The sequence below is a fragment of the Vanellus vanellus genome (genome assembly GCF_965231255.1).
Source record: "Vanellus vanellus genome assembly, chromosome: 3".
Lineage (NCBI taxonomy): Eukaryota > Metazoa > Chordata > Aves > Charadriiformes > Charadriidae > Vanellus > Vanellus vanellus.
The window spans coordinates 90852927-90997105 of record NC_138907.1 but is presented as its reverse complement, the minus strand read 5'-3'; the positions used below and the strand labels follow the sequence as shown (position 1 = coordinate 90997105).

At 40.1% G+C, this 144179-nt stretch overlaps 1 protein-coding gene across 1 annotated transcript; it reads right to left on the bottom strand.

Moving 5' to 3' along the window:
* Nucleotides 1–61146: 61146 nt before the first annotated feature.
* Nucleotides 61147–116037, bottom strand: IBTK (inhibitor of Bruton tyrosine kinase). The gene is made up of 27 exons (XM_082480600.1): nucleotides 115492–116037; nucleotides 112002–112098; nucleotides 110452–110576; nucleotides 109359–109469; nucleotides 108003–108173; nucleotides 106756–106873; nucleotides 104744–104924; nucleotides 103377–103500; nucleotides 100925–101102; nucleotides 99273–99450; nucleotides 98023–98619; nucleotides 96279–96365; nucleotides 95243–95325; nucleotides 95095–95132; nucleotides 93211–93307; nucleotides 92717–92818; nucleotides 91662–91779; nucleotides 89798–89858; nucleotides 88985–89112; nucleotides 86985–87097; nucleotides 86220–86368; nucleotides 85347–85510; nucleotides 83438–83530; nucleotides 82207–82365; nucleotides 74599–74751; nucleotides 65042–65174; nucleotides 61147–62627 (listed from the first exon to the last, which is right to left on the bottom strand). Exons 1-27 carry the CDS (start codon nucleotides 115813–115815, stop codon nucleotides 62502–62504), a joined length of 4008 nt encoding a protein of 1335 aa, XP_082336726.1. The 5' UTR covers nucleotides 115816–116037; the 3' UTR covers nucleotides 61147–62501.
* Nucleotides 116038–144179: the final 28142 nt, after the last annotated feature.

Below are 144179 nucleotides of genomic sequence, written 5' to 3'. Positions count from 1 at the left end.
CTCCTACTCATTGTGCTGAAAGTGGAGCTCAAACTGTGCCAGATTAATGGCCCTTTGCTACTTATGAGGTTCTTTATGGCTAATTTGTCACCATCCATCAAGCTTTGTTCATGCATTTACTCAACAAAATGAACAGGACTTTAAGCAGAGAAGATGAGATATTTAGTTAATAAAAAATAATGAAGGATATTTCTGAGACACTCTGATGAACTCAGTATTTGAACCTTTCAACCTGCATTTACCCAGGAGAGTATTTGATGAGATCTTCCAATTTTCTTTAATCATTCCACTCAGTGTATTTTTTTTTTTGCATATATTTCATTATAAGAACTAAGACACCAAGCACATAAGGAAAATAAGCTGTCAGTATTACAGCAGTGGTTTTGATGGCGGGGGGGCTAATAAAAAAAGTTATTTTATCTGCGCTTAATTCACTGTGGACTTTTCAAGGGACCTATCTTTTGCTCTTGGCTTAAGTAGCAGAAAGTTGTGGTTGATGTGCTGCTGCTATCTGAAAAGTACTTTGCATTGATTTGAGCAGGAACACATGTGAAACTGGAATCATTGTGTGTTTCTTCAAGAAGCAAAAGTTCACCATAATATCAAGCCTTTCCTTCAGCTTTCCTCTGAGAGAGAAATCAGCTGCGTTTGACCTAAAAACCTCAGACCTAATTTTGAATAACTACAGAAAAACAGTTTTTAACAGGATTGCATTTCACTGTTTCAGACAAATGTGAATTCCTTTCCCTTTGCGTGGATTTCTCTAAACAGGGAAATCCAATTCCCTTTGGATTCTTCCCCTCTGAGTGAGGATGAGACTGAGTCATCCTCCATTTGTTTGTCTTTGATGACGAATATTACTCTCAACTTCCAAACAATGTCAGCAATGAAAACAGGGCATCTGGAGCTTGGTCAGTTATACTTACAGCCTTCCAAAATACTACATAGAAAATATGAGCATGCTTAATTTTAAACACCTGAATACCTCCATTGGTTTTAGCTGGGATATTGCTATCATTACAATTTGCTGGATTAAGACCATCATACTTATTAAAACTGTGTCCCATTTGCAATAGTTATTTGGCATTGGTACAGCTGTGGCATTCCTGGCAGTGAAAAAGGATTAACAATTGCTTAGTTTAAACATACTCGTCTGGGAGCACCATGATATCCGTGATTTAACACAACCACTTATGTTGCAGATGCCACCTACATCCAGGTGAGCGGGTCTTCGGACAGGCCACACTTCATGGTCCCCCTGCAGAGAGCACTGCTAAGCTGTCAGACTTGTCTTTGAAAACTGCTAATTCCATTTGTGCACCTGTGAGTGCAAAATGCAAGACGTACGATGGCAATGGTTCGAAAGCATAGCCCGCTCTGCAGCAAGCAACAGATCTAGTCTGGAATTTTATGTCTGATTTCTTCAGTGATTCAAGTGTGGTTTAATCTAAAGCAGTGATAAAAGCAGAATGTTGGAACTTCAGCTGTCCAAATTAAAGGCAAATAATTCTGTAGCAGATTACAAAAAGCAGCACACAGAAAATATGAATATTAATGTATTGCAGTTTCAGTTGCCAGAGTCTTTCCTCCCTGCTGTCTTTTGCTCTGCTCAGCACTGAAATAGGCATTCTGTTGAGCCAGGCTCTTCTCACAACAGACAGGATGAAATTGTTTCCTTGGCTAGACAGCTCACCCTTGAGGTATGCTCAAAGAATATCCTTTTTTGCACATCTATACTGTAGCTTCCAATTAGGGAGGCAATATAAGCTGCAAGAAGCAGCAGGGGAGAGAATAAGATGCTCTTTCTCTCCAGACAGAAAATTCCTTGCTGACTAAAAAAGTTAGTATTCGTCAAGTCAAAAAGTTTCTTTGCTTTTATTGTGCTTTTATTCATGTGAAAGAATTCACATACATGTGCACAACTGACTCCGTTCTTGGAGGCTGTTGGAACTGCGGCTCTCAGAACTTGACCTATTCAGAGAGATGGAAATGTTTGTCTGATCCTCCGCAGTAACACTTTTATGGAGAAAAGCTCTTTTGTCCCAGGAATATTCTCTTCTGCAAATGCAACACGGCCTCTTCTCTATCCAATAGTGGTTTTCCACTAAATTCAGTAGTCTGAGCAAAATAACTACACAGATCTTACTGTTATTTCTACTTGCTGTTGAGTATTGATCTTTTGTAGTGATTCCTAATGCAATACAAGACGAGAAAAAAAAAATAAAATAGGGGGCAACAACAATAGACTGCCGAAGATTATTTCCAAGTTGCTGTTCATCATCAGTTTGCAATGGCCTGACAGTGATAAGGCAACACCAAGCAAGTAACAACTCAGGTTAGATATGCAGGAAAGCTCTATCTCAGCTCGGATTCTTAACAACATCTTTGAGCAAGATTTTGGAAAATCACCAGTAACACTCCTGTCCCTATAGTTCATGACCTTTTTTTGAGAATACAAAACTGACTGGATTCTTTTCAGGCTTGACAGTATGCTAGTCTGTGTTCATGCTTTCGATAGATTGCAATGCTTTAATAATATGCCCGTTGTTTTCTTGGAAGCAGAGACACTAAGCAGCACCTAGCTCAATCCAGCATGAAAGCTGAAGCAGGTTTGTGTTAAGTTTGAGCTCTTCACGCCACCTCTGCAGTTTCAGAGGTTTTCTTTAACTTTTGACTTTTTAGCTTCAAGGTAACTTCAGTCAAAATATCTGAGTATTGTCAGGTTTCAGGTCAAAAGTAGGTCAAAAGTAGAGTTTTACATGATTTCCACCCAACAGTAAATCCCTCCCTGCATCTGATATTGAGCCTAAGCTCACTTGAAAAGTTTTAGGTTTTGCGGTGAGTGTTTCTCACAGCTCTAGGTTGAAGAAAGCTGGAATATTATAGTCCTTTCAGCCAGTTTCCTCCAAATCCCAGCTAATACGATAGGCGTCTTCATGACTATGAGGAGAAGTGGATTTTGCTGGTGTGAAGAGTCAGATTCTCAAACAGTATGCACAGGACAGTGCCAGACAGAACAATAAAACAAGATGGCAATGGGATTTTTTTCCGCCTACTAGTTTCAAGTAGCAAATATTGAGGGCAAAGTTCCTGGGAAACGCCTTAAGAAACACATTTCTTCTTTTAGACTCATTACTACAATAAACATAATTTTAGAGTCACAGCAACAAATGTTTTCTGCGGACTGTATAAAATAGGCAATTTTTCACCCTCAGAGACAGTCAATTCCAAAACAAGGGTGACACCCCCAGGTAGATGCTGCTTGCCTCTGGGTGTGTAATCCACAAAGAGATTTAGACACCTAAGAGTCTCAACACTGTAGTTCAGCTGCTACCTATCTTCAAGCAAGCCCAAAGCTCCTTCTTTCTTCTGTTTATCCAAAAAAAAGTCCCCTGGGCAGCTGCATTTCTGCAGCTAGGTGCCACAGAGCCTCCTTTGTCCCAGCTGCAGAGCACCACCGAAGGAAAGTTCTGCACCAGAGGGACCTGGGAGGATAGACACACTGTCCTCCACTGTCAAACACGCATAGCCCAGCCAACAAAAGCCCTGAGCCAACAAGAGGAGATTTTTGTCAGAGGTGTGGTACAACCATGCGCAACCTATGTCTGTGCAAGGGGGCTCTGGTAGGCCCATTATACCAATGCAGCTGTCAATGCATAGCTTTGGATGACAGGTAGGGCCCAAACCTCAGGAAGAAGATGATGTCCCATCCCACTGCCAAGCTGGCAAACTGCTATTCAGAAGGCAGGTTGCCTGCTCCAGGCTCAGGCAGCAGTTTTCAGTGTAGGTGTCAAACTTAGATGCTTGGAGAAGTCCTTTTAGGAGACACACACCCCCTGGACATAAACTGCCTCACACATAGGAATGTGCCTCTTCAGTTTTGTCTCTCATTCTCATCAACAAGGGGCCAAAGAAATTATTTTACAACACATTTCATGAAACAGAAATGAGTTAGTTTGTTTCCTTTCCTTTTCCTTGTCTCTATTTCCTTGCCTTTTCCTTCATAACCGTTATCCAAAGGCCATGAAAACAAAAATAGCTAAATATTAAAAGTTATTTTCTCCTGTTAGAAAATTTGAATTACTCTTATCTATATTGAAAAACTTTCTGCAACGCCGTTTTTAATTTATCATGCAGAGCAGATTTAAAAATCGGAAGACATTACATTGAAAACATCAGGAAACGGAAAAAAATCCTTACAACAGTCCTTGTTTAAATGATTTCAAACATAACACCTCATACAGCAAGCTCCCTGACTTCCTACCTGTATGCTTCGTGACTGGGGGGAAAGATTGCCCTTCAAGGAAGAGGACATTCAAGGTCTCCCATCACCCATGGTGTCCTACAGGAAGAATGATAGACCTGATGGTAACCTGATGGTAATTTATGGGCAGGCATGTGGTCTGTTAAACTGCATTCAACGGACAATTTCCTGATCCTTATAGGCTTAACAAACAATACAGCCTGTTACACCAGTTGAAAATGAGGCCCTGTGGGTCAGTTCTGCAAAACCACAAACATACCACCAAATAGAAAGGATTACTAACCTCTATTCAAACAGGGCTCTCTTGGCAGGTTGTGTTACGCAACTTTTCCAAAAGCATGTTAGATATTGGCAGACGTTGAGAAATATCATCCAAGTCCTTTACTCTCTTTCTTACTCTTTTTCTTCTTTAATAGCCAGTCAGTTCGGTGTCCTGGAGAGAGAAAAAATGTTCCATGAAGAAATCACTTTGAAGCTTAATTTTTCACTGCCAAAGTACTTGGGACACTCGTTTTTTCCAGTCTTTCTCTAACTCTTGTTATCACTACTGCTGACTCATCTCCTGATGCCGAGGGAAAAACAGTTTTATGGGAACATGAAGAGGTCACAACCGAATTATTTTGGCTGTTATAAATGCCTCTGCAACTCATTCTATGCACTGCTATGAAACAGATTTTCATAATTTCTGGATCAAAGCTCATGCTCCAGGGCAGAAGGATGCCCAGAGTGCTGGAGAAGCATGTAGCTTCACTTCTTAGGCAGGAGGAGCACCTCTCACTCAGCTGCCTTGAACATCACTCTCCTGCATATTGCTGAAGCAGTACTCCACAACAATCCTATTCAGCTTTCCCCGATGGGAAAAAATATCTCTAACCTCTTCAATAAGTGCTTACGAGGTGTACTAAATCGGGACTGATATCTCAAAACATTTCTGGAGAACATAAAAGCTCTGGTCTTTTTTTCCCTACCTCCAAAACTTACACAGGGATTTTGTTTGTATAGAAACAAACAAACCATTGAATTATTTCTCCCTCCTTCATAAGATCCTATGTGCTCTCCATGCATATACACACAAATATATTCGAAAGCAAGTTCAGTAATTGCAATAAATCACTATTTCAGTGAATTTCACCTGCACTTGCTGTCTGCAAATCTTTCACAGAGAAGTCATGAAATAAACACTTTTAGCAGAAGTTATCTGTAAATTCCTTTAACAAAAAATGTCTGGATATTATGCTGTTTGTGAATGGTTCACTGTGCATATTTATAATGACACTGTGTAACTGCATGCCATTAATCAATCAGATGGTTTTGTGTCTGTTCCCTTTTCAGAGACAGAACACTGTGATGAGAATATAAATAGACTGTTCAGCTGAACATAGCATTGACCTGTGGTGAATCTTTAAGACTTTCTTCTTTTCTCAAGATTTTTCAACATTTTTAATCAAAGGAGTGTGTGTGTGTGTGTGTGTGTTCATATTAAGATGCCAGAGATTAGTTAGTAAGAGACGTAAAACTGAAAAATCACTTCTGACTTTCAAGAACCACTCCTGGATATTTTCCTTACCATGAGCCGTACTGTAGAAGCCATGAGGCACAAGTGAGCTAGTAGGTTGTTTAGCTAATCCTCATCTGGTGAAATCAAAGAGCATTTTACAGCCCGCAAGCAGAAATGACATAGGCAAAGCGACATACTCTCAGGAAGAGAGGGTAAGCTTGCTCCTGTCCTGAAACAAGTTTGCTTTGCAGTTCTTACACTCATCAAACAAAATATCCCACAAGCAGACTGAGCAATGCTCTCACAGGACTCAGGCGTTAAAGGGGCATGGTGCCAGTATGAGAATGAAGGCCATTGCTGTTGCATGTTGTGTGTGAGACCGTCCTGGATCAGGTGTGCTATTTTCCCATCACTTACTGTATTAACACCTTCAAGCAAGGCAGACAGAGGAAGGCTGCTCGTGTCTGGCATCCTCTTAGGTTTTAGGCATGGGATGGTTGCTACGTGATTACCATTAACACAAAGAAGGTTGGTTTTGGCAGACCAGAAGTCAACCTTGGGCTGCTCAGAAGGTGAAAGAGTAGGGTGCCAACACATTTTAAACACCTCCAGCATTAGGCTGCAGCTGAGAGAAGGTTTGGGGATTGCAGTGTCGGAGGTAAGCACCTACGTCTCTCCTAAGTCTTGTTGCAGGTGCCCTCTTCCTTGAATGTATTTTTGTGTATCTTGGTGTATTTGGTTCCATCTCAGTCAGTTACTTGGAACTGTCACTGAAATTTGGAATATTTTTCATTAAGATCTGCTGTGGGAAAGCTGGAATAAGCATAATGAAAAAAAAAAAAGCAAGAATAAATTTTCACAGGACATGTTCAACTGAGGTCTGATGGCTCAGATTACTGTTGGCATCAGCTGCTTCTGAGCATTTCCAGTCCTGGCATTCATGAGAGTAGTGATAAAATATAGCTAATGTCTGTCAATCCCTATTTCAACAGTGGACTTCACAGTTGAATAAACATACTTCTAAGCACTGTAGTTTGATTTTCTTTTTAAGCACGTAGCTTCTTTATCCCTTCACATAGAAATGGCTTTCATAGGAAATTTAAGATAAATAGAAGAGAAAGTTCAGTATAGACATGTGTTGTTCATCAAGGAGAACTTCTAAATCAGCAGGAGTTTTCCTTCATAGAGCTGGAAACCATCACCATACCATCATCATCTGCTCATTTGGATCCCACTAGCTACTATGGCTGAAAGCCATTAGTCCCCTTGTCTGCCAGTTTGACCAACGGCGCTTTCAGGACGTTAGTCTCCAGAGGTCGGTAAAATGGGGAAAAAAACCCACAAACTATCATGATGGGTATTTGCCTTTTTGTATTCCCAGACATGGGTCTTGAGCTGGTTACTCATTGAATTGCCATTAAAATGCTGGATCACCATAGTAATCACAGTAGAAAAGTTTGTTTGCTATAACACTAAGGATCACTCTTGGCCATGCATCATACAGAAGCACAGGGCACACTTATCTCTTTCCATCAGATTGGGTACATGTGTGGCCACTTAAAATTTCCAGTGATGAGCAGTTTTTTCCTTCAAGCTTGAATGACTTGTTTTGAATCTAGTCAGGATAAGCATTAGGTAGCACCTCCCCGGGATATCACTGTCTCTTCTGTCCAGTCTGTAGGAAATATGAAAAAGAAAAGGATGCTGCTTCCCATAGGTAACATCAAACAGAATTTCCAAATGCCCCAGAAAGAATTAAAAGCATCACTAGTGCATAGCTTTACTCCAGAACATATTTATTTCTAACAAAAGGTAATAAGTGTCCTTCTGATATATTTATCTATTCCTGTAGGTTTCTTCTCAAATCTTTTCATTTTTTCCCCTGATGTTTCCATTTAATTCACTTGTTCTTTCTTTTTTTCATGACTGCATTAGCTCCTGTCAGTTTTAAAATAGCTGCTTTCAGTGTTCACAGTCCTTAAAAGTTGTAACTATTTTGTTTCTGCCATTACATTCCTTTCCCAGTTTGCACATTGCATATGTTTACACTAATCTAGTAGAGGCTTTGTAAATTGCAGTCCTGCATGTGATGCAGTCTGAGGTATATGATATCTCATAGGCTACTACACAAAGGGGAGACATACTATAGAAAGCAATTTCTTTTGTCAGCATGAAAGATGCTTTCCATGGCCCTGTTGAATGAAAGAGGTCTGGGTGTGCCAGGTGAAATCCTGGCTCTGTCAGAAAAACAGAATCACAGAATCACAGAACGGTTTGGGTTGGAAGGGACCTTTAAAGGTTATCTAGTCCAACCTCCCTGCAATGAGCAAGAACATTTGTCACAGATCTAAAATTTCTCCATTTTTATCTCCTCTCACCACAGCTGTGCCTCAAATCTTATAGAATGAACTCGTCCATTCTCCAAATCATCACATTTTCAAATGTTATTTCAGGGCATGACAAACTCCTTGTTGTTGGAGGCCACAAAATGACCTCTCTTCCTGCATACACCAAGCCAACCTTTGTGCTTTAAGCGTGGAACGTTTTTCCTTATTGGACCAAAACGGGGAATCTGCATCCAAAGCTCTTTCCAAGGTGAGTTACTCTATAGGCACCTTGCACAGCATCCTGACAACTAATCCAGAGCTTCCAATGGCAGAAACAAGGTGATCTCTAAAGGACAATCACACAGAAGATTGCCAAGAGACAGCTCTTTCCAACTATCTACAAATACAAGGAGATTTTCTCTCCACCTTTGAGTTCTTTTCCCAGGAAACATGTTCAGGTTTTTCCTCAACACAGCTGATCTCCGACCTAAAGTAGATTCAAGATGTCCAAGGAAGTGAATTATTAAATATAATAACAGCTCCATGCTGGCCAGGGGATTTCACTGGATACCCACAGAAGATGCTGCAAAAGTTTTCTAGTCTGGTTCCTCCCTGGTTATTTTCCCAGTGTCCATTTCTCTCACTCTGATATGCTCTTTGTCCACTAGGAATTATCATTTGATATTATTTTAAAATTAATTTTACAGGCTAATTTGATCATGTGTGGGTGTAAGAAAAATATTTGATTCCACAAATCTGTAAATGTTTGCTACTTTTCGCAACAATATAATATTCTTCAGCTGGTTTATATCATACAGCCAGCTATACCTGTTTCTTGTGGAAACTATGCTCATAAGACGCTTTGATATCAATATATTTCCATTCAAATCATTTGAGTGTTTCAAAGTCCATGGACATTATGGTAATAACTTCAATATGTCTTGATGAAGATCTTAACCCAGGATGTCAATACCAAAGTGGCTCCCTAGGATAAACAGCACTGCACATAGTACTGAACAAAAGCCATTGCCTCTTTCTCTTTCAAGTTTTGATAGCTAGAGGATACAAGCAAAGCGACTGTAGCACAGCCCCAGGCATATGAGATTCCCTTGCCTGGATACCTTGCTAATGAAGTGGATCAAAAATGGCAAAGAAATGTCAGTCTGAACTTAGCTTCTTGTTCAAACAATGTTCACTCCTGCAGAGGCAGCAGTTATTCCCCATGTCAGTAGTCACTAGTGTGATTCTTTGGAACAGAATTCAAAACCTTTGTTCAGCATCTGAAATGAATTAATTCTGTGATTGAGCTGTGGCAGGGTGTAATGAATAATCTCTCTGCAGTTACTCGTTTGTACTTAACAATAATCTTCACTGCTTGTGTATGCTTTTGCTTGTCAGTAGGGCACTGAAACACTGATCACAGAAAAGTAATTGCCATTTATAGTCCAGCAGAGCAACAGACAGGCCTGCAACGAAATCATTTCTGTTCATACAGATCCCAGTTCATTCTTTCTTCACATTGCAAGGCAGAAGACCCAAACCTGGATGTGAGATGTGAACTTGGCTACTTGGGGTCACAACTCATTTTGAATGTCCAGCAAGTTCGTAAAACCTTTTCTATGTCTCCTCTCTAAGAAGAGGGTAGTGAGGTCTCAGGGCAGTTAATTAACACAGATTAGGTCTTGATTTCAGATTTTGCCACAGTGTTTGTGATTTTCAGCATAACTCTTAAGTTTTCAATGCTTTTGCTCTCTTGCTCAATATTAAGCATTCAGTTTGCCCATTTCACAGAATTTGTATAAAGATTAATTGATTATTATTTCTACCACGTTCAGCTACTACAGTGAAAAAAGCATCAGAGGGTTTAAAAAAAAAAGAGTATTAGTTGTCTTTCAGCTGCAAGTTAAATAAAATCAAGTCTATTTATCCCCCTTATCAAAGAGTTGACTGCAGCACCCATACTTATAAAGGAAGATCATCATCATGAACAAGTTCTGCTGATGTGTTAGAAGTTCCTCCATAATCAGTTCATTCACCTAAATTAAGGATATTAATGGTCTTCTCCAGAAGGAAGAACATCCTGCAGTGAAGGTTTTGTGCAGACATACCTCTATGAAAACTCCTGATACCAATATACACAGCACGCCAAGAAAAGTACATGCCAAAAGAGCAAGTACTGGATTATTCCTTTCAGATGACGAATAATAATGCCACGGCTTATTGAAAAATGTCTGCATTTGGATAGTCTCCTGTTTCCCTTTTCAGGGCTAGGCATGTTATTTCTCCAGGTTCTGTGAGGTTTTGTTTCAATTGTCAGGAGAAATATTGTTAAACCTTTCATTCTCTCTCATTTTTACTCCATTTATTATTTCTAAAACAATGAATGACCAAAACTTGGCTTTATCAAGGACGATAGTTCAGTTTCTTGTTATGAGACATCATTTAAGGGTCATTTGTGGACTTTATATTTGCTTATGCACTTAATTTGGCTGATGCAATGCCAGTTTTTTAAAGACTCGCTTATAAATGTCTTTCTTGCATTTTTGCTGGAACTAATACCAGGAAAAAAGACAATGGATAAAGTAAAATTGCTGAAATAGATGACCTGCATTTGTCTTTAATGGAAAAAGCTAACTATCAAAGGGAAGGCAGGCTAGACACGTGACTAAGTGGTACAACTGGTATTTAAGAGAAGTGAGATGCTGATTCTGTCAGATCCTCAGAATCAGATAATCAAATGGTGCAATTAGGTGTTTCTCTACTGATTTAACCAAACCTTTACCAGTTTTCACAAGTGGGAAATTTGACTCAGATTGAAGACGCATCGGCTATTAAAGCCTCAGATGATACTGGCAGCTCAGGAGTTGCAGCACACGTTGGCCTGTTGCACACGAAGAAATAAGGGGAGTGCTCTCTTAGGTGCAGGTATATTCATGTGGATGAAAACTTTTCCAGTTGGCAGCTCTTTTCTTTCAAAAGGTTGTAAAATTGATAGGAACAGGCCTGCAGTTTTCAAGAACAGTCATAAAAGCTGTGACTATGGTACCAAATGAATTTGGTGACCTTGCTAAACAAACTACGTATCAGCTGTGTTTTGAATGACTGAGTTGAGAATCAAGGACATTCAGTGAGTTTGTGAGGCTTTGGGTAGTTATCTTTTGGTAGGGTAGGTGAAAGAGGAGGATCATCATTCCAGACACATTTGCAAAAAAATCAGGAGCAGTTACACAAATATATTACAGGCCAAGCATAAAAATGAAAATGGTGCTTTTCTGAACCTTCCTAAAATATAATGTTCACTGTGGGATATAGGAGAGTCTGGAGCATGGCAATGTTGAGGATTGTTTCTACAGGGCATAGTGCACAGATTTGTAAGATAAAGTGATACACCAGCTTTTTCAGAAAGGGAACATCAGAAATACCTTTTTTTCCTACTGAGCCATTATCTTTAAATATAGGTTTTCCTCCCAAGTAGTATATGCTACATTGAAGCTCACCTGCCATCCATTACATGGCAATTGGGAAGCAAAAACCTCCTGGTATGCTTCATTCTCAGATGTCAAACTGAAGTCATTAGAAAGCAGTATGCAGAACTTCAAATAAAGAGTATCCACCATTAATGTACATATATCAGTCTGGACTAAATTCTAGCAGCGTATGTCCAGAAAATGTCCAGAAACAGATTTCATTAGCTTACTGAAGAAGAAGCACCTTTTGAAAGATTTACAGAAGAAATGAACCAGGTGACCTAGAAAGCTCAGGTCATTATGGATGCAATTTCCCAGGGCTCTTGTCTCCACAACAGTTCCACAACAGGAATCAAGGTTCAGTTTAAATACAGGTCCTAATATGCAAAGCACTTCAAGAGATTGGTTTAAGTTACCTGATCAAGAAATTGCCTGTGGATCCAAAACCAGGATTGCTGTTGTCACCTTTGCTGTGATGTGACATGGTACTTTCAGCTCTGCAAAAAAGTTGTCAGGGCCAGAGATATGACTTTCACCATGGACAGGAAACCAGTCTCTGAACTAAAGCTTCATATCTAAAGGTAACTTCTAGTGGACTTCTCTTCACTGCACACTCAAGCAAAAATAGAAGGATATAAAAGAAGTCCTGAAGGCACACAAAGGCATTTATCTCATACAATGTGGGAAATGAGTTGAAATAAAAAAACAACTACAAGTTCTGGAAGGTACTCAGATGCTGTAGGTGATGCCAAAACGTGCAGATATTGTGTTAGAATGACCTTCAAATTCCTTGGTTAGAGATCCGTCCTCCTGCTCCCTCTTTCCTCATTTCATGAAAAGGTTTAAGTACAAAGTAAAACCAAATCTAAGCAGGTATGCCTTAGCGTGCTGATTAATGTTTGTATTTACAGTGAACCAAACCAAACTTATCACAGAAAGGAACTTCCACTGCAGTAACCTGAGCACTGAAGGATGTTTTTACAAATCCTTTCATTTGACAAGTCAATTTTCTGAAGTAATGTTTACTATTGCATTAAGTTAATTTGAATTTCAGGTAGTAATAGGATCCATAATATGGCTTTACATTCTTGTGGTATCCTTAGCACAAGCTTAAGCCTGTCATAGCAATCCTGCAGAAAAGTCTGCCATTCACTTATTCTTTTCCTCTGCTTTCCACCTTCATACAAGTTTTAGTTATGTCTTACTGACTTGTGGTTCAGTCCTAACTAAACTTTGGTTTTGAAAGAATCAAATCCTAGTTTTTAGATTTATTATTGCTACATATCTGGCAGACATCTGGATTTAAAACTCCTCAATGTGAAGACATCTGAATCAAGGAGTCTTTGCTGGGATTCTTCTCTGGCTCTAACCTCTACGGGAAATCCTGACAGAATTTAGCGCAGATAAACCTATACTCCAGCATTTACAAATCCAGGCAAAAAACTTATGCCTTCTGCTACAGAACAAGATTGGTTAAAAAAAAAAGTGGTTTTATTTAATAAGCACTGCTCCCTTGGGAGAGAATGAAATGTGAAACACTTCTGAAAAGCTGCCGTAAGGACATGGGCATGCAATGGCCATGCTTGAAAACGTTGGTCTTTTTTTGTTTGCAGCCATAGTCCTTTCAAATCTATTCCCCCAGCTCCTGAAAACACAGTATATGAACCAAACTCTGGTGCTTACTAACTGTGCCGAATGGCAGAAGACCTGCCCTGCCTCAACCCTGGTCTTCACTGCCCGGCAAACTGTGGACAAGCTCTACTGGGGGCTGGGAGCAGATGTCCCTCCACTGAGCCAGGTTAAGTAAGAGCTTTTGACCTCTGCTTCTTGCCACTTTTGAGGCAATTTATACTCCAAAAGTATTAAGAAAGATAACAACTGCTTTTGATCTCTCAACAGGAGGGTAGGTCTAGAAGTCCTGAACAGGGTTTAAATAACAGGATATGAGTTATGACTAGATTAATGTCCCCTACTGGGGTGACAAGGTTGGTTAGTACACATTCCTGTCTAGATGAATATTTCTGCAGAAGACACCTTGGGAGTCAGTAACTGGGATTCTAAAACCTGGGAAGTTAAGGAAATGCATTGGGTGCAAATGGTGAGGTGCTGGGGGGGGGGAGCTGCATGGCGGCCTCTGTGAGGAGAGGCCAGGGCTGCCCCGTGCTGGACATGGCCAGCTCCAACCAACCCACCACAGGGCACGGGTGAGTCCCACAGCTGAGATGGTGGTGCCTCAGGGAATGCATGTGTAAGGGAAGTCAGTAAATGCCATGAGAAAAAAAAAATAATAAACGACCTCCAAGAGTAGTAGGAGGTGCTCCATGGCGGAGCTACTGACACCCTCAAAGGGATTTCAGCCCAGGGACAACCCACACCAGAGTAAGAAGGATGGAACAGAGAAAGAAAAGAGTAAGGAACAAGGAGCGGCTGAAAGAAACCACAATGTCCTGATCTCAACATCCTGTGCCACCCATCACCTCACCAAAAGGACTGAGCATAAACTGTAGCAATACAAAGGGGAGAGAACGAGCGGTCATGTGGGTGCTGGGCTGCTGCTGGATGGGGCCAACCCACCAGAGGAGGTTATTTACTTTAAAATGCATGATTGTTTCTGAAAGCAATAGCTATTTACCAAAGGCACCCTTCTAAAAGATAAAAGGAAATGTCATGATGTTGCTGAGAGCCCATTAGGTAAAGGAAATCGTCGTGGAAACCAGCTAAGTCTTCTAGGTTCAAATTTATACCCACTGTCTTCATAATAATAATAAAAAAAAAAATGAACTATCTGGAAAAAGAGATCCTCAGTTTGAGCTTCAGGTGGGAGTACCTGATATGCAGCTGAAGGCTGCAGTTTCATCCCTAGGCTGTAAGATATAGATCTCCAGATTTTACCGATAACCTGAAAGACAAATTAAAAGCCAAAAAGGCAACAGAAATAAGTGGATCTTTAAAAGTCTTCTATTAGAAAATTCCAAAGTAACTGAGGAAAATACATCATTGAAAAGGAATTTGTCTCTTTTACTTGAAAAATATCACCTTCAACACACCTGTAGCTGGCACTTTTTCTTTTTATCCAGGTTTACGCAGATATTTTTGGTGAAGGCAGAAGAATCCTGGCTCATCACTACCGTTCAACACCACTTGACGCATCCAAGATCCAAGAAGTTGTCAAAACAGGCAAAAGCTGTTCTCAATAACACTGAGACAAAACCAATATACCATCCTCAGTCTATTGATATGGTGTACTTCTGTCTGCTGTGCTCATTGATTGCACGTGCTCAGTATCTCACAGGATCTGATCAAACCAACAACAGAAGCAGAAACATTGATTATGAGTCCAAGTGCCGACTATTTTTGTGCACTGTGCAGCCAGTAATTTACTCTACACACTTCAATTAACCAAGCCAAACAGCCTTTGCCAGATAACCGTGAATATGATTTCTATCTAATTGAGAAAGTATCACTTGCAATTCATTCTTGATTATAAATATGAACTGAGGCTCCCAAACCTGTTTTCATACAAATTCATGTGAAAAGCGTAGTCTCCAATGAGCATTAAATTCTACAGTCCTGATTTGCACCTGCCAATTTACATTTCTTTTAACTTAGGGATAATATTGCCTGGGAGTTTGTTCCCACAACCAAAGTGGAAGAGGGAGATGCATAAGCAATAATTCATCTTTGGTGCTCGATGCCATTTTTCTAAAGCAAACACTGCTTTACTTGCTTTACCATACAAAAAGCAAGCAAATTCTTTGAAGTAGAAGTAATGTATTTTATTGGACTCACTGTAGAAACTGGACAATAGGTAAGTTTTCAAGCATAAAAACACTTCTCTAAATATGCCTTAAAAGTTTTTCCTTTTTCTCCAAATCTATTGCTAATAACAGAGGAAGGTAAGATGATAGCTCTCTCTAAAAACTTGCCCTTACTTTTAGTCTGAGATTTTATTTAATGTTCAGTATCCTAGTGGACACACAACAGCAAATCCTCAGCTGCTGCAGAGCAAAGCACTTCTCCCTTCACCTAAGCCTCGCCAATTTTCACCTGCTGAGAATCCACCCCAATGCCTTCTTTCTAAATTTTCCCGGTGTAGCAAAGTGCTAACAGAGTGCAAATATTTCTTTATGTCTCATGGGGTTCTTTGTTCCACTGAACAAACAAAGCAGTAAAGCCCATGAGCATACAAACGTAAGGCACGGGCCCTGAAGTCAGAGAACTGCCCCTGACGGTAGCAGGGTGGCTGGTACCCAGCACTCAGGAGGAAGAACAGCAGACGACAAGATGATCAGTGCTCTTTTTCAGACAGCCCCAGCAAACAGTACTATTCCTTCAGACCTCATAGCCCACAGAATAGCACCTCAGCTATAAATCTCAGTAGACCTCTTGAGTAAGGAGTTCGCCCCACTACAGTCCGTGATTTTTCCAATATGTGCTGAAAAATAAGTTTAAACACACTCTTGCCTCAGCAGTGACCAAGCTGGTTTCTGAAACAATTTGACCTGCCAGTGTTGCAATGGCTGAAAGAGGTTGTAGCTGGGCTGCAAGAACTCTGCTGGCAGCTCTCATCCACTCATCTAAACACTGCAAGACAGTTAAATACATTTGTAGGTGTTCTTCAGGGATCTGTTATTAAAAGGAAAATATGAAAAGTGTTAATAGGAAGATTTATGGAAATGTGCTGTTTAGTTATAAACTACTTCACACTGAGAAGGCACACATATAGGAGTAATTTCCGTTCAGGTAAAGCAGGAGAGCATTTCTGTCCCAAACACACAATATTCATTAACTGCAGCCAAACATAAGCCACAAGCAAGGAAAAAAATTCAACCCTGGAAAATTTGCAAAGTATTTCAAAAGAGCAAGAATTCAGCATCTAAAAGGAATTTACTTATTTACACCAGATGTTACAGACGAAATGCAGCCCTGAAAGAAAAGATGGATGCTCTCCAACTGTTCAAACGTCAATGCTTTTTGAGGTGTGACCAGAGTGTGGGAATCACAAGGAAAAACCAACCACCTACTGCACATCTTTTCCTGGACTTCTGGATCATGTACTTGAAACCCTAGTTTTACATTTAGGAGTGTCCTGTAAGTGAAAACAGCAAGCTGAACCCCAAATCAGTGCAACTCATCATTACCATGCTAAGAAATAGTTCTATTAACATAGAATTATATACGTGGGCAAGGCATGCAATATAAATAAATACGAGACACCTCAGACCCCCACGGTCTGCAACACCTCGTACTTATTGTAGAGTTATTGTAGGCACGATTCTGCAGTTTCCTTTAGTTTGCCACAAATGCCATTAGTCCAAAGCATTTTAAGATAGAAGATAAGCCACAGCACAGTAAAATCTCTGCTCAATATGAGCATCTCTCAGCTGATAGCACTGGTGTATAGGCCCTTCATCAGAAAGAGGTGTTGTCCAAAAATTAGAGTCACAAAAGAAAAAGGTGGGATGATAATGAAAATGTCTCTTTTCCTGTTTTTATTTTATCTCCTGTAGCTGTCTGGAGGGAAACTTAGTTGTCTGAAAGGGTAAAATCCTCTCTATCTTGATTATTGCAGACAATGAATAAATCCACATGTAGCCAGTGTGCTGTGTTCTCCCTTGACAGTTCAAACCAGAAACAATTCAGGCATCAACTCCATTTAGTAGCTGCTGAGAGTACGCTTTCCTCCCCCAGATTTGTAAGCAAATGCAAACTATAACTGTGTTCTCTGCCGTGTAAGCCATATGAATTTTGTTAAAGGTGTGGGGCCTCATCCAATTCTGCTGGGCCCCATGGCAGTTTTTTGACTAACTTTGGCATGAATTGGGCAGTAGAAAATTCATTGGACCTCAGGCATAACCATCACTTTTTGAATGTATTTGTTAAGACTATTGTGCGCACACACACAGAGCCCCAAAAGTACACTGGGTACAGAAGGAAAAAAAACCCTGAAAAGGTATTCATTGCAAAATTTAGGTTAGCTACATATTACGTTTACTAAGCTGTTACCTTGGAGAAGTCCAAACATGAAAGCCTGCAAAAAGATTTAAGGGACTTATCTGTATGGAGAGAAGGCAAAAATCACACTAATAAATCAGAAGAAGACAATGAGGTCTTTGTGAAGCCCTCTATGTTTGACTTAAGTTGCAGTCTGCTGAATGCCAGAAAAAGGGAATATGATTCTTCACTGAAAAAAAAACCAAACCCCAAACAACAAACCACCTGAAAAACAGAAGGGCTTTATTTGCCATTAAAACAAGCACAAGATGGTGAAACTGAACTGAGTCTTATATTATGACTGTAATTTCTTCTACGGTCACTAGGCTAATATCTGAGCCTCAGCAATCTGCTGACTGCTCATAAAAACATTCTGTTTAGCAATAGTTTTGCTGATACTGTGTAACAGATTTGCTGCATTTTCTCTTCCTTTCCCTTTATTGCAGAAGATACTTATACAGAAATAGAAAGCTTGCTTCTGAAGAGTTCATCTGTTCCTTCTGGTGTTTCCGCCCCTGTTATCACAAACAGATGATCAAAGACCTGACATGGAGCATCAGCTGAGAGAGCTGACAAACCCTGCTGAAGCAAAAGGCCTTGCTCATGATTCAGAATGAAATATTCTCTCAGGAGGATGCACACACCAAGGCTTCTGGACACTGGCCTACGTTTGCCATAGATTTGCTAAGGAATCTGGCCCTCAACCTCTGTATAAATGTTTGCGTATACTCACATATTCTCTAGTCCATATGTGCCCCGCATAAGATTATTTCTTCTTATTATTACCACTAATAATAAAAAGAACGAGGAACTTGTTTGGCTTATTGCCATTGTCATTAATCCTGCCACAGTGTGGGGGAAAAGGCTACTCAGATGTAGTTCAAATTAGTTGTTGTGGATCTTCCCATGTCTGTTGCATGGAGCACTCACCCCACCACTCATCTTCCACTGGGACACTTCCAACAGCCACATCTGTATTCTTTTGATTTTGCCTGCTACGGCTAAACATAGGTCTGGCAATAAAATGAATTCTACCTGATTACAAATACCCGCCAGTAACAATCTCCATAGGATTTCTCACCATCTTCGTCCTACTGGCTGCCTGTTGCAGGGGTGGGAGTTGTAGGTTCTTAAATGATCATTACATTGCCATAAATTGTCATCGTACAGAGATGTTCATCCAGTTTTAAAAGCTGCTGAAAGTACTATCAAAGTAGCTGGACACTCCCTAAACTAATTCAGATACATATTTTAAAAGAAAAATACTGCCTGACTTTGATTGTCACTGGGAAACTGAATTAAGGCAATAGAGTGAAGGCACCCTCAACCCAATGTAACAGCCTGCTCAGTAGAAATTCTGCTATTACACTCATTTTAATTGCAATTGCAAAATTATCTCATGACATAGGCCCTTGGAAGAGTTTTTGTTATAAAAATACCTTAATCCAGATTCTCAGATAGCAGGGACTGTTGCACAGAACATCCCAAAACAGTTAGATTAAGGAGTAACAGCTGGGTTACTGATGAAGAAAGCACCTCATTTTACAAACTTGCCAAAATCAAAAGCTCCCACTGATGTCTCATTTTCTAAAGACTGTAGTGATTCATCATGGATATTTGACCCACAGTTTTTGCCCTTTTAAGTTAAAAAAACGCTGCAGTCACTGTGTTAGGAAAAGAGCCTGGTTGCTTAAAGCTTGAAGGAAAGGATTAGCTCTCCGTGGAGCTCCAGAAAGACAGAATCCCACTGTGGGAAAGCACTACTGAAAGCAAGGAAAGCAGACTGGCAAAGGCCAATACTGAACGTGGTTACTTTATAACTATGCTCGGCAAAGATTGGTGGCTTTTTCTGTTAAAATCAGCTACATTTTACTAATGAGGGAGCTGTGAAGTTAATAAAAATATAAAGACAGTCACTGGAAACCCAAACACACCGAATGCCCTAAGGGTAGGTGCCAACTTGATCAATGGTACGAGAAAGAATCTTTCTTGAGCAAAGGACGTTCCCCAGACCTCTTGGTTTTTTTCTTTTGCAAAGGGAAAAAAAAAAACTGTTTTGGAAACATCCTTTCTGTGACAGTCTCTGCAGATCCCATTTGTTACTCCACCTCATCCAAAGGAGCTGAAACCCACTAAGGACCACTGCAGGCTGAGGGCCAGCCCAGCTCCACAGCAGTCCCAGCTGGCTGTAATGGCTAGAAAAGAGCCATGCAAGAAAGAGCATCACTTCCTACCCAACTGCAGCTCAACAACTCACAGGGGCCTTCATCCCCCAGTGGAGAACAATGACTGCTCTGTCCAAAGGGAGCTATAGAGGCTCCAGAAAGCAGCATCCCTTCTTACTGATCAAAATCCTCCAAGGCAGCCAACAGACTCCAAGTGGGGCTCATTTGGGCAGGAAGAGTATCAACTGACTGCCCCAGCAGGTCCCCACAGCCCACAGGGGAGGTCAGCACGCTCTAGTTGAGGCAAAAGGGATAGTGCACAGGTTATTCAGGCTTTCCAAACTGCACTGTAGCTTTTCTGCTTTCTTCCTCCTTCAGTAAAAATCTTTTTTGTTATGGTCTTTTATTTAACACAGTGCTGGCAAAGGGGGAAATGCTGCTCCTGGGAAGCCTAGGCTGTCTGATTTTATAGCACAGGCTTTGGGATGGAGTGAGCCACTGTAGTTTATGTTTTTTAATTAAACTAGCTGGAAAAGCAGAGCTCTGCTGCTGACCCTGATGCTCAGTGCCTGGGAGAGGGTTGCGGCTTGTTTTTGTCTTTGCATTTTAACAGTTTTCAACAATTGCCTCTGCTACGTCTCTCAGTAAAGCTGATGGAAGTTCACACAACTAAAACAGAAAACAACATAGTGCTCATTCCTTCCTCCTGCTATATTTGTGGGAAAATAACGGAAATCTAGCATGAGATCTAAAGTTACAGAAATGTGTTGTGAAGGCCTCACTGCCAGGATTCACACAGGGCCGTGACCCTGAGAGAGACCAACAGAAGCCTGTTCTGAGAAGTGAGGGATATTGTGATAGAATTCTGACACATCTGATGACAAATTTCAGAGGCACCAGAGAATCTGACTCAATTCTCACCACAACTGTCGTGCTTGGATGGGATCCAGCAAAACAGATTAGCATTTGAAAACTAGTTGCTAGAGAAGTAGGAGGGCAGCAGATTATGGTTGCCACCACAGAAGAAACTTCATCTTTGGAAAAGAATTTGTAATTTTTTAACTATCTGAAAATTACATTTGCATAGTGCCCCAAGTGCAACAGTGCTGTGTGCTGGACCTGCCATATAAAAAATGTGTAACTGCATTGCTAGCACTGTGTCACGAATACAACACTACAGCATAGAATTAAGCAACACCAGCAGCAAATGATGGGGATACCAAACAGCCAGTCACTGGGTTACGCTGTCTTCTTCCATCATCTTAAGACGTGATCTGCTCTCAAAAGGTCTAATAGTTCAGATGTCCAAGGAAGACATAAGAGAAAGTGTGGGTGGCTTAATAAGTGTGACTTTTCCTTTTGAGTAATGGTCTGGTTCAGTGGTTCTTTCAAAAAGAAGAATCTTTCCACTGATGTCAACAGAAGTTGACCATCACGCCCTAAGGCAGAGGTGGTGAAGTTTCTTGGTCTCTGTGGCTATATTGTTTTTAAGAAACTGTCCAATTTCCTTGTTGGTAACTCTAGGCCAATACACTGTCACTGACGTTAACAGTTTGCCATAGCTGTTGAGAAGGGGACTAGGTCACACTGCAGGTTCAATGTATCCTTGAAGGTCCTTGCAAATTTTGTAAAGCAGCTTATTGCTGTTTGGTGATGCAGGCACAGTCAAGGACAAGAAGTCAAATGCTGCACAGCAATTCAAGGAAAGGAAGTCATGCAAAGAAACTACTGTTCTAGAAATGATTAGAAGAAAGTAAAGGGAAGTGGTTGTAGATAATAGAGAATTGCTTGATGAAGCCTCTTTAAGCAAAGATGCAACTAACTGACCTGTCCTTCACTAATGCCAACAAGACACTTTCACATAAACCTGGTGATCAAAGGCTACAGCTACGCAAGCAAATAGAGCAGAATTGCATTTTCTGGCTCAGATTTTATAACATGGTTTGCATCCCGCTCCCACTCCCCATCTGCCTCTTTTTTCAGCCACAAAAGAGTATTCCTGTCCAATCTGCTTATTAGGAATAATCCTGAGCCACGGTGTGCCTGAACCTTATCAAAGCACTACCCGGACACATGCTAGTTGCTATTGACCAAATCCATGCCTGGGAGCATGTTAGTAATTAAATGATCAAAGGACACTGCTCCAACCTGTGCCCCAACCCACCCTTCACCTGCTGATATAGACATAAGCAGAAAAAATGGGACAAAGGCCTACTGAAGACCAGCTATAGTACTCCTCACTTCTCATCATTAGGTGTTAAATTATACTGCTGTCTGCTCTTCAGGAGGCTCCAGTTCATTCATTCAGAAGCTGTTTTAATGGAAGGAAGTTATTAAATGAAAATGATGTGTTCACACCTCAAAAATTTCAATAATAAATAAAATAGTACTCAGCACATACCCAATAAAGAAAAAACATGTCAAAAAGGTGCACTTGGCCTAAAAGCCCTTTGGGGACATAGATTAAGCTTGAGCTCCCACTTCTAAGAGATTGTGCAGCCAGGAACAGTGCAGTTACATCCACAAGTCTAAACTCGCTGGCCAGCATCTTTAACCAGCTGTTTGAGATATTTGAGGAAAAACACAGAAAGCAGAGGAAGCAAGCAGTTTTCAAGGTATATTTGAGATTTACAGCTCTACACTAAACTTTGGCACAACTCGCAGCTGCTTTTTTAATGGGACGATCAGTTTGGAGGTTCTTTGGTTATGGTTTGATTTTTCCTTCATGTGATTCTAGAGCTCCCTCCTGACACAGTAATTTTACCTTTCTATTCCTTTGGAAACAGCTCTGAGAAGCATATGATTGTTATAGAAAATGACAGACCCTGAACTTGACAATTTTGAGAAAAGGATTGAAGACCAGAGTCAAGATCAAGGAAATTTTCAGGACAGAAGGAGTCTCTGCTACTGTGCCTGATTTACCATGACCTGCTGCTTCCACACTGTTTGGATGTTTGCATTTGTTCAGCTGTGTTTGATCTCTTATCGCAGCTGGCTATCAGCCTGCTGCAGCTGCTCCTCCTTGACCTTTCGCTTGGTATATTTTCTTCCCGAAACCTGCTAGGATGCACAGGGCTTCCTTGGGGATGACAAATGACATTGGCAAGGCCTTCAATACCTGCAAGGAAGCTCATTCTTAATGCAATACACATCAGAAGGAACATAGTTACGAACAGCGGAGCAACAGGAACTGGGGAGGAAAAGTAGAAAGATCTACTGTTTCTTACAACAGACTGGTGAAACAGAGGAATTATGTGAGACAAAATATGAATATATTAATACCTTAAAATATACATCTATATTAGAACTGTGTTTAGGGCTATACTGTTGAAGAGGAGAAGCACAGCTATCAGTCCATCTTATACTAAACTTACCTACAGTCAATGGACCTCCAAAACTTGGATGCAATAACAAAAAAAAAAAATTTTGGAAGAGGATCCTGTAGGGGTGTGAGGATCAATTTTCCCTTCTGGAAATAAATGATGCTTTCCCAATCGTAGTTTTCTACTATCTGACTCAGAGGTTGCTACACAATGCTCAAAGCAGCAGAAATAAAGCAGACCAAATATCCAGTTCTCTGGATTTCAACTACTGGTGGCACTGTAAGGGGTCACTTATGTCATTGTGATGTTGCCTGTAAAGCAGAGGAGGAAATGACAGAGGTCACCAGGAGCAGACAAAGAAGAGCCCCATTTCTGAGAGCTCCAACAATTCTTTTCCTCAGTCTCCTCCTGAGCCACACTGCCAGTCCTGTGGGTGAGAACATATCACCCCTCTCACTGTATCACTCGTCTCTGCCAGAAGGAGCAGAAATTGAGGAAAGAAGTTGTAGCTCAATGCCTTATGGGTTGTTTTCTTTTTCTTTAAATGAAGTTAAATGTACAATTTAGGCTCTTAGTCCCTGCTTATGTAAAGTCAATAATTTGCATATAGCTGGAGTCAGGCTAGGCAGTCCCTTTAGCAAAAGGATCTGCAAATTTGAATCTTCCCTGGCATTTCCAACTGTATCAGGGAATAGGAAAGCCCTGAGCTTAGCGTGTTTGCAGCTCTGAACTAACAAGTACAAAGCAAGCTCAAGTTACACCGCTTCAGCCCATGACTTGAATTCCCAGGTGTGTGCATTTGTTGGGGAGGGACCAGGCAAGGAGCAAGCATCTCTCCACCCCAGCATGGAAGAGCAGCTCAAAGGACAGCAGAGGTGCCAACCATTGACTCTCAGAACTCTGAGGATCCCCTTGTTTATGTTTTCAGTTAATAGGCCTGGCTTCCACGTTCAGGATTTTTTTCCAGGGCTGTACTTGGTGTTGAAGAAGGATTTTCTCCAGAGACATCTGAGCAGCCTCTGTGTAATGACCTCCCCATCCAACTGCAGGGATGTGGGCACTGGTGGCACTGATCTCAGCCCAACTTCCTAAAGCCTGTGGTTCACCAGACTTCCTCTGGGGTGAGACTTAATGTCCCACAAATCAGCTTTCTCATCTATAAAACTGAGGGTCAAACAACAACTGTCTGGAGAAACTCCAGAAGCAGCTACTAGGAAACAACAAGGTACAAGGATGACACTGACACAGGACTTATGGGAATGCAATGTTTCCCAATAGATGATTATTAGCAGCCTGACAGGATGGAGGAGAAAGGAGTTTGGACTGTAATACTACTGGGAACATCTCCTTCTTTTACTTCTCCTGTTGCTGGCTGTCTCTTCCTTTTTTGCTTGCCAAGAAGGTTCTTCTCTCCCTGATGACTGCAGGGTAGCTCACAGCTGATGCCTTCTGAAGTGTGCGTTTTTAGTCATGAAGCTCAGATCATCTCTGGTCTTTTCATTATACCTGGAATGAAATTATACCTGGAATTCCCTGCTAAGGGGGAATACCCCCTCAATGACACAATACAAAAAAGGCACCATCATGATTCCTCTGTTGGGAAGGTGGAGTAGTAATCTGCTCTGAAAACAGCACAGCCACTCATGTGAGGCTTACCAACAACTAAAATCAAAAATCAAGTCAGTCTGCTGGGGGTGATGCAATATTCCTCATTTTGTCCCCGTAGGGGAATTAAAGCAAATCCTATATAGCCCTGCCAGTTCCTGGGCTCCTTGTTTTGGAAGGCTCCTAAGGCAACTCGGTGGCCGGCCTAACCACAAGTCAGCAACTCATACACCACACCAAGGATTTTGGCACAAGCACCAAAGAACACACTTGCGTGCACAGAGCTGTATTTTGTAGCAGAGTCTCTGTTAGTCAGTGAACAAATATTAAATGAGTGAACAAATATTAAATGTTAAACAATCCCTCAAATTCAAAAGCTGAAATTTCTATGGCTAGTGGCAGCCAATTCCACCAGAATAACCATGTCTTAAAGAGCTCCTGTTAACTTATCCAGATGGCACAAGACCACTCACTCAAGGAACAAGCTGTAGATCCCAGTGACGACCCCATCAAGAAACCCAAGAGCAGACCCACTACGCACCTGTGGGGCCAGGATGGGGCTGTATTGGGCTCAGCCCAGACTTCGCTGCCACCAGGCCAGTCTGTAGCCATGAGGCCACCTCTGGTCAGGCCAGGAAATCCCATCAGCAGGTCAGGGCCAGCCAAGGACGTAGGGGAACATGGATGTATCTGTGGGGCAGCTCAGAGGAGGATGAGGGTGGCAGTCCCAGCAGAAAGGCAGCTCTCTGAGGAAGAAGGGGGAGCTGCTGAGGCATCCTCAGCTCTCATCAACCCCCAGCTCTTTAATGTTGCCCACACAAGGCCTTCACAGTTTTTGGGGACAATTCTGAATGTTCTCTGTTTGGCTGCATTTTTCACTGTTTTACATGCTAGGTATACTCCATATGTTTTTCAAAATGGTTACCAGACAGCAAGAATAGAGGATGCTCAGCTGTGAACTCACAGTAAAAGTATGCCCCTTTGTTTCAGCTCATAGGTGGGGAGACAAACACTGCCATATACAAGTGCATGGGATGCTTCTGCAGAAAACTGAAATGCAAGCGTCACAGTTTGTACCTTTTCTTGACTCCACTTTTCCAAGCACAGCCAACTACCACACTAGGAGAAGCAAATTACTTAATTTTATAAAAATTTTATGGGTTGCAGAGGAGCAAGTGACCAGTGAATCCAAGCAGCAACCTACACATAGTTCATTTCTATTGACCCAATCATTGGTATCCTGTTCTTGCTGTTTAAGCATTCCTCTAATTATTAGATGGCTAAGGAACTTGTGCCTCTTTGGTGACCTCAAAACATTGATGACTGGGAGTCTGGAAATCACTGTCATTTTGCATTTCTCATATAGTTTCCACAATTTGCTGAAGATTGCTCAAAATATACACCGAGAGAAGTGGGACAAGTTTGGGGGGGAAGAAGTAGTAGGGTTGGGTTACAAGGGTTTATTCCTGAACGTTCTGACTGTAATTCAGCAAGACAGATAAGCACATTGCGACAGAGGAATATGAGACTACATATACTCTCAGAATTAGATGCAGCCATAAAGAGCTTCCAAAACTGGAACGCATAGCACTATAACTCCACCAAACAATGAAATGCGGGAAGTGAAAATGCATTTTATAGTTCAGTTTTTTTCCTATCGGCATCCCAGGAGCAAAAGGAAAGAATAAAGAGTGTGGGAAAGATGAAGTGCTAAAAGCCTCTTTAGAAAGGGTGTTTTGTCCTTAAAGGAAAAACGTACATCTTAAAAAAAAAAAAAAAAAAAAAAAAAAACAAAACCACAAACCTTCATCACTCCAGCATTTCACAGTAGACATTTCTTGATCATTTACATTAAATATAATGATCTGAAAAGCACAAAGGTTCATATGGCTGGGAGACTGGGAGAAAAAGGCATTTATATGGTCATACAAAAAATCTGCAGTTTATTGTATATCTTGGGACCACAACCTTGGCAATATCCCATCCCAAGCTTTTTAAGTACTCTTACTGATTTGATTGAAGTACAATGCATGGAATAATGACAGATATGGTTTATAAAAGTTGATATGTTTTCTCAAGCTGGACACAGGCCTTAGACATGTAGCAGAAACATATTTCAGAGTAAAGAAAACAGCTGGAAAGATGCTGCTCTGAAATTAGTCACTTTTTGTAACATTTGTTGTTATACAGGAGCTCCAGTTTAATATGACTACTAAAAAAATGTCTCCACCTTAGAAACAACAAAGGCTTTTCTTTTTCTTTAATCACTTATTTAAAGATATCCGACCTGCTATGCAAAGTTAAATTTTCAGACTAGTAAATCACAGGGAGGGTATTTTTAAAGAATTTCTACAGGAAATTCAAAGAAAAACCTTGTGCCTCTAAGAACATTATGAGTTTCCTGGCATTTGCTTGGCTGGTGCCAACAGGCAAGCTTAGGAATGCCGCTATTTCAAGAGAATTGGATAGAGAGCAACTAATTTCTCCAAGGCAATAAATCCTGTCCAACATAACAGATAAGAAGCAGGTCTTTTGCTTGACATACAGACCTACATGTTCTTGTCCAAGTGGTGGGCTGGAAATCGCAAGCTATCAGTTTTCTCCGGTCCAAGAGCCCATAGAATTCCGAGAAATCTCACTGGAGCTCGCCTCAGAAACAGAATCCCAAAGCAGAACAGAGAGGATAATTAGGAATTTCCTTTGCCAACACATACAACATCTCTTTATTCTGTAGCTAACATAGCCTCCTTTCCTATTGGCAGTATGTACAGAGAGTAAGACAATATGAAGGATTATAGATAAGCTTTTTTTTCTGTGTCTTAAATTAAACAACGCTTGACATACTTCCTTTTCTAAGAGCTAGTGGTAATGACCATGGTGGAGCTCTGTTGAACACCCAGACCCCTTATGTTTCTTATTTTTTTAAAAGGTACTGAATGCACAAGAGAATAACATCATAAGTGAGCTGGAAACAAATTCAAACTTTCCTCTTATGAAGGTAACCAACATCCTGCCTTCTTTAATTTGCCAACTATTTCCCCTTATTTCTTCTTCAAATGTCCTACTGTAATTTAGATTTTATGTAGACCATTAACAACAACTTGCTGGCAGAGATTCTGGTCTTTCTTACAAGAAGATCCTTAACAAGGTTACAAACAAAAACTTCCTTGAACTTTGGTTTGAGTCTTTAATTTTGTTTCACAGAATCACAGAACCACAGAATGGTCAGGGTTGGAAGGGACCTCTGGAGGTCATCTAGTCCAAACCCCCTCCCAGAGCAGGGTGGCACAGGACGGCATCCAGGCGTGTTTTGAATGTCTCCAGAGTGGAGACTCCACAACCTCTCTGGGCAGCCTGTTCCAGTGCTCTGCCACCCTCAAAGTAAAGAAGTTCCTCCTCATGTTAAGATGGAACTTCCTATATTCAAGTTTGTGCCTGTTGCCTCTTGTCCTGTCACTGAGCACCACTGAAAAAAGACTGATCCCATCCTCCTGGCACCCTCCCTTTAAGTATTTATAAACATTGATAAGATCCCCTTCAGTCTTCTTTTCTCCAAACTAAAAAGACCCAAGTCCCTCAGCCTTTCCTCATAAGATATTCCAGTCCTTTGATCATCTTCGTAGCCCTTTGCTGTACCCTTTCCATCAGTTCCCTGTCCTTCTTGAACCGGGGAGCCCAGAACTGAACACAATACTCTAGATGCAGCCTCACCAGGACAGAGTAGAGGGGGAGGATAACTTTCCTCAGCCTGCTGAACACACTCTTCTTGATACACCCCAGGATGCCACTGGCCTTCTTGACCACCAGGGCACATTGCTGGCTCATGGTCATCCTGTTATCCACCACAGCTCCCAGGTCCCTTTCCACAGAGCTGCTCTCCAGGAGGTCAGCTCCCAACCTGTGCTGCTGCATGGGGTTATTCCTCACCAGGTGCAGTACCCTACACTTGCCTTTGTTGAATTTCATAAGGTTTCTTTCTCCCCAACTCTCCAGCCTCACTGGTCACCTCCATGTCACACTGAATGGCAGCACAGCCTTCTGGTGTGTCAGCCACCCCTCCCAGTTTTGTGTCATCAGCAAACTTGCTGATGGTGCACTCTATCCCTTCATCCAGGTCATTGATGAATAAATTGAACAGGACTGGACCCTTTACTGACTGCTGGGGAACACCACTTACTACAGACCTCCAACCAGACTCTGCACCACTAATCACAACCCCCTGAGCTCTATCTATCAGCCAGTTTTCCATAAGCCCACCATCATGCTTGAGCAATTCATCCATCATGGCCTGACCTATGCATGGACAGATGACTAGGATTGCAGGAGCTCGCAAGAGCTCGCAAGAGTAAGAGGTGAAAGACAAAACTGCTGACAGACACTAAGCGGTTTTGCCCCTGAAAGAGGTACCTGGAAAGAAAGGGCAATGCTAAACAAAATCCATCAGGCTTTCTCATTAACTCACAGCATTTCTTGTCAGGCAATGGTTTGGTCCATCTCAGCTAAATGCACTAATTTAACTGTCTTCAAAACTTACGTGGTGACTATTTTTGCAATATCTGGCCTGCTTGCTACTGGTAACGTATATCTCCTTACAAGACCCCTGTGAGCTAGGGAGTGCTGTTATCCCCATTCTGCAAATATAGACGTAAGCACTGAGGGTAAATGGAGCTTGCTCCTAGTTCCAGAGCCACCACAGCATTGCAATACTCAGTTTTGGTCAAAAATTAGATAGTCAGGTTTGAAACGTACCTCAAATAGGTACGCTTCAAATAGGAAGCCTGAGAGTAGAGCAGGGAATTAAATCCAGTGCTGTCAGGTCTCAAGGTAGTTCCCCAAACGTCAGGCCAGCCTGTCTTGTTTCCTTGAGTTTAAAAACTGGTTTGATTATACTGCAAAATCTGCCATGAAAGCCCTTCATTTTATTTGCAGTATCCATGCAGGACATTTGACTAAACAAACTTTCTCAACTGATTTAAACTAGGACAACTCTTTCACGAAGATCAGACTGTCTTCACAGTCCGTCCCAATAAGCTCAGCCCCAAAAAGAATGGATCGCAGGATCATTCATACTATTGGCAATAATAACTCATTTTTGGCTCCAGATGAAGTTATTGCATCTGAATAGTCATTTGAACATCTGCACTGACATTCAGAAGCCTGCAAACAACAAGACTCTATGCAGTTGAGTAGGAAACAGTGCTGCACAGTGGGTGCTGTGGGAACACTCAGGAGAGGCAATCCCAACTCAGCACACAGCTATGGTTACACGCATGGACAGAGTTGTTGAAGTTAGTGGATGCATTAGAGTGCTTATCTATTTAACTATCAAGTGGGTGTGGGCCAGAGCAAGAAGAAACAGTGAAATCTTGATGCGTTGCAATCACCAAAGGTCCCACTGAAGTCAATGCTGTGTAGATGCCACCTGTGTTAGCAAGAGTTATACCTGGCAATGCCTTCAGATTTGGGATGCTGTGCTTTGTGCTGCTGTTCCAGTCTGCACCAGTAATACTGAGAATATGCTTTTGTTTCATTACTTACTTTCTCTTCCCCAAATGAATTGATGCAGCTGAGATACATAATCTAGGTTATTGCATGCCCAGGCATTTTCTGCAGTCCTGCAGAGAGTCGTGCAAGTTATATTAAAAAACTCTTCCATTAGGTACGCTGTGTTACCTTATGTTTGCCACGGGCTTCTAGTAAGGCACATGAATAGTGACAGCAACTCAGATGCTCACTCTTAACTTGTTATGCCAGTGCAGTGGCAGAGGGTAGATCTCCCAGAATGTATACGATGGTGCCACTGTCTCCCTGCCCATCACATACCTGCTGATACATGACAAATACCTTAGGTGCTACATCTATTTTAACAGGTAGGGAGTGGAGGACTTTTCTACAAGGTGTCACACAGTGTAACAGCAACAGCCAGAGACCATGTCAGGTCCATCAAGTACAATAGTGACTCTTGAGCATGTGACTTCTTAGTGACCATTTTTGTTATTCTTTTCTTAGTTATTCCCTGTATAGTGACTTCTTAGCATCACAAATCCACTTTCAGAATCCTGTGGAGCTCCAACATCTGCTGGGCAAGGCACTCTTGCATCTTAAGACTCAACAGTGTCAAAAACCAAGTAATGATGCATTTGCTAATTAACCACAATTCTCCAAGCCATTAGAGTGAAAAGAGCATGCAGCTGGCTTGTCCAAAGCCTTATGAACAGACACAACAACAAGGGCCCGTGTCCTGGTAGCCCATATTTTGCATTCAGGGACATCCCTACAGATATTTGGATTAAACTGCATTCCAGACACTGGTTGAATAGCCAAGGAAAACACAGCTTCACAGAGCTGGTGTTCCTTGTTCACTTGATTTATTTTAAAACACACATACATGTGTACAAAACTCAGCAGGAAGCTCAAACCATATATCTGTTCATCTGTGGTCAAGCAAAAAAAATACAAGATCCCTACTGTGCAGAAGGCATAGACCTAAGTATCCCATTAAATTTGTTCACTAGAGCAACTGTCATCATCCACCTCAAGCAACAAAACCACTCAAAATAATAGTGCCAAATGTGTCGAACAGATGCAACTTTCCAAACAACCCAACACTGCATAAATGATACTCTCCTAAACTTACACATTTTCTAATAAGGAAGAAACTATTTTTCCATTGTCAGACTCGCTCATTGACCTTGTGTGGAGCAGTCAATATGCTGGAGGGAAGCGATGCCATCCAGAGGGACCTGGACAGGCTGGAGAGGTGGGCCCATGCCAACCTCACGAAGTTCAACAAAGCCAAGCACAAAGTCCTGCATCTGGGTCGGGGCAACCCCGAGCACAAATCCAGGCTGGGTAGAGAATGGATTCAGAGCAGCCCTGAGGGGAAGGACCTAGGGGTGCTGATTGGTGAGAAGCTCAACAGGCAATGCATGCTCGCAGCCCAGAAAGCCACCTGCATTCTTGGCTGCATCAAAAGCAGCATGGCCAGCAGGTTGAGGGAGGTGATTCTGCCCCTCTACTCCACTCGCTTGAGACCCCACCTGGAATATTGTGTGCAGGTCTGGAGCCCCTTACATAAGAAGGACATATACCTGTTGGATAGGGTGCAGAGGAGGGCCACAAAGATGATCAGAAGGCTGGAGCACCTCTCCCATGAAGACAGGCTGAGAGAGTTGGGGTTGTTCAGCCTGGAGAAGACTCCAGGGAGACGTTATAGCAGCTTTCCAGTATCTGAAGGGCGCCTACAAGAAAGCTGGAGAGGGAATTTTCAGAAGGGCATGTAGTGATCAGATGAGGGGTAATGGCTTCAAACTGGAATAGAGTAGATTTAGATTAGATATTAGGAAGAAATTTTTCACTCTGAGGGTGGTGAGGCACTGGAACAAATTGCCCAGAGAAGTTGTGGAGGCCCTGTCTCTGGAAGTGTTCAAAGCCAGGTTGGATGACCTTTGAGCAACCTGGTATAGTGGGTGGTGTCCCTGCCCATGGCAGGGGGGCTGGAACTAGATGATTTTTAAGGTCGCTTCCAACCTAAACCATTCTATGATTCTGTAAAAGAAAATAGTTGACCAGGAAAGGAAATCGTCATCAGCAATTGATGCTTCACAGTAACTAACCTAGCTAAAATCTAAACCCCTGGTTTGGGGTGCTTGTAACTTTCTGCCAATTCCCACTTTTAAATTAAAAAAAATATTTTCCATGGTGTGCAGGGTATGTACAGTGTCAAGGCCCGCATGCATCTCACACTTATTCCTGACACATGACTTTGTTAAACATTTCAACAATCATTTCATCTCTAATTTGTTTCCATCAGTACAGGAATGGGGACCCTCAGAGCACCTCGAGCAACCTTATCTTACATAGCACTACGAGATGTGTGCAACAGTAAATGCAAGATGAGCTAGTACAAACAGTGATACCAGTGCTTGACACATTAAAGCAACACATCTATAACTCGTGTAAAAACGTTATCCCACTATAGGCTGAGTTGTCCTCTTTGCTTCCATATCTTCCCGGTGGGAACTGGGGATCTCAGGGAGCATACCACAGAGCTTCTCACAGACTCAAGGGATGACTGCATTGCTCAACCCATTTCTCCTCTCTGAATTTACTCCTCCTTTAATTTGCTGATTCCTGTTTGGACACAGAGCAGTAGTTCACTTCAAACCACAGCTCAGTGCTTCAGTCGCCAATGCGTGGTGGTGTATCAACATAAATCAACAGAGATAAGCTGATAGTTGTTAAGAGCTACAGCCGACATCTGTACTCACAATAATTCAACAATCCACACAAAAACAACAGCTACATTTCCTAGTTTCATGTTTTTATAAGTTAATGAAAAGAGATAGGTTTCCCCTGAGAGGTGTTGAAGCTCCACAGAGTGTTATTTACCCTTCTTTCAAAAGCATAATTTTCGCCAACGGAAATTACTCAGAATGCAATAAAACATGTTTTTCTAACAAAATGAAGTCCAAATTCTCCTTCCTGGACCAACATGAACTTTCCAATGGAGGACAATAAAGCTACCTCTTAGACTGGGGAAAACAGTATTTGGGCCTTTCTTTGAACCATACAACAGTGCTAAACAAATATAGAGAGACACGCATTTCACCTCATTATGGTTTGGTTTATGGGTAACACAAAGATTCCTTAATGATCTCAGTTTGATCCTGCCTGGTACATGCTGAAAAGCTTTCTCTGGTCCACTAATCCCAATCAAGTAATGGCTGTCCCAAATATCTTTCAACAAAAGCACTCACGTCTTTGTCAGTGCTTTCAAAGAATTAGCTATAGATCAAACCAGTTTAGATATAGCTTAAAAAAAATACAAAAATTCAGAAGCTTTTTTTCTTGCCTGTATATTTTAAAGCTGTTTAAAGAGCATTTTTCATGGCTCATACAGGCAAAAGAATATTTTTATTACTAGTATATCTGCCTCTATACCATGGAGCTGTTTTCCTTTAACTGAATAATCCCAGGTCTGCACTAGAAATTTTTACCAGTTTTGTACTGCAAGGTGTGGGCGGGATGATCTATTTCTTTTTTAAGTGACAAAACCGTAATTATATTATGGTTATTATTATATTATATAAAATAATTCAGTTATATCATGAGGGGGAAAGTAATTCAGTTATGTATTGCTTAGCGTATCCTTGCAGTGCCATGAATTTCTGCCAGCAAAATTGTTCTTTTATCATTATAAACTACGTTTACATTAGATGAGTTCAGCATTCTGGTTAGAGACAAAGCTTTCCTAATGAGAGTATGAGGCCATTAAAACTTTTCTTATGAATGAATGGCTGCACTGTTTTGAGACAGAAATTTATTTCTCTCCGAATGGGCTCTTCATAGAGCATTTTCCCATATTAAAATCTTAGATATTTCAACCCAATGAACAATAAAATACTAAGTATTTTAATTTTATTTTTTAATAAAATACTACGTTCTTCTCATGTATGTTCACAAAGAAAAAAAAAAAACCACAAAGTTTTATGCTACACAAAGTTTTATGTTCAAAAGCCTAACAAACAAACAAAATTATAGGCTATCTCTAGCAGTAGCGAGGACCAACACAGAGGACCAGGGATGACTTTATTTCCCTGCGCAAACATTACCTTTCCTGATTAAAAGTTAAAGAATATTAGCCAGATATGGTTGCTGGCTATTTAATAGACAGTTATTACAGTTCTTCAGGAAAAAAAAAAAAAGCATAATAAACAAATATATCTCAATAGGAAGTGTGTCATATTAACGTAATTGCCTGATGTCCCAGACTTGCAGGCACCAAAGACCAACTGGGAAAGGCAGAACAAAAAGAGCTTTTGCACCGCAGTAAAAACTGATGATTAAACCAAAATGGTGTGTGATCTTTCACAGGCAGAATGAAGTCTTTTACACCGATGGCTACTCTGACCTGGATTTGTAGCCTCTGAATTGTTTGACTTGTGTTTTAAAAATATGCACCTAGATGCAGATGGATGCAACAGCAAAGACAGGTGATTTTACCTAAATAAATACCCACAAGCATTCCTGAAATTATAAACTTTTGAACACTCCAGAGAAAATCTGATCCAAAAGTTATGGCCTGTACTAGACTCACAATTTCACTAAGTTTATTCAGCCATGAATCATGGTGACAAACCAAGTCTTGCCCTTTGCAGGCACTTGCAGTGGCTCCTGATGGTTGGTGGTTTGTTTTTTTTTTGTTACCACCAGGAGTGTTTGGAACAACGAGTAAAATTCTCCAAGTATCAACAAGAAGGTCCTGAGTGCTGTGTGTGCAAGTTTTCAGAGGATTTTGTGCTGAATGTGGACTGAGATGGGAGCTCACACTGTACGCAACGTAGAGTCCTCTAGCCACGCACAGGTGCTGTATGGTAGCACCATGGCCCTGACAGAATCCCAGCTACACTTCACAGTTACTAATCCATGCAAACAAAGCTTCTCAAAAAGCCTCCTGGCTGTTGGTTTAGTAGCCCTTCTGTGTTCTTCCAGCAGTTATCCACATGGATCAATCCCATCTACCAGTTACTGTAACACATAACTCCAAGGACATTAAGGTTTCCTTAAACACGATCTTCTGAAATAGGCATCCAACCTAGAAGACCAGGCCACCTGCGGAGCATTCAGAATGTGGGTGAAGACCCACACAGGTGCTTTGGAAATTTCAGAAATCCAGTGTTTTTTTAAAACAGACAACTGGATGCTCTACAACAGATGCATCCATTTTTCAATATGCTTGTTCTGCCCGACAAGTTTGATTTGCCAAGATGTTCTGAAGGTCAAGAAAACACCAGTTGCCAGCCTCCAAAACGGAGGTCCTCCTCATCTTTGATGCAATGTGCCATTGCCTCTCAGTGCTGGTACATCTTCAGATAGACAGAGACGTTCACTCACTAGGCAGATAGGTTTTAGGTCTTGGATTCTAACAGGAAGACTACGTGGTTGAAGAAAGTCTATCCCCTTATTCGAAAAACATTTTAAAGAACTCCCCATTTATTACAGAGATCTTTTTTTAAATAGAGATAGATGTAGGTAAAAGTTTTAAAAGATATGATATGTAGAATATCAAAATCATCTTGAAAATATCATGATCAGAAGAAAGTTCACATAAATGAGAAGGAATGTACTGATTAGCAAACACAACTGAGTTGTAAACTCTGTAAGAGTTAATGCAACACCACAGTTGCATTAAATAGCAGCATGATCTAATTTAGGAATCAAAACATGGTCAGACTTCCAGGTTTGGGGCCTCAGGTGAGAGGTTGAATATCTCCTATGACAGATAAGTTGTAACATCTCCAGTCATTGTGTTTAAACAATTTTGTAATACTTACAGGTTTTTTCAAATGTTCTCTCTTTTGCTGCAAAAACTTACTAAACATGCTAGAAAAATATAGAGGTATTCAGGTCAAAATGAGAACAAAACCGAAATAATAAGAGTGAATAAATAGAATCTACTTCTTAAAAAAATATCCAAATTACAGAAAGCGTCCAATAAATCCAACCATTTACTCCTTGAAAGAGAATTTTACTGTCTCATTGGCACTAACTCTTTCAATGTCCACTTAGCCATTACTTCATCAAAATTACAAGTAGAAGAATTACTGGTGCACTCAGGCTGTCTTCAGATCTCCCAGTATTTTTTCATTAATGTTAATATGCCATTAGAACATTCTACACTCAAGTTAGTGACTCACGATATTAGATACCGCCCTGAAGCAATCGAAAGTGTCGCAAATACAGCGCACTTTAGTAGCGATGCCCTGTAAAATAGCCTTTGCATCTGAAATTCATCACTTCCTAAGCGACCTCATAAAAATGATAACTGTAGAGATGCCTGCAGAAATGCAGGCTGTACACAAGCCCTTCTTCCGCAAGTCACTTCACAGTGCTGTTATTAGCATTCATGAGTGGTAGAGCTGGCTGGCAGGGAGCAAAGCATTGACTGTCATCTCGTCATGTTCAATCAGTCACCACTGATGTGAGGTAGTGAATAATGAACTATAAAGTGAGCACTTCCGCAGATAATGGCAAAACCTCAAACCGACCCTAAGGTCATTATTGAGTGTAAAGCATGGTACTCATTTCACGGTGTGTTTTACTTAACAATACCGACAGTGAATAAGGCCTTTTAAATGCAATAAAAAGAACTGTTATTTGGTGGCATCCAGGAATTAAACAACCAAGTTTAAGATACCTCTGATGCAGGCAGAAGAACGTAAAGATGCTTCCAGTTCCATGTGACACTACCAAGTGTTGAACACTATAACCGACCTGGAAAGGAGATTAGCAGATGTTATCTATACGTCTGCCAATTGCACATCTTTCCCCAGGGTTTTTATTTATATGGAAAGATTATTTTTCCTTCAATATTCCACTAGCATTATCAACAGTAGCGTTGATTTGTAATTTATCATTGCACACTTTCACCCAACTGCAAAGCACTGACTCCGGGTACACACAGACATTTCCCCGCAGAGTACCAAATCTGATGAAGGAAATAAAACAGATTCTTAAATTGTGTGACAGAGACCTATGAAGAAAGTTCAAAGTAATCTAGGAGTTGCATATTGTGCAGGAAAAGTAGAACAACAGATTAATATCACTAATTACAAAATGGGGAATATCTTTAAATTTTTCCATTTGGATGGGTAATTAACTGAGATAATGGTTGCAAATGCATGGCCTGGAGCATTCTTACTTTTCATGTTAATGTAAGGCTAATATCCATAAGGAAGAATAGTTCTCAAAGTGTGCTTACCACATTAATCAAGTCATGTGGGAGGACAAATTCTCTCCCATAAATTGTGAAGCTCTTCTTCTAGCATTTCTCTTTAAACAGTAGAAATCCTACAGTGATTTCATGTAGAGAGCTTGATGACTTGCTACTGCATGAACTTCAGCAAGATTAATCTGACTCCAAAGCACGCAATGCTGTTTCACTGCTCATTTGCATCAAATATTGTAGTGAGGGAAGAAAGTTATGCTGCATAGCTTACTTGAACGTTAGTCTTTCATCAGGCAATTGATAAGGCACTGAAAATAAAATTTCGTTAAGAAATAAAAAAATGCAGTTTATGAACACGACTGCCGTAGGTGGGTATGAGTCAATATTTTTATTTTTTCAGAAATGCACATTTTAGTAAAGGCCCACACAAGTGACTGACAGGATATTACCTTGTTGATGTAAATAGGATAGTTGGACTGAAAACCAGCTAACAGATCCTTACATGGTAGAGGTAACGATAAACTCAGAGCTGCACATCTCATCTCAGCAGCCCAGGGGAACCAACCAGAACTTCAGACCTGGCTCTTATCTGTGGAATATTTTCTTATTCATTACCTTTCAGATTCACAGTTTGGTTTGGTTTAAGTCAACACATGACATGCAACATTCCAGAAAATTGGCTTTATCTTCAGTCTGAAACTTGGCCACTCCCCCAGAGCTAGTGATGAGTAGGTACATCATGCCAGGGACGTACTGAAGACAAGTCCATCCTTTCCTGGGACCTTCCCTGCCCACTCCATGCTTCTGAGAAATGAAGTCCTCAGCAGATGCAGAGAGGCTGCTGTTCACCTTCAGTTTGCAGCTGGGGACAAATTGGCATAAAAATAATCAGAAGATGTTGTCGCTCCATTTGGTAATAAAAGCTAAGAAGGAACATTCCTCCCCCAGACATTCAGACTGCTCCATATGCTCTTCATGGTAAGCTAAGTGGCTGCAAACCCCCACCTATACACCAGTCAGAGAGTAGCTGAGCAGAAAAAGAGTCATAACGTGTTACAGCTTCCAGCTGCGACCCTATGCCCTCATATTTCTGGACTAGGTGTACATTTTGTGAAATAACACCCCTAGGCGCTCTGTGGAGAGAGAATAAGGTTTGTTTTCCAGAGCAACTAACATCAGTGTCTGTACACACCACAAAATTGCTGTAATCCTCGTTGTTCTAAATGACTGCCTGAGACTTAGTAAAAACACTTTGGTTATATCAGATAAACACGAAGATCTTAAACGTACCTGCTGAGAGACTGGAAATGCGAGATGCGAGATGCAGCAAGCAGAAAAGCGGCAAGGAGGAAGCAAGGAGGGATATTCAAAGACTAGAGGATATTTTGTCTCTAAAACACATTTCTGGAAACAAAACAAGGAAGAAGCATTTTGTGCAGTGATGAGATGACAAGAAACCGTAAACAAAAAGGGATCACATAGGAAGGAGATGGAAAAAAAATATAGCAGGAACAAAAGGAGGGAATTCGGCAAGAATTCAGATTGCAAGCAACAGTGAGAGGTTTAAATTCCAGATTTAATGTTCATGGTCAGGCTAAACCAGAAATAGATGCAAAATGTATTCAGACCCTATTCATCCACAACGATCAAAGCTACGTTAGCTTTCTTTCCAACAGTTCCTAATACCTCTGTACAAGGCTTGTACAGCTACCCACGTCTTAGCCACTAGACGGTCTGGGATCTTTCCTTTGCTGGTTTAGAAGCTGTGGCTACGAATTAATCCTGCACCTTTTACCAATGGTTAGACATTAATTACGGCAGTGACTTTTGAGGTGCGTGTATGCGCCTCTGTGTGGTGGGGAGGGATAATGAGGGAAAGCATAGCAACAAGCTCTGGGCTGGCTTGTCTCAGCCAGTTTCTATTCCAGTTTCCAGACAAAGAACACACTGCTTGTTCGTGGTCTGTGGAGACCTAACTTGTTAAAGGCTTTTTGGCTGTCCTCCTCATTTCCACTTGCTAAATTGCCATAAAAAGCAGTTATGTTATGGCAGGGATTTTCACCTTTGGCATTTCTGAAATGTCGAGCCTTAAGCCTCCTTGATTTTCGCGTTACTTCCCTGTGTCAGCAAGCGATGTAGCTTCAAGAAACGTGCTGTGTAGTCATGATTAGCAGATGAAAAGTCCTATGGCACTGTGAACTGGGAGACCAAGGGGAAAGTGTGATCCATTTGCTGGTTTGAAAATGTCCCCGCTTAATCATTACGCTTTCAAGGCAACCTTGCTTAATAGAAAGGGGCCCCCTAAAAGAAAATTCTGCTTTCTCAGTGCTACTGGTGTGTGTGCCAGTGGCGCTGGCATGGAGACACTCAGACCCTTCCCAGGATCCTTGCTCCAGCCCCAGCCCCAGATCTTATCCTTCATCTTATTCAGTGGTTTACTTCCAAATTCACAGCTAAGACTTGTTGGTAGAGGGTCCTGATTCAGAAGTCCACTAAATCTCCTCACAAGAACAGAAGGCACAAAAGATGTGATGAGGCATCATGGGAAACCACATCTTGTAACCACTCTTCACAAATACCTTCATAAGATAAATAATGAAATAAATAGAAGTTTCCGGAGATGGAAATGGGTATAACTCTTACAATAAAGGGGGGAAAAAAAAAAAAAAACAAAACATAACAAAACAGGTCTGCATGGTGCAGACATGGGAGATGTTCTTAGTTCAACTGCACTGGAGGTAAATGGGGTGAGAGGGCAAAAGGTCTGAAGTGAGAAAGGAAGTTTCCTCAAGGTGGAGAAGGGGATTTTATAGTAGCTTTTGCTTTTTATTCAAATGGTTTTGTTTGTGCATGTTGTTTAGCTGCTCCAGTTATCAAAAAATTCGCCTTGTCCATAGACCAACACAATGTTCCATTGTTCTGTAAGAAGTCTAAACCTCCTCTCTTCACTGCAACATGAGTATTCCCCCATCCACTTTTAGATCAAGCACAAGTTGATCGGATAATGCTGGGCTAAAACTAATTGTACATATCATAAAAGCTGAGCCTATGACACTAAATTCACGTGCTGCATACTGTCTCTCTCTTGCAATGGTACCTAGCCCAAGCAATCTCAAATTGAAACAATGCATTTCTTCAACGCCTACTCAGCTTTGCTCTTGCTTTTCTCAAATCTCAATTTGTTTCCTTCACTTGGACTTCATTTTTGCAGCTCCTTAATGTAATCCAAAAGGGGAAAAAAAAAAAAAAAAAAAAAAAAGAAAAAAGTAAAATCAGCCAGGCTACAGTTACTTTGACTGACTTAACCATAACTACTAACAAGTACAAAAAGGCTTGGGAAACCATCACCACAAGAAATGTAGTTAATCTAAAAATATTGCAACACAGTTTGACTGGGACTCAATCACCACGTTTTAAAAAAAAATGTTTTTCTTTTATTGTTTGTTTTCATGCAAAGGTCACTAGAAAGTCAACTGTTATGTTCTGTAAGTATAAAGTCTGAAAGATCTTGCGATTTTTTACCAAAACAGTCTCATGACCTCTGTTTTACTCCGGGGAGATTGATCCCTAATTAAGATGTTCGGCACGTTAGAGCACTTTTCATAGAACGGCTTAATTTCTGCTTCTGTAGATGATTTGACACAAAAGAAGGTGCTAAGAAGGTCTCCAATAACTAAAGTTCGGTAACTGAGGGGGTTGGGGACACCATATGAAGAAGATCAGAGCTAAAGAGATCATCCAGTTGCTAGAAACTATGTACAACAGAGCAGATGCAATCAGGTATTTGCGTCAACCTGCTTTACTTTTTCATACGCACTTGCACATTCATACTGCTGCTGTACATCTCCACTAAAAGCCGGGCACTTACGTGCTGTACTTATCCTTCTGATTGCCAAGATAAAAGCACCTGGCTTTCTCTTCAGTTACCAGAATTTCCAAATCACAGTCATCCTTTTTTAAGAACATAATGGCTTTTAAAAATGGATGTTTTAAATAAATTCACACAGGCATAGTAGTGTTAGTACGTTATTTTCATCGAGACAACACCAAGCTCTCGCTGCTTTGAATGGCAGTTCAAGTACATAGATGCATATTAAAAGCCACTTGCTGAAACAAACTGAAATAATTAAAATAATTTCTAATTGTGCTTAAAGAAAAGTCATTTCAGAGCAGTAAAAATTGATAGTCAGTCAAATCTTGTTATTCAGCCATGGCACATGAGATTTATGTTTTGATGCCTATTAGTCCTTTAATTGTTTTCCCTTCAAGCATTGATTTGTTGAGATTTGATAGCTCTCTGGGGTTGTTACCAATTACTCTAAAATAATTTGTCCTGAAAGAATTGTCAGTGCTCTTAATAAGTGGCAAGTCTGAGTGCTCAGCTGCATGATTCATGAATATCAACTGTTAATAAGAACTCCTCACTAAAAATACTAAAACTTCATTGCAGTAATAACAGCCTTTAATGCAGAACCTTTTCTCACAATTGTCTGTTTCACACAGACGTCAGCAGTGGCAGAAAATGCTTCCCTTTTAGGACGATGCTGGTCGTGATTTCAGGTGCTGCTAAGCAGGAGAGGAGGGGATCTGCATGAGAAATGGAAGAAATGCCTTGGATTGGTACCCAGTTCACCTTATCCTGAGTTGGGATTAGTTACACCTGCCTTCACCCAGACCATTCTTAAAGACTTCAGTGATTAAAACTGTCATGGTAAGGCGTCACCATACTGGCCATTATAAGGATTTTTTCAGTGTTTAAGCTGAGTCCTTCGTGGTCCAGCTTATTTCTTCTTTATTCACCATAGACATCAACAAGCGATGATACTTTTTCCCCTGTGAAGTACATTCCTGTTGCTTTGGAAGATCCATTACTATTCTTTTCCTGAGGCTAAATAACTTTAATATTTCCAGTCTTTCCTCAGTGGTGAAATTTTCTACACCTGAAATAATTCTTTTCAGCAAACGTGTCCATCTCAGCCAGAAACTCGAACAGGAAAGCAAGTCCAGCCAACTTTCATAGGTATGATTTTACCACAGAGTCATAGTGGGAGGTGCTCCAAAAGCCCACTGAGACCTCCAAATGCAACAGGCATCTTGTGTGTAAGCACCTACTACGTGGCTCCATACATTTATGTAAAATCATACATATAGAGTTAAAAATGAAAACCACATGTAAATATGAGAGATTAGACAAGAAAACAGTGATGATGGAAAAAGTAGCAATAAGGAGATGAATATAAGCACTCAGAATGCTTAGGTTAAAGGTTTACTGGGATTTCTGCACACTTCAACAAGTCAGATGAGAATAAGAGGGAAACTTTATATATCTCAACCTTTGATTCTACTATGACTTCATTGGAGTGCTGTATCAGATTGTGACACACAAACATTCACATTTCAAAGGGGACTTTAAGAAAAAAAAAATAAATCCAGAAAGATTAAAACAAGAGCACGTAAAATAACTAAAAGATGAGAAAATGACCCTACAGAGAAGCATCAAACGAATTCAGCATATTTAGTTCATAAAGGTACTCAGTTACATCCTTTGGGATTATAAATACATTGAAGTTCTAGAGACAAAGCGGTATCGAGACAAATAATTGGAAGCTGAAGCCAAGCAAATAAGATTCAAAATCAATTCAGCCCACTAGTGTAGGAGACAAGACTGCTCAGAGTATTTCACTGGACCTATAGATCTGTCAGTTGACTTTTGGAAAGTAGACTCTGTGCATTAAATGTCAAGAAGCTGCACTTATATCAAAATCTGATTAGGTTAATGAAGCAATTTCCAAACTTGCTCTGTTTTGAAATTCACTTAATTCACTGGGTTGTGGTCAGTCTATAACTTTAAGATGCAGCATTTTTCTTCGTTCAGAGAAGGACAGAAAGGTAAGAATATGAAGTTCTATATTGGAAGAGCCACATTGTCAAGTTGAGAAGCTCCCTTCCAGCCTTTTTCATCACAAGAAAAGTAGGAAATTAGTTATTCTCTTTTTTCACACGCAAAAAATACAGCAAAGGTAGAGAATAATTTAAAACACAGGGATGAGAGGAAACAAAAACATCACAGGGTTTGACTCCAGCCTCCATCTATAGTGCAAACAAAACTCAAACAGGAGCCTTGCTGACAACCAATAAAGCTTCATTAGTTCTTCTTTCGTTCACCTGCTGCAATCCACTGTGCTTCTCTATTACTTCTTGAACAGGAACAACGTGCCACCATACCACCCAAAGCAGCATTTCTGACCTCCTCTGAAGCATCACGTAGCATGTGAGAAAGCCTCTTCCAATACCACGGGCTTGCAGCCAGGTCCACAAGAAGAAAATCTCAGCAGAGACCTTCCCCTGAACTGTCCGTTTCTGCACATGGCGTGGCCAGACACCATTCCCGAGATAGAAACATGCTTGTGTGCTTCCCACAGCAAGTTCCACACATGTTCCTCCAGTATCCACTCACAAAACCCTGCATCCCCTTTCTCCAAAATGATGTCAGTTTGTACAAGTCGGGATTTTCTGCCAGAAGTAGCTGAAAGATTAAAGACTTTTCTCTTCCTGGGCTGGCAGAGTTCCTCTATTGATTTACCTTATCTTGCTTGACTCTCATTAACTTCTCTTAATTTGATTTCACAGATGTTTAATAAAGCTACTTAAAACACTAGCACTAACTGCTGAAAACTTACGTATGAGATAGTAAATTAAAGTGTAGCAGATAAGGGGGATCTCGGGGGCTATGAAATACCTTTGACTACCCAGTGCACTGGCTAATGATAAGCAAAGTACTGCGAGAACAGAAAACTGTTTCCAGAGATGTGTCTGACTGCACTTTTACAGACCCCTGCAGAGGCACAGAAAAGATAGTAAACTTTAATCCAGTTTCTAAAAGGTATTAAAAAAAAAATTAATAAAGGCTAAAAAAGACAGACAACTGTTTGCATCCAGATCTAATAAAAAGGCTAGAAAAGAACTGGAGGATGATTCCAGCTTCATGGTGAAGCAAAGCTAGAAACGGGTCTAGATACAACATTGTGGAAACAGGCAGGAAATCAGATATTATGAATATTGCAAAGGAATGCATAAATAAAATATAACCAATGAGAATCTGTTAGTAGATAATTCTTGTTTCTAAGCAGATGAACTTTAAAGGGAAGATGGTTAATAAGTATGGCTTCCCCAGATAATGAGAGACACTACGAAACTGCAGTAAGAAAAAAAAAAAGGGTGGGAGGGGGGGAAGCCAAGTGCAGCGGAGCAAGGAGCAGCAATTAAAAAACGCTGCTACAGAATGCCAGAGCATTTAAATAAAACAGAAGATTGTAGGGGGTGAGGGAGGGAAATCCTGGGAATTCTCCAAAAGCAGTTTAAATCCACAAAAAAAAATGGCATGTGTGAAAGATTTTGTGAACAGTGTAATCAAGAAGTGGAAGGAACCACACAATAGCATTTTGTCAAGGTACAAAAAAACCCCAGAGACTCGTGCAATTACCCACTTTCCGGAGATGAACAGATGGCACTAGTAACAGAAATGAAAAAGGCAATAGCTGAAATGGAAGCACGGAAAGCTGATGCAAATTCTATTAAACAGTAGAGACTCACACAAACCCGATAAACAAGCTTGTACGCAAACACAAGTCACAAATCAAACAGGGGCAGAGACGATACATGGAGGAGAAAGGGGCAAGCGAGCGACATGGAAAATAAACCAGCAGTCAGTCACCAGCAAATGTACAAGGTGCAAAGAGAACACAAGAAGAAAAACAGTGATGTTGTGTAGAAAACTCGATGGAAAAACCTTACGCATAGAATCATCACGTCGAGGGTTTCAGAAACGAATTCACCTGTCAGTGACTTCAAGATTTCTCACACAAGACATTAGTGAAACGCAAAAATAAAAAGTAAGGTTTACCAGCCCCAAGTAAAAACCGACACAGTAGCAAATGAACAGGAAATCGGAAGCTAAAGAGAGAAAAATCAACACGTTTTTTACTAGTCTGTGCTAAATAGTGCACATTAAAACTGTACAATAAGATGAGACTGAAATCTATATTCTAAACAACAGTCAGACACATGGAAAGGTATAAAGATTGATTCCACAGAGGGTGGAAAAGCCACAGCTTCCAACTTTCCAAAAGAAAGCGCATATATTAACTTACTTGCACTAAGCTTAAGAGATACAACAAGTAAATGTAAAATTGAATAGAAAGATGGTTATGAGTCAGTCACAAGTTCAAAAGTGAGACATTTGTTTATCACTGACCCTGAAGAAGTAAAAATGCTACTGCAGATACTTATCCTTAGCATCACAAGTGCAACAGTCGTTAAGATTTTAAGCCATCTGATCTTTTCTCAAAGACCTCCAAGTACGTTCACCGCCTGAGACAACAAACGGGGTGAGCTTCTGCAGGATACCGCCTCAGCACACTGCAACTCGGCTGTTGATAGGAGCTGGAAGGCAGCTACCACGTCCTGAAAAATAAAGTGGGGAATGAAAAGGCAATCAGCACACAGCCTGAGATCAGCCAGGCAGAGCAGAAGTACCACTCCAGCAAAAGGCAGTGAGCTGCTGGATTGCACATCGGCTTCACTGTCAACAGATGGTCAAGAAACATTTGGAAAGAACATCTTAAAAGCAAATGCCTGCTTGATAAAAAAGTTGAGCCAGAATGTTTAAGAGGAGGTAAAAAAAACTAGCAGAAAAGGAGCACAGCGAGGGAGGAGAGGCTTTTTTTTTTCTCCACTTAGTTGATTAGTGGGTTGTGGGAATTTTGGGGTGTATTTTGTTTGTTTGTTTGTTTTGAACAAAAAATAGCACAATCAAAACAGGTACCTCACTGAAGGGACTGAGAGACAGCTAGGTAACTGCTGAGACGGAGTGGCCCTGCTACGTGAAAATGCATAAACTGAACAAGAATATTCAACTCACAATCAAATGGAAAGTGCCAGCCGTGCCGCTTAATTGAGAATTTTAAGGCAGGCACTAGAAGGAAAGGGGAAATCCAAGCGCTCGTATTCGTCATTCTGTCAGGCTGACCCCGCGGGGGGAAGGAAGTCGTCTCTGGGCCCATAAAGACGAGAACTGCAGAGACAAGCTGAGCCAGCTTGAGAGCACTACATAAAAGGTAGAGTGGATCATTGAGAACAAAAGTGTTGTCAAAAGTCAGAGCCACCGTCAGAGAGAAGGCTATTTCTGAAAAGCCAGAACTGCCCAATTCAGCCAAGGACAGTGGGGTAAGCGGTCCCGATACTTGCAGAAGTCAAGCTGAGTTGCAAAGAGATAATGACAACCCATAGTACTAGCGGCAGGTTTTGCTGCAAAATTACACAGATCTACCTCTCTATAATACGAAACGATACTCCAAATTGAGAATTTAGAGTATTGCTGGTCCCAGAGAAACCTTTACAGAAAGGCCGGGGGGGGGGGGGGGGGGGGGGGGGGGGGGAGAAGGGGAGAGAAAGGGAAAAAAAGCCAACAGCATTTCAGTGGAACAGTATCACAAACCGGCTGTTGTCTTGCAGAGAGTTTGTAGAAATATGTGCATATCACATTGCCACCATATCACTGTCACATAAGGAGGAAAGACAAATCTTCTATTAAAATCCCCCAAAATGCATTTTTAAAAATGGAAAGAAAACAAGTGCACTTTTAGGTTGAGAACCTCTCCCTCGGTAACATTAACGCCAAACTATTTCAACACATGATATGAAGATAAATGTATATTATCTATGGAGCTCACTGGCTCCAGCATGTCTACAGACAGAAACAACAGTAGAACCATCATTCAGAAGAGAGATGATTGCAAAGGTCAGTGCCCAAGAAGTCCAGGCCTCCTAGAAATACAAACAAAGACTTTGCCAGCATCAACCTTTCTCACTGGGACAAGTTGCTACTGATGTGGAAGAGCTGATTTCTAATTCTCCTTCAGCATAGAAAGACTGAGCACTTCAGTACAATACCATTAGTTTGGAGAGTGCTGTGTTTCTTTTAGGTTAGAGAGAATTTTGTATTGACAAATACATAATGAAGTCAGCTAATCTACTCTAACACAATGCTTTTTGGTTTTAAATTTGCTGTCTCAAATGTGAGAGAAGAACAAGTTAAGCAGTCTCCCCATACAGGGTGCTATGATCTTACATAAAGAAACTGGAAAAAACTTTTGGGACTTTTTACTTGGTGAGGATGGTGCATGGGCAAGAAGAAACAGGACCAGGATACCGCACTCTTGTGTCTCACTCTTGTCTCACACAGAACAAGAGAGAACTGAAAGAGTCTATGGGTTAACTTATCTGTTTGAAATGCTTTCAGCCACAGGAGACTGAGTCGATTTTGCCTGCAATTTACCACGCTCATTTGGAAGCATTTTCTATCACGGGGGTGAGTGTGGGAAGGTGCGTGAGAAGGGAATTGGTTCCTGATTTCAGTCTGCTCTCCATCCTGCTCTCTTACGCTTAGCTGCCAATACCTCCATACCATTGCCTAAGAGTTACTGTAACCTCCATGCCGCGTAACCAAGAGCGGGTATGAATAACAAAGTGGAATATGACTTTCCTCTTTCCATTTCTTTGGTTTTTAGCTCATTCTAGTTAAATATTCCTTAGCCTTTTGTAAAGTGGATGCACTTACAGAGCTTAAGTCAACATAAGATTGTTTACTGAGAAAATAATTCTGATCTTTTTTCCTTTCTATTCAAGCGAGCTTTCTGGGACTGTATAATTTATATTCACTATCAAAATGTCATCAGACAACCTTAGCCCAGTCCTTGCTATTGCTATTACTGCAAGGCAGTGTTTCAGTCAGTCTTGCATAACCCCTTAAATGACAGACAACTCGGTATTTTTCTCCCTCTCAGCCTGATCCAAAACGTGTTAAACTGATCCAAAATGTGTTAAACAGATAGAATGATGCCTGGAATGTTGTAAAGGCTCAAGCTCTACATATTGCACCCGCAACCGTAGCACAGCTAAACTCTATCACACCATAGAAGAGTACACAAAGAAGCAGACACACTTTCTGGAAATTTTCAAGGCATAGATGCTTTTAGGAAAAGAGAGCTGGGAAGCTGGTATCTGATTTGAATCTGGGAAGATACAAGAGAAAGGTGTGTATAACTCAACGGGACATAGGATACTATGGATTCATTTTCCACCTCTGCCTCACATTTGAACTTCACAAAACTTAAGATTTAACTTCTCTCCCCATGAACTGCTCAATAAGGCTAAAAGGAATGTAACGCCCAGTAACTGAAATTATTAATCATCATTACACTGTTGGCAATAGAATAAAAAAAAGATGTTATTAAAAAAGCATTAGAAATATTTAGACAAGAGTAAAAGTCAAAAAGCCAGTTCTTGAGTTATTGGATGTCAGCATATTGCTCCAGACTCCAAAGCAGCATTACAAACACACAACCCTGAGCTTAGTGATGCCACTTTTAATGAGGTAATTAAAGAAACGTTAAATATCTATTCGAAAAATCTTCTTTCTTCCAGAATGGACACCGATTCATTAGTTGTCAGTAAATAAAAGATCATCAGGTTTTATTCTATGATAAATTTTTCAACTGCAATGTGTTTGCACCCTCCCTCTGCTACCCACTGCATCCCCTCTAGCTGCTATGAGCTGTTAGTAATGTTTCCAGAATGAAAACATGGAAATGTTCCTGTCTCTTCCCAAATGTCAGAACTGATAAAAATGAAACAGAGTGACATTGCCAACAGTTATTACCTGATCCCGTCATCCTTGCTGAAAATAAGTGTACGAATAATTATGCAAGGCATAACTCAATCCTACTCCTACTTAACCAAATTTTTCCTTCGACAGAAGTGGGAAGAGACTTTTTATATGCCAATACACAATCCCTAACCAAAGCAGATGTCTCTATACCTCTAATTTCTCCCCTGTAACTTCATTTGGGGAGTGCAAAGGGAAGAAACAAACCAAAACAATGAAGAGGTCATGAACACCAAAAACCAAGCCACGATCCATACATCACAGTTTAGTGAATGTCAGTGTTCTCTCTGGCCATGATAAGCAGTTCACATTGATTACAGGACCACGTTAAATAGCAGAATGTATGTCTGTTATTTCCACATAGCCACATGCCTACCGCTTAAGTTGGGGCTGATCATGATTCTTCCACGCAAAAAGCTTGTGAGGCAGTAGTCTAAAGGAGCCAGGTTTTACAGAGAACTATTTTGCCAAAAAAAAAAAAAAAAAAAAAAAAAAAGATTTTTCAAACTATTCCTCTGCCTTGTATCCAGAGATTACTAAAGCAAACAGCCTTACAGTCCTTCAGGAGAACCCAGTTATACAAAGCCAAAAACCCTACAAAGAAGCAGCGGTAAGTATAAATGCGATAAAGCAAAGCATTGATTTCCAGTCCACTAAATTGCTCCTTTCAAAGGCATCCACCTTCTTATATTGGCTACACAAGGAGATTACATTCCTGTGTTTTCCTTGCCTAAAATTAGCTGATGCAGAAATCCTCTTTCCAGAGCTCCTTATCTCCAGTATACCTGTCCTACAGTAGTACTGATAAGAAGTCCTTCCCAAAGTAGATTGCCTTCAAGAGCTCATAAATTAATTTCCTTTCCTATTTCACATTCAACAAATTTTATGCTAACAAAGCTTTAAGAGCATGCTGGACTTGCGTATTTCTGTCCCTGCAGTAAAAGCTTCCAGAGAATCTGGTCAAGGTCTCACTGTACGCACAGAATCACGGTAATAGCAATACATATCTTACAAGGTTATACAAATAATTATGACAGGGTAATCTGCTTTAAACTATTGTTTAAGGATAATTCTGGCAGTGTTGACATTCCCTAGCCACAACTCCATTAAGCAAAGCTGAGAAGGGCATATAAATGCAGATTCAGGGGGAGGCGAGAATAGAGAAAGCTCCTTTCTCACTCATTAAACAGCTGAAACAAGTAAGAAAAGCCACCAGCAGTAAATGGACTCATCTTTCCCCTCTTCTAACAACTGAAATTAACTGCATATTGTGCAGACAGTGTTCACTCTCTCAGAGTGATAAGGCCAATTGTTTATAGCTGATGCCCGGGCATGGGATGCAGAGAGGCTCTTGCTTACACTTATTGCCATAACAGCCAAGGCCAACCAACTTTGTTATTTGCCACGTTGGAGGGTCAGAAGCGGAAAAGCATAGTGGGGTCCCACCTGGAGGGAGGAGCGGACAGGACAGGTGACCCAAAACTGACCAACAGGGTATTCCATCCCATCTGCCTCATGCTCAGTATAAAAGCTGAGGGATCAAAGGGTCACGGGCTCTTCCTTCAATGGCCGACGTCTGAGGAGGACTCTCTCTGCCTGTGATCCCAATCCTGACTCCAGATCCGGAATCCAGTTCCCGTCCGTTACTGAGTCCAGCCTGGGACTGCCCCAGTGCCAGCCGGTGACGTGATTGTCATCTCGGGAGCTTGATACGGTTTTGTATATATTTTTCATTATTTCTTTTTATTTTATTATTAATACTTCATTAAAGTAGTTTAGTTTCTTCTAAACTCTTAAGTCTCTTTTTCCTCCTCTGCCTCTCTCTTTGTAGAGGGGTAGAGGGGAGCATCTGTCGGTCCCGTCTGGGGTCCCTCGGGTCCCCAGTGGTGGATTTGGCCTAAACCACGACACTATCATCTCACTAACACAGAAACACAGGCAGGTGGGTCATGAGGCCTCCAATGAATGCAACCAGTAAAGACCCATTTGATCCATCAGTGGTGTCCCATCCAAACTGTGGGGAAGGAAAAGGAAAGATGGTACATCCCCTAAATAGAGAGAAATGGGAACACTCTGCTCAGCAAATTAAAAGGCGTCACACAGACTACGACTAACAGTATTAGTTATATTCTATTTGCCCGTTTTATTGGTATATTTCCCCAAATTTAGGACAATTCCCGTTCAAAGATCCCACTGAATGCAGCTTCTGAGCAATCAAACTGGAAAGCTTATGCCTTAGAAGTTCCTACACAGTCCAAAGGCATGGACATTAAATTTCCCTTTGGTGATACATAATTAATTTACCAAGAGGGACCCTGAGACTACAGATGTGGCCATTGTGGCTGCCAACACTATGTGACAGAAAGATAATGGGAGAAGACGGACCTATGCTGACCACAGGCAAAACAAGATAAGACATAGAGACTGGAGGCCTCGGTTCTTGCTTCAATGCAAGCAATAGGGTTTTTATTACCCAGCTTACAATAAAAATAAAATAAAAAAAATAAGAAGTCTCCACAAGGGTCAAAGCAGCGTTAACATGCTTGGAAACAGAAGACAAATGAGAGGTTCACCTTGAGGTTCCCAGATGATGGGGCAGAATGCATCCTCAGCAAGGCTGCAGATGACACAAAACTGGAAGGAGCGGCTGATAGACCAGAGGGCTGCACTGCCATCCAGAGGGACATCAACAGGCTGGAGAAATGGGATGACAGGGACCTCATGAAGTTCAACCCAGGAAAGTGCAATGTCCCAGCCCTGGGAAGGGACAACCCCATGTTCCAGGACAGGCTGGGGGCTGACAGACCAGGAGGCAGCTTTGCAGAAAAGGGCCTGGCATCCCTGGTGGACACCAAGTTGACCATGAGCCAGCAGTGTGCCCTTGTGGCAAAGAAGGCTGCCAGCCTCTTGGGCTGCATATTAGGAGGAATGTGGCCAGCAGGTGGAGGGAAGTGATCCTTCCTCTCTACTCAGCACTGGTGAGGCCACATCGGGAGCACTGGGTCCAGTTCTGGGCTCCTCAGTACAAGACAGGCATGGACATACTGAAGAGTCCAGTCAAGGGCCTTCCAACCTCAACCGCTCTGTGATTCTGTAATTTTACCCAGTACCATTGCGACAGCAAGATGAGTAGCAGCTGTCAGTATATCACAAATAACAAAAGCGTTTTCATACTACCAGTGGCTGCCCATTACACTCCGGTGGCATTTCTAATTGTGGTTCACCTTACAGCGGGTGGAGCTCTCGACTACAAGCTTCACGGTAGATTTCTGTGTCTTCATGCATGTATACACACATATGTGCATATATGCACATGCTTACGCATGAAAATAATGCAAATGAGATACAAGAACACAGTACTTAAACAAGAACAGAAAAAAAATATTGATTATCAAGATAATACTCACAAGAGGAAAACATTTGGTTGTTATATGTTCAAAACCAGAAAAAAAGTCCTTGTAACTTGCACCTCTAACCCCCTTTTGTGCTCAGCTGAAGTTGCTACAGGTGCATCTCAGCAAGGGGCAGGTAATGAAATCTGGACTGAGAGCTGTGGCACGGGCACCGAAATACCCAGGCATTCTGCAAAGTGTTAAAGCATTAGTAAAGATGTATCTGTGGGAACTTGTAACACGTAAAAGTGACTTAATGTCGTAAAAATTTCTACTGGATCAGTAGTCACCTTTATTTTACAATGGACTTAAAACCATTGTTGCAGTACACCGCTACTGTACATCACTTGAGCCAAGAGAAAACAAAAAAACCTATTTGTTTTATAAAGCTGTGGTGGGGATGGACTCCACTATACCCCAGGTAGGAGCCGACCCTTGATACATCAGCGCGCTTCTTGGTTAACCCCTTTGCCTCAGTCCTATGAGAATCAGCGAGCACCTCCTGTATTTAAGACTGAAAGCATCATAGCTTTCAGAAGAAAACTACTAAAATATTCACAAGTCGGCAGAGCCAATTTGAAACACCCAGCACTGTGCCAAGGCTGTCAGCACTGCAGCCACTAGGAAAAAGGCACATTTGAGAGCCAGTACATAGTTACGACGCCTCTGATCCGGCAGATTTTTGCTACCGTGTTTCATAAAGCCTTTTCAGTATTTAGTGGTATTTAGTGTAAATCCTACTCCACATAGCTCCTTTTGGGGGGATTTTTTTAAATCTCATCGCCTAACTGAAATAAATTTTTATCATCAAAGCAGGAGACTTGCTCATGCTTTCAGTTACGGGAGGTATAAAAGCACAACACAGGAGACTCACAGAATCATAGAATGGTTCAGGTTGGAAAGGACCTTGAAGATCATTGAGTTCCAACTCCCCTGCCATAGGCAGGGACACCTCTCACTAGACCAGGTTGCCCAAGGCCACATCCAGCCCGGCCATGAACACCTCCAGGGATGGGGCATCAACAACCTCTCTGGGAAACCTCTTCCAGTGCCTTACCACCCTCAAAGTGAAAAACTTCTTCCTAATGTTCAATCTGAACCTGCCCTCTTCCAGTTTGAAGCCATTCCCCCTTGTCCTATCGCTACATGGCCTAGTAAAAAGTCCTTCCCCAGCTCTCCTGTAGGCCCCCTTTAGATACTGGAAGGACACAATAAGATCTCCTTACAGCCTTCTCCAGGCTGAACAGCCCCAACTCTTGCAGCCTCTCCTCATAGGAGAGGTGCTCCAGCCCTCAGATCACGCTGATGGCTCTCCTCTGGACACGCTCCAGCAGGTCCATGTCCTTATGTTGGGGACTCCAGAGCTGGATGCAGTACTCCAGATGGGGTCTCACCAGAGTGGAGTAGAGGGGCAGAATCACCTCCCTTGACCTGCTGGCCACACTTCTGATGCAGCCCAGGATACGGTTGGCTTTCTGGGCTGCGATCGCACATTGCTGGCTCATGTTCAGCTTCTCGTCAATCATCATATCCATGTCCTTCTCCTCAGGGCTGCTCTCCAGCCATTCCCCGCCCAGCCTGTATTTGTGCTTGGGATTGCCCTGACCCAGATGTAAGACCTTGCACTTGGCCTTGTTGAACTGCATGAGGTTGGCTTGGGCCCACCAAGCCAAGAAACTAAATGCAGTTTCAGAACTACATGAACTTGGATATTACTGAAATTAAGGTGGTAATATCAGGCTCTGAACAACGTAAAATTACTGCTATGCAGAGAAGACTTTTATATTGGAACACAAGGAATCTTTGGGTGCTGTTTATACCAAATCCAATCTTCAATAAAAACCAAAACATTACACGCACATCCTGTCATTGCCATTTACGGTGAAAGTCTTACAATTTCTGCAGCAATTGGTGCTTTTCTAACCTATCCAATAGCACTGCACAGAGTAAGTTTGCACTGTTACATAAATTACATAAATCTTCACTTCTCCGTGTTCACCAAAGGTTTATCAATGCTTTGCCCTCAGTTACTGCTGTTCCTTCTAAAGCTGCAAAGGAGCAGGGAGAAAAGGACTGAGTAAAACCAGGGTTTATTGTTTCTAGGAAAGAAGAGGTTGGACATTGCAAGATGAGAATGAATATAGGGCAGCAGAAACAATTGCAGCTTGCAACTCACAATGAGTTTTCAGGATTCCAGCCAGAACCTCCTTTTTGATGCCATCAGCCAGAAGAGGGAGAGCCCCAAGAGCGACTGCTCCTTGCGTCGCTGCCCGGCCCTGACAGGATGCTCTGAACACTCACACACACCCAATAATACCACGTGCTTTGAAAAGTAACCATATACCTCTTTCCTCCCCCAGGCAATCAAGTTAGGCTTGTGCTTTTTTATTTTTATTGTACTGTTTTGCCATTTCCCTGTCTCTCTGCTGCTGCCCACCTTCCCCCCCCCCAGCTTAAACTACCAGGAATCATTTTGATTTTATTGCTTCAAATAACAGGAATTTCAGGTCAGAACTTTCCTAGATTTACTAGAGGAGGTTGTTAGAGACTCAAAAGATACTTACTCCCTGTTCTTACAGGTTAGCTGAAAGATGTTGCCTGTTAAACACCTGGAAGGAAATATCCACGTACTAGAAACTACTTCTATGCCGTCAACAAGAAACTGCAGAGGATGTCAGCTCAATTTCCTCCTCTTTGCAGCTCACCTTTCGACACGTCACAGTCGGCCCATCACTTCTCCAAGCAGGTGGCACATGCTACTACACAGCGCAACTCCTGCCTCACATTAGCGTGCCTTCCCCCAAGGAATCCATCACCACCAGTTCAACTGGTTAACCTTCCCTTTTTACAGTGAAATCGTCACACTAAAACTTGCAGGTGACAATCATCATAGACATGCCCATAGCAGGTCAAGCACTTTTTACAAGGACGTTGGTTTACAAGACTAGCAATCGGTAGAGAAATACCGCCTGAACAGCTCGAGAAGGGCTTGCAGCCCCTTCAAAACACCAACAGGCAGCCCAGAGGAGCACGTTCTGGCAGCGGAGCCGCTCGCTTCAGAAAGAGGGTCAGAGAAAGAGAGGAGCAAGTCCTTGTTGAAAGGAATTTTTATCTAGCTGATCCCAGAAAAGCTAGAGGGGCTGGAACATGTGACTAGAAGAAGAGACTTCCAGATTCTCCTCCAGGGTGTGACGGTAAATTTTCTGCTTAACCTTAGACCAACCAACTCATTACTTGTGTGTTGACAGCCACCACCTGGAAGTTGGATAACAGCTCAGTTATCGTACCTCACAAATACAGCGAGGCTTAATTGTTAACATTTTCAAAGCGCAGAGGTAAAGTTCATATGAAAAGGTTGACTACCACTCAGTACACACAGATGAAGAGAAGAGATAATGCGTTAACTCTATTTGCTGAAGTGGTGCAATATAATTCAATTCTACAACTGCAAACAAATCAAGGGAAGAGTTATGGTAACGCACACGTCCATGCACACACATTCTCCTTCAGCCCTGATGCCATCAGCTATTTGTGCAGTACAAAGATGTGATCCCGAAAACCCCGCTGCGTTCATAGCCTGACAGCTCAATTGCATCTTTGCAGCATGCACGAACGTGGGCAGTGTGTCTTGTAAACATCTTAAAATACACACAGTGGGAAGAGGACTAAGATTCTGCATATTTTTTCCCTTCTGTTGCAGTAAAGGCAGCATACAGAAGGCAGGATAAACAAAAATATCTACGTGTGCATAAGGAAGACACAAGACAACTTTACGCTTAATGCATTCTCCACATTTTTTTTTTTTTTTTTTGCTAATGTATCACCTGTTGTTCAGGCGTTATGTCACCAGATGGCACGAGCACAGTTCTCACGATGAAGTGCTGTGCTGCCACCAAGGACATACAGCAGAAGTGGCAGGGTCCCCTTCAGAACAAACCTAGAGCATGGGACAGAAAATAGCCCCAGAAGCTCAGTCACGCTTCGAGGCAGTCACAGCTGATGAATCACAGTGACTGGAGAGCGCTGCGCAGGAGCGGGTAGCGTGTGTTCCCCGTGCAGTTCTCACGACCTCTTCACCCACCGTACAGGGCTTACAGCCGGGGTCACGTAGCAGATACAGCTGCTGCTCGAAAGGCAAAGGGCACCTGGCATCCTCCCACCTCGAATCGCGCAAGCTATGAGACAGGCAGCTATTTCCTTGTAGTCAGGGTTCACCGGCTGACAAACGTACGTGACATACTCCCGCAGAATTACAGGATGGCGAAATGACTCGATGAGAAAGAGAAACTCATCTCCTACTTTAATGGCACTTCAGTCTGAGGAGGCAGCGATCTGTAAACATCTTACCACCGTGACAAATTAGTTGAGAATCCAGCCTCAGGTATTGCATTCTCTGTATCTTCCTGGAATAAACCTTTAAGGGATAGGAAGAAAAAAAAGAGGAAAAAAAAAAAAAAAAAGGCAAGAAGTCTTAAAGCATTGAGAATGAATAAAAAAAAACGTTGGGGTCAATTTTCCCATATCAATTTCTTATTTGAGAATGTTTCACAAAAATGACATCCAGAGGGACCTGGACAGGCTGAGAGATGGGCCGGTGCAAACCTCATGAAGTTCAACAAGGCCAAGTGCAAGGTCTTACATCTGGGGCAGGGCAATCCCAAGCACAAATACAGGTGGGGCAGAGAATGGATTGAGAGGAGCCCTGAGGAGAAAGACTTGGGGGTGTTAGCTGATAAGAAGCTCAACATGAGCCGGCAATATGCACTCAGCACAGAAGGCCAACCGTATCATGGGCTGCATCAAAAGAAGCATGGCCTGCAGGTCAAGGGAGGTGATTCTACCCCTCTAGTCTGGACATGGTCCTGTTGGATCGGGTGCAGAGGAGTGCAAAGATGATCAGAGGGCTGGAGCACCTGAAGAAAGGCTGAGAGAGTTGGGGTTTTTCAGCCTGGAGAAGAAAAGGCTCCAGGGAGACGTTGTAGCAGCCTTCCAGTACCTAAAGTGGGTCTACAGGAAAGATGGGGAGGGACTCTTTATCAGGGAGTGTAGTGATAGGATGAGGGATAACAGTTTTAAACTGGAAGAGGGTCAATTTAAACTAGATATCAGGAAGAAATGTTTCACTCTCAGGCTGGTGAGGCACTGGAACAGGTTGCCTAGAGAAGTTGTGGATGCCCCATCTCTGGAGGTGTTCAAGGCCAGGCTGGATGGGGCTTTGAGCAACCTGGTGTAGTGGAAGGTGTTCCTGTCCATGGCAGGAGGGGTGGAACTAGATGATCTTCAAGGTCTCTTCCAACTCTAACCATTCTACAATTCTATGTTTTTTTTATTAGGAGAGGAGAGCGAGCTGACTTTTGCCTTCCCCCCCGCTGTACGTTATTACTTGAGAGCAACTGCAGTGAACCTGTTAAAGTGTACTCTTACATAAATTTGCTTTTCATTTGTTTATTTGCTTGCTTACCTGTTTTTCATGCATGCAATATCCTTTATGCAAATAAAATAATAATAATAATAAAAAAAGCCCATAGCAACACTTTTAACAGGTTTATTCCCTTTGCTATCTGAAAAGCTCATGCAGATTTAGAAGAATTGACACCCAATATTAAAACTATATTGGTCTGTAGAATTGCTTTAAAATACAAAGAACTCATTTAAATCGAGATCAAGGAGGAGAGTGCGATTATCTGTTCCGAACCATCAATTAACTCAGCCCACGTGATCTTCCTGGATCACACTTCCCCTCAAAACCCTTAGCTGCAGTTGAACAGGAACAACGCTCTCGCTGTTCATGATAGGAAAGTATGATCAAGACTTATACCACAAGTTATATTAGTAATTTAGTAATTTTTTGTCAATGCTGTTCTGCGAAAAGTTGCAAAAGCCGCCCTTATACAGATTCCATTCAATGATACTCTACAGTCAATTCATTCACTAAAACCAGCCTCTCTTCTTAAGGAACAAAAGCAGTTACGGGTTCTATAATTGACTGGTCTCCTACTTTACTGCATTTTCATTTCAATATAAAACACAGAAAAGTTATACATTCCTCAAATGCTTTGACACTGTGACTATTATACCAAGTGCTAAAGACAGTGCAGTATTATTAAAATATTACATGTAACTTTGTCCCCATTTTAATGCAAAAACATTTGCAAGTTTTACTTATCCCTTCATTATTTAAAGAAGTGACTGAAGTTTGAGATAATGAATGACGAAGGAGAAAAGACGAACAGCAGTGAGCATTTTAAGAAACCTGCTTTGGAGGTTGGTTGGTCGGTCTTTGAAATGTAACAAATATTTCACTAGAAACCTTTTGTTAACTTTGCATTTCTTAAGCCAACCAGCTATAATACATCTCCTTGAAATTACATACCAATATGTTAAATATTGGGTTTACTGCAAACTCTGAGGTGTTGTTTATGTTGATTAGGACCTGGGAATTCCACCCCGTTTTGGTGCAAGTTAAAGGAGTTAACAAACCCAGAAATGACACGATGATGTTGGAGCTAATCGAGCAAAGACAGAATATGTGTTTGGCATTACAAGAAAGGTCACAAACTCAGGCATCTGAGCTAGAAAATACCAGATTTTTGGTGTTGATTTGAAGTTAACATATGCACTAGGTGGTTGGATTTCCGGATGCTATTCCCTAAAGCCTGAATTTTCTCCTTGTGGAGACCAAATGCAAAAGAGGAGTTGCATAGACAAGTAAAATGTGCTGTTTCTTTACATGCAAAGTTTGGGTATGGACACCTAACAATAACAACTTAAACTATGATTTCATCATCTCAGTTTCATGTAAAAAAAAAAAAAAATTAGCAAGTTTCAGTACCTAGGAAAACTTCCCTATGGGATTTTTATTTTGCTAGGAAAAAATAACCAGAAGAAATTAAACTCTGAAGATTGACTCAGCTGACACATATAAGATCTCTAACCAGATGAATGGTTATACTTTTATCTCCCTATGCAGTTATTACCACATATACTTATTTCTTTGGCCTCAAGAATTCTGAAAGACTAAAATAAAAAAAAAAAGTAGGACTGTAGAAAAAATAAGACATCAAATTTTAAAGGTCCATCAGGAGGAAAAGCCAGCACAATGTCCACGAAAACATTTCTGTCAATCATTAAAACCAGCAGACACCCACCTACCATTGAATGAAGCAAATCACAAAACTCAACTCATTTCACTAGGTACATAGTGATCTACTTCTATACATTAAGCAGGCATAAATAGAATTGTTTAGGCTTTAAAACTCTTAAAATACCCCTAAATATTTTTCCAGAAGGCATCTGGTAAAATAACTCTGATGGTGAGCATGGCCATACCAGAGAGAGCACCGCAAAGCGCCACAAAGATAACTGGAGCATTGACATACAAGGAGAGGCTGGGAGATCTGGGACTGCTCAGCCTGGAGAAAAGAGGTTCAGGGGAATCTTACAATGTGGGTAAGTACCTGGTGGAGGGGCAGGGAAGAAGACGGAGACAATTTTTTCTCGGTGGTGCCCAGTGACAAGACAAGAGGCATGGGCACAGACTGAAATACAAGAAATTCTGTTTAAATATAAAAATGCCTTTTTACTCTGAGGATGGTGAAGCACTAGAACAAGCTGGCCAGGGAGCTCATGGAGTCTCCGGCCTTGGAGATACTGAAAACCTGAGTGGACGTGGTCTAAGAAACCTGCTCTGGCTGAGCCTGCTTGAGCAGGAGGGGTTGGACTGGGCACCTCCAGAGGTTACTTTCAATCTTGATGATGATGCAATTGTCAGGTCTATACAAAAAATAGAGATGGACCTCAGGTTAATACTCAGAAATGATAGTTTTCAATCAAAGCGAAGTATGCAACTGAAGAAAATTTACAGTTCTATCATTTCCACAGAAAGACATTTACATCTGTTGATGCAACTGCCTTGTTCTGGATTTTTCTTTGGGTTTTCATGTGTGCCACAAGCTATCCCCAGAGCGTATCCGGGGATTTAGAAACTTTTATTTCTGTTTCCACTATAATTTGAAGCTCTTAAGTACGTGTCAGACATTTTAAACTCTGTTAAGTTCCAAATTTTAAGATTAAAAAAAATGGAATCTGTAAGTTTACACAGCTTTTTGTAACACATTTTAGCCTTAAAGCTGTTCTAACACGACAGTTTAAAAAACGTTCTCAATTTCAGAAGAGTGGTACACTGATTATTCTTCACCATTGTTTGTGAACATTAAGTATAACCAGTGATGATGCATAAATAAAATAAACCGTGACAATAAACCCAGAACTTATAAGCAGCCAAGTGCCTTGGCACAGTTAAAGCACGAATCCTCTTATAATGTCAGGAAAATGGCATTTTAAACTGCATATTCTAATCAATTTTGAAAAAAAAAATCAAAATGCAAATTAGGAACCCTGCAATAATTTCGTATTTGAGAACAATCCACGTTCACACCTGGAATGACCCACTGCTTTTATAGCTATTTCTCACAGTTTTTTTTAATTCACACGGATAGTTTCAGCAGGCCCTAAGGTCCTGCAGTACATCAACTAAATCACTTAATCCAAGTATGCTCATCAGTATAGTGAATGAATCCCCAGGAGAATTTAAAAACAGAATTAAAAGCTACATCTTCCTTTGTCTGTGTAGGTTCCAAATGCCTACAGTTCTTGTTTCATACACAAAAGAAATACTTTTAGATTACTTTATGATTACCTAAAGCATTGATTATATATACACAGCACATAAAAGTATACTAACTTTGTGTAAATCAAGATTTTTATGGTTTATTGCATTTGTTTACAACTTTTGTGGGGGATTTTTTTTGGTGTAGCTTGACCTGAAACCATCAGACATATCTACATAGGTTTTTCAAGATTCTTTTATCACACAGTGATCAATTCTTTACATTCATTTTCTGTAGCTCTCTCAATTCCAGTTTTCCAGAGTTTGTGAGTACTGACACTACTGAAAAAAGTACAAGTTCAAACACACCTATACAAACAGACAGACTAGACAGAATATTGTAGATAAGGCTACTTTTTTTTTTTTTTTTTACTTTTTTTTTTATATATATAAATTTGTTTAAACCAGGCACAGAGAACTTTGGAACACACAATACTGAAAGCCACCTATGATAATCTTTGAAGGTTAGGTGTTTGCAAATTCCAGTCAAGCATTCGTCCCTATAGCTTTAACAATGAACACACAGATCTTTTATTTCCTCAGTGCTTCAAGTGAATTGTACCTTAAAACACAGTGGTTCTAAAACTGTACCATATTTACCGGATTAAGACTATAGATGAGCTAATTAAGTGCCACCACATTCTATTCAACTGTGTGCTTTACTTCACAACAGAGCTGCCTGCCCAAAGGCCATCCTCACAACAAGGGAAAAACATGCACAACCAAACTGAGAGCAGGCAATGGCGGGGCACTTTAGGTACGGCGTAGAGGTTCATCGTAGAGCGTGACAGTAAAAAGCACTGGCCGCAACAATCAGAGAACCAGTACTTACACGCATAACTTCAAGGAAAAATGTACTATCAAACTGTACTTTTACATGAAGTTCAAGCACAAACTTTTGCCAATTTTCCCAATTTGCCAGGAAGCTTTGAAGAACATACCCCTCCCCCCCCAACTTTAAAGATGTGTAATTCTGCACATTCAATTCCACATTAAATCACAAAATAAGCACTCGCTTCTCAGCCATCTGTGAATTCAACAAAAACCTCTCACAATTTAAGATTAGCAAATGCATTTCCAATCTACAGCTTCATGTAACATTACTAATAATATGTTTTGTTAAAGAAATTCTCTCAAAACATACATACAATATATACTGTGGGTAAAGGACACAGTGAACACATTATTTCCATTCTCTCTAACAAATACCTAGTGATTATGTGCAGTGTTTTAATGCTGATGTTAAAAATTACACGATTCCTGTTCTTCCAGTCCCATTTTACTTGTAACATGGATCAGAACTTCAGAAGTGCACATACAACATGGACTGTGAAGAGTACGAATTAGTGCTTGTTCCACATAGGTGCTGCCATAGGTCCCTGCGGAGCCCTTTCAACAGTCACAAATTCATCAGGGTTGTCAAAAGCTTCATAGTGGATTAATAATTCTTGAATAGCACATTCCTCAATCTGGAAGGAAAAAAGAACATGTATGTCAGTGTCAGATCTACGTTTACACCAGTAGCACAGTTATGAACTGCCTTTACTGGTCCTGAATGCCTGTCCGCTACAGACCTCTGAAGAAGTAGTAGATGAGGCATTCTTCAGACAACTTGAAGAAACCTCATGTTTACAGGCCCTGCTCCTCATGGGAAACACGCCACCCTGGTATCTGCTGAAAAGGCAACACAGCAGGGCACAGGCACTCCAGGAGGTTTGCATTGGTGAAAACTTCCTAACACAGATGATCAAGGAGCTGACAAAGGGAGGCACTCTGCTGGATCTCATACTTACAAACAATTAAGAACTGATCAGGGACGAGAAGGTCGAAGGCAGCCTTGGCTGCAATGACCATGAGATGGTGGAGCTCAGGATCCCAAGAAATGGGAACAAAACAAAGAGCAGGATAACAACCTGGGACTTCAGAAGAGAAGACTGTGATCTCTTCATGGATCTGCTTGGAAAAAACTCATAGGATATGGCTCTGGAAAGAAGAGGGGTCTAGGACAGATGGTTGATTTTAAGGATCACCTCCTTCAAGGTCAAGAATGGTCCATGCCAATGAGCAGGAAGCCAAGCAAGAGCAGCAGGAGGCCTGCATGGACAAAAAAAAGGTCCTGACAAAACTCAAAAAAAAAGGAATCATACAAGAGGTGGAGGCAGAGAAAGGTGACCCAGAAGGAAAACAGAGACACTGTCTGAGCACACAGGAAGAGAATTAGGACAGTCAAAGCCCATCAGGAGTTGAATCTGGCAAGGGACATGAAGGGCAACAAGAAAGGCCTCTACAGCAGCAAAAAGATGACATAGGCTCACTGCTGAATGGCAAAGGACATGGAAAAGACTGGGGAACTAACAGCTGTCTTCATTTTGCTCTTTAGTTGCAAAATCAGCCTTCAGCAACCCCAGGCCCCTTAGATCAGAGCTGGCAAATATGACTGCAAGCCCACTCTCAAAAAAATCATTGAAAGGTTATCGCAATAAGGATTGGTTCCTGAGGACTGGAAGGAAGCAAATGTCATTCCTACTTTCAAGAAGGGCAAGGAGAATCTGAGTGACTACCTACCAGTCACCCTTATCTTGATCCCTAGGAAAGTGGTACAGCTTAAGTACAGACCAAGAGCTTAAATGGACAAGCTCGAGTACGTGCAATATAAATGGACGGTGAGACAGACTGAGAACTGGCTGAACTGGTGACCTCAGTGTGATCAGTGGCACAAAGTCCAGCTAGAGGCCAGTCACTAGCACCAATACTGAGACTAAGGCCAGTACTGTTTAACATGTTCATTGTTACCCGCGCAATGGGACAGAGTGCACCTCAGCAAGGTTGCAGACAATACAAAATTGCAAGAAGTGGCTGATATGCCAGATGGTTGCATTGCCACTTAGAGGGACTCAGACATGCTGGATAAATGGGCTATGAGGAACCAAAGCGAAATATGAAGTCCAGCTCCTCTGAAGAATAAACCCAAGCACCAGTACACACTGGGGGCCGACAGGCTGGAAAGCAGCTTAGCATAAAAGGATCTGAGGTCGTGGTGGTGAAGTTAACTATTAGCCAGCCATGCGCTCACGTGGCAAAGAAGGGTGACAGCCTTCTGTGCTCTACGAGGGACAGCATTGCCAGCAGATTGAGACAGGTGATCCTTCCTCTCTACTCAGCACTGGTGAGACACATTTGGAATGCTGGGTCCACTTCTGGACTCCCCAGTACAAGAGAGACAAGGACATACTGGAGACAGTCCAGTGAAGTGACACATGAAACAATTAAGAGCTTGGAGCACCCGACATATGAGAAGACACCGAGTGCACTGCAGTTGTTCAGCATGCAGAATAGAAGATTTAGGGAGTGTATCAAAGCATATAAATATCTAATGGGAGAGAATGAAGACTGAGCCATGCTCTTCTCAGTGGTGCCCAGTGACAGGAGAAGAGGCAATGGGGACAGAAAACTGCATTTCAAGATAAAAATCTTTTTTATTGTGAGAGTGGTTAGACATTGGAACAGGTTTCCCAGAGAGGTCACGGAGTCTACATTCTTGCAGATATTCAAAAGCTGCCCAGATACAGCTTTGAGCAACCTGCTCTAACTGACCCCACTCTGAGCAAGGGTTTCAATTAGACAACTCCCAGAGGTTCCTTCTAAGCTCAACCACTCTTTGATGCTGTGAATGCACTAATCGTGAACTTGGTAGTCAATTTGACTTTAACCTAGGCCTACCTTATCAAACAGCAATGTGAAGTTATTACCAAATTATATTTAATATCATTATATAAATGATACTAAGCATAACAATACATAATTCATCCTAAAAACCGATCTCCAAAACAGCTATTGGAAACTCCTTGTGTTACTTCACAGCTGCAGTAACTTAGCACTTTACCTGGATCAAAGCCAAAGGTTTTTCCCTGCTCCTAATAAGGGCAGCTTCTTGCTGGAGCTCTTCCTCTACAATAGCCGAAAACATGACAGGTGCTATGACAGGAGAGCTAGATGGCAATGCTGCTAACCAAGGACTGCAAAAAAAAAAAAAAAAAAACCAAAACCAACAAATGACATTATGAGGCAACATCAAGAACATGGTCAGCACAACACACAGAAAACAAGCACCAGAATCTAAGCCACTGTCAAACTTAATTATGACTCTCCAGCTGTGGAGAATCCAGAACATGGTCTTCCAGACCTCGACTGCTTCTAGTGGTGCATCTGGAAAAGGGTAGGAGAGTGAAAGTTACAGACAGAGCATTCTCCTACATGATACTGTGAAGTACAAATTTACAGCAGGCAATTACAAATGTGTAGGGTTTTTCCATAAGAAAGGCATTAGGATGTAAAGCTGAATTTGCCTTTAAGTGTGATACTGTGACTAGAGGAGACACTGATGCTCCTTTCTGACTACCAGAACTTAATGGATTTTCAGCTTGGGTGTTAATTCTGGCATTTCCTAATATTTGAGCATTTTAAGAAAGGCTTTTTTTTTTTTAAATAATCAACTGAGTTATGAACAGCATTGACTATAAATGTTTGCAATTAATATGAAAAAAAATATGGCTTCAAGATAAAAACACCCAGACAACTGTCCTGTATTCAAATTGTTTCATGTAAAAGAACCAGTGCTACAATAGCACTAATAAATTATTTCCTCAAGTGTAAGACCAGAAATTATGGACTTTCAGTACATATCCCACAACCACTTCCCACATTCATAAGAACAGCATAAAACTAGAATTAACAGAATTGAAAAAAAAAAAAAAAATCCCGAAATATCACTAGAATTCCCAACAGGAAGGTATTTTATTCAGTTGCAAAACATTAACCTCTCAACAAAAAGAAGTCACATTTGGTACCTTGTATGCCTTAAGAAACAAGTATATTTGTCAGAAAAATCCTACATCAGTAGATCAGCAGGAAGAGAGGGACCTATTCTTGTTATTTAATACCAATCCTTGGCAATTTTTGCCATTTCCAGAACTCTAAAAAAAGTGTTACAGCATATTATGAAATGCTAGCAGACTTTTTTGAATTATTCTATGGCATTGGAAAAAACCCGAAGGGTGTTGGTATTTCAATAAATCAGTCTCAATTTTCTTTAAGGCTTTGGTAATCCTCTGTAAGTGGCCACAAACTCTTGGAAAAGAAGAAAAAATCTATAGAAAGCAAAGAGAATTCCAGTAACTGCTGAGTTCTCTGCCTGGAATATTTTCCCCAGAACACAATTCCAAGGACAGCAAAAACCATGATTCCTACCACTAAGGGCACGATCTCAAAAAATCTTAAATGCAACATTCATCATCAAAAATGGTATTTAAATGAACCATGTCCAGCTTTTTGTCACAAAACATAATTTTGCCCACCAAACAGCCAACTTCTCAAAGAATAGAATGAATACAAATTTAACTGCTCAGGGAAAAAAAAAAAAAAAAAAAAAGATATATATATATATATATATATGTATCTGCAGCAACAGCTGCCAGGGCATAACACTGGACTTCAAAAGAGGCTTTCTACAGTGTCACTCCCTTGAATCAAAACCAGCAGATTGTCAGGCCATATTGCTTCTGTGTTTCCACCAGGAAAGCACAGTTCATGTTAGTCAAGATGATCCTTACCCTTCATTTTCAGTAATGGTGGTCAATGTCCGGATGGAGATCGGTGACAAGTGGTGTCCCTCAGAAGACAAGTACTGTTTAATATCTTCATCAGTGACATAGACAGTGGGATCAAGTGCACCCTCGGCAAATTTGTGGATGACACCAAGCTGAGTGGTGCAGTTGACACGCCTGAGGGATGCGATGCCATCCAGAGGGACCTGGACAGGCTCAAGAAGCGGGCCTCATGAGGTTCAACAAGGCCAAGTACAGGGTCCTTGAGCCTGGGTCAGGGCAACCCTCAGTATCAATACAGACTGGTGGATAAAGGGATTGAGCGCAGGCCTGCTGAGAAGCACTTGGGGGTACTGGGGGATGAAAAGCTGGCCATGAAAAAGGCAGAAAATCAGTATCTTGTCATTTTTTTTCCTGTTTTGTCTTTGGTAAAAGAAAAACAAAATAGGATTCTCTAACCTGCCATTGGTTAAGAAAGGTATCAGGTCATGCCAGGCAAGTGTGGTAAACTAATATGGGAATTCTGTAACAGACTGAGTCAAGTGCCACATAACCATTTATTTTTTTTTAAGCAAGCTTCTCATACCTCTCCAACCTTGCTAACTCCTTACTCACTTGACAGTTGGGTTAATCACTATTTTAGAGAACAACTTAACTGAAAGAAATATAACTAAGTTAACATTGGTGGACACAATAAGCAGCAAAGCTCAAACCAGTAGACAATATTAAGAGATACTATTAATTTAGCAAAGGATAAAAATTAACAGTATGATTGTGGAACAAAGCCATGGGAAAGGAAATTCAGAAGTACGAAACAAAAGACTGTGTGAAGCGAAGGCTGTAGTAGCTATAAGCTGGGAGTTTTTCAGCTTGAAAAGAAAAAGGAGAATCCAAGGTATACTGATCATGATAATGAATCAGAAGTATGTGGCTGGGGGCGGTGGGGGGGGGGAAGTTGTTTCCATTTGAAACAAATACTTTTGCCAACATATACCACACTGGACAAAGCTTATTTGGATGAGCTTTCAGTTTGGGTCTCTTAGGTTCAAGGAAGAATAATTTAAACTGTCATAGATGCAGAGAATAGTAACTGATTTTGAGCCTTCCACTGATCATCTTCTGAGAGAATGTTAAAAATTATCTCTAACCTTACAAAGGAAAAAGCTATAGAGAATGACTACACTTCATATAGACCATGTCTGGACTGATTTCTGATATACAAGGACAGCCTCTTCCAAACAGAAAAACAGGTCATTTCAACGTGCCTTAAATCAAGCAAGCATGGCAGAAGGTTGGCAGGAATGAACAGGCAACTCTACAAGGACTTCAAATTCAAAAAGGACACATAAACAGTGGAAGCAGGGACAGTCTACACCAAAGGAACACAGAAGTATTACTTCTGTGTACGGGGATAGAGTTGAAAGAGCCAATGCCCAGTTAGAGCTGAAACAACTGAGGAATGTGCAGATGTCCTGGTTTGAGGTAAAGCAGAACCAATTTTGTTCAGTAACTTCGCTTCTTAGCTGGGCCTCTTCTAACTACTGAAATTAACTGCATATTGTGCAGAAAATGTTCACTCTCTCAGAGTGATAAGGCCAATTACAGTATCACACAGTATCACAGTATGCTAGGGATTGGAAGGGACCTCAAAAGATCATCTAGTCCAATCCCCCTGTCGGAGCAGGAACACCTAGATGAGGTTGCACAGGAAGGCGTCCAGGCGAGTTTTGAATGTCTCCAGAGAAGGAGACTCCACAACCTCCCTGGGCAGCCTGTTCCAGTGCTCTGTCACCCTCACTGAGGAGAAGTTTCTTCTCAAATTTAAGAGGAACCTCTTGTGTTACAGCTTGAATTGTTTATAGCTGATGCCCAGGCATGGTATGCAGAGAGGCTCTTGCTTATACTTATTGCAATAACACCCAAGGCCAACCAACTTTGTTATTTGCCCCGTTGGAGGGTCAGAAGCGGAAAAGCATAGTGGGGTCCCACCTGCAGGGAGGAGCAGACAGGACAGGTGACCCAAAACTGACCAACAGGGTATTCCATCCCATCTGCCTCATGTTCAGTATAAAAGCTGAGGGATCAAAGGGTCATGGGCTCTTCCTTTAATGGCCGACATCTGAGGAGGACTCTGTTTGTCTGCCTGTGATCCCGATCCTGAATCCAGATCCAGAATCCAGTTCCCGTCCGTCACTGAGTCCAGCCTGGGACTGCCCCAGTGCCAGCCGGTGACGTGACTGTCATCTCGGGAGTCACGGTTGATACGGTTGATACGGTTTTGTATATATTTTTCATTATTTCTTTTTATTTTATTATTAATATTTCATTAAAGTAGTTTAGTTCCTTCTAAACTCGTAAGTCTCTTTTTCCTCCTCTGCCTCTCTCTTTGAAGAGGGGTAGAGGGGAGCATCTGTCAGTCCCGTCTGGGGTCCCTCGGGTCCCCAGTGGTGGATTTGGCCTAAACCACGACAGCAGGACATAAGGAAGGCTTTCCATATTAGCAAGAAGAAAAACAAAACGACCAACCACTGAGGTTTTCTGATGACTAGAAAAAGGTAAACGTTATACCCATTTTCAAGAAGGAGGATATGGGGAACTACAGACTGATCAGTCTCATCTCAATCCTGGGGAAGGTTGTGGAGCAAATCCTTCTAGAAGAAATTTCTAAGCACATGTGGGACAAGAAGATGACTGGAAACAGCCAGCATGGGTTTATGACATAAGGCAAGTTGCGTCTGATCAACCTGATTGCCTTCTGTGATAGGATGGCAGGCTCTGCAGACAACCAGAGAGCAGTGAATGTTGTGTTCTTCAGCTTCAGCAAGGTCTTTGACATGTTCTGTTACCGTATCCTTATACTCAGTCTGAAAAATATGGACTGAATAAACGGACTACCACATAGTTGGAAAATGGGCTGGATTGAAGGGCTTCAAGGCTTGTGGGTTAGCTGTACAAAGACCAACTGGAAACCAAGTATTACTGGTGGTAGTCCTCAGGGACTGATACCAGGACCAGTCCTGTTTAGTGTCTTGGGTAGAAAGGCGCGCACTCTCAGAAAGGCCACAGGCGGAGAGGGAGATGGTGGGGAGGGTGCAGCAGTCCACATTCTGGATGCCAGGCTGCCATTCAGAAGGCCCTCAAGAGAATGGAGAAATGGGCAACTGAGAACTCATTGATGTCAAAGGCAAGAGCAAAGTCCTGCATTTGGAAGAGACTAGCTCCACGCAGAAGTACAGGCCAGGAGTCAACTTGCTAGAAAGCAGTTCTGCAGAGAAGGACCTGCAGAGTCCTGGCTGGCAGCAAGTCAAAGATGAATCGGCACGTGCCCTTGCAGCATAGGTGGCCGACTGCATACTGGGCTATACTAGAAAGAGTATAGCCAGGCAGTCAAAGGAAGTGATTCTTCCCCCTTTGCTGTATTTTTTAGTCTACATACAAAGTATCATACCAAGTTTTGGGCTCCTCAGTAGAAGGAGGATGCTTTCAGGCTGGAACAAGTCCAGTGGAGTGCCAACAAGATCAGGGGCTGGAGCACACAACAGGAGGAACTGTACTTTGTTAATCGTAAAAGAAGGCAACAAAGGAGAGATCTCATTGCTGTCTTCCAACTACCTAACTGGAAGGTAGAGAAAAGACACAGCAAGAATCTTCTTGGAAATCTTAAGAGGTACACAGTGATAGAATAAGAAGCAACATACACAAGCTGCAAAATAAGAAATCCCAGTTAGATATCGGGGGAAAAAAATCCCACTATGGGGATGATCTTACACTGGAACATGTGGCCCAGAAAGGTTGGGGTATCTTCATATGTGGAAGCAGTCACAATTCAACTGGACCAGGCCCTGAGCAACATGATCTAGTTTGACTTATTTTGAGCAGGAGGCTGAACTACAGAATCTAAATTATTCTATGATTTCAACAGCAGGAGGCTACTACTATTCTAGATAATTAGCTCCCAGCTTTTACTGCACTTAAAGATAATAACATAATAAAAAGCAGGAAAGAACCAGAGAAAAGGAAGGAAGGTGAAGACATGAAGGCAGTTTTTTGCTTGCTGGTTTGTTTAATTAAGAGCATGTTTGTACAACTTAATAAATGCCTTTATTCTGGTGTCATCTCTCTTTTTTCATCTGCTTTAATAAAGCTCACCTTCCTGCACATGTAACAGTAACCAGCACCTATTCAGCCCATTTGACAGCTACGCGCTTCTTCCCACTCACAATCCAAAGTACTCACAGCACCACTATAAATGGACCCAAGTAGATTGTTATACTTAACAAACCTGTTTCAGTACAGATAAAAAGTTCTTTCCAGAGTGAGACTTCTAAACAAACAAACCAACCAAAAAAAAAATCCCAACAACCAAAAAGCCACCGCAACAGAAATTTCCAGAAGTTGGTACTAATAGTTCCAGTGTCATAGCACACTCTAGTGATTAATTAAAAGGTAAGTTTAAATACCTCAATTAAATGTGGCTTTAAAACGTAGGAAGCAGTTCAGTTATTTTGAAGCTGTTTGTACATGCGTACATCTGTGTTTCTTGCTAGCAAGACACTCAGTCCAGATATTAAATCAACTGCAGATATTTCAACATTCTAGATTAATTCCTCAGCTGGCATCAAAATAACAAAGAGAAATGGAACAGACAGGAAATGGGAAGCTAGCATATACAGAAAAATGGAAAAAAGCCTCAAAAATACAGAGCTTGGAAACCTGGAAGTCTTAAAAATGAAAAGACTGATGCAGAGACGTAAGTGGTTCTGCATGGAAACAGCCAAGTATCATCAGTACTGAACCAACCTGATTAACTCAGTTGGCTGAACTTGCCATGACTCCTGCACAGCCACCAAGATGTCCCCACACTCAGCTCCCCAGTGTTTCTTGAGGATTTGTTCATTTGAAGCCAGTTCAGGTCTGGTGCTTCCCTGATCTAATGACTGCTCCCAGAAAAGGAACACAAAGACTAGTCTCCTGCAGAACCTCTTGGGTTTTGTTGTACCATTTGAGTCATGTACTACTTATTAGCTCATTATTAGCCATGCCAGAACTAGGCCATTCCCACGCGAAGCCACAAAGACTCGTTTCCACTAAGACTCTTCACTGCTCCCTGGAGTAACACAGTGAAGACAACCCAAGCTGCCACAACAAAGTTAAGTCATGTCAGGCCTATGTTTTCAGCTTGGACTATGAGCTACGCACGCACAGCTGCACAGCATACCTCCCAAGGCTGAGCTGTCCCTGGAAACAATGCAGCCACATCCACACAAGCCCAGCTTTTGGGCTGATCTGCCTCTGGACTGGATCCAGTTCACGTCTCCACATTCATGAGATGGTTCATCTACAGAAAATTTCTGGGTTGCATAAATTGGAAGGTAAGGATATATGGAAGTGCGTTTATGCAACCACCAAAAATCCCCCATCCAGAGACTTCTGGATTAAACTGCCAGTTTAATTGCCGCACAGTTTATTCAAAGAAAAAAGACAAAGCAGGAACAGAAGCCATGCAAGTATCTTCAGTGTCCCATCAGCGGGTCTGACATCAACAGATGAGGACTACTTATGCTCTACGCACATGCAATTTTCTTTCCTTAAAAAGTAAGAGGTAAGGGTGTAGATAATTAATCTTCACAGAAATAGCCCTTGAATGCCGCAGGCAAAACTCAGAGCCTACTGTGACAGAAACTGTACAGTCAAAGAATAAAATTACCTCAGACTAGAAACTCAACTCCTAACTTTCAGATGGATGAACTAGTCACCTATGTTTTTTATAACTAATAGAGAGAAATAAGCATCTTCAGACACAATTCAAAACCTGAAATAGCTCTGGAATTGCTGACTTTTCTAACTGATTATAGTCAATCTAGTCATCTAGGCTCCCACTAGCTTAATGTATCATTTTCAGACAGCTAACATATTAGGCCCAGATTCAGCTCAAATAATCCACTTTGAGAGGGTGCAGACTGGCCAGATTGCACAGACTAGACAGAGCAATGCAAAAGGAAAAGAAATTACTTTATGAAGATCACAGAGCAGGTGTGACAAATTAAATAATAGCACCCAGTGAAAATTCCCTTATCACCAGTCCTTGCCATCTCCCATGCGATGAAAAGCTTTATTATTTTGCTCGCAACAAAATTAATGATACCTGGGTTTCTGCAGATTTGTGCTTTGTGTCCCTGCATCTCCACTCACCACAATAACTTCAGCTTTATCCATCTGTTCTTGAAGAATGCCCACCTTTCACACACACTCTCCAAATCCCTCCTACCTCTCTCCTCTAACACCATCTCACACACAATGTTTCTATATTTCTACCATCATTTTTTTCTTTATCTACCAATAGGACACATACTACTTCTGCCTTAGGGAAACACCAGTTTCTATAGAAGCTGAGCAACCAAAAGCAAGTCCCACCAGAACTTTCTTTTCCTTATGGAGGGGACAGTTTTTGGAGGGGGGTGAAATGGGAATTCATAAGAAAAACTAGGGGCTAATGGGTGTCAGGGCTCCCTGTGCACCAACAGGCTCTGTAAACTCTTCTCCCTCAGTGCAGCTATGTAAACTTGAGTCAGGCTGCTATGAACAAAGCTGAGTTGTAAGGAAGAGCTGAGTGAAGGCTCAGAAGCTCTTTACTCAGGAGCTGCATTTAAGCCCAGCCCCTCAGTCTAAGGCCCTTCTTGAGCCACACTGCAGCTACGCCCAAGCCCAGCCTTGCTGTTCCTGACCCCGACTTGACTTGCAGGTTTGACCTCAACCCTGTCTCATCACAATGGACCTATCCGTGCACACTGACTGTGGCTCACCCGGCTTTCTGTCACGGAGCCTGCCCTGCTCACCTCACTCCAGCACAGTGGAGCTGTGCTCTTGTCAGGGAGGCCACTGCTTGGCCAGTCCTGCTGTCACTCTTGGCTCCCCTAACACCGTGGGGCATGTGGCCCGTGCCGCTTCCAGACAGTGGGTGGGAAAGCCTGTAAGACTTTCAGGCCCTCTGTCTCATAAGTATACTTGAAATGCATAGCATTCAAAGTTCCTGATGATAGATAAGGGGAAGCGATGCTGGTGGGTGGGCACCTCAAGCCATACAGACCTTCAGGAATAAGGCCGACATTTCTTTTCTCACCTTAGACAGTTATTTTAATTCAAAAGAGATTTTATTAGAGGTAGCAAGAGGACATGTTGCTAAAACAAGTTGACTAAAGAGTAATATTGTCTAATAACTAGACATATAATTCACATGCAGAAGAAGTTATTTTTGTCCTTAGAATTGTAGTCCCCCAGTAATTCTAATACACAGACATAACCAATGCATCAATATTTCAGTAAACCCTCTTAATCCATGAAAAACTGCACCTAAACAATTATAGCAGCTTATAAGAAAACTCAGATCAGGAAATGCCAGAACTGTGTTTGAATAAACTGATTTCATCCATTCAGTGGTTACACAGAAATACTCCTAAGCAAACTTTGTTTCATACATGCCGTATCTGAATGAAAAAAGAGTATCTAAATTTAACAGAAGTTAGAAAACATAGGTTTATCATTTTTATACATACATAAGTGTACAAATGTACACACACGTGTCCATATATATGGACACAAACGCTTCAAAACTCAAACAAAATATTAGCAGTGGCATGAAATTACTTTAGTCTTTAAGATTCCTACTCATGAGAGTATTTAATTCAAAAATTCTATTAAAAGAATCACTAAAAGAATGCTTATAGGATTTACTTTTTTTAAATGACATTTTTATCCTTTCTTATTTCAGCAGAATTTAAACAGGTTGCTATGGTTCTTGTATAATGGTTGATCAATTAGGAAAAGACTGCTCTCTTACCTTGTGGTGTTTTGGACTGATGAATCCTCAGTTCCTTTATATCCAGCTCTTTTGATACCAGTACCAGGCGAATTATTTGCACTCATACATTTTTCTTCTTCCATTACAAGATCACGGAATGACTTTGGCAAAGAAGAATGTAATGCAGAAGACCTTAAAAAAAACCAGAACAACTCATTTTATACACACACTTTCCAGGACTCCATATTGTTCCACGCTTCAGATAGCGAAGAGGACCTTTTCAGTTACTAAAAATAAAAATATATTAGCTTTTGTATATCACCATTATGCCTGCAAGACCCTATTTGCTAAACTAAGTCACTTTGGATCAAATAGGCAAACATTAGAAAATAAATACCTATGGAAATTTCATTAAAAGGAAAAACAAAAAATCCAACCCAAACAAAACCCGAAAACCGGATCTCAATCTATTCTGCCCCTAAACCATCCTCTTAAACAACTTTATTTTCACAGACACCTTGCCTTCGACAAGCTGTACCTTTTCTAACAGCATTATTCCTTGAAAGGTATTCTCATAAAACACACAAGTACTTTCATTCTAATACTGTAAGTTTACCACCATGAAAGTCAAATATAGCTGATCTTTCCTCAAGATACTGAATGAGTTACTCATACCTGCCATAAATAACTTAATACACAGTGAAATTCGTAAAACTGATATGCTTCGTTCTCTTTTACTTGCCCAATTATAATGTGCACTGTTAATGAGCTAGAGCCTGCATATTACCTTTCAAAAATAAACAAGTATGAAAATATAGCAATTTAGCATCAGAGCTATTTTGAACGCTTTCTGATCCAAAAGCCTTTTTATTTACAGAATTCAAGGTAGTTACCATTAGTCTTTCCTTTACCCATCAAGACTTTGGAATTAATTCTTCATACATTTGCTTACATTTAACTTTACCACTCATTGTCAAAGATCCAAAGCACATATTGGAAGAAAAGCTCTGCTCGCTATCTACTCAAGGAAATAAGAGAACCATTATAAACATTATGTTTATATATAAACATTGTGCCCAGCCTGGACGTGGCCTTGGGCAACCTGGTCTAGTGGGAGGTGTCCCTGCCTATGGCAGGGGGGTTGGAACTCGATGATCTTCAAGGTCCTTTCCAACCTAAACCATTCTATGATTCTATGATTATTGAAGTAAGCCAAGCTTTCTATACAATGCTAATTGTTTGTGTAGCTACCATTTGAAGCCAAAGACTTTCAAGCTACATCTATATGGTATACAATTTAAGATAACATACATTAGGGAATTCAAACATTGCAACATTGTATCTGAAATCTTACAACAAAAGCATCTGAAAGTTATGAACGATGTCTGAACCCCAGGCTAGATCACTCGGGCTTAAGTCTGAGGTTTTGTTTGGTTTTTTTCCACTGTTTTTTGTTTTGTTGGGTTTTTTTGTTTGTTGTTTTGGTTTTCTTCAATACTGCATGAGCTGCACAGAAGGCATAGAAAGCAGAACTGCAACCTCCAGATGCAGGGGCTCAGAGGGGCTCCTACTATCAGCTGGCACACAAGAGTCCAGGCAAGCATTTGACCAGAACTTCCTCAAACTAATCATACCAAGTTTGCAACCCCAGGTTCCCTTCGGATTTGCTGTCACAGAAGCTTCTTCCGCTACTTGCCATTTAAGTAGCCTACCCATTTTCATGAAAATTCTGTACTGCAATCAGATCCACTTGCAACACAGCACCAAAAAAAATCCTCCCAAAACTCTACCCCCCAAAAAAAGAAAAACCAAACCACCCAACCCTGAGTGATTCTCAGCTTGTCAACCCACCCACAACAATTACCAGTGGCTTAAAATGATTTGACTTCAACTGGTCTAAATTTTCCTAACAGTAACAACTCTAAATTTCAGCTTGTCCTGTCTGATACATTGTCATTTCTATCTAATTTGTAGCATTAGTAAAACTAATTTATACATCTTTTTTAAAAAGTGGAATATGACTAAGTTTCTCTAAAATGTAACTGCAAAACATCAAAGTATGAAGTTCCAAAACAGCTGTTATGTTTCAGTATAAACTGGAATACTGACAAACTGACAACCTAGACATTAAAATACAAAATTGTTAATTCTCAAGACAGACTTCTAATTTCTTTATGCCTCCACTCTTGAAAACCCATACACTCTCCTAAGCTTAAAAGAAACAAAACAAAGAAGCAACACCCCCCTCTCTCAACCAAAATAGGTTTGGAGAACTAACGAAGTTAACACCTAGCTCCTTGCATGATATGCTCTCAAAGTACTACTAGTGCGATTTTTTTTTTTTTTTTCCCTTCTAATTTCCACTTTTCTTCTGGTGGGAAAGGTAGGACATTATGTATGATAGACTGTCTTTTATTCAATTGAAAAAGAGCCGGACGGTCCCACACCCTTCTGGCAAATGTGCTCACTGCACATCCAAGATGAATATCTTATTTCATCAGAACACAAGTTCTACAGCTTTGACTATATTGCATGCATGGAAAGCTCAGTCTATTGCCAAATGCACTCTAATAGTCCACTGTGAATTTACAGAATATAAAACTTTGCAAATACAGTATTAGAGCAGATAGACAGGTAACACCATTCTACCTTACATACACAACAACTAGCAGAAGCAATCAAATAACTGATGGCTTGCCAAAGTAGCTTATTTAACAAATACTCTCTTCCAGCAACTAGGCATAATTTTAAATATTCATATACCTCCCACTGGTTCTTTGCTTGAACTCTTGCGCTACCGGCATTTTCCAGATCAGCAGCCAGAGGAACGCTGCAGAGGAACGTACAGAATCATGCGTGGTGACCACATGAGCATTAGATTGGATTCCATCCTCCTGAAGTATACCCTGGCCTTTCCACTTAAGATGGTTTGTGTAACACAGTGGAGCTCAGCTACTTTCAAAAACTCTTTAATCAGAACCTTAAGAGCACAATATATTTTCTGGACACCGTTATCTAAGCATATTCAAAAATCAGCCCACATTTGCTTTTTAAATGCAAGGAACAGTTCATAGGCAGTTGGTAGTTTAAAATTAAATAAAACCCAAGAGGTAAAGAATTGTCTATCGGAGAGTAGATGAATAGCATGGATAGTCAAACTATTCAGATGTCAGATCAAGGAAGTTATGGCCTATATTTTTATATGCCTTTTATCAGAGCTTCTCTTAATATCTTATTTCCTGTATTAAGTAGTAAATCATTCACTAGAGGCATCTAGTTCATGTGCTTAAGTCAATCAGTACAAATACTTCTGAAGAGTCATTTATCATACACTGAAAAATAGGACTTCAGGAACAAAAAACCCACCTTTTGAAGAACCCCAAATAATTAGATAAGCTATGCAATGTCCTCCAAAACCTACTTCAGGCATTGCTGTACCTAAAAGTTGTGTATGAAGGGGTGACTGGGAAGACCAGGCTAGAGAAAGACAGACGACCTATACAAACATCCTCCCTGCAGAGTTCTCGTAGCCCCTTGCCTTGATTCCCAAAGTCTGTCAGGACAAGTATATAAAACTGCAGCTTGAAAATGGCTAGTAAAACAAAAAAGGAAATTAACTGATGATATTTAAGATGACTGGTTGAAAACACCCATGAAATGCCTACACCAGTGATCGCTAACATCAACCCAAGCCATGGCATGGCAGGTTTGGGGAAGTTCCTTTGAAGCCTCCAGAGAAGACCCACTTGTGATGACTGATCACAGAAAGGCCCCTGACTTCGCTGTGTGCCTGAGGAAAAGGATTGACTGATGTAGGCCCTGGTCGACCTCATTAGCATCACCCCTGGCTAGCTGCGGGCGTCCTACCACATCAGCATGGAGACTGGTCTGAGTAACTCATCAGGTAGTACACAAGAGCATGGCTTCCCCGGTGCTGCCACGCCAAGTCACTGATGGGTAGAAAGGTGGTGGGTTTGTAATGAGTAAATTAGTGTGTGAATGAGCCCGTGTAATTTGTGTACTGTGTACAGCATCACTGTAGATGTTAGGTTACATATTGTTTATGCATAATTGTAAGATCAGTAGTAAAATTAAAAACCATAGATGGATTATTTATTTTATTAATGTAATAAAGGATACCGTAACTCAGTATTTCCTGCGTTGGTCACCATCTGATTCAACCATCAGTCTCTCCCAGCAAATTTTAAGCCTCAGAGCTACAATTGCCCTGACACTTCCATAAGCTAAGCCAAATAACTAACCTGCTGCTTGACCTGCAGTATCACCTGTGTAAGGCAGGGAGCATGTTCTTTGGAGCGTTTGAGAAGATCGGTGTTAAGGATTCTGAAATTCATCCACTCATTAGAATTCAGAAGATAAATCTTTCAAACCTTGTTTCTTCTATTGTGAAGGTCTCAATTACAGTTCAGAGGTCAGGTTGAGTCTGAATACTTAGGTGCGAAGCAATTAATTCTATTTCCTCTTTTAGACAAAATTGTGGGCTTTGCCTAATGTTATATCATCACTGACCCTTGGAGGAACCCCAGCTGGAGAGAGTTCAGAGAAGGGCTATGAAGATAATCAGAGGACTGCAGCACCTCTCTTATGAGGAAAGGCTGAGAAACCTGGGTCTTTTTAGCCTGGGGAAGAGAAGACAGAGGGGATCTCATCAATGCTTACAAATACCTAAAGGGTGGATGTCAAGAGGATGGGGCCAAATTCTTGGTGGTGGCACCACTCTTCAGTGCTACCCAGTGATAGGACAAGGGGCAATGGGCACAAACTGGAACACAGGGAATTCCGTCTGAACACGAGGAAAAACTTTTTTACTTTGAGGGTGACAGAACTGGAACAGGCTGCCCAGAGAAGTTGTGGAGTCTCCTTCTCTAGAGATATTCAAAACCCGCCTGGACACAATCCTGTGCAACCTGATCTAGGTGAACCTGCTATAGCAGGGGGGTTGGACTAGATGATCTCTAGAGGTCCCTTCCAACCACTACCATTCTATGATTCTGTGATCACTGTCTGAATCACTACTTGAAGGACATGTCATGCACACACTAACTTGAAATCACCAAACAACTGCCCATTTCAGATCAGACTGATATGATCCTTCACAGGCCCTGTAAAATAGTAAAGCCCTTTAACGATAAGGCTGAATGTACTGCATCATGTCCACTAGAGAAGTAAAGCTCATTCTGGTGTCATAACTGGAAGCAGAATACCATTTTAGAATCAACTATTATCTGATTTATAATGCATGATTTTGAGATGATTACTACATACTCTCACGGTTTTCCCCATACGTTACTAATAAATATTTTGAACACCAGTTCTGTTTTACCATTGTTATGTTCTGGTATATTACTGTTATTACTATGGTCTTAAACTAAGTTAACAGCATACCAACAGAACTATGTGGAACCTCAAATAAATCTAAAGGCATGTCAAACTCAATGTGCTGATCACAATAGTATCCATCCAAAAAAGAAAGATGAGGTAACGATACATGAAACGGAGCAGAGAAGCAAGCAGTTCTAGATAATGCTCTATACCTTTTGACACAAAACACCTCTCAGGAAGCAACTACGGCCAGGACGCAGCCTACCTTTTCCTCAGCCAGCAAGTGATGTGAATATTTTTTTTTTTTCTCTCTGTACACTCATTAAATAGCTAACGGGCTACATGTCTGTTTTGAACTTACAGAAGCATAGCAGAAAAAGATTCCTGCAGATGCTTACTACCCTTACTTCTGAAAAGAGCAACTAATTCATATAATGGATCAAAGGAAAGAGAGCCAAAAGACACAGGAGGGAGATGGCTCTAACTGTGGAAAATAAACCTATCCTTTGAAAGACAGACTCCTATTTTACTCTGAAATCTATACAATACAAAAATACTATTGTAGTAGTTTTCCTTAAAAGGGGTAAACTGTCTAAAACAGACTTCATTTAAAATAGGGTTACTGTGGTGGTAACCTGGTTTGCGGTAAAACAGGGCCAATTTTGTTCAGTAACTTTGTTTCTTAGCTAGGCCTTTTCTAACTAATGAAATTAATAGCATACTTTGCAGACAATGTTTGCTCTCAGAATGATAAGACCTACGTTTACAGTTGACGCCCAGGCATGGTATGCAGAGAGGCTCTTGCTTATACTTACTGCTATAACAGCCAAGGGCAGCCAACTTGGCTGTTTGCCCCGTTGGAGGGTCAGAAGCAGGGAGGAGCAGACAGGACAGGTGACCCAAAACTGACCAACAGGGTATTCCATCCCATCTGTCTCATGCTCAGTAAAAAAGCTGAGGAATCAAAGGGTCAGGACTCTTTCTTCAATGGCCGACGTCTGAGGAGGACTCTGTTCGCCTGCCTTTGATCCCAATCCTGAATCCAGATCTGGAATCCAGTTCCCATCTGTCACTGAGTCCAGTCTGAGACTGACCCAGTGCCAGCAGTGATGTGATTTTCATCCTGGGAGCTTGATATGGTTTTGTATATATTTCATTATTTTCTTTTAATTTTATTACTAATATTTCATTAAAGTAGTTTAGTTCCTTCTAAATTTGTAAGCATCTTTTTCCCTCCTCTGCCTCTCTCCTTGAAGAGAGGTGTGGGGGAGCACCTGTCCGTCTCATCTGGGGTGCCCTACATCCCCACTGTCCAATTCAGCCTAAACCACGACAGGTGGGCATGCAGCAAGCTTTGTTCCCACTGAGACACAAAACAGGTAAGCTCTAGAAAGAGAAGACTGACTTGCAGTTCTTCTAGGGTACCAGTACTGAAGCAAGGTGCAATGAAAACCTAGACCTTCTTAAATAGGGAAAGGGGCAGAACTGCCCAGCAAGCACATCAGTATTTATTCTGTAATAATTAAATACATTAAATTTACATAGCTTAAAACTTTTACATTTATGCTTTCATCCAATACTAACTGTAAATGTGAAGAGCAAAGCATGAATTGGGCTCACACCTCATTACATTCATTGTTGTGAATCTAATTCATTGCAGATGATGAAACATTTTCCTATTTGATACAGTGATATAACTTGAACAGTTAAATTGTGTGTAATCAGCATTAAAAATAATTTTAAATCCATTATGCATCCTTCCACCATAAGAATTCTTCACAGCATCCATCACTCCTACCAGCTCCTAGCCACCTAGGTAATTTTGTTATCTATAATTTCAGTCTATTTTTGCTTTACTCCAAAGTCATTCTAGCCCTTTCCCCCAGGAAGGGCTAACATTTTTCTTGATGTTTTTGACACAGAAAAGACAGCATTCATAAATGTTTTCAATAACCCTCCCCCCACTAAGTTTCAGAGCTTGTGCTCAACCTTCTTTTTCTATACTTCACTTTGATACCATCTGCAAATACCACATCACACACAGGCAAGAACCAGATGGGATGCAGTCTTCTGACTCAGCATAGCAAAATTTCAAAGAACTGTTAGATTGCAACCACTGCATTTCCCTGTCCACTTTGAATTTCTAGATTACTACCAAATGTAGATACAAATAGTTCAATGCTAGTCTTTTCAGTGAACAGAACCTAGGCTGGTTTTACTTGAGAAACTCCTCCTAATAGAGGAGTAAAATTCAACGTAAAAACCTTCCAAAGAGAAAGAAGTGATATTTGATTTATAACATACCACGCATTCCCTAGTTTTGCAACTTTCGTAGGTGGAGGTGGTGTGGTTATTAGTGTAGTAGGCTCTGTGCTGCTAGTTACTGATCCATTATCTTTTGCTGCCAGGGCAATCATTTTCCTTTGTTTCTGAGAAAGCTTGATTCCATGAGACGCCATTCTGCTGTGAAGTGATATTGCAAAGAGAGAAGATGCAAGATCAGTGTGCTTTGAGATGACTCACCTTTAATCTTGCACATTAAACAGAAATACTTCTTTCCTAGACCAAAATACTTTGCCTAGAGTGCCAAAAGGGGAGTATAGGTGGGCTGGAGGGGTTGGATGGCTGGGGAGCAAAAGGAGGATCAATGAATATCAAGAGTGACAGAAAGAAAAGCACCATAAAACTATTCTTCACATAGATGTCTACAAACGAAAACACGCAGAGTAAGAATCAAGTCTTCAAAAAAGACTGTCACAAGCTCAGCTGCCTTAAACAAAAAAAAATATTCCTGCATAAGAAACATATACAACATAAGATACCAATTTTTTCTACCTGTAATAATTTGTTTTCTAAGTTGTTTGGATTCTTCAGTCTCGGCTGTTTTATTCACAGCTTCTAAATCTACCTAGCCAGCAAACCTTTACTAGGCTCCAGGAGCTCTCCTTTATAAGAATGCTACACTGCAAAGGTCATGGAAGTCATCTCCAGTTCTCTTCCATATGTCACCAGTTAAGAAGCATTAGGTTTAATCCACTGCCTCCTGAAAACGTACATTTATCTCCCTGTGTCTTTGGGATGCTTCTCCAAGCAAGAACCACTCTTGCTTCTGTCTGAGGTGCTGGGGGAGGTCAGAGAATGTGAGACAAGAAACAAACTTCAGGATCAACTACAGTACTTGTCCGCAAGTAATTTCCAAAATGCTACGGACAAGAATTATTTCTTTTTGGTTGGAAATAGGGAAGGTGAGCAGAGCAGGCCTAATAGCTTACTAGCTCACTCTTTCACATTTGAACAGCTAAGACGTGCTTTTGCAGTAGTTGAAATAACAAGACTACAGTAAAATAAAGGGATAAATTTTGCATGCTCACAGAAAAACATCATCATGAACTGAAGTAAACAAAGCCGTTCAAAACCAAATAGGACAACTTTTCTCCTGCTTGTTTTAAATTCTGGACTGCCTGAACCACTAAGTAAATTCATAATAGCCTGGTCTATCACGCTTTTCTTTTATAGATTTTGGTTTTTTACCAACCCTGAATTTGCCTTTGGCATGGTTCCACATTTCTGCATACTTTCTTCAATTTCCATGATGGTTCTTAGATCCATAGCAGGAGGGCTGGCAGGGCTAAATGAAAAATAAAAAGTTACCTTACAAGGCACTCATTTTTACTTACATTCCACAGGTCCAGCCTTCACTGAAATCCTCTAAATCATACATAAGATTGGTAACCGGATGTATAATTTCTGTCTGTTTCCTCAATTATGGCAAACCTCAAATAGAATGTTTCTGACAAAACTTTTATAAATATATACATATTTAAGAAAACACTATAAAAATACTCAAGACTCATTATACTATGAAACAAAAAGATGTGAACTATGATTACTCTAAAAAAATTAGATACCTAAATCCAGGATACTTATTTAGTAGTCAACTGCTCATGCTAAGTACTAGAGAGGCATTGCTCACAGCTCTTTGGTGACAGTTGAATTAGCTCTTTCACTGAAGAACAGGATTCATATTATTTCATGTGGCAAACAGAACACTCTTTGCAAAGTCTGAGCTCTGCACAAACACTAGTAATATTCTCAAACTTTAGGAATCAGTTTCTTTTCATAAATGACCTAGTTTTAAACTTTCACCAAAATGAACATGAATTAAATCCAGACATTTTCAAGCTTTATATAAAACTATAGATTAAAACCTGTGCACTTAAAGGCATTTGTACACTAAGCTGTTTTACAACTAGATTCAAGGACAAGCTTTGAAATAAAATATAAGCAGCACTGCCTCTGTCTCTCCCTACAGAAACCCAACTGCCATAGACTAACTAGTGAATAATCTGCTGGGAGGTCACGCCAAAGCCTGTTGTCACTGCTACTCCAGAGTAGTTCAAAACACACTACAGTATTAATCCTTCAAACATTCTATGCAACAGCGCTGCCTGCTTTTTCTTGACATCACACCAGCAATACTAGAAAAAGTGAAGGAAGATTACAAGGGAAACCCATAAAGCCACAGTGACATTACAAAGTCCTATGGTTTTATTCATTCCCCTTTCATGCAATCCTCTAAAAAACGTTCAAAAAGAACTCTAAGATAGGAGATGAAGGTGGAGCTTCTTCCAACCAGTCTCAAGATCAAAGAGTTGGTTGTGGGATGTGTTACCCTCTCCATATAGACTAGGCTTGCACAAATACATAGTGAGACAAAACAGATTCCTAATGGACCCTGCTCTCCAAACGATACACTTCAGAGCTGCAACTTCTAATTTCTACAGCTGTATCACCTGTATTAACAGAGGCCATCAGCCACAAACCAACAGAGCTTGGGAGAACTGTGGGAAATTATCGCTATATGATTCCCTAAATCCTTAAACTCTTCTCTATTCAACCTTTATTGACAACCATCAGAGACAGGACACCAGACAAGACAATCTATCACAGTACTACTCCTTTTACATACACAAATACTGCTACAGATAAAAATCAATAATCAATTTTTTATTACTGCATCAGTTAAACCTGTAGTGTTGATTTTCACAGACTGTTGAAGTCAAAAGGCATGCCTTAAAAATGTCAAAGTACAATGGTGCTTCTAATGGCTTCAAGCATGGTCTGATTCTACAAAAAAAACGCCAAGTATTTTACATAGCGTTAACAAAGCAGGCCTTCTAATAGAAGATATTAGAAGTCCAGACTGTAATACTTAAAAGAAAAATAAAATGCATCTAGCAATTGCTTTTCCTCAAAGAATACTTAAAAACCGTACCAGTTGTGTTAAACTATCAAAATCTTCAATTCACGTGTCAAGTAATGTATGCTCATTTTGAAGAGCAGATAGCTGATAGCTTTTAGTCTGAAAAGAATATTATTAGCATTCACTACCAAGTGTGCAACAGTGATTGTAGGTTAGGTAAGCACCACAACTATTACTCCACCTGAAACTGGTTGCTACCCAATTGGGAGAGCTTGCAGAGTTGTTTTTAGTGCTGGGAATGGACTGTGGAACAGACTGTGTCAGTGCTGATGATCCCTTGTATGACTTCATCTCCTTGTTAGGTTGGGAGGGTTTCATACCCTGACTGCACGCTTTGTCCTTCACCTAAAAAAAGACAGAAAAACACTGAATAAATATTCTTACTTTTTTTTCATTTAGAAAAAAAAAAGATTGATCCTACAAACAGCTTTAATGATGTGTAAGTGAAAAGATTTTAAAGGATACCTCAATAATGTAGTGAATCCCTGATCAGTCTGCTATTTGTATCTTCTGGGGTTTTTTTTCTTCTCAAGTCCAAATATGCATCTTGACAGTGGAAAATTCACTGAGATTTCACTTCTAAAGCTTTAAGACTTAGCATAGGCACAATTTTCTCAAACTTATTTCTCTTTGCGAGTTATGCCTCAGTTATCCTGGACCATACTTCTGTTCAACTACAGAAGTCAAAGAACAGCAGGATTTTCCTGGAGTTTTTTTGACTTCTGTTTTTATTTTGTTGAACTTCAGACTTGCTTTGCATTTTAAGTGAAGTAGATAAAAACTTCACATAATTGCTTTTTTAAGTTTGAAATTTTCTGAACGCTACAGCATATAATAATTCTTATTATGGTACCACATTAATAAATTACCCTTACAGGATTTAATAAGCGATACTCATTTTTATTTGCTTTATCAGACAAACAATAACTACCTAAAGTTGTCTATTCCATTTTAAGGTCAACAGCGTCTCAGCAATACTCCAAAATACAAACTCTGCTTTTGATGAACTACACAAACACAAACAAAGAAATTGCTAGGAACAAAGAAATCCAACCTCAGACTTCTCTGGATGAAATCCTTTTGTGAAGTCAGGAGACTGCAAGTCTCTGGGGCTACCCACTCCTGCGTAACTACCCTCAGAGTCAGATGTTAAGAGCTCTGGAAGTGATTCTACAGAGTTAGTTTTATCCAGTTTTACTGAGCCTAAAAAATAAGAAGAGAGAGTAGAACTATTAAATCATGAGAGCCAGACTAAACAATGCTTAAAAAACCCAAAAGTTATTTACTCCATATGATGAATACAAAATAACCAGAAGTTTACCTAGTCCAGTACACTAGACTGCAGTATGTATAAGCAAATATAAGACTATCTTAAATATTTTTTCAGAATAAGATTACTCCCGGTTCTCTTTGTCTCAGAATACAAAGTTTTAGGAAGTAACATTGACACTTTTCTGTTGAAAATGAAGGTTTCTACCATCTTTCCAATAAACAATGGCTCATGTATTTTTTATATTCCAGAAAAAAAACAAAATCACACACATTAGCAGAAATGTTCCACTTCTTAAAACCACACGGGGTACTGTCCATTAACTTTATTTGATAAAATGCATGTTTTTACAGAATCTGAACTTCGGGCACAAGCTTAATATGACACACATACTTTCAAACAAAACTTAAGAATTCACTATTCAAATTTAACTATGGTGTTCATTAGAAAAGAAATAATCTTTGCAAGATTTCCTTATTGAAGTACAGAAATCGCATTGCATTGCATATTAAACTTAATGTTCTGGTTTTATACCCCTTTCCCACTGACCTGTAGAGGCTGGACTCTGAATAATATCTGATAGATTATACCCTCCAGAGCTGTCGGACCGCTTTCGTGGCTTCTTTTTTGCCTTAGTTTTTGCTCTTTTGAAAAGGGCTTCCCTATTAAAAATAACAACAAAAAACAAACCAAGATGGGTTCAAGCCAGAGAAATTGAGCCTCAGAACTTTCAATGTGAACGTCAAGTTTTTCAGTCAGCAGCAGCAGTTATACTTCAAGCAGTAATACCTGGTCCCACCAGCTCGCCCTAGCTGCTTGTTCCTGCTCTGCTTACGGACTGACACAACTATTTAGTAAACGATTGGGGGGGGGGGGGGGGGGGGAGGAGAAATCCAGGAAGAATAGAAAAAAATTCTTTCCAGTCTAGATCTAGTCTCTGGTCTAGTACACTGCACAAGGGCTTCTGCTGAGACAGTGCTTCGAAGACAGAGCAGCTGCATAGGGTGGCAGTGCCACCTAGGTCAGATTAAACCTGCTACGCACCACAGCAACTGACATAAAGCAAACTACATCCATGCCTCCACTTTCTTTCTCTCAATTTCTCCTAAATTAGTGAAGCTCAACGAACTCCACAGTTGGTCTCATTTTTCCCCAACACAAATATTGCCACCAAGATAATACTGCTTCTACAATAAAGCAAGTACATGGTCATGTTACCAAAATTTCACGTGTTTCTAGATATAATATTAGGAAGAGTGGAATCAAATAAAAGGCATCTTTCATTTCAACAAAACTACTAGTGTTGTGATTTGGGCCGAAACGGCCACTGGGCAAACGACAGATGCTCTCCCCTACCCCTCCAACCAGGACAACTAGAAATTCAGAATTATACGAATCACAGCTACAGTAACCCTATTTCAAAAAGCTTCTCAAAGAAGCTTTTTGTGGAATAACCATATACGTACTTATTCGTTCCTGCATCAATACTGTAACTTTAGAATGGTTGGGTTTCTTTTTTAATCCTTGGACTGCCTTATCCACCCTAAAGGCTATCTCGTCTAATCTTTAAAAACACTGAAAGGCTTGAAGTCTAATACAAAACAGCCTCTCAGTTCCCTTGATCTACTTGTCCTGACCTGTACTAGTTCATTTAGCACAACTTTTCTTGACACAAATGGTCAGAACAGCACACAATGCCACAGGTAAGGTCTGATCTGCACAGTGACGTATCTCACTAGCCATGTTAGGATGACTTGGTAACGTGCTTCCATCAAATTAACTTTCCATAGTTGTGACACCATAGTCAATTTCTCCAGTTTAAAAACTGTACCAAAAAAAGCAGCTGTACCTTTACTATTACTCGTCAGAAAAAAACAGCATATTAAATTAGTCTGACAAGACTTTACCAATTCTATTGCTCTCACCTCTATGTCTTCAGAACAAATGTTCAAAGACAGAATATCACAAGCCCACAAAACCAAACTGCCAGATCTACAGTTGTTTGGATCACATTTTCTAATACCTCTTAAACACAAGTTGCTTGTTTTGTTATTCAATGGCCAGACAGTAGCCACTTTAAACTGACATTAAAAACTCATGCTGCAAAACTTCCTATTTTGCATGACAACTCTGTTAATATTAAGAAATGTAGATTATCACAATTTTCCATACAGATCTACATTACATTAAAGTCTGGGTTTTTCTCTTTTGATTTCTCCTAATTCAGTGAAGTTCAACGAACTCCACAGTTGGTCTTTATACATACACAGGTACTCTAATCACATGCATAACTCCCAAATACCACTGTGAATGTTTGTTTTGCCACCTTTACTCACATGCTACTTATAAATTGAAAAAAGTGCTCCACTGCAGTTCTGTAACATTTTAAAATACTTAAGGGAACTAAGAACAGTCTTTGAAATCTCCATTTCTCCCATATCTTAATATTTCAATTCTGAACCCAAAGGGAGTCAGGCACCATCCAAAGGGGTATAAATACCATATACAGTTCACCTAGTTAAAAATGTTGACGAAAAATAGATACTTACTGAGAATTTTGTTCTGTATTCATTTCTTCCCTTAAAAAGACAAAGTTCTCTCCATCTTCAGGCTCAAAAGAACTTATATCAGGTCCATCTGGATATGGAGTAATTACTCTCCTGACCATAGCTGGAATCTGTAGTTGTAAATGCCATTACACTAAGTTTCTCTTAAGTTGTATGCTAGCAAATACATGATCTCTTGTAAAAAGACCAAGACCAACTGTTATTTAAAACACTTTTACAGATCGAGTAATTAATTATTTAACCAGCTTATAAACTTAAGTTACATCTTTAAACAAAACAGGAGAATTTTTTAAGTGACAGACTCAAAATGCATGTTTCAACTGCCTATAACTCCTGACAAAAAAATGCTTCAAGGTTTTGCAAACATTTATCTTTTACTACTGTACAGTTAAAGAATATTGGATTATAATGTGTCTTTGCATTAAAGTCCAGCTTTCACTTTATTTTTCTTACCACTTTTAAGATCTATATGATCCCTCTGAACTTTACACTGGAGAAATCTAATTTGCTCTCTCCTCCTTTCTTCTAAGTAACAGATGCTCTTTTCCATACGTTTTGCTTTGGTTTTTCATGCAACAATTGTTAATTACAAAACACTGATACGTTTAATATGTATAATTAAATAGTGAATCATGAAATATGAGCTCCATGAGAATGATATTAGCAGCAGCTAACCTTAGCTTTTGAGTCAGATGTTCCACAGCCTGTCATCTACAGACCCCACAGGTATGTCTTTATTACTCGTCTGTTCTCATTTTAAACCTAATCAGCTTACACTCAAGTTGTACCACTTACCATTTTTCTGTAATAAACAGAAAGATCCTTTACAACTTCATCACTTAAGACATCCAGAGTCCTAAAAAAATAAACACAGATTTACCTTGCCAGCTTAAAAAAAAAAAGAATCACATTAGTGAAAAATTCAAATTAACATTTTAGATTAATCTCACCTACAGGCATTATTACCTATTCATGGTGGTCATGGAGTCAGAAGGAAGAAAATGAACACAATACAAACTAATCAATGCCCTTGTTGTAAAGCAGGATTAAAACCACAACCTTTACAGATAGCCTACCTTTACTTAAGGCCACAGCCAATGTAGACCTATATAGTTAAGTTACCATGAACTGGTCATTACCTATTTCTGCATACTTTCAAGTCTTCCTGATACGTTATCTAATACTTCCTTAAATTCTTCTATAAAACTCAGCCACAACATCCCTTGACATTCATGCCAAAAAATAATACTACAGCAACAAACTTTACTCAACAGAACTGTCTTGCCCGCATAAGCAACCCTCCTTGCAAAAAGCTGTCACAACTAAGTTCTGTCTCGGGTGTCTCAGATTATAAGTCTTGCAACACAGTAATGATATTTTCAGATTTTCACTAAAATGCAGATACAGTCTTAACTGTAGTAAGAATGTCCTTTCCAGGCTTAAGATGAAACAAATCTGAATTCAGAATAATAATTAGTATTACTAGATTTTTACTCTCATCTCCAAAACCAAAGGTTAAAATGTTTATATAAAGATGTGAAGAGGAAAATTGCTAATATGAATGGATTCCTGTACCTGTGATACAAGCAGAGCACCTGTGTGACATAACTGTTTGGGTGGTAAGGCACTGGAAGAGGTTTTCCCAGAGAGGTTGTTGAGGCCCCATCCCTGGAGGTGTTCAAGGCCAGGCTGGATGTGGTCTTGAGCAACCTGGTCTAGTGGGAAGTGTTCCTGCCTATGGCAGGGGGGTTGGAACTCGATGATCTTCAAGGTCCTTTCCAACCCAAACCATTCTATGATTCTATGATAACGATGAAGTGCTGGCATTCTGAACTGGCTCAGATCTCTAAGAACTGCTACAGGTAAAAGGAAACGTGACAAAAAGCCTAGGAGTGGACAGTGGACCAATAATAGAGATGTGGGTTTTTTTTATTTGGTTAGGGTTTTTTTGTTTTTTGTCTTTTTGGGAAGGGGTTAAGTCTTTTCTAGCAAAGAAGTTCAATCAGTGCTGGTAAGGCTTGCTCTGAGAAGATGATATGTACTCTGGAAGCAACCATGTCTGAAAACATCAAGAGAATGAAGGCCAGAGCACACCTTCAACTTCTCAGACCCCTAGCTGAATCACTGTGGAAAGCAAAGGTAATTAATTAATTTGTTCAGCCCTCACTGCAGACAGTTAGAGCAAAGAGACTCCAAAGAGGATGGGCCTGCCTTCTGGCAAAATGCACCAGCTATAATAAACCTACTAAAAATAAATTCAATTTGCATAGTAACTATCATGTTTAAAAAAGAAAAAACAAACAATAAAAAACCCACAGCAGTTCTACGCATCTTCCAAAACAATATAAAAAAAAACAAACAAGATCAAACCTAATTTCAAAGTCCACTGAATTCAAGAAAGGTTTTTTCCCCTTAGTTCGGGCTCCTCGTAACAGATAGTTATAACATAGTGTTTTGTACTACAGATCTGGTACACTATGTGCAGATATTTAACTAGTTTCTCTCTTTCTGTTTGCAAAAATAAGCCTCTCTTTAAATTAGCAGCATTCAGTTGCATTTTAACATTTAACTGCTCCTATTAGTTCTTGCAAGCTTTTTGCCTTTTAGGGATGTTTGAATTTAACAGCTAGTACATGAACGCATTTGCATTCCTTCTTACCTTGCTTCAAGCAAAGCTGCCATATTGAGTCCTATGAACTGCAAGCAGGACAGTTTTAACTGTTCAGCATTATACATTGCTGAGAACTCCAACAGCTTGGCAGCATTCTTTAAAGTAACTGCAAAGAAGAAAACCAACAAACTAAATTGGATCATGTGCTGCACTATCATGCAGCAGTTTTTGAGACATTGCACAGCATCAGCTAGTTATTAAAACATATACTTCTCCATTCCTAGAAAAAATGCTAATGCTCAAATGGCCATAAACTACAACAAGTGGTCACATAGCTTTGTAGCAGCTTGAATGCAATGGCTGCTTCACAGAAATAGAAAGGCCCTGCCTACAAATGTATCGGTTTCAATATATTGAAACTCAGCAGCCCAAAACAACAGGGAAAAAGAAAGTTTGAAATAGCAAGTTTCATATACAGCATAAACAGTTCTTAAAGCTCCAAATATTCCTGTAGCAGGGAGAATGAAAAAAGGGGAGTAAAGGGGTGAGGGTGGGGGGAGATTAAAAAAATAGAAGTCACTAAGAAATGCCAAGCAAAAACTGTATGCTGACTTCTTGTATGAATGTAAGCAACAGTATTTTCTAGAAGAGACAGGCTTTCATAGCATACAGAAACAGCACTGTGCCAAACAAAACAATAGAAGAACTAGTAGAACTAAATACAGGGACATAAACAGAAACAAACATAGAATTCATTTTATCATGTTTTAAAGACAAGAAGTTTGCATTCAGTGAAATAAAGGCTTTATATTCATTTGTGGCTTGAGTGAGGGTTCCCCCCCCTTTTTTTCCACTTTTCTTCTTTTATTAAAGAGTATTGGATGAAGACAATAATGCATAAGGAATAGAAGGTTACACTAACCTAGAACATCACCCACACTAAAGAAGCACCTGTTAACAGCTATACAGTGAACAGCAAAAGGTAATCAGAGCAAAGGAATATAAGCAAATAATTCTGTGATTAAATAGGCAAGAACATTAACATGCAAAAAAAAGGCATTTTTTATTCTCTAACCCTTTATAATTCAAGTTGAAGAACTCACGTTTTTCTGCAATTGCTACTTCACAGATTTCTTTGAGCCTGGATATAAGAAGTTGGTCTGCTACCACAAGAACGTTACATATGAATTCCACATTTTGAGAATCTGGAAAGCAAAGCATCATGTAAACATTGTGGACAAGTCAAAAGCAACTATAACACATACAGCTTCAATAAGACTTTAGCAAAGGACAAATATAATGGCTTTGCAAATTTTGATGGGATTTTCACAGCATAAGGACTAGCTTAGAAGAGCACAAACAGTCATTTTTAGAAGCAGAAGGAGGAGGGAAAAGGAAAACTGCTATTTGACAAACTGAAGAAAAGGTGCAAAAAGGCCTGGGGTACAGCTATCAACTCAAAATCTAAAGCAAGAGTCACAAATATTTGGATTTTCTACATAACACTTCAAGGCAAGCATATTAAGTATTGAATTTCTATTTTAAAAATATAAAAATTGCAGGAGCTACAGTTGAATTGAAAATATATTAATGGCACCTTTTATTGCAAGAGCTTCATCTGTATACAGGTAATCTACAATTATCTGTAGTATGTCAGAATGGATTGGCATTTCCAGAGCTGAACAACAGGAAGCCTAAAAGGCAAAAGGATTTAAAAAAAAAAAAAAAAAAAAAAAAAAAAAAAAGCAAAACAAACAGGAGTAAGAGAAGCTGACTACTTGGAATAAAATACAAAATTAAGACAGCAATTATACTTCGCAAATGACTTAGACTGAGGGTCACATTTTCAAAGTTAAACAATTATTTAAGCATTTGCACAAAATCTGTCAAAGTTCTTAAATTAATAATCGATTGTAACAGACCACTTAAAATCTGCCTGAACGTCTGAATAAATATCCACTAAACTATTCAGTGTTTCATCAGTTTGAGCATCTTCTCTAACAGTACTCCTTGATTATATTACTCTACCCACAATCGTTTGAAAGTAGAACTACAGGAATCCCCTATGCAAGTATTGAATTGCTTTTTTTTCAAGGTAAAAGATCTAGTGAAATCACAAGTTCCCATGCAAGAATAAAATTAAAGTAGCCATTACTGTTAATCCCTCAGAAAACAAGGTCCTCAGCAAACCCTCCAATTGAAGAGCCATCTTAACCGTTAAGGTAAAGCTTTTGCGTAAGTAAACATTAGCCATTAAACCATGTATTTGTCGCCATTCAAGTTAATGAAACATCACTGCTTAACAACTTTGGTTTATTTCAGGTGGTACTGAAACAAAGCTTTACACTAAAAGATTTCTTTTACTTTAGAACATACAACTGGTGCTGACATATTTCCTGTTTGAAGTTTAAAAACCTCTTACAAACATTAACATTTGTATACAATATCTAGAGCACTTGATTCACAAAATATTTACTTTTGAATTTTGTATGATTTAGATTTACTTACAAAACAATAGATAATTTACAAGCTACATACAACTGATATAGAAATCAATGATACAAACGGACATTCAACACTTCAGAAAAAATAATAAATCAATAACTTGTCTCATGGTGTTTCAGATATGTTTCCTCAGAGATGACTGAGGAAAAGGCAGCACAGTACCTCAGAGGACAGGTAAAGTTCTGTAACACAGCAGAATAGAACTGCCAGCACTTTGCCAGGTTCTTAGACTTACACATTGCCAAAAAACTATGAAAGTCAAGAAAACCCTTGCACGCTGCTCCAGCTTTTAGTTTCTGAAAAATGCTTTTCCATTTACACCTTTCCTCTCTTTCAACAAGCATTATCAATAGTATTCAGATATTTAAACAGAGATATTTAGTGAAATGCGATGTCCAAGAAGAACCAGGGCATTGACACACAGATAGCAAATAGGAACCAAGACAACTAAAAAACCTACACCTTTTAAAGCAGGAGATGGTGAGTACGTGGAATAGTTCTTGATATCCTCTATTTCACTAACAGTAAAAAGTCAACTAGAGATTCTACACATTGAGTCTTGATTCTGTTGTATCTTTCACTCAGTACATATGAAAAGCTATTCCATACTGCATACTATTTAAATTGTAAGATCTTTTACAGAAAGAAGATGAAAATTCATCCAAAGCAGTATCCCATAAGAACAGTTCAGCAGCTTTTATAAATCCATGAACTAGCTCAAACTAAACCTCTAAAACAAAAGTAATACTTTTATTTCTTTTGATATACGTTATTACATTTATTGCTCTCATTTAATTCACAATCTCAATAGTACAAATATAATCAAAAACGTATGTGTTTTTTTTTCTTGCAAACAGGATCCAAGCCTTTCCTTTTCCCCAGTATTTAAGATACATTATTCTAGGAAAAATGGAAAAGCTATCACTTATTTGATGCAACAAAACATACCATTACATATGTTTACTGGCAAGCTTACCTCAATCCATGAGCTGCTTAACATGCTGTGAAAATAATCTGTAAAGAAAGGCATTTCAGTTCAAGATGCAATAAAATTTCAGATAAAAAAGACAATGTGAATTATAAGATATATATACTTATATATATATATAAATACACACACATACCAAGTCTTGCACAAAGTACACACTTATGACACGGGAATTCCTTTCCATCTAAAGATTTCAGGGTCACATCACAGAGGTACGAACTAGAAAAGATTTAATAAGATCAGAACTGTGACTATTCAGAAGAGCTACAAGTAGTGAACTCTACAAATAAATGCTTACTTTAGCAAGTTAGGATTTATCCTTTAAAATATAACACACCTAAACTTCAAAAATATCCTATAGAATAAACCTGAAAGTACAGGCATGATAGTTTCAAAAGAGAAATTTTTTGTCCAAAGTTGACTCTCAAAACTCCATCTGAAGTATTTCCTTCAAAACGCTATCAACTACTGTTTCAAAACTGCTATGACCAAATATGTTAATTATGGCTAACTTGAGTCAATCTTAAATGCTCTATGTTCAGTTAGTTATTTCTTTTACATTGGTAGTTACTATAAGCTTTGACAATGCATTTTAAGAGTGAAGGATTCCAAATTCTGTGAAAACACTACTTACATGTAATATAGCTTTTACTATTTAAGTACACTATTCAAGCCTTTAAGTATATATAACCCAAACACAACAGTGGAATTAGAAAACAAATATTACTTTGATAAAAGCGTAAATGTTTCTATTGAAAGATATTCCAGAGATTTTATTAATTAGAAAAAAAATATTATACATTTGCTTATTTCCAGTCCACGTAGTCTTATTGCATATTTGCAGAAGTCAAACTGGTTTTGACTGGATTACCCACAACATTTCTCCCGGCATTAGTATTCTATGACACAATTAATCCACAGAACACATTAATGTACAGCAAAAAGAAGCAAAAATATACCATATATAATCTATGTCAGATTACTAATACTAATTCATAGATAGGCCTACAAGCATCTACAGAGAACTTACAAGCATGAGTTACTGTGAAACAGACAAGTATACACCAGAAGTTAAAATACAGCTGATCAACCTTAGTCTACAACTAGCAGATAAACAGATGACAAAACAGGAAGATGGTGGGGGTAGGGGGAGTTTGTTTTACAAAGTTTACCATTTCTTCTGATTTAACTTCGGTTTGTTCCCATTCTTCTTGTTGACAACATTAATTTTTCCATTTTCTAACCTGACTCCATCCAACCTGCAAATCATTAACATTAGTGATAAGTAATACAATTAGTATACAGTTCAAACCTTTAAGAACAGTTTCACAAAGTAACAGCACTTCAGTGGGTTCATATTGTAAATATGAAAAAGGATCAAAATCATTCATCACAGAAAACTAGAAGAGGACAGTTGTTACTTCAAAGTCTTTACTGCAGATGCAAAATGTAACTGATATTCTTTCCACATCTTTGCTACCTTATTTATTATCTTAGATGAAAGCTATACTGCTATAGTTAAGGCCAAAGTCCAACATCACAGGGTCAAAAATCTAGGAGTTACATATACTGTACCAGCCAGTTATCTGAACAAAGACTGCTTTGGAAGAGATGCATGTTTCACCAGAGGCTTCTTTAGCACCCTAAGGTGCTTGGGAACGGAATGGTAAGGGCACAGGAGCACTAATGGTAGATTACAAAGCAATACACTTTCAAAGGGAAAGTGCTTTAGCGTGAAAATTTTACTTGGGAACTCAGTTGCTGCAACAGCTTCACATCTTTAGTGATTAATTTTAGTGTTTGCAAAAAGACACAGTGAAGAAAACTGCCCTGACAAGGCTCATTCCCTCTTTTGAAAGGAAAACACAAATGCAGGGGAAGAAAAAAATAAAAAAAAAAAAAAAAAAAAAGAGTAATACAGTTCTAGAGACATGTGTTCTCAATTCCATTAGTTTAATCACATAATATTAAAAATGCATCAGTTAAACATGAATTTAACTTTGCAATGTGTTGTTTTACACTAAATATGTTCACTGTCTATGGATCTGAAGGGGACCTACAAGAAGGCTGGAGAGAGACTTTTTACAAGGGCAGGTAGGGATAGGACAAGGGGTAATGGCTTCAAACCGGTAGAGAGGAGATTTAGAATAGATGTAGGGGGAAAAAAAAGATTTCACTATGAGGGTGGTGAGGCACTGGAACAAATGCCCAGGGAAGCTATGGATGCCCCATCCCTGGAAGTGTTCAAGGTCAGGCTGGATGGGGCTTTGAGCAACCTGGTCTAGTGGAAGGTGTCTCTGCCCATGGCAGGGAGGTTGGAACTAGATGATCTTCAAGGTCCCTTCCGAGTTAAACCATTCTATGATCCTATGATAAGAACCGGTATACTACGGACCACAGCATAGAAATTCATCGATCCGAAACTCAATTAGATCAGCTGTCTCTAACAAAATAATTATTGATGTTTTATGAAGTTAGATGATTTGCATCAGATGTCAAGTCTCAGAGATTTCATCCCTTAGAAGATATACGGGACAGATGTTTTAAATACAAATGTCCAAGAGGTTCTAGGACACAGAAAGGGCCAACAGCACATTTCCATCATACAGAAGCCTATTGAAAAATTATGCCTTACGTACATAATCATGGTACAAAAGTCTGCTTCTGACATTATTCAAAAAGGTCATACATGCCTTCTCTTAGTGAAGAGGACCAGAACAAACTGATGCTGCTTTAAAGAGATGGCATGGTGTGTGCTGTAAACTCTTGTACTTATAAACAAAAAAACAAGCAAAAAAAGGCAAACTTATCAACCCCAACCAGCCTTGTACTTTAGTAACACCTAAAGTTAGATCAGGTTACATAAAAACACTGTTAAGAGCTTGCCAGAACATAAATGCATTTCCTTTCACCTACCTTCCACTTAAATTGCTGAGTCCAAACTTCTTTGCAGCACTTTGCAACATTTTTATGAGGTTAGCTTCTTCACCAACAACTTTGCCTTTTTTAGATTTGCTCTTCTGTTTTTCATTTATAACTTGCACTTGATTATTTCTATAAATCTCAAATGCAGACCTTCCATTAACATTTTCATCAAAACTCATTTTGCTCAGGTTAGAAATTAAAGTATCTTGATATTCTTCCGATTTTCCTTTATGCAGGATTTTTGGTTTATAACCATGAGTCAGAAGATCACAAGTATCAGTGTATATGAACTGCAGAAGGTATGCAAACAGATCTGGATGAACTTTCTCTATTACATACAGATCACACCCAACAGCATCTTCATCTTTACGGTAGACATCTGGAGTGTCTAGCTGGTTGTCACTGGAAACAAACAGCTTCTTGAAGAAGTCTGAGCGTACAGACAAGATGTATTTGTGCACGGGGTAAGTTCTTGCGCCAATCTGAAAAGTCACATCATGGATGCTGTCCATTTCATCTGTTTCATTTAACAGTTTGCCAAAATCCTCTCCAAAACTTGATAATGACACACTTGGAATTTCATAGAGACTAGAACAAAATGAAATCCATCAAAAAAACTCCACTATTTACAAGATCCGTAAAATTTTTACATAGCTTGTTTAACGAAGATGGTGAAGTTGTTTTCATTGGTTTGGTTGGATTTTTATTTTTTTTTCTACATTGGTGGACTACTCAACATTTCTTCTCCTATTCTTTAAAAGAGGAACTAATAATATGGTATTTAGGCAATTAAACCACATACGTAAGATAGCTTCAGAATATCAAATATAGTATTTTGTCTTTATAAATTAGCCAGTAAATATGTATTATCAGAACTATCTTATCTTCATCTCATTTTTCCAACAAGAAAACACAGAAATGTTTATTGTATTTCATATTACAATCCAAAATAGTAAGACAAAAAAGCGAACTTATTTATTTATTAGATATAGCAGAAACTATTATGAGTGCAAGGAACATGGTTCAGTATTCTATTTACTCATTTTATTTTAAATATTTTTTCCAAATAAATAAAGACCACTTTTCACTTTTATTTAAGTGCTATTCTCTAACAGCATGAATAACCACATTTACTGTGACTTCTGTTATGAGCCAAAAAAATGGTTTTGAAAAGCAGAATGATTTAATTGCAATCACACACACACAGAGAAAAATGACAGTTGTTGATATTTTAAATATACCTTGTTTTAGGATCTGACTGTAAAACAGCAAAATTGCAGCCATTAGGATCGGTGGCAATGCTAACAGCTCGGTGGACAAAAGTAAGCTTCTGAAGTCGAATTCTTTCATACACACTGTTTGTATCATGTTCACAAGACACATCACTTGAAGAATTCTGAAGGCTTTTTACAAGTTCTGCTAAAAACAACAACAAAAAAAAAAAAACACAGAAAGGTCCAGCTAATTAAAATGCAACTGATATAACAAAAAGGCAAGATTTATGACTTCTGTCATTGATGAAGTCACTGAATAAGGCTAAATTGTGCTGAAGATTTCAGATCGCTTAACTGAAACACAGGAAGATGTTTTAAGAATAAGACTTTACATTACATATAGGACAGTCTTTATCCAGAACTTCTTGTGGAAGTGTTTTGCCACTTGTTCATATGAGGGAAAACACTCCACCTAACATTCAATGCAATCTCTTGTGGAATGAAACAAGCTGTGCATCAGCACAGCCAGTACAAGAGTTTTCTTTTCCTGTCATATCAATTACAGCAGATATAATACAATTGCCTTCAGACTTCATATTACACCTGTTTAAATTATACCCAAACTAACAAAATACTATTGAAAAAAATGTTATATTCTCCAAATACCGGCTTATTTTTCAAGAACTGGGTAACTGAATACTTGCACACCATTTGCCACATTCATTAAAACCTTTCAAAAAAACAGAAGTTCTCCTTCATTACAGATCAGAGATGAATATTCAACTACAAAAAGAACAGCAATAAGTATAAAGAAGAGAGTGCCTACAGACACATAGGAGCAGCAGGACAAACACAGCAAAAAGGAAATGCATTTGATGCCTCTGTAATGAGGGAACTAGGATGTGATGTAGAATAAAAGAAAGTAGCAACAAAGTAAAACTAGTATGCAACTCTGGATTGAGCAACAGAGGAAAGATTTTTGCTGTGAAAGAATACAAAAATGGACTGATAAAACTTAAGATGGAATCTCGGTATCAAAGGAAGTAGAACTGCAACATAAAGCTATAGAGTTCAAATACATCCCAGGTTGGAAGTAAATCCATTTCTACCCACAGAGTTATAGGACCCCATCATGAACAGAGCTGACAGTTTCAATTAAAATCTTGTCCTATAGTAGACAGGTATCTTCCTCACAGAAAAACAATCCATCAGGACTTACTCTCAGCCATACAAGCCAAGTTAATAAGGCCGAAATTGCTCTGGACCCTGTATTACGCCCAGATAAGGGTCTGGGAAACACGATAAGGTTTCACAGACTTAGCAGTGCAAGCAAGTATGTGTTCCTTCTTTTGTTCAATGCCAGTCTCTTAGGCCTGGTCATCTAATATATGAAACGATCATTACACTGGACCTTTGCGTACTATTACTCTTCAGAAGTACTCTTCTTCCTGGAAATCTCCACCTGAACGTTAACTGAAGGCTGCGAAGTAAGTAAATCTTCGTATTACTGAGGAAAGAGAACAGTAGTGGCCAACGCTACCAACTGTCAGCCAGAGGAAAGAACGGACTCACCACATAATACTGTTAGACACTGTAAAGATTCGATTTCACTTTTATATTGATTTGATTACTTAAAATATATTTGATTACTTAAAAATAATTAAGAAATCACAGCTAACCTTTCTTTTCTGATATTTTTTTCCCTTCTTCCAGCCACTTCCCTGTAAAGGCTTCACCATCCTGTGTGACAAACATTATTTCGTTCCTATTTAAAGCAACATCAGACATGAAGACTTGCCGGCCATACACCCAACGACACTGCTTCATGGAGTTGTTAGATGACTTCCAGCAAAACACCTATAATATCATTTTTTCAGAGAAAGGGGAAATCTTCATATCATATAAAAGCAGTTACATATTACACACTACTTTTTTTTTTTAAACACAAGAACTTGCCATCTCAAAGTTGCATATAAAAGGAGAAAGTCATTCTTCAAAATTATATCCTAAAGTGTTATGAGCATCTATTACAAAGAACCCACAAGTAAAACAGGGAAAAAATCTATTATGATATCAAGATCCATTTGCCCATGAAGGGCACTTGAAAAGCTTCTCTGAATATTCAAACATATTCACACTAGTCATCTATAGGTCAGTGTTTACTGACATTTCAACAAGGACAATCGGTGTCATCAAGCCAATAAACAAGTTTAATCTAGCTCTTAATTTACAGATTTGTCCAACTGGTTTGCTTATAAATCAGGAAAAATTCAAAGCTAGCACACCAAAAATTTAAACCATTTCCTGTTATTTGTGTGACAAAAATCTCAAGTTTCTCTGTACCAGACCAGGTTTCGGAACAGAGATAATGACCAAATGCAAACTTCAAAACATCTAACAGAAATGTGAAGAAATGCACACACAGCAGGACCCCAATAAGGTTTATTGTAGATGTCTGAAAGAAGCGAGCATGATGCAACAATCCCATTCAAGGTAAAGCCCAGATGTGGCATTAGCGGTGCTAATGTCAGGCTTTCAACTTCTCCCACTGAAGGACCAGCACAGGTCTGTTAACACCTACATAAGGAGGGGACAAAAGAATTTGAGTAACCTATTTCCTTTCCCCCCTTCTTGAGCCCTGCAGAATCACAGAATGGTCGAGTTTGGAAGGGACATCTGGACATCATCTCATCCAACCCCTTGCTCAAGCAGGGCCACCCTGAGCCAGTTGCCCAGGACCATGTCCACACAACGTTTACATGTCTCCAAGGATGCAGACTCCACAACCACCACGGGCAACCTCTGCGAGTACTCGATCACTCTCACAGTGCAGAAGTGTTTCCAGATATTTAGACCAGAGCCTCCTTTGTTTCAGTTTGTGCCCACTGCCTCTGGTTCTGTCACCAGGCACCACTGAGAAGAGCCTGGCTCCATCTTCTTTACATCTTCCCTTCAAGTATACATATACATCAATAAGACACTCTTTGAGCCTTCTCTTTTCTAGGCTAAACAGTACTCTCTAAGAGAGTACAATCAAGCCAGACCAGGAAGCCCTGATTCAGGAAACAGAAATATTAATATAATATCCCATCGCTCTCCTCACTCAGTACTTTATAACGCCTAAAAGCACTAAAGATTCCTGCATTTGCCAGTATTCAGCACGGAAAGATATGCAATGTAAGTTGACAGAGTTCCACTGATGCAGGAACACAAAGCAGTTTCTTACTCCTAAAGCAGTGTCCCAAAGATGTTGAAGGGGCATTACCGTTACTACAGATGCTAGAGGCTAAATCTCACACGAACAAATACTGCACTGGAAGTTTATAACCTCCGAGAAAACTAATGACCCAATAAACAGATAAGATCATCCCAAAACATAATTCAGTCACGTGCAAGGAAAGGAAATACCCACACTCCTCCCCATTTTGATAGACAAGCTCAGTTTTTAACATTCTTGAAGAAGGCACCATTTCAGTAACAAAACTTTTTTGTAAACACCACTAGATGGCACTGAGGGTTTAGATCGCCCAGCGAGCAGATCTAGAAAAGGCTGGAGTTTTGAAGGGTCCTATAAACTGTTACTCTGTGAAAGAATGAGGAAAGAAAACAGTAAATCCGACATAGTATTCCAGTTCTAAGTCAACACAGAGTCTACATTTAACTATAAATAGTAAGCCATTCGCCAGGTTTAGCTGCAGCTTTTCAACAATAAAAGGGACATCTCATCTACAGAACAGCTGCTTTTCAGCAAAGGCTTCCAAGTCCAGAGACTATTTCTTACATTATTTCTGGAGGGACTAAAGGTGACTGGGTAGGTGGAGTGAGAGGAGATATGGGGGGGACAGTGGGGAACCACAAAACAGACCATGTACGCTGTATAACCACTTATCTATGTAAAAGTAAAGAAGTTCACACTTTCACTGAAAAGCCATTAGATCTTCACAGATTTAGAAAAACTACTGTATATTACTTTGGTAGTCTTTCCATAGCCCTTTAAAAAAAGCAGCTCTTACAGAAGTGAATTACATATTGTCTATACATGATTTCACCCGGTCAACTTCTTATGTTTAAAGTCTGATTAATCAGTATGCAGCTTGCTATATAATTATAATTTCTAGAGACACAACTTACTCTTCCAGCTTCATCCAGTGCTAGAATGCAAATCTTCTGACCCCCATTTTCTTTAAGATGCTGGGTGTCTACCTTATATTCCAAACATCCCCCATTAACAAGAACTTTTTTAAGGTTCAGCTGTCTGAAAGAACACAAAAGGTTAAATTAGTATTTCTTCATTGTGTATTGATGTTGCTTCCATGACAGATTTACTTTTTTCATTTAGAGAAGCAGTAAAAATTATAGATGAGGTAGTGACACTGAAAAGTTATTTAAGTTCATTTTCTCCCCACTGGTATTACTATCATAACTGCTAATAAATATTATTAGTAGATTGTAATTTTTGCTTTGCTTTTAAGTAAGTCACATCTTATCTACAGGTTATTCACAAAATTCCATAAATGGAAACCAGTATATGATTTAGGTTTGACTTTCAGCATTACAAAAATTAGAGTGGTAAAAATTTCATTTAGCTGTTTTTAAGAAAAGACCTATCCTATCCCAGCAGGCTGGTTCTCATGTTTTTGGTGGGTTTTGTTTTTTACCTGATCAAAACCATGCATGTTATCCATTTCCTGTTTCTTAGTATAAAAGCGCAATACATGGTATTAAGTTTCTCCAAGTGCCAGCCTCTCTTCACTTACAACCACGTAGAAAATGAAGTATAAAATAATCATTAACCTATAACATGTCAATAAATACTGCTAGAATTTGAAGTGAAGCTGAAAAGCTAACTGGGAGTTAGCTGGGCAAAAAACGCAAATTATCTCTTCTAATCTGTTATTGCAAACTAAGTAAGAGAGAACTGGATAAAATAATTTCTTAAATTTTTGAGTCATGGGCCCAGTTTCTTCCACAAGTTTCACATTCAGGTGTTCGCATATGGACCAGATGATGTCATAAATTCCCTCTTGCAACCTAAATTACGCTTTATAACATACTATATCCACACAGTAATTATGAAATTCAGATTCCAAGTTAATGATTCAAAATCGTAACAACATAACTAAATAGAATAGCACATCTTTAACGTTTCTACCAAGATGCATTTATACAAATTCAGGCTAACAGATGAACAAAAAAATACCAGTTTGAATATTTTTAAACCTATGGCACAAGATATTTCCTCTTAGTGGGTTTTTCTTTTCTTTTTAGTATCTCGGGTAAACAGCAAGCAGCAACTTAGTCTCATCTAATAACAAAACCAAATAAACAAACAAACAAAAAAGCTGCTGTTCATATGAAAGAACTGCAAAAGAAAACAACTCAGGGGAGTATTATTTCTACTTTATGCACAAAAATCTTTAAAATAGCTTGCAAGCGTAAGCCTAGAGTGAAATCTTCACCTCTTGTGCTTCATGACAAATTAGAAAAGTAACACATACTTTGAAGCCATCTTTTTGCACTGATAGTCTGCAAGCAAATAAATATCTCCTCTTTCAGTAACGCATACTGTAGCACCGTCGCTTGCAGAGACCAAGGACACAGAGATATCTTTATGGTGTAGAGCAGACACTTGGCGAGGTGCATTTACACATTTTTCTCCATTAGGATCCAGCAGATAACCTAGAAAATACAACACACCCCAAAAACATTATTTGCCATTCCACACATTGTGGCATTTAAAGGACACTTTGCTATACTACTTTGAAGAACTTTTAAATTCTAAAAGACTTTTTAGGTAGTTAGATAATTCATCTTCAAAACAGTTAGACAGATAAGAGACCCACCACATAAACTTGTTAGTTCACCACAAACACCAGAAAACATTCAAGATTCAATAAACAAACAAAAAAAAAAATTAAGTAAGGCATATTCTATAGGGAAAGCTATTTAATGTAGTTAGACTCTGCAGAGGTACTGCCTTTGATTCCAAAGAAAGAACCTTTATTTGATCATATTACAGTTCAAGACACTAGAACACTATTACACTAGAACACTATTACACTGGCATAAACTATAGATTATTTCAGCATAAACTGTAGATTATTTCAGCCATTGGAAAATATCAAACAAGCTTGTCATACAAATTACTGTTAAGTGCCCATAAGCACGAAGGCAGTCAGTTACACAAAACGACAAGGTGGGAGCTGCAATGTAATGTCTCTGAAAATGTATCAAAAAAAAAAAAAAAAGAAAAAAAAATCAGGCCATTACTGCTCTGCTGCATCAAGAAACCTAACACAAAGAATCTCATACATAACGTAACTCTGCTCTGTGTGCGCTTATGTGTGTGCCACAGAGTGGATCAGGGTAAAAATATCCAGGAACAAGCAGCAGAGCTACCTCTGAAGCTGGAAGCAACCCTGTCATATGACAGTGTAGTGCTATGCCAGAACGTCTTAACGAGGCAAGGTTTATTACTACAGGTCTATCATAGAGCCCAGCTGACACAACTATACCGTTAATAATCCAGTTACTGTTTCCATACGCTACTGGACTGGGCCATGTGCACACCAGAATAATCTCAACAAGACAAGCAACCACTAAGAAACTTGTATGATGGGTGCATATAAAAAACAAACGAACAGAAAAATATTCATTAGTAAGATACTTCTCTGACAAAGACAAGTTTTTTCACATACCTTCGCAATCTTAAATAGGAACACAAAAAAGTGTCTGAACCTGATGTCAGAACTGATGCAGATTAACTGTAAGTACCAGAGCTAGCTAACAGTTTTGTTTGCACACAGATACAGAACCGTAGAAATGCAAATCCAAACCAATATAGCAATACCTGTTCATTAAAAAAGACAAAAGCAATTAAAACATCCCATTCATACAACAAATCAAGAAGTTCACTAGTTGGTAATACGTTTTATTAGGTTCTTTCTTGACTTCAGAATAATACTAAGTTAAGTGAAGATTCTGGTAATGGCGTTGTTGAAAAAATTCTAGATATGGGCAAGCATTTCAGTTTAAAAAGTTAGCATGGAAAAAGTTATCAATAGCATATTTACAGTGCGTGGTGAAAGAAGGACATAGGCAGGAGAGCTGAATGCTAGTTTATCATTTATTAAGGGCCAGACTGCTGGAAGGAGACGAGCATGCCTTGGGGTTATGTGCAACGCAAACAGCAACGTTCTGTTTCCTGAAAGTCTTCAGTAGCAGGACCACATAAGATAAATGGAAGGCAAAAGAATTACAAGGAATTCAAATAACATGGCTAAGTCTGACTAGCTCCCATCATCTCAAAATGTGAAAGTGACTGGCAGTAATGAAAAGTATTCTTCGAAAGAAGTGTGAAGGAATGATATCAGACATGTTAAAAAAAAAAAGAGAAGAGAAAGCTTTAACCAGGCTTCTATTGTAAGAAGCAAATGACAGCTTTAGTACAAAAAACATGAATAACATCTTTTAATGGCTGGGGTTTACTTTCAGAACGCTTCTACCTTACCTAGTTGGCCGCCATTCAGCCCCATGGTATACACTGCTTCCTTAGTCCATAGCACTGTATGGAATCTGCCTGCCGCCACTCCAATCACCATTCTACCTTTCAGGTTTTTTGCCTGAACCTAAGCACAAATCCAAAGTACATCTTAATATTAAGCAGCAACAGGTGAATTTCACATGTACAAACTTCTGACAATATTTAACTCCTAAAGTCATTAAGAATGAAGCACTGGTATCAATCTGCATAGCCTACTAAGTCAGGATTATTTCAGAAGTTTGTCAAGTGGGGCACTATTGCACTAGTGACAAAAAGAAGTAAAACTTTTGGGTTATCTAATCAGAATTAGAATCAAATCTCCTTAGGCTTTCTTTATATGTAAGATGTTTAACAAGACTGCATAGGACATGTATAAGACAGCCAAAGAAGACTCAGCTGCTGCAAAAGTTTCAGCTTCTAAATCCTAACACCCTGAACACATTGCAGAACACTATACTACTAATTCAACACTTCAAATTTAACTTGATTTTCCAGATCAAGATGATCAAGATCAAAGCAAATACTGTGGATACATTACACTATTGAAAAGCATCCCATTGTACCCCAAAGCACCATCCTGTTGCACTTTGGCCAATTATTCCCTCCTACTTTTATAACACTGGTAGTGCAGTGCTGTTCTACTCTAGATGAAGCTTCCTTTCAATAAAAGGTAATGTAACTCTTACTTATTCAAATAAAAATTAGGAAAAGTTATAGATTGAGCACAGAAGTATAGTCAAGTCGCTGATGCCCACACCCTCTCCTCCCTATTGCTATTCTTCCCAAAGCATTATGATTCCAGAATCAATAGTGCTTCCAGCAAAGGACACAGCCATTGAACTCTGACATCCATCATCCAGTGATTCAAAAGGGGTAAAGAGCATGAATCTCAAGTAATACATACCGATTACTTTTACACTATTTCAGCTACAGAACAATTTGGGGAAGAAAAGGGTTTTGGCAATTGTATCTTGTATCATACTTAGCACTACAAATTTTAGTACAGTTCAGGTTACAAACTAAGACATTTATCACGACACAGGTAAGTATTTAAGATTGAGATGTAAGGTAACACAGAACCAAGATTTTATCTGAACTCACATTCGACTTTATTGTCCTGAAAAAGTTTAAAAGTTATTTCCACAATCTTCCCATTTTACTTTCTGTTAAAACAAACAAACAGACGACTAAGCTTTGACTGATGTTACTTTTACCTGTCTAGGAACATTGCAATTAGTAGGAGGAGGAAGAATACCCAGTTGATGGAAAGTATTTAAACCAAATGTGTAAACATATCCATCTTCTGTTAAAACAACAGTATGATCCTTAGCTGCAGCTATCTGGGAGCAATGATGGCCAGCCAAGCCTTCCACGAGTCTTGGAACCTGAACAAGAAAAAAAAAGTGGCCATCTATGAAGCCAAAGTTACACCAAGAGAAAGTCATGACCAAATACTGAACTACAGACGAAAATGCATCTGAACATACAATACACTCATTAGCATAATTACCACATCCAATGCAGTAAGACAAACTACTTTCATTTGAAATGCATCCTCTGCTATGAGGGGAGATGATTTTTTAACTACCTGCTCCGAAAGTAGGTTGGAAACTATATCTTCAGGACAGCTGGACAAACATTAACTATTACCTCTTTTGTTTATCTTTTTGAGTTACCATAAGCAATAACCACTTCTCCCTTCCTCCAAACCACAGGATAATCCTAAGAAAACTCCACAGAATAAGGAAGCAGTTCTGTATCTTTGAGTCTTCATGCATTCTAATGCAAGTTCTCCTTTATTCAACTGGGTAAAATCCCAATTTCAAAACAGCAATTTGCAAAAAAATTTTCATTTCATAGAATTGCATTTTTTTTAAAAAGTGTTAAAAATTGAGCTCCAGTCTTCACTGTATCATCCAGCAACATAATATCCAGTTCTACCAGATATCTGATATTAGAAATTTCAAAAGATTGTTGTGCTGCAAACTACCAGGTAGCGTGCACAGAATAAGACACTGAAGTCTAAGATTCGTATTGTCATCATATCTTAGCCTTCTCAAATTTTGTTTTTGCATATTTCAACAATGTGCTATTCATACAAAAATGATAGGCAAGTTTTCACTTAATAGCTGTGCAAGTTTAGTAAGAAGCAACCCTACCATCACTTTTCATGCCACTACAGCTCCATAGTACCGCTGTTTCCTTTGTGCCAGCCTTGACACTCATCAGACGGTACTACAAACCTATTTAAGAAGCCAGCCCAGCAAAAAAACATTTGCTGCCACTTATCTGGCATCAGCTAACCTTGAAAACAACCCAGCCATAACAAAGAAGTTTGACTGCAGTAGCTAGCTATCTTAAATTAAAACATATTTAAATGCATATTCTTCCACTCTCTGCCACCACACTAGCAGTACTAGAGACTTTTTTTTTTTTGTTATTTGGTGGCAAGGGGGTTAGTTTGAAAGTAACAGCAAACTGATTTTGAAAGTATGCTCACATAATACACTTTTTAGACTTGCTGTTTGAAATAGAAGAAGTATCATGCTAAACCACACAAGATAGCATACCAGGCATGTTTGTTCATCACCATGACCCAAGCGTCCTCCTTGTCCATGTCCACATGTATAAACTTGACCTTTGTGGGAAAGGAACACAGAGTGGAATTTGCAGAGTACCACCTGAAAGAAAAAGGGCAAAAAAGGGGTGGGGAAGAGGCAGTACAGGACAAATTAATTTTCTTGGATAATCTGAAAACACCTACTAAAACTACTTTGTGAAGAAGTTCAGCTTTAATAGAGATCTGTTCGTGAAAGTACGAGTAAGATACTAGTATTAAAGCGCAGGACTGCCAAATCAAGTCAGAAGAACACAAAATATTTGCTTTAGATTTATCATGCACTGCCTTAACCTACTTGAAGAGACCTACAGTTTGCACTTATTAAAATAAGTTTAAGCATTGCCCTTAAGGCTAACAGAAGCTCAAAAGACTGAGTTTTAAGGGTAACAATACTGCCTCAGAAGAGCTGCAGGACACATTAACGCTGCAGCACAGATTGTCTGCCCTAAATGCTTGTTCAAATTGTACTATAAACTTTCAAACATCCTTAAACTGAAGTCCCAAGAAGTTACTAGGAACAAAATTACTGTTACAGGAAGAGTGTTTAACAGCACATGCCCCTTTCAACACAAGAAGAATTTTAATTCAATGTGTATCGAACAGATTCGGTGTCCCACTTCAGTTCACTATGGGAGTTGCACAAGAAGTCAGAAACTCAAAACAGTTATGGAACTATCATGCTTCTGAATTTATTTAATGATATACAAGCCATATATCCAAAGTAAATTATATTTAAAAAAAAAAATCTCCCCACCAAAACAGAGAACCATGATTTAATTGAGGGTGATCGGGGAGATGGAAAGCACAAAGAATATAATACAGCAGTCCTACTCTAGTACCCCTTAGCTGCTCTAAGCTGCTTGCCAGATCAATGGAAACTTATAATTAGGAAGAAAGAAAAAGAGGGAAAAAAAAAATCAAACACAACCAATTTTTTTTCCAGTCAAATTTTCAAAACTTGATAACTTCTTCAATACTTGTTCCCACATACACATCCCTCCAAGTTCACTGAGAAACACGCCTATGTAATACTTTCAGAATACCTGTTTGATATACACGCCATTACGAGGAAAAAGGTCCACCAATTCAGGATGATGTTTACCCTGTTGACCACCATGACCCAAAGTAAAATTTATATTGTTTCCCCAGGTGTAGACTTCCGTGGGATCTGCAATGAAAAAAATTCTCTCTGCAGCTTCTAAATGTACAAAGTGTCATGCATAATGATTTTCAAAATCAAATTCTGGTGTTTCCACTTAAAATTTGAAGAGGAAAGCTGTTTTTTAGCTAAAATTGAACTTTTAAAAGTTTTATTATTATGAGAAGGAAGGTGCTGTGACAAAATATTTTAACATCAACATGCAGAAGATGATCAACATTACTTATACATATTTTCCAGTTGCAGAACAGGCAAGCACTCCTCAGCAGCAAATTTATTTATGTTTTCAGAAGACAGCTACTACTACATAAGATTATACATGCTTTGTTTCAATTTAGTAAAAATCCTTTCCCAAAGAAAAGGTTATTCTGTCATGTATGAAAACCATAAACACTTTCAAATCAGAGGTGTAGCCAAAAACTAACATTTTATTTTTTAAATAATTGCTCAGTTACACTGATATCTGAACACCATTTTCTGATGAGTAAGAAACTGAAATTAACGTGTATTTGATCATGTTGAGCTACTACTAGAAAGATTAAGTAATTTTAGGATGTGTTACAAGGTAAAATTAAAAATACACAGTATACAGGATTTGTGTGACCAAACATACTTAAATTGACTGGAAATAAGTTGAAAAGAACAAAATTAACTGTGCAACAAGACTGAACTTGGGGACATGGAGAAAAGGGGAAAGGAGGGGGGTAGAAAAGCATAAAACCACATAAAAATAAATAAAAGCCACTGGAAAAACTACTCCCCTGTCAAAGAAAAACTAGTGTGCTCAGAGTTATTCTTACATATTCATTTCCTATTTGGAGAAATCATATTTAGAATGACTGTAACTAGCTTATTTTTAGGCAAGGTAGCTTGATATATTTTGAAGATTCAAGAACATATTCCCCTTCTTTTCACACAAAACACAGAAGTGCTGTGAAATACTCTATCAAATTCAAAGACACTGAAGTCTTTCTGATAAACTGAATTGAGATAAAAGAGAAAAAAAAAAAATCACAGAATAATTGAGGTTGAAAGGCACCTCTGGACATCATCTAGTCCAATAACTCTGTTTAAGCAAGGTCACTTGGAGCAGGCTGCCCAGGACCATGTTTTCTCTGGTTTTGAGTATCTCCAAGGTAGTCTCCACAACCTCTTTGGGTTACCTATTATATCACATGCTTTTTTGGGGCCTTTTTTTTTTTAACCTTTAAGTCAGTTATTATTGCTTCATTTTTTGCTACACATGTGCATCCCGTACCTACTGCCAAGAGTCTGCACCTGCTGTCTTATATTAGCGACTCTACATCTTCAGATATCTCATAACTTACAGTCATAACTAGAAACAGAAAATATTGTCCACACCGGTACATACATTAATACGCTGTTGAAACATATGTCCTTGTAAAATAGAATTTAAGCTACTTGATTTCCTACCAGTTTTCTTGAAGACCACATGGATTGGCCTATCTTTCATCACAAGATCCAGGGCTGATAAGCCTTCTTTATCCTGAACATACAGACTAACACCATGCTAAAAGAGAAGGAGAGGAGAGGAAGAGAAAAACAAAATTAAAATTGAACTTCACAGCTTTAAGTAAATATTTAGGTAAAGGTTGAAGAAGCTAAGCAAATCTTTAATTCAAGTTTAATATTGATGAAAGAAAATCTTCAGATTCTTTCAAGTAAATTGTAAGCAGATCTGAAAAAAATCAGCACAGTTCTGCTCAACTACAAATACACCATGTTGATCTATTAACTGGGATTTTATTGTATGAACACTGATTGAGCAATAAGATGTAATCGGGGAAACACAAGAGAAAGACACTTGAAGATAAAGCACTGCCATCTAGGAAGGGGAAGTATTTACCAAAAATGCATTTACCATCTTTGAAGAATACATTTTCTTACATCAGTGTGTTTACAGAATCAGTTTTGGCAAGCTGGTGAAGTAAGAAGATCAAAAAGAAGATGATCATACTATGGCTTTGAAAACAAGCAGGGAACAGTGTTTCACAGTTGCTGAGAAAGGGCAAGAAGACACAAGCAGCCAGACAAGACAGCAGCAAGGAAGCTTCAGAAGCACAAAGCATGAACAGGTCATTGCATTAGAACTTTAAGAGAGGTAGATATTCTCTGTAAATATCATTTTCTTAATACGAAAAAGTGCTGCTACACCAGCATTGGTTTTAAGGGAGTCAAGTGCCATCAATCAGATCACTGAAAGAAAGAATTGCAGGTGTCCCCTGGCAGAATCTAATACAGAATATGGCTGTACCTATGTACCACAGCTCACAGCTAATATAAAAGAAAACCTGACAGAATTTTACACTTACAAGGTAAACACATGAAATACAAAAACCAAGGGAGCACAATCCATTCAAGCATGACAGAAGGACAGCTAGCCACATCTGCAGTAGGGATTCAAACCTGTAACTTCATTTGGAAAAACACTAGCCAGAAGAACAACATAAATTCTCCAAATTATAAAGGCAACCCCACTAGTAACAGTGCTGGTATTAATTCACTATATGACAGAAAGACCGACCTATTTTTTATGATTCAACAGGTAGCTGGATATTCTCCTCTTTGGCAGGTGCACAGGTCATTTACAAGCAGAAAACAGAGGCTGCAGTGATATTCACACCATCTGAATTTGTAATAACAAACCCCAATTGCCGAGTGGCAAAATCTGTAGTTAGATACAGTCTAAGAATAAGCCATGACTGCCTCCAGCCCACAACAGAAGTCCACCATCCACACTAGTTTAGTACCCCGGGAGATACTGATACTGGGGCCAGTACTATTTAACATCTTCACTAGTGACCTAGATGAGAGGACAGAGTGCAACCTCAGCAAGGCTGATGATGATACAAGACCAGGAGGAGTAGCTGACAAGCCAGAAGGTTGTGCTGCTATTCAGAGGAACCTTGACAGGCTAGAGCAACAGGCTGAGAGGAACCTCATGAAGTTCAACATAGGGAAGTGCAAATCCTGGCCCTAGGGAGGAACAGTGCAGTGTACCAATACAACTGGAGGCCGACTGCCTGGAAAGCAGCTGGGCAGAAAAGGACCTGGGGCTCCTAGTGAACAACCAGTTGATCACAAGCCAGCAGTGTGTCCTTGCAGCTAAGAATGATGAAAGCATCCAGGGCTATGCAAGGGAGCGTTGCCAGCAGGCATTACTCAGCACTGGCAAGCCACAGCTGTGGTGATGGCTGCAGGTCTGGACTCCCCAGTACAAGACAGACATGGACATACAGGAGCAAGTCTAGCAAAAGACCACGAAAATAATGACTGAGGCATCTGACACACAAGGAGAGGATGAGCGCGCTGCAATGCTTTGCCTAGAGAAGGTTCAGGGTGGGTGGGGGGAGGACATGTCTTATCAATGTGTATAACAAATACCTGATTGGAGACAGAGGGTGGGGATCCCAGTGATATCCAGTGGCAGGAGAAGTGGCAATGGGCACAAATTGAAATATAAAAAAGTCTGTTTACACCTAAAAAACATTTTTACTGGACTAGAATTAAAACATTGGAACAGAGATGTTTGACTCTCCATCCCTGGAGACATTCAAAATCCAACTGGACAGAATCTTGGGCAACCTACTCTAGCTGACCTTGCGTGAACATGGGGGTTGGACTAGATACTCTTCAGAGATTTCTTTCTAGCTCAGCTATTTCATAATTCTTTTCTATAATCCCTTCCTGTTGTTGCTATAATACCTTTCTATAATGCAGTACAGCAGTGAGACTTCAGCTAAGGAACGGGGAGGGAGAGCACTGCCTATGACCTGTTTCTTTCTGCTTCTTAGAGGAGTATCAGCAGAGATAGCTATCAGAAAAACCTCACTCATTTATGTAACTGACAGAAAAGTAAAATACATGTGGGGAAACCTGTATAGGCCTCTTGTAAGCAAATATCAGAAGACACATACACACACACACACTAGAGAACTGAATGCTTTTTCATACATCACACACACAGTTTCCAGTTTTCTAGAGAACATAATCATGTACAATTCTCCCACAAATGTCTACTTCTGTGAAGTTTAATGAAAACCTCCCCACTATGCAAGAGTACACCACATGAAATACACATTTAACAGCTACCAGACCATCAAGAATTAAAAACTACTGGATCCACAACCACTTGCTTAAACTGCCTGCTGAAAGCAGAGAGTTTAATGCTTACAAATGGCTGGTCACTGCAATTTAAAAAGGCTGAACTTAAAATGGAAAATTCTCTGTCTTGAAAAGTTTGCTTTTAAGTATTTCATTTTCTCATGTTATTAAAGGGACCCTGAACATCTCAACCATATATGGCTCTTCCCTTTGCTGTACTTGGGATAGGAGGAACAGAAAAGCAATCGAAAAAAGTACACAATTTGCTAAGCGGTAGGGAAGAAACAGCAATTGCAAGAAAGGAATGAGTAAAAGCCCTGGTTAAAATATGAATGAAATGGGATTCACTTAATGAAATGTTCCATATCTCAACATGCTTCTCTCTCAAATGTAAGATTCAGTTTTAATTATAACTCCATTTAAACTTTTATTATTTTATGTTCTCTAACAACACTAATTGGTAAGAGTACTGAAGAGTCTATTTTTAGCATATTTTTAGTCTGATCACTCTCCACTTTTAAGATCCTGACCCTGCTATCATCCACACAAACTAGTCTCCAGGGAAGTCCACAATTAATCAGGGATCCTTACTTAGTGCCGATTTCTGCATGGGCAAAGGCAAGACATCTTTTACAAACACAGAGACAACTTTCAAGTAAATCAATGCACTGTGATATACACACAGTATTAAGACAACCCTCAAGAGGCTTTCAGGCAAGTTTAAAACACCACTTTTACATAATGAATACAATTTTTAAAATTGTAGATACCAAGGAAAACTACAGTTTAAATCACTCACCTTCAGCAACGACAAAACACAATCAATGTATCCATAAAATATACTTCTGTGCAAAGCTGTCCATCCAGACTCTTTGTCTTTCGCCAAGAGATCTACTCCTTTGGTCTCAGCCAACCAGTCTAGCACACCTTTTTTGCCACAAGATGAAGCAAGGTGTATAACGTTTCTACCAAAGGCATCCTTTATAGTTGCAGCATTGTAGCAGTAAGAAGAGATAAAGGCCTTGATCTGGCCTTCACTTCCTCTCGTTACCACAGAAATAACATCCAAAGCATGCTGTAGAGATCGACACTTTGAAGTGCAGTCTGGCATGAGAGAATTCATCTTCACTTCTTAAGCTGCTCCTCTCCTTAAGGGGAACAACCCTTAAGTGTATCAAGGCACTCCAATTCAGTACACAACACAGTGCCTTAAAAAACTTATAATTCCAAGGACGTAAATCCAGTTTTATTGAGCTGCCATTAGAAATCTTTGTACTATTATGTTTGGCACTTGATCCAAATAAATATTTATAAATATATAATTTTAGAAGTCTTATTTCACCATCTTATATAACAAATATTCTTGTCCATAGAAAATTCCAGAAGTGAACTACCTCAAGTGTGGAGAGGGGGATTCCCCCTCCACACTACCTTATTCTTTTAAAACTCCATAATTGCAAGGGAGACCTGAAAGAGAACAAACCAGAACACATTAGTCAACAAAAATTCTTTTCCCCAGCAACTGCACCAATTTAAATGCATATCAAACTAGCACTTCCAAGTACAGGAGCAATGTGGCAAGGGTTAACTGACCTGTCCCGTGCCATCTGAGCCTATACTCAGTCATTCAGTCAGTTTATAAAAGACATGACTCCATTCCCCACCCCAGCCTCCAGAGGCACCTCCTCCCTTTCTTTGACATAAATCTTTGAGCCTACATGAAAAACTGGATCCAAAAAAGTAATCTGAAGAGAAAAAAAACACGTTTGCTTTCCCAGTCTTCGTGTCCTTAGGACCCTTATTGTTTACTGTCTAATTATATCATTACTTTGTGATCAGAAAACAAGGATTGAATAAAAGACTGCTGAGAGGAAAAAAAAACACACAACAAAAAACGCCAAAACCAAAAAACACCCACCCACCAAAAAATCCCCACAGTTGTTAAGTAGATCTTGGCTAACAGAAGCTTTGTCAGTCACACACAGAAGGAGGAGGGAGGGATAACCACAGTTTCCCTTAAGCTGCTGAAAAAAAAACCAACCTATTTTTTCTTTTTGTTCTTTCTCTTCCTTGGCCAGAATGCCTACCCATCTCCCTACTAAACCTCTCCTGCATAATCAACAGGAAGGCTCCTTGCCACCACTCCCGGAGCCACTGACATATGTGAGAGGAAGGATGGCAATAGAGCAAAGAAAACTTGCACAAGAGCTGTGAATTCAGACAGGATTAGTACTCGTGCAGGGCAAAGGTCTAATGCTCCTGAAATAGGCAAGAAGAAATGAAGGTCTAGGTTGGAAGGAGTAAGGGAGGAAGAAGAAAGAAAAGGAGGCAAAGATACAAATTCTTGTTTATGAAAATATATTCACAGTCTGGGGCACACAGCATTTCTGCTTATCTGGTCATACTTATCTTCAGCATATCCAGCTTTCTCTGTCATCCGCTTTCTCAAAAGTAAAGAAGGCCTGACAGAAGCACTCATCTAGCCTATTACATGCATGCAGTTATATTTAAACACATTACAGTACAAGAAATGCAGACAGCAGTATAAAAATCACACATAAATCCATCTAAAACAGAAGTGAACTACACACATCACTGATACACTGCATAATTTAATGTGAACTGCTATTCAATCCCAGAAAGGTCACACTTCGATCTTTCCAAGCACAAGTTGCAAATTGAGTGAAGTAGTATTTAATCACGTATTGAACTCCTTGATGTTTTTGCTTGCTATGCAAACTGTACCTTAAAATTGTTCTACCAACGAGTAAAATATTCCAATGATACCATGGACAATGATACCACCAAAGATGAACAAATAAAACTAAATATATTAGCAAATCCTCAGGAAAAACAAATAAACCCTGCCATCTTTGCAGCTCAGCAGTCATTATACACATAACCATGCGCACACCCCATTCCTTGCTCCCTCCAGCCTGTTAATCTTAGCTTCCATTGCTTTCCAGGCACTGAATGCATAACCATATTTTGTCACTGTCTCTATCTGCAAAGAGATGTCAGAGAAAGATTACATTGTTTGGAACAGGAAACAGAAATCCCAGTCCTCCTATTTTGAGAATTATCAAGATTGCCACCAACTTGAAAGCAATTGGTTTAGATCAAACCCTACTAACGGAGTCTAAGCTTTCAATAAAAAAAAAAAAAATCTAATCCAAGAGTATTCATTTAAACATCTCACGACAAAGCCTTCAACAGTTATTTTTTCACCTCATGCAGAAGGTATTAAATACTTGGAATGGAAATCTACAAATTAAAGTTGTTCAGTATGTACCTTCAAAACAATTTCAAACAGCAGGCACATGAAAAACAAAAAAGTAGGTTTTATTCATTACAATTTAGTCCCCCATCTCTGTCCAGGAGTAACATTCAGAAATATTTCAGAGATCAAAATTGAGCACAGCCGTTTAGCTTACGTTTGTCACAACAAGCTTGAGTTCACTCTACAGGGCATTTTACAACCAACATACAAACTTCTGCAGTAACACAAGTTTAACATATACCTGTGCGGACTCCTCTCCTTTCACCTTCTCTATAACCTCAGACAATAATGAAAAGTGAACAACTGTTGCAAGCTTAGAAAAAAAAAAAGCTCTGGTTTCAAGAACACAGCCTGACTTGCTGCTCCAAGGAATCAACGCATGACATGTGACTGCTCTCAGCAGACTCAGATTGCCAGCGCATCAAACACTCTTCTAAATAGTAATAATTTTTAAAAAGATATTTGGAGGATGAGGCTTTGAGCAACCTGGTCTAGTGGAAGGTGTCCCTACCCATGGCAGGGGCGTTGGAACTAGCTGATCTTTAAGGTCCCTTCCAACCTAAACCATACTATGATTCTATGATCTATAAGAAAAACATCATAAGTACTATTATCCTCAAATCAATTTGTCACATTTCATCAATATGCCACTAAGGAAGAAAATTATGCTATGGAAGAAGTACAAATTTTACATATGTCTTGTAAAGCACATCTTAAATAGAATTCATTGTTAAGACATTGCTATTAATGCTACAAAGAAAGAAAAGTAAAAATAAAAAGAACAAAGAAAAATTACTCTGGGGAGTCATAAAATAAAGTTGACTAATTTGGTAGGTAAACTGGTATGAAATGGCACCACCACCCAAGGAAGCAGTCCTGCCGTGCCCCATGCCATACCTTCCCTTGTGCAGTACACACCTATTTAAGACACTGAATTACATAAGAAAATGCTTCAGAAGAAAGTAAATGCTGGTTCCAAAGAAACTTGTGCCATTACAAGAAGGGAACAGAGAGGCCAGAGAAAAACTTCTTTAAAGGACCTGAAGTCTAGCCTCACCAAACATCAAAATACTGTAAACAAACCACACAGTAAAAGAATAAGTTTGCTGTTATTTAGAAGTACAATCCTGCCTACCTCACACTAACTTCATTATGGTGACATTTACTGCAGCTATGTGAAATCTGACTCTGCTGAATTATTTCTTTGTAAGTCATTCTAACCCATCCCTCCTTTACTATAAACATTACAACACTAGATACTATATTAGTACATTGATATATACACCTTGAGTTTCGAGACAGAAGGCTGTAGATCAAGTTTTCACCCCTCTGCAATAGACTGGCACACCAATAACACACACTATCATGTTATGACAACATCTGAAAAGGGCTAACAATCAGATCTGACTATTTTTAAGTACAAAGGAGATCCTTAAGTGAAACCTTAACACACTAAAATTGCAAATGGACAATCGCATCTGTGTGAAAACCTTGTGATTGCTGTCCAAATGCTTACTTCTAGTATACAGAGTCCCAGCTGAATCACCAGCATCTAAAATAAGCACAAAATAGGAACAGCACCAGCATTTTTTAAACGTTGAATTTAAATGCCTAGAATACAGTGCCCTTACGATTATGCATCTCTGCTTTTATTTGCAGATATTTCTGTAGGCTTCTCCGCACTAATCATATTCATGTTATAATAACAGTACCTTCCTAATGCTGTAATTACGGCAAGACATAAATAGCTAATAAGGATTCTCATCTTTTAAACATTTTTATGATACAATAGGTATCATTTGGAATTCAAATTCTTTTTAAAAAGTGATTCCTCATTAACATTTTCATGATAGAAAAACGTCATGAAAAACAGAGGAATTGGAACGGTACTCAGAGTATCCCAAAGACATTTTATTTCAGTAGCAAGTGGGTTTCTAATTTTTCCCTTAGAGACACGAGCTACTTACTACACATGTTCACAGCCCAGGAAAATTTAAAATATTACAACAAACTTGGAAGAAATTCCTAAGTAGCAAGAAAGTGTTTGTGGTATCTTGCCTCCTGGAAATGAGTAGGTAGAGCCCCTTCACTCAGCTCTTCCCCTCAGAGAAGGCAAAGCACAGTCACATAACAGCTGTCAGACAGTCTCTAAGAAGGAGTATATCAGATGTGTCATCTGACTTTATGGAGTCAGAACTCCTACAGTTGAAAAAGAAGCTCTCCACCCACTACGGTTGTCTCAAAAACTCTCTGTTTCTTTCAAGAAGTCACTACAAATAGGCAAAGATTTGGGACTTTTTTTTTGTTAAAATGTCTAAAATCAAAGCTGTCACACCTCTTAAGTATGAAATTAACTAATAATCTACACATCTGTAGACTAAGCTAACAAATACCTTAATGACTGCAGATGATGATGGTAGATTTCATTTCCTGCAAACAGCAGAAGGCAGATGTGAAATATTGAGATTCTGTTCAATCTGGGAAAAACGAACAGAGTTGGCAGAAGCTTCCCACTGTGGAGTTCCAGAATCTCTCTGCATATCAAAGTTGCTTACAAGTGACTTCTGGTGGGTTAGGGTTCTGTTTACCTATTTTTGTTATCCAAGATGCCTCCCAGGATAGGTAAAAAATATATAATCAATTCTATTCTGGTAATATGAAATCTCACAAAAATTAAGACAGAGGAGATGATACCAAGGCAGCTTTGGGACTCCCTACTACATATCTGTTTCTTAATCACTATCTTTCAGAAGACAAACACAGTGAAAACAGAGCATATTCAGCACAAATTTTTTGTGATGCCTAGAACACTAACATTTAGCACAGAGGCATCATGCTGGATGAAGAAAAATACCACACTGCTCGTTTCCACATCTGTAGGATCATGTTCTCCACCAACACGTTCCCAATTTTCTTTTTTTCCATAAAGTATTTCCACAGAGGTTGTGTGCTCTTGGCTCAAAGGTACAAGGGCCCTATCAGAAGAGAAACAGTAATCAACCCTTACAAGATGGTTGGATGCTGGAAACATATATTGAAACTGCCAATCGAGGAGGCACACATTTGATACCAGAATTCATATCTGTGGTCTTTCACATTCTTCCCAATGTAAGCCTATATTCAGTATTAGACATAGCAAAATCTGGCTAACATGGATGTGAATACCAGTAGCAAGGCAGTGACTACTGGTTACTGTTGTGGTTTTTTTCATCTCGTTAGAGACAATGGTCTCACATGGAAGTGAAAGAAAAAACCCAAGAGATTCAGATAGTTAGAATTCAGTGCCACTTGAAGACAGACTGCTGGGTTTGCATCTTCCATGTGCACTGCATTAAAGTAACTCAATTGTCAAATTAGTGACACGGCCTTGAAACCCAGCTTTAGCTTGCTTTACTAAGAATGTATTTCTCAAGATCTTATTTGATCTTTAAATTGGCATAACCTCATTCCACTAACTGTTTTTCTGTTGTTTTTTATGTATTACTTTATGTATTATTTTTTTAATTGGTACTGATTTTTTCCTAAATACCACTTGGTGAAAAACTACCTAGTATTTGAGTGTCCTAAAACAGAACTAAATAATGGTTTCTATTTTCCATGTAAAAGAAGCCTACAGTTTTCCTTGTCAATCCTAACAACCCTCCTTTAAAAAAAAAAAAATAGTATCAATGATACGGCTTTTCTGAAGGTGCAAAATTCATTTGCTCTTCCTTTTGACAGTAAGTTGCTAAATGAAGACAGATATGACTGGCAACATCATACACTTCAGGAAGGTTAAGTCCATCCTTATAAGGGTATTGTGAGTTCTTAAAGACTTCCAGGGTGGAGTGGAAGGGGGATTGTTTTTTAAACAAGCATGCTGAGATTTAATAATATTCTCCAAGTTGGTCCATTCGCACTTGCTTTGTAACATCACAAAAGACCTGTAACCATAACAGCATGGAAATCCTGAAAATATTTGTACCAAAACAAACTTCACCATGCAGACTACTTAGTAAGCTAATTAAAAAAAAAAAAAAAAAAAACACAAACAAACACCAATGAAAAACAGCACCAAAAAAACCCACAAAACAACCCAAACCTAAGGCTTACAGAATTAAAGCCATGGGAATTTGCTATCACGTTACTGATTTTCCAGGATTTTCTGTTGACTGTAGTCTTACCTAAAGGCAAGTTTCACTAATACCTATTAAAGTAGTAGTTTAGAATCTGACAAAAGTGACTAGCAAATTGAAGCTGGGTAGTAATATAATAAACTAACACCGGCATTAAGCAACATATCCTCAAGGAAATGTAGATGAATTCCTAGATAAATAGGAGCAAACACAGCCTTCAGCTATAAGCAGCACATCGTCCAAGGCTTTAAAGAACAGCCAGACTAACTTCTACACAGAAGATTACGTATCCACAGATAGTTTAACCTGTTCAGAAACTCCCTGCACATTTGTTGAAGTCCGGGCATAAACCTAGGCTTTTCAACCCCTTTACCAATATTATTTGAATACATGATATATTTTATGAGGGAGAAAGGGACTGAATATACAAGGAAAAAAGGGTGAATCTAAGCCATGCAGCAGTCAGAAATTCCCACATAGGTTCGGCAGTGAGAAATTCCCACAGTCTTTTAAAAAAAGTAGCTTCTTCTCGACTATACTACAGGAGTAGTGCAATACAAGGCACAGAAAGAAAGGGTCCTGCTCTTCTCAACACATAAAACACCAGGTAGAGTACTGACTCTAATTCAGACACCAAGTTTTAAGAGAAGCATATAAGTAAAAGAAAATTTTGGAAAGAGCAACTAGGATTCAGAAGGTTTACAAAACAACCCATGAGTACAGGCTGAGCAAATTAGATCTATTTTCTCCTTCAGCTGTGTTTTCTACAGAACACCCAGAGCCTTTGAATAAGGCACACATTACATAAAGAAGAAAAATCAAAACGTTAGTCCACTTTACCCCTGACAGTGGGATTAGTAGTCAGTTGTTCAAATTTTGTAAGAGATTAAGGTTGTATGTCAGGAAGCACTTTCAAATGATAAATGGAATGCTAATGAGGCTCTCAAAATGGGTTAGACAACAAGTAACCTGTTCAGGTTTTAAATAAATGTGACCTGTCTAGAAGTAAAGCTACAGAGGAAAACCAACTTGCTTTTTAAAACACCACGTTCCACCATGCCTGCTATGTCCCCTGGGCCATGGCAGATCCAAGTTGTGTCATCTACTGGACCGGAACGTCTCTGCCACTGCCTGGCACAGGTACACCCCTGGTGCTGGTGACCTTTAGAGGGTCTCTCCAGACTTTCTACAACTCCTGCCTTCACAGCAATAACAGCATAATCCTTATCAGGATGAGACATTCAGTGATCCAGCAACTCTAATCCATGTGCTCCTAACACTGCTAACAAGCACTACCAATTAAAGGCAGACATGTCTGTCAAAAAAAAAAAAAAAAACAAACACCAAAGTACCATTGGTGGCTAAATTCAGCTACAACGCATCAGAGCGGATCTATTAGTCGGGAATCATAGTACATAAAGAGTAAACTGAAATACTGTGCTTGGCTCATTTAGAAATAGTCAAAACTACTTACACTTAGAAACTTAACACTGTCCAAAAAATTAAAACATACAGAAAGTGGTTTAGACAAAAGTATAGGGACTACAGTTATAGGCATTTCCACAATAGACTGGGACCTCACTCTATAATTTTTATTGAAACAGAAAACCCGAAGATAAGTCAAGAGCAATGAACCACAAATGTGTTCTAGAATTTCACCACACTTCAAACTGTACCAGATAAATACATTAGGAAAAGCCGACTTTTCCGAATGAACTCTGAACCTCTGGTACAGTACTATTAAAGAGTACCCACATCAGATGTTGTTGGGTGATTATTATTTTTTTTGTAAACCACAAATTGTGGTCAGTTTCCATGAAGACAGACAACTACACTGACCACGTCAGCAAAAACAGGACCAGACTTCAAAGATCAAGTGGTTGGCCCTAAAAGGACTGCACGGAAATATCCTTTTTAGCTAACTACGAGATTTCAGCTCCCTGGTGTATACACTGCTGCTCAAAGCCAGCCACACTGTAAGCTGCTACCAAAATCCAGAGACAAGTATCACCGAGAAGGCCAGAAACACGACAGGCTTCCAGGGAATCTCCAGCTAAGGAAAGCTGGGAGAGGCTGCTGTCAGCGTCAAGGGGAGAAAGGTCTGAAACGTTTCAAAGAGGCGCCCACAGGAGAGGCACAGGCAGGGGGGAAGGGGGCTGTTTTGCCTCTCATTACACAAGTTCACGTAGCCGGGGAGCGACGAGCAAGAGAAAAGACTTAACAAAACAGGCGACCGAGACAATTTTCTTCCGCCTGGAAACCGGTTCCCTCCCATCCTACGTGGCCGGCTGCTCTTTATCCTCCCCGGCTCTCCCGCCTGGAGCTCTCCCCATTCCTACAGCCCCCGCCGCCGCCGTCCTGTCCTGTCCCGTCCCGTCCCCTCCGCCAGGATCATCCGTGACACTGCCCCTCCCCCAGGCCCGGCTCCCCCTCCGGACACATCAGCAGGTCGCGGCCCGCCCCTCACCAGTCGCTAGATGAATGGACTCGGGCGGGCAGGGCGGGACGCGCGCTGGGCAGCGCAGGAGCTCATCCTCAGTGACACCGGGGCAGGGCCAGACTGCTGCTGCTACGGCGGCTACCGCGACAACTCAGCCAGCGACAGCGACAGCGACAGCCGGTGCCAGCAGTTCACGGCTGAGCGCAGAGACAGCGGCCGCTGCACCCCCGAAGAAGCAAGCAGCCGATTGGCCGGGGCGCCGCCGCACCTCGCACGCCGATTGGCTGCGACTGCCGCCTCGGCTCCGCCCCGCCCTCCGCCGGCGGAGCCCGGATTGACTGACAGGCCGGGTCAGGTGGCGGAGGGGGTACGAGGGGGCGGGTCTAGTGGGCGGGGCCTGCCATGACGGGCTGTCCCGCGGCGCGGCAAGTAAGATGGCCGCTGCAAGTGTAGGGGGCTGTTGTGTTGTGAGCGAGGAAAGGGGCTGGAAAGAACGGGGAGAGAAGAGGTGACGGGGAGAAAGATGAGGTGTTTCAGTGCCTTTTTCTGTCAGTCCTCACTGAGGAGCAGCGTGGCCGGCTGTGAAGGCGGAGGGTGGGTTTCTGGCAAGGCAACACCTTTCCAGGAGGACTCGAAAGCCAATAGTTAAATAATCAGTCTGCAGGTTTCTAGAAAAGTGAGAGAGAGCATCGAGAATGGTGTGTCGAGGCAGATTGTCTTGAAACAGTGTAATTTTTGATAGAGCGCGTGGCCTAGTTCATATGATACAGCTTGTTTTTTGTGAGGCTTTTGACACCAACTTAGGGCAGTATCATAAAGAAATGATACATGCACAAGGCTTTGAACAACTGCCCTTGCAAAGTAATTACCTAAGGTTTACTTAATGTGTCTTTGAAGTAAACTCCAGGAGGGCTCAATTCAGTTCCACTTCTTAATGTCTTGGATGATGTAATAGATGGTACAGATTACAGATGAATCTGGAGTAGGATTAGGGCCTAGTATTTTAGGGTGGGAAGCTAGGAACCAAGAGAAACAGTACCTAATGTAAAACAGAGAGTAAAAAAATCACATATCGCTTTTTCCAAAATAGAAATATATTAGTGATGTATTAATGTTAACGCCAATGTGTTTCTTTAAAGCCACGGTTTTATCCTCTGTGTGGTTGCAAGCATTAAAAGACTGTAAAACAACCTAGCTATTTTTTAAACCACAAAATATTTGAAGTTGAAAAAAGTTACATGTGTTCTTCAGCAGCAGCTCAATTTGGGGAAGATTCAGTAGAAGTTGTATGTAGGCAAATAAGCGTTTTTACCTGTGCCATCTGACCCAGTTAATGGGAATTGTGCAATCTGCTTTCTGTATTTCACTGTATAAATGTTTGGTTTGCCAGCAGTCGTTCGCCATTGTAACTAACCTACCATGCTATGTGAAATTTATTTATTGCATTATTTTCTTAGTGATGGCTTCTTTCAGCTTCAGTCATAAGCACACCTCAGAAATGGACTTGCTCCAAATACACTGTCAGCTGGCCTAAGAGCATTAATGACTCTCTGGGGAGATAAGGAGGTCCAAATACAGCTGAAGTCAGTCATAAACAATGCTTCGTTGTACAATAATGAATTCAAGTGAATAGCTGAAACAGGCATCCTTTGCAGAGGTAAACAGCACAGTGAAAAGATCAAGAGGCTTAAAGTAGAACAAGGCCCAAGACAACAGGAAGAGATTCTGCAAAAAAGTAATTTCTAAGAAGCTGGACTGTCCCTCAGCTCTTTCATACGAAATACTACTGTAAAGAATAGGAAACTACAGCAAAGGATACAGAAAAGTTGGAAAATCATACTGAGTCATGAATAGGACCTGGTGGAGTCCGAGTCAGCCAAAACCTTGCAAGAATATCCAAAGGCTTTTAGCAATGGGTTTCCATGCAAGAGGTTCATCTCCTTTGCAGAACTTTCAATATTTTCATGGAAAAATAAGATACTAAATACTCTACTTATTGTTTATTGTTCAGGATTTCTAATTGTCCCCAGCTTATAGGTCAGTAATAGAAATTCCTGCTGTCTTGTGCTGCCTCCACAAAAGCTGCAAACTAATAAATACCAATCTCAGAATCAGGATGATGTAGTTTGATTTGCAGAGTTATGTTGAAGTGATAAGGTAACATAAAACAAAAATAACTCAAACAGGTTAACTTGAGCCTCTGTTTAAATTAGTGGTTTTGTTTTGGGTATTTTTTACAAGTGGAAAATGACAACTTTGTTGCAGAAAAATATAGTACTTTAAGCCTATAAGAAGAAATTACAGGCAGTGGAGATCAAAAGACAGTAACGAGTCACTTGAGAGTCTTTTTTAGTTGGGTAGTCTAACACCCAGATTTGTGTGTTCCTGAAGCATGTAGTACATGCTTCACAGTTAGGAATTGTTCATTTTTTTTTTTCAGTCTGTGGTGAAATGGTCTGAATTACCACAAATATATATGTAATTATCTTATAGGAAAAAAATGTGTCTCTGACCTCTGTTGTTACTTTTTATAGCAGCTCTAGACTTTAAGTAAAAAAATCCTCAAAAAAATTGAAAGCGCAGCACTTAAAAAGGAAAACCAGCATACTTACCCATCTTCAGAATTTGAGAAAGAACAGCAATTTTGAGAGGCGTAATTAGCCTACAGAGTGTATTTTTTGTCTGCATCTCTGTTCATTGACTGTTGACGGGTTGTAGATTGATTGTGTGGTTATAGATGGACTGTGCTCCAAATGTGTATACTCATTTAAGGTTAGGGGAGATAATTCTAGGCTATAGGGAGGACGCTATCCCATTAGGAAGCTTTCTGGTGAGCTATGGATCCCATCCATCCATCCATCCATCCATCCATCCATCCATCCATCCAGAGTAGTCTGCAGAAATATTGAGGTAAAGTTCTATGCCTTGTCTGCTGCACCAGACTTAGGGTAATGGAGGAATTAGGGGAGATGTAAGTGACAGTAAGGAAAAAATGTATTCTTGACTTCATGCTGTCACTGTAACGATCTCATAACAGTTTTCTGAAAGTGATTCTGAACGTTGAAAAAAGATGGTAAATACTTTTATCAGCCAGTAACAAAACGTTCAGTCTATATATCAAAAATGAAATTTTTTTTTTTTTTTCCTTTTCAGCTATACTAAGTGTCGAGTGACAGATTTCCCCCTTCACGTTTCTATTTATGTGCCTTAGCTGGCCTAATTATTACCAGTACCCTCTGGAGCCTTGAGTAATAATTCTTATTGGCAGCAGTAATACTCTCTGCTGAAGAAAAAATTAATCTGCTCCAGGCTTACCTTCTGCTGATACTTACTAAGTTCCTCATGATCTTTCTCTTTTATGAAGTTGAAAAAAAGATTACAAAATACTGGGAAATTTGTATTGCAGAACTAATAGAGGAAGATTCAGTGTAATACTGCTTAGCAGGGAAGGCTTGCAAAAAAACCCAGACTACTATTTATTTGTCAGGTAGCCACATGCTTCAAAGGGAGCATTTTTATACCAGTAAAGTATCTCCAAATTTATTAAAAATATGTGCATCTTGCTTTAAGAAAGCCTATCCTCTTACTCAAAGAGAAGGGGTTACTGAATTCCATATACAAACACCATCTGACAAAAATGTGGAGAAGTCTGGGGATCAAATAGTGTGGAATGGATGATAGTGAAGTATGGAGACTCCCTGAAGTCTGCTCAATCTACTTGAGAGTTCCCCTGTGAAGGTAAAGCAGGAAACGGAGATGCAGTGAGAACCCAGGAGCTTTCACCCAGCCAACCATGGCTTTAGCAAAGTGGGTTCTTCATCTCACAAGTTTGGGAACACTTCCATGTAGCCACATCGTGTCAGATACTCTGACATCTCTTCTTTAACTCATAAGATTTCCAACTTGTCTAACTAGACCTTGGGAGCATTTCTGATGTCTGAGGTATATTTTCTGTTATTATAGTAGTCTGGGTACCCAAAAAGGATAGTTTGTCCCCAGTGATATGAGGTGTATGTGATGAGAAAGCATTGTTCCACATTTGTACAGAATTGCCATATTTAAAAAAAAAATAGTTTTGCAAAAACTTGTGGAAAAGGGCACAACATACATAAAATGAAATGGTAGTAAAAGTTAATCCTTTGTGGGAACCATTCCAGGGACAGCTACTTGCAGTGACTGGAGTGTAATCTTCAATACAATCAGAAACAGCAGTATATGTGAAGTAGATGTTATCTGTTGTGATGTTAAATATTTTGCAGAAGAGAATTTTAAACCAAGTGTTTTCTTATTCTGTGGGAAGTTTATTGTATAAGTGCAGTAAGAAAATTCAATTTCTAGTCTGTCTTTCCTGCACATCTTCCACCCTGGTCTTCCTAAATAGAAGGCGAAGGCTGCAGGCTACCTCAGAACATCAGCCACCCCTGGAGGGGAGAGGATGGATGGAAAGACATGAGAATCAAGGATGTTCTCTTGGGCTTCCTAAGGACTTTGAGTGCAGATCTCAGGTTCCATAGCCACTGTAAGTAACGGTCTTGTGGCCGTCTCACAGATGGGGGAGAGGCAAGATCATGGTGATTAGGAGGCACCAAGGATTTGTTTATAGCATCTGAACTTGTGGGAACAGAGATCAACTGCCTTTCTTGCCTTGTTCTGATGATAGGAAAAAAGAGGTTGTTATTTTAAAAATCTTTTTGTAAAGAGTAGGTAAACCTCCAGTTTACAGTGCAGCTGATTGTTTTCTGGCCATTGCATGCCCAGGTGCAGCTATTGGGGTTATGTTGGTGCTATCCCCGAACATCTGACATGCTCATCGGCACTCTGAGAGCCAGACATACTGACGGCGGCATCCCCAAAGCTGCTGCCAGTGTGGTTCCACTGCGCTCAGTCTGGGTGGCAGAGGGTGCCCACCTACTGCCAAAGTGCCATGGGTCAGGATGCACTTTGCAGCACTGGGCACAGTGGGATGCAGCCTATGTCTCTTGAGTCTACCCCTGTGCTCTCTGCAGGAGTTCATGGCCCAGCTGAAGGGGCACCTGGGTTGTCTTGCTCCAGCTTTGTGACCCAGGGATGCCAGGAACAGCTGGAGTCATCACTCCTGTCCATCTCTGCAGTGACCCACCACTGCTGTGGGAGGTGTCGTTTCCCAAAATGGGATAGCCCAGCATTAAATAGTATGTTGGCAAAGATAGCAAGGCATTCCCTTTACATCACCTCCAGACAGGTCTCCTCTGGCCTTACCTTCTTTCCGGGTCTTCCCTGGGTCTTAAAAAACTCTCTTGAAGATTTTTAATCTTCCAAACAGTGATTTCAGAGTGTTTGGGAGATAAAAAAAAAAAACTCATGAGAATTAAATCTCCACAGCTAGCAGACACACCTTTGCACTTACCTCGCAGTGCCATCTGCAGTCGAAAATCTCTTCTGACACTCAGATGACAGCACAATATTGTTTGATTTGCAGCTCACAGGCAATTCTGCCGCAAAAACCATAGCACCAGAGTTTTCTTCACACTGGAGCTTGTCGAGTGGCAGGCTCAGGACTCGAGGAAGTTCTCTTGGGCTTGTCTCAGCTGTGCCAGTGGCTCACTGAATATTGCATCAGGCAGTGGGGAGAATATTCATCCTTCCTCACTCCCAGCATGGTCTGTCTCCACGTGGAATCAGAGTAAGCTCCTCTATTAGACTGCTAAAAACAGGAACTTAACTTACGGGCTTTAAATTGTCCCTTGTATGAGCCTGTTTCTGACCATTGACTCCCCTGCAAAATAGGGGGATTATGATTTTGCCTGTCTAAAGCGTGTTGAAAACTATGAATGAAAGGCGGTATAAGAAATGGTAAATATTTTAGTTTGTAAAATTTGACATTCAGTTTTGGTTTAGCATATGATGAAATTGCAAATGAAGATGTAAATGAAACTGTAAAAGGCATGAGTAGAGTCTCTATTTCTAAAATTTTTGAACAAAGATATGCCAAATTGTAGGGGGAAAGGAAAACCTTAAAAACTAAAAAAGTTATTTTTTTCTCTGAAGTAATTCCAGCTTACCCAGCTACAATTTAGGCCCACTTTAAAAAGATCAAGCATATGTACATTGTATTCCAGGCAGAATATATCAGGAAATGTATAGAATATTTTTTAAAAAGAAAAGTTGTAGGGATTTTTGATTAATAACTTTCAACATTAATTCTAGCAAATTTGATACATCTCTCTGAGATTCTGCGAAGGATTCTAATACCAAAAGCCAAGCAGCAGCATATCTATGAACTGCCATTCTAATGGGCATGAATACTGTTTTTTTATGACCTATCACTATAGAACCATGGTCATAGCCTTGAAGAATACTGAAGATTTATGAGCAGTTTTCTATTATAAAAGGGTAAATCATGCTTGACCAATCTGATAGCTTTCTATGATGTTATAACTGGTTGGCTGGATGAGGGGAGAGCCATAGATGTCATCTACCTTGACTTTAGCACGGCTTTTGACACTGTCTCCCATGACATCCTCATTAGGAAGCTGAGGAAGTATGGGCTAGATGAGGTGACAGCGGGGTGGATTGAGAGTTGGCTGTGCGACAGAACTCAGAGGGTTGCGATCAGCGGCACAGAGTCTAGTTGGAGGCCTGCAACCAGTGGTGTCCGCCAGGGGTCAATACTTGGTCCAATTTTGTTTAATATATTCATTAACAACCTGGACGAGGGGACAGAATGTATCCTCAGCAAGTTCGCTGATGATACCAAACTGGGTGGGGTGGCTGACACCCCAGAGGGCCGTGCTGCCATCCAGCATGACCTGGACAGGCTGGAGAGCTGGGCAGAGAACCTAATGAGGTTCAACAAAAGCAAGTGCAAGGTCCTGCACCTGGGGAGGAAGAATGCAAAGCACCAGTAGAGGTTAGGGGCGGACCTGCTGGGAAGTAGTTCTGAGAAGAAGGATCTAGGGGTCCTAGTAAACAGTAAATTATCCATGAGCAAGCAACGTGCCCTTGTTGCCAAAAAGGCCAATAGAATCCTGGACTGCACAGGGAAGAGTGTGGCCAGTAGGTCGAAGGAGGTCATTCTCCCCCTCTACTCTGCACTGGTGAGGCCACAACTGGAATACTGTGTCCAGTTTTGGGCTCCCCAGTTCAGGAGGGACAGGGAACTGCTGGAGCGAGTCCAGCGAAGGGCAACTAAGATGATTAAGGGAGTGGAGCATCTCCCTTATGAGGAAAGGCTGAGAGAGCTGGGACTTTAGCCTGGAGAAGAGAAGGCTGAGGGGAGACCTTATTAATGCTGACAAGTATCTAAAGGGTGGGTTGAAGGAGGATGGAGCCAGGCTCTTTTCAATGGTTCCAAGTGACAGGACGAGGGGCAATGGGCACAAGTTCGAACACAGGAAGTTCCATTCAAATACACAGAAACACTTCTTTACGGTGAGGGTGACAGAGCACTGGCACAGGCTGCCCAGGGAGGTTGTGGAGTCTCTGGAGATTTTCAAGACCGACCTGGATGCAGTCCTGAGTAATGTGCTCTAGGCAATCCTGCTTTAGCAGGGGAGTTGGACTAGATGGTCTCTAGAGGTCCCTTCCAACTCTGAAACTCCGTGAATATGAATAAAAAATTGTGCCTTCATATGCTATTCAAAGTTCATTCAAAATAAAATTAGGTGTAGTGGTTGATTAGCAGTTGTGATAGAAATGATCATTTATGTGATTTGTTCTGGTTTCACAAAGAGGATACATAATATTTGACGAATTTCATATACTCTGGTGATTTGTAAGTTTTGATAAAGCAATCCCAAGTTTGGTGTAATTGTTTCTGATTAATTATTTGCATGTTTTTACTTCCAGGTATGAAGGCTGAAGTAGACTTCTGTCTCCTGTACTAGCACTGGTTGCTGCAGTGTGAACAACCAGTATCAGACTGCGGGTACAAAGGGGTGTTTTAATGGAACTGTAGGCCAAAAGATCATAAATGCCTGTCAGACAGCATGGATTGAAACATAGTAGTACAAAAACCACTCAGCTGTCTTCTGCTTTCTTTCTCAAATGGACAGTAAATTCAATGACCTGGTTCTAGGGCCTGAGGCTAAGACCTCCAAAAACGGGAGCCCAAGGAATGCAATTGTAGCATATCACACTGCACTCATCGTTATATCTCATTTTCATAAATGTTTGCTCTCAAGAATCAAACCGGCTCCTATACTTACATTCATTCTAAAGACTTCAGTGCTCCGGGGCAACCATGTGTGCTGCCTATAGGTGTGCGCCTCTCTCCTCTTCTGACTGAGAGGGTACATCTTAGGCTGCCAGATGATGAATCAAGATGATGATCCACATCCCCATGACTGATAGGCTGGATTTTTGCAATGTAGTGAACGCACCAGAACACAGTAGCACAAACATAAGCAAAGTGAAGCTATTTGGAAAACAAGGGCGGGGGGAAGCACCTGTCATCTTTTTAGGTGTGCAAAGGGCAATTCTTTCTCCGCAACTGAATTAAGAGCATGGCCTTCTTCCCCCAGAGCCACATGGATGGCCTCATCATCTCCTCTGCAAACTGCTAGAAGTACTCTCTTGTCTGTTCTGGATGGAAAAAGTCTTCAAGTCGCCTGCAGGGAGGCCTCCCAAAAAAAAAAAGTACAAATCTATGGATCAGTCATTAATCAGTGTGTAAAAGAAGGTTCTGGCTAGCTGTCCAGCTCAGCTCAGCTGCTCCTGATCTCTCAAGGGCCTCGTAGGTATTTTGCCACTAGGTGACACTGTCGAGACACATTTGTTCTCCTTTCATCCTGCTTCTCCAAAAAGTATTCAGGAAAACCAAATTAAAAAAAAAAAAAAAAAAAAAAAAAAAGCAAGATATATTTGTTAGTAGCATTTTGGAAAGCCTTATTCTTAAAACATAAGGGGAAAATACAATTGAAGAAGCTAAAGTTTCTGGTGAAAATGGTATAGTCTCACAAAGTAGAACCAGGGAAAAATCTTTTCAGACTATTACAAGTAAATAAATTCATTTTGCATTTAGCTGTTTTAAATAGGTACGGTACCATTTAGAGACAGAGTGAATTTCTTTCACCTAATCACAAGCCTATTCAAGCATTATAGAATCAAAGTCAGGGAGGGAAGGTGGTATGTGAGATTTCTGTTTAATTTGGCCTGGGGAAAATATTAGTTCTTCCCTAGTTTTGCCAAAGTCCTCTTATCAGGGGGTGTAAGCTGTCCTCACTCAGCTGAGAAACCTCTGTTCCTTCTCACTGAAAGACAGCTAATACCCAACAGCCAGGAGAAAAAGAAAGGAACCCATAAGCTGGACCATTCTTCCCCCTTCTTTTCCCAATAGGAAAGAAAGTAAGAAGTTTCCCATTACCCTGAAAGTATTGTGTGGAGTAGGAGGACTCCATCCATCTATTTGATTGGGGCTAGAGCAAGTTTGCAATCCTATTGCTAGACCTTGAAAACTGAAATCATCCCTTAGTCATGTGCAGTTCTCCTTCTGACGCAGAATGTGTCCACACGGTCCCTCATTTCTTTTGGTCTGGTTATTACTGAACAGCTATCCTTGTGCTAAATATTGCTCAGCTCCTGCCAAGGTACCTACCTGGAGGCAGCGGGACCGTTTCCAGGCTCGGAGCATGCTAGCAGAACAGGGAGACTGACCTGAAGTGCCGATCGAGAAACGGTGACACTCTGCTGTGATTCCCATGTCATTTTGAGCAAATGTGCGACTGTTTTAATTTGGCGTCATTTGGAAGGGAAATAAAAGGACTTGTGCTCAGAACCCGTAAGTGGCAATTCAGTGAATGTTCAGTACTTCGAAAAATGAAATGTCCCCCAGGGGTCAATACTCGGTCCAATTTTGTTTAATATATTCATTAATGACATGGACGAGGGGACAGAGTGTATCCTCAGCAAGTTTGCTGATGATACCAAACTGGGTGGGGTGGCTGACACCCCAGAGGGCTGTGCCGTCATCCAGCGTGACCTGGACAGGCTGGAGAGCTGGGCAGAGAAGAACCTCATGAGGTTCAACAAAAGCAAGTGCAAGGTCCTGCACCTGGGGAGGAAGAATGCTAGGCACCAGTACAGGTTAGGGGCGGACCTGCTGGGAAGTAGTTCTGAGAAGAAGGATCTGGGGGTCCTAGTAAACAGTAAATTATCCATGAGCCAGCAATGTGCCCTTGTTGCCAAAAAGGCCAATGGAATCCTGGGCTGCACAGGGAAGAGTGTGGCCAGTAGGTCGAAGGAGGTCATTCTCCCCCTCTACTCTGCACTGGTGAGGCCACAACTGGAATAATGTGTCCAGTTTTGGGCTCCCCAGTCCAAGAGGGACAGGGAACTGCTGGAGTGAGTCCAGCAAAGGGCAACTAAGATGATTAAGGGAGTGGAGCATCTCCCTTATGAGGAAAGGCTGAGAGAGCTGAGACTCTTTAGCCTGGAGAAGAGAAGGCTGAGGGGAGACCTTATTATGGCGTACAAGTATCTAAAGGGTGGGTTGAAGGAGGATGGAGCCAGGCTCTTTTCAATGGTTCCCAGTGACAGGACGAGGGGCAATGGGCACAAGTTGGAACACAGGAAGTTCCGTTCAAATACACGGAAAAGCTTCTTTACGGTGAGGGTGACAGAGCACTGGCACAGGCTGCCCAGGGAGGTTGTGGAGTCCCCTTCTCTGGAGATTTTCAAGACCCGCCTGGATGCAGTCCTGAGTAATGTGCTCTGGGCAATCCTGCTTTAGCAGGGGAGTTGGACTAGATGATCTCTAGAGGTCCCTTCCAACTCTGAAACTCTGTGATTCTGTGTGAAATAAAACCTGTAGTATTTCAAATTCAAAAAGATGTTAAAAATGCAGAGACATTAATTCATTCTTCATTTTTTAAAGTCTTTTTCTAGCATGCATACATCTTCCCTAGCTGTTGCTGCTTGAGAGTTTGGTCAGCAGTAAATTGTTTCCAGAACATGTGGCTGCTACTTCTGGAAAAACAGTCTTATCAGCTTGCTGCTTTTTAAAATCTTTTTTAAACAGAATAAACCTGTGAGGGCAGATTGCAAACAAGATTGGGTTACGTTTTACCAAGCCAGTAAGTATTTGCTCAGGTCAGTGAAGATACTGTAGACCCACATCACTAGATCTACACTACATCCTGAAGTGATGTGGATTTAAAAAAAAAAACTCCTCTTTTTAACCCAGATCAGACCAGATCTTGTTTTCAGCAGAGCCTCACAAACCTGCTTGAGCACAGTGGAGCAAACTGCAGCACAGCCATGGGAATGAATGTCTAGGGCAGAGGACAGGATGGAGAGGCAGGAATGTCATGGGCCAGCTTTGCCAACAAAGAAAACATTGCGGACTACACCATAGGCTGTAACACCGCTCACAGCACCCTTCTGACACCTTTCTTCCTTTCTTATCAACAATAACACTGGAACACTAGCATAATACTGCCCAGGCCACAAATGGATGTTTTAACAGAGGCATGTAACATTTTCCAGATAAGTGGTAAAATACTTCAAAATCACTGTGACAGCCAGGAAGCTCCGAGTCAGCTCACCATACTAATTCTATTTCAACTGCTTCACATAATGACAGTGTAAATGTAACAGGGACCACCAAGAGTACAGGCTCCTTCTCCTGCAAAATAGTACAGAAAAAAGTTTAAGTAACAAAAATTCACAGATGAAAATGGTTTTACAAAAAAAAAAAAGAAAAAAAAACAAGAAAGAAAGACTGCAGGCAGCTCTCGGCTGTAAGTGCTGGGTATCAGTCCACCCACCGATGACATAGTTAAGAAAACCCCAGGGGACCCCTGGCTGAGAGACCTTGCCCACCCCAGGGGAGCCCCTGCCACCCTGGCCCCAGCCCCACTGTGCCCTGACATTTGCTTTATCTTGAGGAAGGGGTTGAGGAGAGTAGGCAGAGTTATTTTGCCACTTTTTATTCCCCGCTAATGGTTGTTTCTCTCTGAACATACCCATTTGTTTGCCAGGTACTCTTCCTTGCTCCCTCGGCTCTATTTTTATAGAAAATAGTAGGAAGAAACAAATAAAGATCATTTTTCATGCCAAAGCTCATTAAGCAAATTTGGTTCAGCTCCCAAAAAAAAAAAAAAAAAAAAAAAAAAGGAAAGGAAAGGAAAGGAAAGGAAAAAAAGTAACTCAGGAGCCTGTTTTTCCCCCGGACTTCAGTAACATCCTTAATGAGCTGACCTGTGAGAAATTATTTTTGCCTACCTTTTAGTTGCCTTAGTAAAGAGTTTGCAGCAACGTCTCACCTCAGCATTGTCTTATGTCTTGGCTCAGCTCTATGGCAGCACAACAAAACCTTTATTATGTTCTTACCAGTGCAGGCACACTTTATACTGTGGCATTATGCTATCCTTCCACCAAAGCACGTAAAAACGAGGCTGGGGCAAAAGATAATCAGAGGTGGTATTCTGAGATTAGAGACCCATTAAGGAATTTTCAAGTGACTGGTGTTGCACAGCTGTGAAAGGGATGAGACATAATACACAATTTTTGTAATAAACAGGTCCAAATAGATGGGGTTTAATGATATCAGGTAGTCAATGTGATGATTCACTGGTTACTCTGTAGGACATTGCTGTTACAAGCCCTCCTCAGGGTGCTTTTCTTTCTGCAGCCTGCTTTCATATGACTTAAAGCTTTGTGCTCAGCCTTTTCCAGCCTGAGCAGATTACAGACAGCTTTTTCTCAACTCCTTCCAACAAAGAGATCTGTATTACCAATACAGGCAATAATCCTTGCACAACCGCATTTTCCCGGTTCTCACACATAGCCAAACACCAAAGCGGACACAGCTTTATGCAAAGGACAGGACAGAGGGGAAGAAAATAACAGAAAACTTCTTTTATAAGGGCAGCTTCTGAAAAGGAAGAAGCTTAATCTGTCTGCTCCAGTCTCTTAAGGAGTATTTCCCTTTAACAGCTACTAAATCTCTGATCTGGGACTCAGCTGTTCCTCGCATGAAAATGGCATATGCCGCTGAACCTTCAGATGCCTCAGCACCTACAGATATTTTAAACTCAGAAGCACTCACAAAAAGTGGTGTCCAGATGGTGTAAGACTTAAACATAGTTTCTCTCTCTCTCTCCCCGGGACTTGATTATCTCCTATCTTGCTCTTTATATTGCTTGTACCTTCTAATTTATATCTCTGTAAAGCATTGCCATTTTGGTAAGGTGACACTATACACACACCTGTAAGTGGTTGCATAGGATATAAAGTAGGAGAAGATTAGGTCTGTGGTTCCAATCTGTCCCGCAGAAGGAAAAAACAATCTAGAGAAAAAAAGAGAATAGGAATTACCAGCTGCCTAGGACAGCAGAAGATAAACAAAACTATTATTCTCCCATCAGTCAAGGAAGAAGAAAAAAAAATCTGCAGTGAACTCATCTAGGAATGGTTTTCTCAGATCCCAAAATGTAGGTATGCAATGAAAGAAAGTCCATAAAAACGTTTTCAGTTTTTCCTGAAAGCATACGAACCAATGTCATCCCGTTACTGCCAACAAAGTGCTCCATCTCTCTAATGAACAGCAGTGATTCATTCTATAGCACGCCTGCATGGCACTTATCAGTATTTACCTATTGACAGCAGGCACAGCAATGCCTATAACGATATAGCTGAAACACATGAGGCATCTGCCTCACGCACCTGAAAAACTGGTAGGGAGGTAATTTCTTCTCTTAACGCAAGAGAGAACGCTCCCAGCGCATCTCTCCTGCTACAAGAGGAGTACTGGAAAGATTAATGCTTCTGAATAAGGTAAGCCAGGCTATCAACAGCTGCCTGTGCCTCTTGCGCCAGGAGAGAGGAAAGCGTGCCTTTGCTGTCCTTCGCCTCCTGGGGGACACAACAGCCGATAAGAGTGCAGCTGCTGGGAAGAGTTCAGGTCTGTGACTCTGTAATGTGCCTAATTGGGATTTTTTACTAATATGCGTACTAAAATCATGCAGCAGTAGGTATTTATAGTGTTTGTGCGTGGTTCAGACGTACATATATACCACTTATAATGTAATCGTATACACCAATGCAAGTCAGATTTCTACATGCAGCTAAGCAAACGGAGCTGACTCAAAGTACTATAGCTACGACCCCTTCACAAGCCATTTTACCTCGGAATACTTTTTTGTTTCCCATTAGATCTATCCCCCCTATGTCCAATTATATCAAAATTTTAATTCTCTACAGTAGGATAAACACATAAATCCCAACACTCCTTATGAAGGATTTAGATAAAAATGAAAAAAGGAAAGAAAATTTGCACAAGGTTATAACTGTCAGCTTGTTCAAAATGTAAGTTTTTAAGCTATCCTGTGAGAAATACTGATAATAACAAAAACTGATTCAGCTGCATTCATAAATCTGTTGATTACTGTGAAACATTAATACTTAATATGTCTGTTACACTGTCTAGAGGCTGCTCGTTATGGTGAGTTAAAGAAAACTATTGTACATCTCCAGTATGCTCTAAACACTGTCAAAGCAGCTTTTTAACAGCTGAAGAGCTACTTTTTCCATAAGGGGAGTATCAGAGAGCCATGAAAGTTGTAGACACATTTAGGATACCAAAGTACCAAAAAGGAGCAACATCAGTAATAAAATGCAATCTGGTGAATAGCTTTAATCTGACTACCAGGAAAGTCCAGAAATGGAAGGGAGAAAATAGCAAGGGACAGGAATGGGTTAAAAGAGCTCAGCACTACTTCGGCTTGAACGGAAATCAGTGCCTTCCAGAGAAACAAAGCAGGGTAGTTTTTTGTGTGGTAGTGTTTTGTTTTGTTTTGTTTTTTAAAAACAGTACCTGTAGTCCTTCCTTATTCATTACCTGTTTTCCTAAAGTAAAATTTCCTTGTGGGGTGAGAAATAAGCAGTGCATTATCCCAAGGATCTAGACTTCTGTTTTACTCTTAGACTGAATTACAGGCAGGTAGAAATACTTGAGTTGATACAAATGCTAGTACAGGGCTGATCTGCTTTCTGGCTCTGTATAGAAGCTGCCCAGTTTGGAGTGCAGCTCACTTCATGGCACTCAGCTAGGAATGGAAATGGAACATATGGAGCTGTTTGTAGAATCAGCATTGAAATTTAGTCAAGCAGCTTCTGTAATTTTAAATCCATTTTGACCCAGCAGAGTTATTCCCTTGCTATAATTAAGTCTATCGTAACTGTAATAGGAGCCATATCTGAGGTTGGGGAAATGCTACTTTAGCAAAAAAAGAACGTGATAAAAACTGCCTCATCAAAAGTGGAAAATATTCAAAGATACTAACATTTTAAAAGAAACAGTAAACAAGTCATTTAAGCTGTCAAAATAATCCTTTTCCTTATTTTCACATTATTGTGTTTATACAAAGACCGTCTTCTAAGCAAAATGCTATATTCTATAATTTGCATTTAACGTTGCACCTGAAATAATTTCCACCTATTGGAACAAAAGCAGGTTTTTTACTTTTGCTCCACATAGTGCATCGCTGGGATCCTTAGGCTGCCAGGTATTTTATATGACATGCTTACAGCAAAAAAAAAAATTATACTGCATTCCAATAAAAATAGTGGGTCCCAGCATATTAATGCAATCAAAGCAATCTGGTATGCAAAAGAAATGAAAACAGCTACAGCAGATCGATAAGGAACCAACAGTAGAGGAAACAAAAAAAGGCAACGTAAGCGATGAATTTGGAATAAAATGGAAAGTTCTGGTTGACTTAAAACTTACAGAGTGTGGTCACCTCGTTGATTGCCAAAGCTATCTGACAGCGCGTGGAACAGTCCAACGTAACTTGTAGACAGGAAAAAACACTTCCATGTTGCACATCAGGACCAGTTTCAGGTAGGCAAATGTCACTGCCAGTGAGGAAATGGGTGCTACAAGAAAAGGAACCTGTGTAGTGGCTGAGGTTACAGCCTAATATATCCACACGCAAAGGCTTTCTGCTATGGATCTCCCCTCTTCCGCATAGGATGGAGAGATATACGTGCTCATTTACACAGAGGTGGCATAGATCCATGAGAAAGTAGTTTTGTACTAATCCAAAAATATAAACGAGCCTGATTGTATAAATATGACAGGTTAGTTTTCCAAAACCAGAAATGGTTTATTACGGCAGGTAAACAACCCAACCACTGAGATACGGAAAGTCAATTGTAGGCTTAACAAACTAAAAATACTCCTCTCAAAATTCACTTGCCATCTCTGCTTAAAAAAAGTTTCAGCCTTTAGCAAACATAATTTAAACATAGAAAAAATAATTTGTTCAAGTCTACTCCAAGCTTTGAGGTCAGGTTATTTTTTTAATTAATTGAATGAAAAACTAGTTCTGTTCCCCATCCAACCAAAGACCTCTGCTATACACAATTAACACATGCCTAGACTTATTTAGCTCCCTTTTATTCTGGAGTTCAACACTTGACCTTTTCACACCATCAGTATTGCTTTCCACAAATTATATTTATTTTTAGATTAAATAATTACAGCACTTTTTTTTTCCCCTCCAAGATGAAGCTGCCATTAAAAAGTAATTATGGGATACATTCTCCCCATTCATGTTTCACTATTAAAGGCAATGAATAAACCTTCTCTAAGACTACATTTGATGAGGCAAGACATGAGATTTAGTAAGTGTAATCCAATTTATATTTTTTTTTTTTTACCTTATAGACTGACTAGTAAAATTTAGGCAACAACAAGAAATTCTAATTCATTTTTTTCCCTATTCCCAAGGGATATATTTTGATATTATACCTAGAACCTTCATTTTTAAGTAATGCTATTCTACTCATCAGGAGTCTGCAAACAGTATCCATTTGCCTTGTAGAGGCGCTGACTGTGAGTGTTGGGGATGAGAATATCCCTGTAACCAAGAAACAGAAGTCCTAAAAAGTGCCCTGACTTGAGAATTTAGTTACTTACAATGAATAAATTAAATGCTGGGAACCACAACAAGGTTAGGTTAGCATTTGCTAAAGTGCGGGGTTTTTTTCTGAATGAAGGAATTCATCTTCCCAGAGAATCAGAATCTGAATCCACACGCTGATGGATTATTCATTAGTCTATTATCAATTAACCTGAAGGAAACAAACAAAAGCTTTAGCTGAGGAAGAAATAATGAGAAGAATTAAACTACTTTTGAGAAAGCTGAAAAAGATTTGAGATAACAAAATGATTGTTGTAGCTTTCGTGTTCCGTGTCTCAATCAGCGTAAATGGCAACTATAAAACCTGGGAATTACTTCATCCTATTGGAAAACTATTTAATTCTGAGCCTGCAACATAAGTAATTGTATAATCAGACTAAAACATTTCTACAGAGCTTCTGCTCCCATTAAAAACATCTGCAAAGTGTCATATAACCTGTGGCTTTCAAGACTTTACAGCATTGTCTGTCTCATGCACATCTTGGTTAAGGTGCCAGTCCTGGCCTTTCTTGAGAGTTTTTCAACATATGTTTTCCTTCTCTACTTACACAGTCAACACTCTACACCGGTCAACACTTCGTAAAAATAATCACACACCACCCAGGGCAAATATATGACTAAGTAATGTTCCATCAGCAGGCACCGTACAGCCGGGGTTTATTTGAGTTTTTCAAAGAGATTTAGGAGACAATGAATGAAGTGCTGAGAGTTAAGGCAAAGCACAAGCTTCAGTGATCCATGGGATTTTGGGGAACTGTTACTGCCTTCCAAGTCACTAAAACCTTTGGCTCATGAAACTGTGGCCAATAGCCCTGGCAGTCATCCCGTGCTCCTGGAAGGTGGTAACATGCTGTCACTGAAAAGGAGTGTGATTTTAAGAGCATCCTTGAAAATGCCAAACCCTTTGTTCAGCCTGAAAAAGTAATTAAAGGCACCTCTCTGTGGGTGTAAAGGACAAGTCAAGCTGTGATCTGAGAAATGTTCATGGGACAGAGGGCACGTACACAAGCTGAAGAGTCAGTTATAGCCATGCAGGTCTCTCTATGTGAAGGAGCAGAAGAAAAAAAGAAAAAGAGTTGAACGTCCTGGTGGGAAGCTGAGAGGCATTAAGAGCTTTCAGAGGATGCAAGGGATGGGTGTCACATTATGGTTGTCAAATTGCTTAAGGAACTGAGTGCTTCTCAGGCAGTCTGTGAAACCTCAGAGTTAGTCAACGGGGCTGACAAAGGGTGGCAAGCTATATTTGATCGTTGCTACAAATTCACTATAACAGACAAGGCTTGTCCAGTAAGGTCCATGATGACACCGTCAACATTTTTTCTCTTTGCTGTAACGAAGAAAGATTTTTGGCTCTGTTGACCGTAAGTGATGTTAATGTCGCTTGAAGTTCTTCATTGATTCCAAAAGACCCAAGTTTGATTCTCTGCTTCTGAAGCCCTTTATTAAGATCAGATAGGAGAAAGGAATTTTTTGAATGATGCTAAGTATCTGCAAAACCGCAGAGATGTATGCCTGAAGGAGAGTTTTGAAAAGACGTGTCCCATGAAAGTGATGGATATGCTCAGGAAATATCAGTGTGTGATAGTATCTTAAGTATTTTCCAAAGCATACATCTTGTATGCATGCTTAAAGATCAGCTAAAAAACAGCCTGTAATTTATTTTCCAAAATCATTTTCTCCATCAGCTTTCAATCATGTTTGCCCTCAAAAAGTAAGGGGCGGGGAGAGGGGATAGAGCATCTAAGAATGTCCATTAATGTCAATGTGTGCATTATTGTCCTAAGTGCCAATACTCTCTATACAGATTATGTATCAACAAACAGACATGCTTTTTGGTAGGCTTGCTAGAATATGGGTACAATTTTCAAAAGCATCAAAAAGGTTTAGAAACCAGGAAACCTGGGATTCTTAATATCAGTCACTTCTGAAGATGAAACTTAGAAGAGCCTTTACTGCAGATTACATTATAAGGCTAGAGATACCTGAATTATCTCAGAGCAGGTTAACTGGAAGGCCAATGGCATCCTGGGGTGCATCAAGAAGAGTGTGGCCAGCAGGTCGAGGGAGGTTATCCTTCCCCTCTATTCTGCCCTGGTGAGGCCGCATCTGGAGTACTGTGTCCAGTTCTGGGCTCCCCGGTTCAAGAAGGACAGGGAACTGCTGGAGACGGTACAGCAAAGGGCTACCAAGATGATTAGGGGTTTGGAGCATCTTTCTTATGAGGAAAGGCTGAGGGACTTGGGACTTAGTCTGGAGAAGAGAAGACTGAGGGGGGATCTTATCAATGCCTATAAATACTTAAAGGGAGGGTGCCAGGGGGATGGGAACAGGCTTTTTTCAGTGGTGCCCAGTGATAGGACAAGAGGTAACTGGCACAAACTCGAACATAGGAAGTTCCATCTAAACGTAAGGGGGGATTTCTTTACTTTGAGGGTGGCAGAGCACTGGCACAGGCTTCCCAGAGAGGTGGTGGAGTCTCCCACGTTGGAGGCATTCAAAACCCGCCTGGATGCCGTCCTGTGCAACCTGTTGTAGGTGACCCTGCTCTGGCGGGGGGGTTGGACTAGATGACCTCCAGAGGTCCCTTCCAACCCTGACCATTCTGTGATTCTGTGAACTGAGACGCCTGTAGCTCTGGCTCTAGCCACAGCTACAAAGAACAGCATCTGGCAGTGGGTGCATTCTATAGTTAGTTTTCCATTGAGTGGCTCCACTGGGTTTGAGGTACGTTAATGTATTATTTCC

Excerpts from the sequence above, each read along its gene's own strand:
- IBTK (XM_082480600.1), bottom strand. The coding sequence starts at position 115,815 with ATGAATTCTCTCATGCCAGACTGCACTTCAAAGTGTCGATCTCTACAG. Across the intron at positions 101,103-103,376 it reads CACTGGATGAAGCTGGAAGA|GTGTTTTGCTGGAAGTCATC; the intron begins GTAAGTTGTGTC and ends ATGATATTATAG. Across the intron at positions 96,366-98,022 it reads CTCAGCAATTTAAGTGGAAG|GTTGGATGGAGTCAGGTTAG; the intron begins GTAGGTGAAAGG and ends AATGATTTGCAG.